General features: G+C 49.5%; 1 protein-coding gene and 1 non-coding gene across 3 annotated transcripts; both read right to left on the bottom strand.

Moving 5' to 3' along the window:
- Positions 1-15,576: 15,576 nt before the first annotated feature.
- USP7 (ubiquitin specific peptidase 7) lies at positions 15,577-70,421 on the bottom strand. 2 transcript variants are annotated; one of them, XM_068966887.1, is made up of 31 exons: positions 70,301-70,421; positions 44,018-44,122; positions 39,008-39,206; positions 37,445-37,583; positions 36,692-36,780; positions 34,752-34,860; positions 33,810-33,940; positions 33,321-33,375; positions 32,382-32,462; positions 32,190-32,280; positions 29,927-30,009; positions 28,128-28,237; positions 26,579-26,735; positions 25,715-25,859; positions 25,350-25,480; positions 24,564-24,698; positions 24,197-24,298; positions 23,958-24,063; positions 23,125-23,217; positions 22,968-23,035; positions 22,577-22,677; positions 21,553-21,706; positions 20,943-21,010; positions 20,388-20,496; positions 20,221-20,298; positions 19,175-19,275; positions 18,294-18,393; positions 17,533-17,652; positions 17,334-17,405; positions 17,114-17,204; positions 15,577-16,788 (listed from the first exon to the last, which is right to left on the bottom strand). In XM_068966887.1, exons 1-31 carry the CDS (start codon positions 70,380-70,382, stop codon positions 16,682-16,684), a joined length of 3,312 nt encoding a protein of 1,103 aa, XP_068822988.1. In that variant the 5' UTR covers positions 70,383-70,421; the 3' UTR covers positions 15,577-16,681. The 2 variants fall into 2 exon arrangements, with proteins under 2 accessions (XP_068822988.1, XP_068822989.1); XM_068966888.1 differs by lacking the exon at positions 70,301-70,421 and adding an exon at positions 48,722-48,752.
- A 19,348-nt stretch (positions 70,422-89,769) lies between these two features.
- TRNAS-GGA (transfer RNA serine (anticodon GGA)) lies at positions 89,770-89,842 on the bottom strand. Its single transcript has one exon. It is a non-coding gene; the product is annotated as a tRNA-Ser (tRNA).
- Between the last annotated feature and the right edge of the window lie 24,696 nt (positions 89,843-114,538).

Genomic DNA, 114,538 nt, shown 5'->3' with positions numbered 1-114,538 from the left:
CCTCAAACATATAGGCTCAGAGGAGACATACTCTCCTGAGTCGGGCTTCTTGTGCTCAGAATCATTTTTGAGACACATTCATCTTGCTGAGTATACCAATAGTTCATTCCTTTCACTGCTGTGCAGAATTCCTTGGAATAAATACACATGATGTGATGATCCACCCACCTGTTGACAAATATTTGGCTGTTTCTAGATTTGGGGCTAATATGAATCAAGTTACTATGAATTTTTTCATACAGGCCTTTTTTTTTTTTTTTTTGAACATGCATTTTTATTTCTCCTGGGTTAAAAACCTGGGAGTGAAGGGAATTCCCTGGAGGCGGTCCAGTAGGTGGGAGTCTGCACTTTCACTGCTGAGGACCAGGGTTCAATTTCTGGTCAGGGAACTAAGATCATACAAGCCATGCAGCATGCCCAAAAAATAAAAAAATTAAGACCTAGGGGTGGAATTCCTGGTCCCAGGTGTGCGGATGTTTGCCTTCAGGAGAAACTGTTGGTTTTTTCAAAATGATGCAGCATTTTACACTCACACCAGCAGCGTAGGAGGGTTCTAGTTCTTCTGCATGTTTGTCAACACTTGGGATTGTCTGTTTTTAAAAGTTTAACCAGTGGAGGGACCTCCCTGGTGGTCCAGTGGTCCAGGGGTTAAGACTCTGCGCTTCCATTGCAGGGGAAGCAGGTTCAATCCCCGACAGGGAACTAAGATCCCATATGGTGCACGGCCAAAAATCAATCGATCAATCAGTAACTAAGTGAAAAGACTCCACTTCCCTCCAACTTATTTATAAATAAAAAATACATTTTAACCATTGGGAATTCAGCCTTTTAATTTGCATCTCCTAAATGAATAGGGATGCTGAGGATCTTTTAATATGCATGTTGGTCATTTCTGTATCTTCTTTCATGAAGTGTCTGTTCAGGTCTTTTGCCCACTTTTAATATTGTGAGTTTTTCTTAGTTATTGAGTTGAAGGAGTTCTTTTATACTCTGTTTCCTTGTCCTTTGGCCTGTAAATATTTTCTCCTGACCTGTAGCTTGCCTTTTTATTGTATCTATAGATGGTATCTTTTAAGAAGCAGGTGCTTTGATGAACTAGTCTTTCAAGTTTTCCTTTTATAGCTCGTGCTTCGTACCTCGTGGTGTGTAAGAAATCTTGATAACATGATCACATTTCAGTCGCTTTCCGTTCTTTGGTGTTGCTTTTTTCTTTTAGATGTACTTCCTTTTTAATTAGTAAAAATAATGATATGGTTCCAAAGTCAAACTCATGAACAAGAGAGAGAGAACTGGCTTCCATTTTCAACATTAACCATTTTAGTTCTTAATTCATCCTTCCTTTATTTCTTCTTGGAAATTATTTATCTCCCTCTCCGTTTGCTTATAAGAAAGGAGTGCTAAATATAGGGAATTCCCTGGTGGTCCAGTGGTTAGGACTCAACACTTTCACTGCTGTTGCCTTGGTTTAATCCCTGGTTGGGAAACTAAGATCCCACAAGCCACATGGCAATGAACAACAACAACAAAAGTAAGAGTACTGTATATACATAAAAACACATATCTTCCTGTTTGTTTTTGGACAAGATATCCTGGAGAGGTTGCTCCATAGTCATATATGAAGATTTTCTTTTTTCTCTCTCTCTTTTCCCCTTTCTCGCCTCCCTCTCTCCCTTTATTTTGGGTAGCTGAAGAGTCCCTGTGTGGATGGACATTTGCGGGATTTCTAGTTTTTTGTTGCTACCCTGAAGAGCCTGGCACCTCCCTCACCTGATATTTCCGCTAGCCTATCTTTAGCAGTCCACTGGGGTCACAGAGAGTCAGACATGACTGAGCAGCTGAACAACAACAACAAATCTTTAGGATGGATTTCTAGAAACAGTACTGCCCGGTCAAAGGGTCTATTATGTATGTGTGCCCAGTTGTTCAGTTGCTTCCAAAATGTTTGCCACCCCATGGACGGTGGCCCGCAGGCCCCTCTCCCCATGCAGTTCTCCAGGTGAGAGTACTGGGATGATCAGCCTTTCTCTCCTCCAGGGGATCTTCGCGACCCAGAGATCGAACCTGAGTCCCTCATGTCTCTTCTGCTTTGGCAGATGGATTCTTAACCACTGTGCCACCTGGGCATTCTGTTGGATACGACCAATACCACCTTCTAGTTCTTGTATGGGAAAACTTGCTCCCCGCCCCTTCCCATTCACCATAACTTTTGGTTTCTGCCAATCGGCTAGAAGCAGGGCTATCTCAGACTATCTTGGACATTCTGGAGGCGTAATGAGAAGCCGTGGAGTATACAGGTCAAGCACACAGACGTCAATTCGTGCCTTAAGCCCAGCTACGCGCTTCCTGGCTGTGACCCTAGGTGGAGCTCGGAGCCAGCCCCAGCGTGGAGATTGCCCTCTACAGTCGGGACCATCTCTCCTGGCTGGTTCATGTCACCGATGATCTCCCAATAAAAATGCTGGCTTTACTCCCTGCGCCGAACCCGTTACCTGGGTTGTGGCATTTGATCCCATAACAACCCTATGAAGTAGCTATCTTACCCCCATTTTACAGATGGGGAAGCCGCGGGATGGAGGGTTAGAGAGAGTTAGGGTTTTGCCCAAACTCACAGCTAAACAAGCCGAGAGGTAGCTAGACTATGAGGTGACATATAGACTGACACGTTTGTGTGCGCATAATACCTGCGTGTTTATCCACACAACTGTGTGCTGGTATTCACACACACCTGTATGTGTGTACCTGTGTCTCTGTGTGTATATATATGTGTGTGTGTATTCCCAGGTGGCCTTAGTGGTAAAGAACGCGCCTGCCAAGGCAGGAGACTTAAGAAACGCAGGTTCGATCCCTGGGTCGGGAATTTTCCCTGGAGAAGGAAATGGTAACCCGCTCCAGCATTCTTGCCTGGAGAATTCCATGGAGAGAGGAGCCTGGCGGGCTACAGTCCATAGGGTTGCAGAGTCGGACACAACTGAAGTGACTCAGCACACACACACACACACACACACACACACACACACACACATATATACACACCTGTGTACCTGTGTACATATACCTACCAGCATTTCTAAAGAAGATGTGAACATCCTCACAGCTACATCTCTGTGTCCATGGGCTGAACGAAAGAACTGCTCGCAACAGAATAACTTGCTCTTTTTTCTTTGGCCGTGCCATGCACCTTCTTAGTTACCAAAGATCACACCTGGCACCCTGCAGTAGAAGCATAAGTCCTAACCACTTGGACCACCAGGGAAGCCCCGGATTCATATATTTTTTAAAAGATTTATTATTTGGCTGCATTGCAGCTTAGTTGTGGTGCATGGGCTCAGAAGTTCCACAACATGTGGGATCTTAGTTCCCCGACCAGGGATTAAACCCACGTCCCCTGCATTAGAAGGCAGATTCTTAATCACTGGACCACCGGGAGAGTCCCCCGGATTCATATTTTTAAGGCTCCCACCCTGCCCTCTGATCCTGGCCAGTTTCCTACGGGCCTGCAGCGTGGGAAGGGGGAGTCATCTGATCTCTAAAGAGTTCTCAAGCTGGGCCTGTGGAGACCCCGCCCCCTCCCACAGGAAATGGGGACAAAGCCCCCTCACCCCACCCCTAGCCACTGTGAGGATACACATCACAATGGCTGTTCCACCCGAGCTAGGCCCAGCAAGAGGCACTGGGGTGACCTGCACTCCCACCCCCTGCAGACAGCCAGGCCGCAGGATGGGGGCCTCCCGAGGCCAGCACCGTGCCGCTCCGAACTTGGAACCCAAAGCTGCCTCGACACCATTGCTGGAACAGAACTCCTGGGCCCCAGGAGGGTACTACACCCAGGGTGAGGGTCTCCGCATTCAGGTGACACGCTGACTGCAGGGGCCCCCAGACAGGAGCAGGGAGGCTACGGGTCCCCTTGCTAAACTGGGTCTGATTCCCGTCTTCACCCCACAAGTCACATTGCCCTCGCCCACCCGGGGACCAAGAGACCTGATGGGGACAAGGTGGGGCCTCCACAGCCTGTACCCTCAAACTATCCATAGACTGATGATGCCCCCATATCAGGTATGACATGGCCCTCCACCCACAGCCCACCCAGGGGCCAGAGGCAACCTGGAGTGCCCTGGGGGCTGGTGGGGAGGAAGGTCCTGGCCACGCTGCCATGGCCTCAGGTAAGTCCCAGAACCTCTTTTCTCATCTCAGAAAGGGTTGGGAGGATTCAAAGAGATAATGGATGTAGGGCTGGGCAGTCGGTAACCGGATCTGAGCTCAGAAGGACTTTCCAGCTGGTGGTCCCGAGCCAGGTGGTTTAATTCCTGACCTTTAGTTTGTGCATCTGTAAAATGGGTACAAATTCCAGCCCAGGCAGGGCTGCAGGGACCAAATGGGAGAGAAACCACCCCCGGTCCCACAGAGCCTAGACTGAGCGGTGGGAAGTGGGGAGGGGCTTGCTGTTCTCTGGTTGCCCCTACTACGGGAGGAGGCATGGGTGGGGACAGCCCAGGTGCCCCCTCAAGCCTTGAGACTCCTTTCCTGAGAGGACCAGGTCTCCACGCAAAGCCCTGGAGAGGTTTCCAGTAAAAACACACAGGAACCCCACCCATCGCCCACACTGGTTAAGATTTGGGGCCTCCCCTCCTCCTCTCCAGAACCCCTCTGGATACTTGGGATCCCAGAATTTCCTCCTCCAAACAGCCTCACACCTGCTTCCAGGGCCTGGGAGAGGAAGCTTCCCAGGGCCCTGGAGGTGGGTCGAAGGCTGACTCCTGGGAGGCGAGGGACTGAGCCCCCGGTAGGGCAGGAGGGAGACAAGGCTGAAGAAGGAGGCCGGCCTAGGGCCCAGACAGTTCTTCTTGGAAGCAGCAAATGGAATGTTGCATCTTCTGGAGCCATCCTGACCAGAGGCAAGGGACATGGCACTCTCAGGAAGCAGGCCGACTTCAATTCCATCCTTGACTCTGATGTTTGTGCTAGGTGACGTCAGGCAAGCTGCTTAACCTCTCTGAGCCTAGCTTCCACATCTGCAAAATTGGAATAATGCCACAATCTACCTTATTGGTGTTTTGGTGAGAGTAAACAAAGTGAGGCACGTGAAGTGTTCAGCACAGAGTCTGGCACATAAGGGCTGATCATGAAAGCGTTAGTCACTCAGTCGTGTCTGACTCTTTACAGCCCCCATGGACGGCAGCCCCCAGGCTCCTCTGTCCATGGGGTTCTCCAGGCAAGAATACTGGAGTGGGTTGCCCTTTCCTTCTCCAGGGATTACAAAAAGAAGGAAAGAAAGAGAAGGATAGATTATGGGGTCCATGTTATTTCTGCAGCCTCAAGCCCCTGGCATTGCCTCCAAGAAGAGCTTGCATCCTAGGACACCCGGAGCACAGTGGGGTCAGAAATGCCTGGGTTCAAATCCAAGCTCTTTCATCTGCTGGCTGAAATACCGCTGGCAACCTGATCCATCCCTCCAGGCCTCAGCTTTCTCTCCTGTAAAATGGGTCCCTGCTTCAGACCAGCCAAGTTTTCAGCTCAGCACCTGGCATGCAGTCAGTCTTCCAAGGGTCTAAAGGTGTTTCTCCTTCTTTCCTCCTCCAAGGGCCTCCTCCTCCTTATTCTCCTTCGCCTCCAGGACTTGGAGCGCCTCCGCCTCCTCCCCCGATGTCTGTTTATCCGGGTGAGTGTTCCTCCTGTCCCCACCCCCTCTACGCCCCCTTCCCCAGGCTTTCCCTGTCTCACACCCAGCACCGCCCTGACCACTTGCCAAGACTGTCCGAACAGCACATCCTCTGGAAAGGCGTACGTCCTGCCCCCCGAGTGGTGTGATCCCTCCCTCCACAGCTGTGACCCCCACACTGCCCACGGCCTGGAGCCCTTCTCTCTGATGTGCCGTCGTTGGCGGAAGGGGTTGGGACACAGTAGGTGCTCAGGAAATGTCTATGAAAAGAAGCCCTCTTCTCAACTCTGCGAATCCATCGCTCTTGAGATCAAAGAGGAGAGGAATTCAGCCACCACCCAACCACCCACCCACCCAACCTTGTAGGGTCTGGGCTTTGGGGAGATTTTTATTTTTTGGCTCCACTGCGCAGCGACTTGTGGAATCTTAGTTCCCCGACCAAGGATCGAACCTGTGTCCCTAGCAGTGGAGTCCCAACTACTGGACCACCAGGGAAATCTGGAGGTGGGGAGGGATTTTTAAATAAAGAAAAAGCTTGAGAGTGGCTGGGCTGGGTTGTCAAGTCTGGTGTGGGAGAGTGAGCTTTAAACCATGGGTCACCCCCGTCTAGCCAAACGTAGTTCTTTCCCTTGGTTTCCTGCCAAACTAGGGATAGGGTGGCATCCCCACATTAGAGCCCAGCTCTCTAAACCCCAACACCCTCTCCCCTCGGCCCCTCGGGCACCCAAAGTCTGTAACGGTCATAGGCCCCTCCTCATGGCTCAACAGTCCACCCGGACCAGACGCCAAGCCTTCCGTCTAGAGCATGAAAACTCCCTGGAATCCTAGTTTCTTAACAAACTATTCAGCCACCACCAAAGACCTCACCTCTCTGCACACCCAAGACTGTAAAAATGCTCATTGTGTTTAAAAAAGCTAAATACAGATCAACATTTTTTTCTGGAACCCTCACCCCAGAAAAACGCTGTGCCTGGGTAAGAAGAAGCAAGAATACCAAAAGGAAGTTTCTATAGGGGGTTGGTGTTTTCAAGCTCGGAGAAGGCAATGGCACCCCACTCCAGTACTCTTGCCTGGAAAATCCCATGGGCGAAGGAGCCTGGTAGGCTGCAGTCTATGGCGTCGTGAAGAGTCGGACACGACTGAGCGACTTCACTTTCACTTTTCACTTTCATGCATTGGAGAAGGAAATGGCAACCCACTCCAGTGTTCTTGCCTGGAGAATCCCAGGGACAGGGGAGCCTGGTGGGCTGCCGCCTATGGGGTCGCACAGAGTCGGACACGACTGAAGCAACTTAGCAGCAGCAGCAGCAGCAGTTTTCAAGCTACTGCTTCCCCAAGGGTGTCACTTAGAGTTATTGCTTTAAAAAAAAAAAAAAATTGGAGCTATTCCTCTACAAACTCCTGTGAAATAAATGCGGGAGGTCTTAACTGAGCAAGGGCCCTGAGACCTGGAGGCTGGTGGGTAGGGGGTGGTGAAGGGGGAAGCTGGGCCCATCGGGATGCCCTGGGGGGCTCAGGGGAGCACGGAGAAACTGCAGGTGGGGCGGGCCCCCCCATGGTGGATACAGGATTGGGGGAACTGGGGTGTGGCGTGGGGTCTGACATGTCCCTCTCCTCCCCCTCCCCCAAGAACTGTTCAGGGTGCCGAGGCTGCTGTCCCCAGATCCAGTACAGTTCACGTGTCCATACTGCATGAACCGGATCGTCACCGTGACCACACCGGTCCCAGGCGTGCTCACCTGGCTCCTGTGCACTGGCATCTTCGTGGCTGGGTGAGTGGTCCCCCCTTGCCTCCGTCAGGGCCCTGGGCATCTGTGTTGGGAGCCTGCTGGTTTGGGGGGGTGCTGGCATGGGGTGTGGAGGGAGGGGTGGTTTCCTAGCCCACCTTGCTGGCCGGGCAGCCCCAGGGACGGAGTTGGGGCTCTCAGGCTTGGCTCGGCCCCCGGTGAGTCCCCGCTGCTTCCGAGGCTTCAGGTGCTTCTTGGGCTGCTGCCTCGTCCCCTTCTGCGTGGACAGCTTGATGGACGTGAGGCACACGTGCCCCGTGTGTCGCCAGGAGCTCTTCCTCTACAAACGCCTGTGAAATAAATGCTGACTAAGTGACTGTTGTCTGTGCACATCTGTCGCCGGGGGAGGCCGGTGAGCACTGGCACACAGGAGGTGCCCTGTACTGACTGACCACTGAGGGGCCGACCGATGGTGTGCGTAGTGGCCTTCCCTTCTCAGGCTCCACCCTCTTCTTTCCTTCCCGACTCTTTCTCATCAGACTTCCCTGCTGGCTCAGATGGTAAAAAATTCTGCTTGCAATATGGGAGACCTGGGCTTGATCCCTCGGTTGGGAGGAATCCCCGGGAGAAGGGAAAGGCGATCTACTCCAGGGTTCTTGCCTAGAGCATTCCATGGACAGAGAAGCCTGGTTCGGGCTACACTCCATGGGGTCACGAAGAGTCGGACACGACTGAGCGACTAACACTTCTTCCATCAGTCAAGCTCCGTCGTCTGTGACAACGTCTGCAGAGCCGCACCTGCCCTTCATGCTGGCAGAGAGCCTGTGAGCTCCCCCGGCTAAATCCCACATCCTCCGGGCACTTTGCTCTCTTCCCTACCTGTCTGGGTACCCTTGGGGCTCAGAGGTAAACTATCCGCCTACAATATGGGAAACCTGGGTTGGATCCCTGGATTGGGAAGATCCCCTGGAGAAGAGAAAGGCTACCCACTCCAGTATTCTGGCCTGGAGAGTTCCATGGACTCTATAGTCCATAGGGTCGCAAAGAGCCAGACACAACTGAGCGACTTTGACTTCCCGACCTGCCTGGACCCTCAGCAGCCCGGGCCCTCCCTGCCGCCTCCCCTGTCCGGCACTGATGCTCTGGCCACGTCTTCCGCATCCTCTCAGCATATCCTGTTGGCCTGCTATCCCGCCACCCCAGGGTCCTGTCTTGAGCCCTTTCCCTACTCAAGCCACTCCTGAGGTTTCCATTCTCACCTCCTGTACCCCACAGCCCTCCCTGGATGCCCAAAGGCCCCCCCAAACCCATCAGGTCTCCAAGTCACTCCTCTTCCCACCTCCTCAGGTGCCCCTGGTGGCTGAGGCTGGCATGGCCACCTCTCTGCATCACCTCCTGTTATCCCTCAGCCCTCAGCCCCTCTCTGCACGAGCCCTGGGTCCTATCCCCTCTGCCCTGCAATGATTTCTTTACCTCCCCACTACCCCTCTCTTCCTTAAAGAGGCGAGAATCCCTGATGACAACTCCCAGCTCCCAAGCCTTGACCACGCCTCCCGGTCCTCCCCTGTGGCCGCTGGCTGGCACAGAGTAAGCGCAATGATCAGGGGCAAGAGTTAGGACCTTTGGCTCTGACACCACCCAGTTAGTACTCACTACCCTCAAGACCAGGCTTCGTTTTTGCATTTTCGTTTGTTTGTTTATGTTTGGCTGGGTTGGGTCTTGGTTGCTGTGTGCCGGCTTTCTCTACTTGGGGTGAGTGGGGACTGCTCTTCCTTGCGGTTCACGGGTTTCTCCCTGTGGTGGTTTCTCTTGCGGTGGAGCACAGGCTTCAGAAGTCGTAACCCCGGGACTTGGTGGCTCTGCGGCAGGTGGGATCTTTCTGCACCAGGGATTGAACCTGTGACCCCTGCACTGGCAGGCGGAGTCTTAACCACCGGACCGCCAGGGAGGTCCATCCTGGGACCAGACTTTTAACACGAGGCCCCTTTGAGGCCATTTGTGGTTCCTGCTCCCTTGTGCTCCAGCCAGCCAGGACCAAGAGAGCCCAAGTGTTCACCTGAGCATCCAGACTCTGTCCCTGGCCTCTCCTGCAACTCCGTGCCTGCCCCCTTCTCTCTCCGCCAATTCCTTCCAGCCCCATCACTGGCTCCTGGGTCTCTGTCACTTCCCCAGACCCCGGTGACCCCAGGCCCTGGCAGGGACAGGTGGGTTTCTGGCAGCTGGGATGAGGGAACCAGTCTTCCCAAATCTCTGTGCCCAGTCCCCAACAAGAGGTTTAATCCTTTAAATCCCTTAAATTCCCTCAAGGCTACAGTAGAGCAGCTCTTCTGTCCTTCGAACGAAGCTATGCAGGAGGAATCTGGCAAATGCTTAGGATGAAAAAAGGTCCCAACTTGGCTTCTGAGCGGGACCCCTCCGGGTACCGTGTTGCTGGCCTAGGGGGCAAGGCCAAGTGGGGGATGGGCTGAACGTCACAATGAATGAATTCTTTTTTTAAAGAATTTCTATCTTAGCATGGAAACATGTACGTTGTACACGCGTGGGTGTCAGTCGATTCAGTTGTGTCCGACTGTGCGACCCCATGGACTGCAGCCCACCAGGCGCATCTGTCCATGGGATTCTCCAGGCAAGAATACTGGAGTGGGTTGCCATGCCCTCCCCCAGGGGATCTTCCTGACCCAGGAATAGATAGCCAGTGGGAAATTGCTATATGACTCAGGGAGCTCAAACTGGCACTCTGTGACAATGAAGAGGGGTGGGGTGCAGTGGGAGGTGGGAGGGAGGTCCAAGAGTGAGGGGATGTATATACACCCATGGCTGATTCATGTTGATGTTTGGCAGAAACCAACACAATATTGTAAAGCAATTATCCTTCAATTAAAAATAAATTTTAAAAATAATTTGCATCATAGGGTGTCTCCCCTCTGTCTTTATTATTATTATTCTAATTTTTGGCCACACAGCACAGCTTATGAGATTTTTAATTCCCTAACCAGGGATCCAACCAGGACCTCCGGCACTGAGGGCTCAGAATTCTAAACACTGGGTTGCCAGGGAATCCCCCAAAGGGATATTTTCAGTTTTGCAAAATATAACAAATATTACTCACTCCTCTTTTCAATTAAAAGGGATTTGCTAGAGAAGGGACAGAAGTGGAAGAATTAAGAGGCAGAGGAGGACGAGTAGTCAGGTGGGATGGTCACTGAGCTATGGTTTATTCACCGAAAGGTGGCAGCTGCTTCCGTCCCTGCTCAGCACCGTCTGGGAAGGCAGATGCAGAAGCTGAGGCCGAGAGACGGCCAGTCTGGATCCAGTGACCAGACGGGGAGCCGGAACCTCGGCTCTGCCGGCCCGAGGCTCCTGCACAGGCAGAAAATGTGAGACGGTGGGACGGCCCGTGTGGACAGTGGAGACGTGGTTGGGGAGCTGGCGTGGAAGCACCATGCAGCCTTCAGGTGGTTGGCGCTGCTGCGATGGCACTGGCGGAGTGTGTCACACCAGCAGGGGGAAAGGACCCGCAGGGGGACGGATTTCCCTGGATCTGGGTGTCAGCCTCCCCGGAGAGGCTGGCGGCAGCCCCTCTCCCCCCTCCCCCCAAGATGCCCCGGAAAACCCAGGAGAGCATGAATTCTGGGGGTGGCACCAGCTGCCGGATGGGAAGCCGGCATCCACATCCAAATAGGGACCCATCTGTTTATGAGCGCATCTCGAGGCATGCAGAACTTCCCCGACCAGGAACCCGTGCCCTCCCCTGCCCCGCAAAGGAAGTGCAGAGTTGGACTGCCAGGGAAGGCCCTGGGACTTCAGATTTTTAAGGTTAGAAGATGAAGCATCTGGGCTTCCCTGGTGGCTCAGTGGTGAAGAATCCGCCTGCCAGTGCAGGAGACACAGGGGATCCCTGATCCGGGAAGACCCCATGTGCAGAGGAGCAGCTAAGCCCATGCGCCTGCCTCCGCTACTGAGCCTGTGCTCTGAAGTCTAGGGGCCACAACTACTGAGCCCCCATGCTGCAACTACTGAAGCTCGCTCGCCCTGGAGCCCACGCTCTGCAACAAGAGAAGCTGCTGCAACTGGAGGCCCACACATCCCAGCTGGAGAGTAGCCCTCTGCTCGCTGCAAGCAGAGAAAAGCCGGTGCGGCAATGAAGATGCAGTGCAGCCAAAAATAAACAAATAAATAAGTGTGTGTGTGTGTGTGTGTGTGTGTGTGTGTGTATGTGAAAAGATGAAGATGAAGCATCTGACACAAACTAGGCATCCAGCCCTGGGAAACAACTTCCCATTCGTAATACATCAGGACGGGGGCACCAGTGGACCACCTGTGTGTACTGACCACCAGGGAGGCCAGGCAGGCTCACAGGCCACCACAACCCTGAGTAAGGGGTGTGGAGCTGGGACTTGGTCAATCTGTGGTTTGGAGGCCCACAGCCCTGCAGAGGCTCCCAGGCCAGGACCCAGACCCGTCTGCAGAGCTCCAGCCGGCCATCTGATCCTGTGCCCATCAGGCAACCTGCCGGGTTTTGCTCAGATCTCCAGAGAGGTCCACGGGCAGGAGTGTTTGGTCCCACGGCCAACACAGTGCCGGCTGTGGGTAGTGTCCTGGACCCCCCTTGATTGGCCTGCTTCAGTCACCACGGTCCACCCACGAGGCCCTGCCTAGCTCCCCAGCAGTGGTCCGTGAGCCCAGGGAGCCACTCCAGGCCTCTCTGACTTAGACTGCCCAGTGTCAACTTAAAAAAAAAAAAAATCCAGATTTTTCGGCTTCATAATCTGTGCACAGGTGGGTTCAGCAGGTTTCGGGCTGTCCCCTTGGCCCAGCCCCTGAAGTCCCCGTCATCCCAGAGCCTCCTCACTCGCTGCCTCGGACAACTTGACCTAGAGCACCATTCCCACTTCTTAGTCTGTTTATTTTGTTGCTTTAAAAGCATATTTATTTGGCTGCGTTGGGTCTTAGTTGTGGTGTGTGGGCTTAGCTGCTCCAAGACATGTGGGATCTCTGTCCCCGAACCAGGGATCGAACCTGCGTCCTCAGCATTGCCAGGTGGATTCCTAACCACTGGACCACCAGGGAAGTCCCACCCCTTGATGCCCGAGGCCTTGGTTCTGGGTCCCCAGACCTCACTGTAGACCCAGGCTGGGGTGCATGGGACCCCATTCTCTCCCTGAGGCTTCCCCAGGCTCCTTCTTCATCTGAACCGACCTCCGGGGCTGGCCAGGAGGGGCCAGGGCTTGGGCTGGGGGAGGCGGAGGAGGTTGGCCCAGCCCCTCTTTCTCCCAAAGCTCTCATCTTAAAGTGGGGTTCCCCTCCTTCCAGCAGGGAGGCAGCACTCAGAAAGGGGTGGCAGTGAGTGTGGGTCTCCAGGCTGGCTCTGCACTCAGCAGGCCCTGAGTGCCCAGCCCGGGGGCTTCACTCCCTCTCTGTCCTGGTCACTCGCCTCCTTGCCGGCCCATGGTGTGCTCAGTGGTGATGGCCTTTATCAGGACCCTTGCTCTGGTCTTCCCAACCACACGGGCCCCCCGAGACGAGACAAAGAACACCCCCACCCCAACACGGGCACAGTGTGGCAGGCACTGGGGATGCCTCCCGTAGCTTCCTGCCAGAGGCAGGAGATGCCAGAGGTGCAGCAGGGTCGGGAGAGCCAAGCGCAGCCGCGCTGCCATCCCACGTATCCACCGCCTGCCCAGTGCGGGGTAGGGTGGAACGAACCAGCCCAACAGCAGCTCCAACCTGCGCGGCGCTGGGTCTGAACAGATGAGGGGCCGCCTCTCTGCTGTGGGGAAGGGACCAGGCGAGGCTCCACGGGGCTAAGTGCGGGTTCTCTCCCACAGCATCTCATAACTCCACATGCAAGCTGACTCGCTTCAGTTATGTCCGACTCTTCGCGACTCTGTGGAGCCCGCCAGGCTCCTCTGTCCACGGGATTCTCCAGGCAAGGACACTGCAGTGGGCACATGTATCAAATTGGCTCTATCTTGCTATGAATGGGGCTTCCCAGGTGGCGCTAGTGGTGAAGAATCTCCCTGCCAATGCAGGAGACCTGAGACGCGGGTTCAATCCTTGGGTTGAGATCTCCTAGAGCAGGGCATGGCAACTCACTCCAGTATTCTTGCCTGGAGAACCCCATGGACAGAGGAGCCTGGAGGGCTACAGTCCACAGTGTCAGAGTCAGACATGACTGAGAAACTTAGCATACACACCATCCAGGATCCCTCTGATGGTGCCTGCCCGCCCCCTTCCTACCCCGGTGGGTCAGTGCCCTCTCAGACCTCTGCTGAAAAGGGACCCTGCCTCTGAACGTGCAGACACCACTCTGATCAGCCCGCTCCCCAGGGTGCCCGGGACCCTGCTTCCAGGCCTCATTAGAAGTTAACAGAGGGCACGAGGTGCTGAAGGAGGACCTTGGGGGAACTGGGCCCTTATTTCGTTTGGTTCCCACCCTGCCCCTGGACGCCCCCACGGCTTCCTCTAATGAGGTCAAGAAAACTCTCAGGCACTAACGAGGGCTTTATGTACTAACTCAAGACGGCTCGAGGGAACTCACCATACCACCACCACCACAAAGCGAGGAAAATGTGGTCAGGACCCCTGTCACATGCGGCGATTTACAACTAAACCAGGGACTTCCCTGGTGGTCCAGCGGTCAAGAAACTGCCTTGCAGTACCAGGGACTCTGGCCTGAGTGTTCCCTGGTGGGTCAGTGGGTAAAATATCTGCCTGCAATGCAGAAGACCAAGGTTCAATCTCTGGGTGGGGAAGAGCCCCTGGAGAAGGGAATGGCAACCCACTCCAGTATTCTTGCCTGGGAAATCCCACGGAGAGAAGAGCCTGGCAACGTACAGTCCATGGGGTAGGAAGAGTTGGACACGACTTACCGACTAAATCACCGCCACCACTGGGAAAATAAGCCCATGCCACGTTGAAAGATCCTACATGGCACAGGAAAGACCTGAATCAGCCAAATAAATAAAAAAAATTACATCAGTGATAAAAATTCACCTCTGCTACTTCAGTCACATTTCAGATACTCAGTAGACACCTGGGGCGTATAGCTCTCTCCCTGGGCAGGGGACAGAGCAGATCCCCCTCCGCCACTACTTAGGTCATTCCACTGGGCATTGAGTGGTCAGAACGCCAAGGCCTAGACTGGCAGAAATGCCAGCACATGCTCAGCTGCTGAAATCCTGTCCGACTCTTTGCGACCCCATGGGCTGTAGCCTGCCAGGCTCCTCTGTTCATGGAAATTTGCAGGCAAGAATCCTAAAGTTGGTTGCCATTTCCTATTCGAGGAAATGCCAGTATCGCCCACCCCACAGCAGGGATCTGTGGTTTGACCTTGACATTTGAAATGGATGTTTGCAAACAGTTTGCTCCTCTCATCAAGGAGACCCTTTCTCCCACTGGACTGTTTCTGGTAGTAACAGGAACCTCAAGCCCCTCGAGAACGATACACTGTGGTTCCGGGGTCCCCAAGCGAGGAGTTATTTTCAGGTCCAGCCCCATCCCCGCTGCCCCCATCGGTTTTATGAACTTGGACTCAGGCTGTGGCTGGGAAGGAATGGAAGAGAATCACAGTCAGTGTGTGCTGACTGCCCACACTGTGAAATGGCCTTTGAGAAAAGCCTTTTAATAACCTGGGAGTAAGTTTCAGTGACCCAAGACTTTCATCTACCGTCGGCCAAAACCTAAAAAACAAAAAATTCCGAATAATTTAATAAACGTTCAAAGTCGTGCACCCGGGGAGTGACTTTCTGCAGGAAGACAGCGCTGTCTATGGTCACTGCGGGGACCCGGGCATGAAGGCCCTCCTCCAGGTGGAGAGCAGCCAGTGGACCACACCGTGTCAGGTGGGGGACGCGAGGCCACCTCCCCCTGGACCACGCCTTCGGCCATTCCCGTATTTACAGTCATCTCAGTGTACTCGACTGCTGCCTGGAAAACCTCAATCTCTTCAGCTTCAACAGGAGGAGGAAGAGGAGGCAAGAACCCCCAAAACCTTGCCATGAAGCGATAAAAGGTTCCCCGGGCCTACCTGCAGGGAGAGCTGATGGCTCCCTCAACTTCCACGTCAACTCACTGAATTATCATTTTTATAGAAAATTTTATTCAACATACAACATTTTCCAGCAAAAAGGCAATATACAGGAAGAGTTGGTGTACACTGCTGCTACAGAAACAAACAAACAGAAAAATATTGGAAAAGGATGAAAACTAAGTGTGATCTGCTGATTCTATTTTACTGCACTCAAAACTAGACACGCAGCTGGCGTCAGCTCCAAAGGAAACGGCCGGACTGAAAGAAAACCACACACGATGAATGTCGACACCTCTGGGGGCCACTCCGTCACCCGACAGAAGCCACCACCTCCTCCCCGTGGTCAATTGTACATGTCCATTCCTTAAATATACAATCTCATTTTTCCTTTTTTTTTTTTTGCTTTTTATTTTTAACTTTTTTTATACAAAGTCAACAGCTTGCGAACACCAGTGGGCATACCCTCTTAGCTAAAAGGCCCTCCTTTCTTGGTTCCGTCTGTCCCATTTGAAGCAGACGAGTCCATTTATAATTTTTTCACCTGCTCGAATGAACTCTTGAGATCATTAGGTTTGCCCAGAGGCAGCATAGTACACCTTAATTGGATTTGAACAGTGTTTTTTTGTTTTTTGTTTTTTCAATTGAATAAAAAGACCCCAAAGTGTCTGGTCAAGCCTGTATTCAGTGCATCTGCTCTGCAAACGGGCTGTGGGACGCAGGGGCTGACGGAAGGGAGACGAGTTTATTAAAAAGACCCAGGCAGCCGGGGAGACCCAGGAAGGGGCAACAGGACACCAGTGAAGGAAAGAGCGCTATTTATTAGGTTGTGAGTTTCTCTGCTTCGCCTTTACAGATGCACAAAAGGTCATTGAAAGTATAACTGAGGGAAAGACGTCAGACGAGCCTAAACAGAAGACTTCCTAGCTGCGGGCTGGTGGCCGGGCCCCGGGGAGGGGGTCAGCCATGCCCGGCCAGCGCTGCGCCCGCCGGCCGCACCCCGACACGCTGACAGCGCCTGGCATCGTGGTCACCGTAAAATAACTCTCATTGGCATCCAAGCTTTATAAAAACACCTTCATTTTTCTCAAAAAGGGCAATCAATAGATACAGAGAAGCCAAACTGAACAGCCTCAACAAAATAAAATTAACACCAGCAGCAAATCCTCTTGCTGAAGACGTGGGGTGGTGCTCACGCACCAGAGTTCTCGGCTGTTGGTAAGGGGCACACCCACCACGGTCCGCCTCGCCCGCCCGCCGGGGAGGAAGTCAGTTATGGATTTTGATGGCCTTTTCAAGGTATGTGTAGCGACTCCTCTTCGGGGCTTTGTTGAAGTGGTCAAGCCCGAGCCACGGCCGAGGGTGAGACATGTTACCTGGTAGGGAGAGGAGACGGTCAGACAACTGAGCCAGCACTCGGGCCCTGGGGTCAGGAGCAGCCGAGGGGCCTCCTGGGCAGCACGGGCCCCCACACCCCACCAAGGTCACTGGCTCCCCGTGTGGCACTGTCAGGCGCTACCCCCCTCGCCATTGTGTGATGCCCGCCAAGATCACCGGAAGCAGGCCACTGTCCCTCCCTGCTCCACAGAGGACGAGAACGAGGCTCACTCCCCAGCCAGGAAAGGGAGGCCTGGTCCTCGAACCCGGGGCCACCTGCCCCCTGGGCCCTGACAGCCTGCGTCTCCACAGGAGGGCTCTTACCAGGCTGAGGTTCAAAGTCTTTCAAGTTTACTTCATACTCATCTTCGTTTATGTACTGATGTCGGCCCATCATCACAATTGCAAATTTAAACTGACAGACAAAAACGGAAAACTCCGTTAATTCCGAAGAGTAGTGAAACTCACACCTCTGGCAAAAAACGAGTCAAGGCTTTAGCATCCCACCCGACAAATGACTTGCTGGTATCCAAGAAACGTGTACCTTTTCAAACTCCTTTTCCTGGATGTCCAGCAGACTCTGAATCCGCTTCATCACCTCTCTGAAATGCTCGCCCTGCGGAGGACAAAGGGCGTGTATGCTCACACGGCTCACGCCCACCTGTGCAGCCGCCTGGGGCAGCGTCCCAGGCTGAGTGGGGCGGACCCGGGGCGGCCAGCCAGCCGGCAGAAGGGCGCCTCACCTGGTGTATCCTCAGCAAGAATGGGATCCCGAACGTCCCGAACACCTCCTTGTGGAAGTGAGCCACCGTGATGAGCATCTCGTTCTCCTTGTCGATGTCTACCTGGTCCAAAGGTATTTCCTGGGGACACACAGAGTGGGCAGACGTTCGGTTAAGGCCAACACAGCACTGCACGTTTGGATTCCGAACTCTGACTCATTCCTCCAGCAAAGAAGTGAGGGCAGATTTTTGCCACAAGGTCACGGTAGGGGCTCACGAGAATGATGAGGGTTTAAAGTCAGAAGAAAGATCTAAACCTCAAAGAAAATGCCGAGTTTTAAGAGACCAAATGATGAATCACTGCAGCTACTGCGGCAATCTCAGCCGCTTTACAATTATCAGGGCTCGGGTTTCTGATTAGATGTGCTTGGCGATCCACCAATGAAATCAATTTCTAGGGACGAACAAGCGACACATTGGGAGTGGGGGGGTGGGGCGGGGGCCTTGGGGGCAGATGGACAGCGTTGACAACTGTCCAACAACATGGACGTACTCATGTCACCAAATGAAGCAGACACTTGAAACAGTAGCTTTTAGGTCAGGTCTACTGTATCAACATTTAAAATTTCAAAACCTGGGAGAATTAACCCCAGGGATGGCAACATGTTCTGGGAGTTGCTGTGTTACCTGAACAAGCCACGGCCCCCACCTCCCACCAGGTCATAGCAACCCCCTCCCAACTCCCCAGCCCCTGCCCCTCGCTGCAGTCAGAGGACACGCACCTCTATTCGAAACGTTCGACTCGTCGCAGGAGATAAACATTCTAATAGTTCATCTTCTTGATGCACACCAATAATTTTGTAGCTTACAATTTCTAGCAGCCTGTGCAAAGCAAGGAAGAAAATCAACTATACAAACTCATGGGGAAAAAGCCAACAAATGGTTTTCTACAAGGGTTTTATTACAAAGTATGGAGATCTGCTTGTCCTTATCAAGATCTAAGTGTCAAAAGCAGGTATCCATGGGGAGCAGACAGAACACTGGCCGGGGGTCCCCTCGGAAAGCATGGTAAGGCCAGTCTGAAGGGGACCCTCGGGCCAGGGCCTGGGGAGGGACCTGTGCAGGCCTTTCCCACAATGGTTCCAGAGTAAGCAGGGTTGGTGATATTCTTCTCACTCGTTAGATAACAAAGGCCTCATTCTTCTGTTAATTTTGCAAAGAAAACATTCTGGGGACCAACAGCCCGAAGGACTGTTTCATCCTCTGTGCTGCCCGGAAGACAAGGTGGTAAGAAGAGAACCCAACTTTCGGAAATAAAAACTGATCATCAAATCTGGTGCTTCTTCCCTCGGCCCGAACACGAGAGAAATGGAGGATAAGCAACCCGATTTCCCCGACACAAGAGAGCCCCAAGTTTTCCAGTTTCAGCCGATCATTCTGCTTGAGTTCACTTCCTCTGCTTGGCTTTTTCTGCGTGAATTTCCCTTTGTACTGCTGCTAATTAGTGTCAAGAATCAGGGAGGGAAAAACGGATGAAAAACCACGAAATATTTAAATAAACTGCTGCCAAGGACAGAAAAGCCGAGTACGGTAATGATGCATCAGGGGCAATGGTGGGGTCAGGCTGGGGCCACCCCATCCTCCATCTCCGGGAAATACTCACCTAAGTTTCCCTGATGCCTTCTCGCCAAGCTCCACAGCCTTTTTACATTCCTCTAACAGGTCCCGGACGCACCCGTGCTTGTCTGGATATAGTGTTATTTCCTAAGAAATGACAAGATCAAGGCTTTAGGGGAACCATGACACACACGGGGCCTGTGCACTCAGCTCCGACACCTCCCTGCCAACCTTCACGCAGACCACCCGCCCAGCCTGGGACCCACCCCACAGTGCTGTGCATCTATCAACGGCCAGGTTGAGGCAGAAAGCTCGCGGTTCCCCGGACAGCTCCTCAGGAATTTCTCCCCCAGAACAGTCACGAAGAGCCTGTCCAGTTCTCAACGCTGAGACAGACGAGGAGGCCCAGGGTAGAGCTTGTCTCCTCACCCCGACAGAGTGCACAGGGGGCAACACTGATGGCGTGTGGTCCAGGTCCCTCTCCACCCGGTGGGGCCAGAGAGGCAAACGGCTAGGGGTCTGACTTGCCAGAGGAGCCACCCAACACGGGGCAGGGCGCCTGTGAGGTGCCAGGAGAGGCTGCCGGCCCCAAGGCCAAGCATGCAGGTCCCCGTCGGTGACAACAGTCCCGACACTGTCACACCGTCACTCCGCTGCAGCCCCGGGGGCGGCGGAGGACAGAGCTCACCCCACCTCCCATCCAGTTCTCAGACGCTGGGGCAGGGTCTCTAACACACGCTGCCGCTTATGACCTTTCTGTGGTTGTTTCAGTTGTCAAGTCGCTTCAGTCATGTCCAACTCTTTGTGACCCTACGGACTGTGACCCTACAGACTGTAGCCCACCAGGCTCCTCTGTCCATGGGATTCTCCAGGCAAGAATACCAGAGTGGGGCTGCCATTCCCTTCTCCAGGGCATCTTCCTGACACAGGGATAAAACCCATGTCTCCTGCACTACAGGCAGATTCTTTTCCTGCTGAGCCACCAGGGAAGCCCTTTGACCCTGTTACCAGGAAGTTTTTCAAGGCCTAAGGAGAGAGAAACAACAAACAAGCCACAATAAAAATAAAATTTCATACCATGAAAATACTTACCTCTTCCCTAAACTGGCTGTTTAACCATATACACTTAAAACTTCGCCTGTTCTCAAAGTCTGTGATTTTCATCTTAAGCTGTTAAGAAAAAAGAAAGGCATTTTAGACCCATCCCAACAGAAACCTGAGTCTTCTATGACCCACAGTCTGTTAACTTGGGCTCATACCTGCTGATAGTACAGTTTCTTAGGTTGTCTAGGCTTGAAGAACTGTAGCAGATCTCTTAAAGTACCTTCATAATTATGTCTAAGAGGATTACCTGGGCCGTCCCTGTAACTACACAAGAGAACAGTACATCAATACAAGGCTTGTTTATTTGCCTAAAACACACACCCGTGAGTGAGCATCAAGGCAAGCTTCTGCCCTGCCCCCTCGCCCTGAAATGTGACCCCCATCCCCGGGTCCCCAGTCCTTGCATCTGTCACACGGGAATGTTCTCTGCATGCTACACGGAGTCCTGGCTGGGACGGGCCCAGCCAGAACACGGGAGGGGAGGCGTGTGGTCTTTAGAGTAAGGCTGTCTTTACACAAGGCTGCCTGCTATTCTGACACCTTGGAGCAGTGGGGTCAAGATGTGAGTGGTGACAATTCTACGCTGAAACTAGGCAAGGCGAGGTGGCCGGCTGTGAGCTGTGTCCATCAGGGGCTCTAACTAATGAACGGGCTATGGAAAGCATGCAGTCAGGACCCGACGACGGCGGGCGTCTGCGGGTGCGGCTCACCCTTGAGACTTGAAGAACTGGAGCAGCATTGGATCGGTGTTGAGCCTCTGGGCGACCGTCTTTGCCACCTGGAGGGGAGCAGAGAGTGAGGCTTCCATCCTCAGAGCAAACTGAGCCTGGCCCGTGCACTTAGCACTGACAAACTGCTTAATGTTCGAACGGGGCATAAGCTGCCGGAGTTTAAATGCCCCAGAAATTTACTATTTAACAGGGATAAACTATATTTCTTAGTATGTCTCCATGGGAACAGCATATCTGAGGAAGAACTTTAAAAGCACTTTTCACTTTTAATGGGGAGGTCTATATTTCCTTTAGGCTATTATTTTAATAGCTCACACTTGGCATATTAAAACAGAAGCAAAGCTGCTGAGGGGTAGGGAGGATCTTGAAGAGAACATGGCCGAGGGCGGGGGAGTCAGGGGGACACTGCTTCTGGTCCCGGGTACCATCAACACCAACCAGCCTGGAGCAGGAACTTCCTCAGACAGTGGATGGTAACCCCTCCCCCAGAACCAAATCCACTACACAGCCTCATCAGCAAGATAGTTTTAATGTAAGAACGTGGTCTTCCTGGTGTGGAATCTGAAGGGAAGAGTGTTTGATCCAATACCTGGAAATAATTCATCCTATTTGACAGTGTCACCACAAACCCAGGATCGTTGGGGATTGTTTTATCACAGAAAATCACATCGACACGGTGGTAGAGGTCTCGGAAGTATTCCTTTGCAGTGGGTAATTCACTATTATCGTTCTCGGGGTCATCCCTGGGGAAGCGGAAGAAACACAGACGATCGAAGTCCAGGCCAAGGTTCACTGCTCGCTTGTTTTAAAAAGGCACCGTCTCCCACGCAACAGTGGCACAAGCGCTGCGGATCTGAACTCGGGCCAGCGTTTCCCGAAGCCGGGAGCCTGCCCGGCCACCAGGAAAAAGGGACCGCGGACAGAAGGTGAGCCCTGAGCGGCTGCTTTCCACGCCTGATCTCACTCCCGAGACAGAACGGTGCCCTCTGGACAAGGAGGAGGACTCAGGACGCACGGCAGGGCCCACCCTGCCGGCTGTGCAGGGTCCCTTCCCTGACCGGGGCTTGGTGAGCTGGCACTTTCCTTCGACGGGAGCGGGTCACCACTAAACCTACAATCCTCACTGCCTGTCCCTTAAGGAGAAGTCTGCCGCCCCACTCTTGACCCCATGTTTGGCGGCCTCCCCGTGGCCAGGGTCCAGGACTGTCCTGCCCAGCCACAAGGCCTCAGGAGCCTGCTGTGCCACCAGGCTGCCTTCAGACCACACACCTGCTGGCTCTCATGAAGACAGACTCAAGCGATTACCCGAGTAGGTGCAGGCTAAGGAATTTCATGTTTTCAGGAAAACACAACACTTTCGCTATTCCATGAAGACCTCTGAACCCCTGAAAATAGTTATCACACTCACTGTCACCATTTTTAGGAACTAAAGGCATCCAGTGAGGAAAAAGCTCACCACCCCTAACTCCCAAACTCAAGAGGAGGCCAGCTGCAGTTAACACGCTGCCAACACCAAACAAAACGTGTCTCAGGGTCTAGAGGTGATCTGTTTTCTGGTTCCAGGACTTCGGATCTTCGTGCAAAGAGAGAAAAGCCCTTCAAAGGGTACGTACTTCTGAAACACTATAATGTCACCATCCATTAGCTCATCGAGGGCTTTGTCAAGAGACACATCATAGTCCTGAATTCTCTCTGTTAAATTCGGTTTAACTTCCTGCAGTGAAAGAAACGGTATGGTTATAACCCAACACCTGTCCAGTGTTTAATATGGCCACACACTCTATGTCCTTTCTCTACACCCAATTCCATTAGCTCTACGTTTTTAATAATAATCATGGACACCCACAGAGGAGACAGTCAGAAGCGGACAGAGAATCCTGACTTGACACCAGCCCACTTGGCTGTGGTCTTCACACTGCAAATTCAGGGGGAGCCACACAGATAGGAGCCGTCCTTCCCAAACCACCACTGACGTGAGAATTACAGAAAAATAAGGATCCAAACCTCATAGAGGATAAGGCTAGTATCCTGGATAAATCCTGCTCTGTCGCACATAACCGGGAGCAAGTCACCTAGGTTCAAGGAAAATAAAGAATCCAAGGCTGCGACATGTGGCAACTTGAGCAAAACCTGCTCAGAAGGCAACTGCAGTCAGACTTACGTATTTTACAGGATATTGGTGTGTAGATATGCCCACAGTAATTCAAGCTCCGTGTTTTGGGATCGTACATCTTCAAAAACAACATCACATCATCTGCAAGGTCAACAGACAGGTTCTGTGGGATCTTCCAGTCAGTGCCAGGCTGACAAGTGTACACAGTAAGCTTTAGTAACAGCCGAAGTGACAGAGCGGAGCACTGGCAGCTACTGCATGCCGTGAGGGCTCCTAGAGGCTGAGCTCAGCGTCGTAGCGCTATTTCAGACATGAAGCCCACGGAAGCGCTGCATCTGAGGCAGCGAAGACGAGAGTAAGTGCAGACAACGTAGGAAACCTAGCTTCGAGACCCGATACTCACTAGCTACCAGGGGATACCTGTTCAGGGTTGTGTCTGCGTTTTTGCCGGAGAAGTGACCACTTGAAGCAGTACAACAGAGCACACTCAGACCACCTGCTTTGTAAATAAAGTTGTGCTGCAGCAGGCTCTCTTGCCTAATCTCTGTGGCCACTTGCTTGCTCCAATGGCAGGCAGAGGGTCATGGCCCACAAAGTGCCAAGTATTTACTGCCAGCCCTTGAGAGCGACCCTGCTCCACCCCCTCTGTACGTGCAGAGCAGCACAGCAGGGGACATGACCGGTGGCTGCCACCTTCTCCTCACCTGCCAGATACTACAGCCCACAGTCGGTCTGAGTTGACCTGACTGTAGAGATGTTAATGAGTATTCTGGGGACTAGTGAGATTTTGCGAGAAAATGCTTAGCCCTGTGTTTAGCATGATGGTCCAGGACTTAACTCCGCCCTCTGGGGGTGCCAGGCTGGGCGAGGGGGGCACTTACGATCTTTATCAAACTTGGGTAGCGTGGCTCCACTAGCAGCTAGCTCCGGATCAACTGTTTCCAGGAATATCGTCCAGGGGTTTTCATTATCACTGAGCTCAATCATCTATTTCAGAGAAAGAGGCTGGGTTTAGGAGACTTAAATGGCTGAGAGAGACTTGAGTAATGACAAGTCTGGTCCCGTGCCACGGGACCACAGGCCGCACGGCAGGGCCCGCCCAGCCGCTGGCCGCGCTCACCGTCTTGCTGCCGTCGGCCTCGTTGTCCAGCATGGCTGGCCGCTTGGTGCCGTTGCTCCTTGCCTGCATAGGCCACAACCGAATCTGATCTTGTGGGAATCCCTGGAAATATTCACAGTTCAGTTAATCGAAGCACAATCAGTTTGTAGTTTAATTTGGTATCAAGGTGACGGTTCTATGATTAGAAGGGGGAGAAGTGATGCTGACACCTCTCCCCACGTGTGGGGCGGCGGTGCGCTGGCGGCAGGGGAGCTGCCGAGGGCACGACCGGGAGGGAGGGAGCCCAGCAGCACCGGCCCCGGGGGTGACCACCCACACCCAGGGGTGGAGGAGGGAGAGGACCGCCCGCAGGGGGACGCGCACTCACCATGGTCTGAGAGAGGTTCTGGACAAACTCCGAAAGCGAGGAGTTTTTCAGCACTTTGAACACAGTGTATCTCACTTTTTCTTCATCGTACATGTCGTTCCCTTGATGGCCACAAAACTGGTCCTCTGCGACGATCTGCCAAGAGGCGTAGAAACACAGGCAGGGTTCACACCCAAAAGGCAGAACAGAACCAGGCCACACAGACGGAAGCCAAGGTTCCAGTGCTAAGAGCAAGAGCAACCCGTCTTTTGCCTTCTTCAGAAGACCCACGCAGAGAAACCCCAAATGACCAAGCATGAACTCAGACAGTCATTTATTTAGAAAAGACCAAACCGAACATTTCTATGCAGCCAGTCTAAACTCATCCCCAAGCTTCAACTGCAGGTCCACCTGGGTGAGAATCCCCAAATATAAAGCCAGGATACACACGTACCTTTTACTCAGTCAACTCGTTACAACTGCCTGTTTTCTAACTGCAACTAAATCATGACCCAACAGGAGCCCTCGGCACCCCAACAGCACCCTCCCGGCGGCCCCTGCTCACCTGCTGCTCTCCAGTCCCCTGCCCGTTTCACGAACGCTCGCACACCGCTGCCTTCTCTGGCAGCTTGAGTACCTCTCCCATTCATCTAAGCCGCCCCCTGAACTGGAAAGAATACTCTGAACGGTCAGGGGACTAGCCTGAGTGTCCGCTCAGCTGTGTGCTCACGGGGCTCGCTTGCCCTGGCACCCGTGCTCGGGAGGAAGACCAGGTCCGTGGAGCTGCCACGCCGGCCGGAGGCTGACCTGCACTTGCATGTAGAGATGGGCCTCCTGCCGCTCCTTCCGCTTCTGCGCCTCGATCCTCTTCTCCTCCTGCAATCGTTCCACCAACTGCTGAGGGATGTCCTGGTCGGTGACAGCTTGTAAAACCTCACCTGGGGGACAAAGGCACCTGCCTTCACCTCTGTGCATTACGCCAGCACGAACAAAGCCTTCCTTTAAGGTAACGCCGCTCTCCACGCTCAGTCCACATCCAAACCCACGCCGGCTGCTCCCAGGCAATGCCGGGAGGGCGGGAGGGCAAGCTCCACGCATCTGGACCTGCGGCTCCTAGGCCCGCGGTCAGGAGGGGAGCTGGCCCGGCGAGGGCAGGCGCCCGGAGCACTCACTGAGCTTGGACTCGCGGATGTAGACCAGCATGTAGGCATTGGTGCAGTGCCGCACGGAGAGGTCGTCGTCGTGGCCACCATAGTTGTGCTCGATGGCTTCCTCCTTCGTGCACCTGGACACCACGTCGTCATCAAACTTACACCACTGTGACGGGAACAACAGGGGTAAGACGCACAAAGGAGGAGGTGGCGTTTCCCTGAAACACCTCCTCTGCCGCGGGCGACCTGCAGAAACTCGCCAGCACTCTCGCCTTCCTCGTCCCAAACTCCGGGGAAATTGCTGACGTCCACCCACGGGCACTTTTTATAAGGTGCTCAGATATCAGCCGAGCTTTAGCTCAGGCTCCATCACAGTCCACCGGGCAATAACGCCTATGGCTGCAGGCTCTGCACCTGGCCGTGGGGGTCCCACCATCATGAACCCCCACTGCGTGAACTAGCAGGGCTCAACCTGCTCTGTTCCTTGCTGGGCCTGGACACAGACCCCCAGACCCGCCATCTGCTCCTCCTGGTGAAGGTCACATGATGGGACCCACTTGAAGCAGGCAAAGCCAGAGTATTCATTATACATGGCACATGCGGGAACACGCACCGGTTGCCACCCCACCCTCGAGGGCCACAGATGATAAGTGTCAGACGTAAAGGGATCCTGTCAGATCTAATGTCCAATACTAAGACTGTATACATAAAGGACTATCACAACTTAAATACACTTTGAAAGTATCAGCAGTTAACACAGATCAGAACGTGCAGACACGTCAGAGGCCAAGAAGGAATCCTTGGCCGCCAGCGCCAAGTCTGAAGCGAGTGTCACTGAACTCCCACACGGCCTCTTGGCCACCTCACCGCCTGACCCACACTTACCTTGCCGTCCCCTTTGGGGTTGAGATAAACCACATAATGTCCACCATGATTATCTCCACTATGAACCAGGACCGCATGAAGAATGTAATTTGCAGGGTCTTTAGGATCAGTTTTTTGCAAAAATTCATCAAGTGGTAACTGTTCAGGGAATTCAAACCTATTTAAAAACAAAAAAATCATTTAAAGAGAAATCCAGGTTTCACTTCCGGTAAGACACTTCACCTCAAGGTTTTATTTGCTACCAGGCCCTCCAGTTCACTGGCTCCTTGTTATGTGGAGAGGGCAGGGAATTTGACATGCAAGCTTCCCAGAACTCCTTCAGATGACTCGCACATTGACAAAAATCTGAGGCTTGATTTGAGAAAAATGCCTACAGAGTACTGATACACCTACCAGAATCCCCCAATTCCAGGATATTGCGACAAAACACGCTGCCTTTTCTAGGAAGCGGTATCTCCTGGAGGACTGAGGTGGGAGGCAGAGCCAGCCCCACACTGCCCTCAGGGACTCGGGGCCGGCATGCAATGTACACAAGTACTCTACAGGCATTTTTCTCAAATCAAGCCTCAGATGCCAGAAAACAGGACTCCCATGTGACAGCTCATGACATCAAAAAACGTCAGCAACCGATTCTAATAGAACCAGGAAGAAAACCAAGGTGAGGGCCCAGCAAAGCTCCTGGGCAGGTTGGACGTGCCTGCAGGCCACTGGTCTGTGAGCTCCGCCATCTCAGGGCCCACAGCGAGGGGCAAGCAGAGACCCGCAGGCCCGGCTGCTGCAGGCGATGGGGTCAAGCCATGCCCTCCCCCGAGTCTGGGGGTGACTGGCCACCATGCAGGAGGCCGGTTACTGTCAGGCTGTACCCTCTGACCAAGGGACAGAGAGTCACTGCTCCAAGTTCTGTCTGCTGAACCAGACGAAGCTGTGTGGGGGTACCAAACTTTTACAGGTGCGTTAAGGGCCTAGAAAACACATGGGGCAGTGGGGGGAGCACACACACCCACACCAGCAGCCCTGACAATTCTAGCACATTCTTTAAGTCGATAGGAACCCAGAGACAACAAACCATTGGAGAATCCCGGGTAAAGCGACAGAGGGATATGGAGCCCCACTTCTAAGGTAAGCAGGGCCTGAGCAGCAGAAAGCACCCTCCCCGGGGTGCCATCTGCCTGAGGGCAGACAGAGGGTCTCCCTGGGCAGGAGACATGGCTTCGCAGCCCCTGAAGCCATCCCTTCAAAAGTACAGATCAGACTTCCCTGGCGGCCCAGTGGTTGGGACTCCACACTCCTAATGCAGGGCACACGGGTTCGCTCCCTGGTAGGGAAGATCCCACGCACCGTGAGGCTCAGCCTCCCAGTGCACCGCCCCCCTCCACCCCAAAAAAAGTTTGTCCCGAGGTGTCTGTTTTGGGACACCTAGGCAGAGGGGAAACCTAAACAAATGGGAGATGAGAGCAAGAATACAAAGACTTTAACAAGGCAGCGAGACTAACCCCCTGCGTCAGGACGCTGGGTAAATCTTATGTCTCACAAGCCCACTCTAGATTACCTATCATTGATCTTGATGTTTTGGTCCGTCTGAGGATCATACATAAATCGCATCAGCTGCAGATGTAACACTGGTGGCAACGTCAGGAATTTCACTCCTTTTTCTGCCTCCTGAACAATGAAAAGGAAACGCAGGTTTAGTTCGCCTCTGGTTACTTCTCCCACCCACCAAAGCATTTCGCAGCAGGATGGAAACACATGGGGGAAGTCTGCTGGGGAGACAGGTACAGGGGCCTTTAAATGCTCTACGTGTGAGATCTCCTCTCAGTCTGTATCACACTATCTTACTGCCCAGTGACGGGGACGAGGAAGGAAACCGAGGCACAGGCACTTGCTGCCCTAGCAACACAGTCACTGGACTCTGAAATTCTGGAGAAGCGCGAGAAAACCAAATGGAAGAGAGGAAAGCTGCCTGTGGGCACCGTCCCTCCCTGGGGCAGTCAGTGCTGGCTGTTCACTCCCACTTCTGAACACACTCCCTCTTGCTGACAGCAAGGTCCCCTGCCCGCTGGCACGGCCTCTGCCCAGCCCCCGCCTCACTCCCCTGTCTCCGCTCCACCTCGGCCAGCTCCTTCCTCACTAAAAGCAGCCTTGGCCAAATCCAGCTGCCACCAGGCCATCGCCCATCAGCCCTTCCTTCTGAGCTGTGAACCTTATGTCCAACAACGGTGAAGAAACGCCCACCTGGAGAAACGGGTGTCCACGAGCAGCCACACCTATGTGGCAATGTTCTCTGATGTACATTCTCATGTCTAAAGAACAGGGCAGTTCTGAGAAGAACACCAAAAACCCAGAAACCCACTGTCATGCAAAGGAATGGCATGGTTTTAGTACCACTCGGGAGAATAACAGAAGGATCCTGTTTCTTGGCCACTGTCTCCAGAGACTCTAATATACATATTGCTCACCCAGACCCCAAAACATTCAGTGTGGCTAAGGGCGGTTCTTGTGACTTGTGTTTCCTAAGCATATGCAGCAGCATGTTCCCTAAGAGACTTCCTGATCTACACCCCAGCACCCCGAGTGGCCTGACCCGGCAGGAGGACAGCAGGTTTGTGGCGCACTGCAGCACGGGTGCACTCATGCACACACTGCTTTAGCAAGCTTGGTAAACACGGGGTGCTCTGAAACACTCATGAATTAGCTGAGTCGGTCGGTCGAGATTACAAGGCCGGGTGGTTGGACCCATGTGGACGCTGCTGATCCACCAAGCAGCCTGAACGGCAGGCTGCACAGGCCACCGGCCACGCAGACTGTGGCTGGGTCGCACCCTCAGCGCCTTGCAGAGTTCCTGCAAGGCCGAGTGGCCAACGGGCGGGGACACAGAGCACTTGGGCAACAAACAGCAGAAACGCGCCCCTCATGCCTGAAGTTAGGATTGTCAGAAAACCAGCAAAAAGGCAAGGCAAAGCACCATCGCCACCAGCCACCAAAACCAGAGTCCAGCAACTGAGCTGCTCTCCCCGTGCCTGGGAGAGATGACAGAGTTCTGAGCTGGAGGACGCAGTGAGTCAGGGGCAGCGTCGGATGGAGAGGGAGGGGCAGGGGAGTCGGGTGATGGTCCCGCCTCTGATCCACAGGAGGCTCAGCCACCTCCTGCCCACGGCCTCCCCAGCCGGGCACCAGCGACACGACCAGCTCTCTGCTGTCATGTCCAGACTGAGAAACACGATCCTTCCGCGCGCTGCACACCAGCAGCGCATGGACAGACTCTAGGGGGTCTCCAGCTCGCGGTTAAGCGCGGGGTCTGAACACAGAGCGCGAGGACCACAGGGGACAGTGGCCCACAGTCTTAGTTACCTGCAGGCCGTGCTCCCCGGCGTCGTATTTATTGTCGCCGTCCAGCTGTTCTACCGCCACGTAGTCCACAAATGATTCAAATACTTTCAGGAGAGAGAGAGAGAGCAAAGTCAGCCAAAGTTATCACTGAAGCTTCGATTATAACACAGCCAACTGCTCAATTCAGGCACCAGAGAGGAACGAAGATAGCAACAACCGCAGCCATGAACACGAACTTCCAGGTCTGCACCTTCACTGACCCAGGGAGAGGTGTACACTCTCAAGCAAACTGAGGGTGCTGCTGAGTTGGCCAGAAAGTTTGTTTGGGTTTTTCGTAATATCTTACAATATTATCTTGTCTTACGATAACATGGAGTGGATGTTTTATTAATAATAACATCAGCAACATTAGAAACAGCCGAGAATGCGGCCACGTGTAACTCTGAACAGTAGAACCTAAGTGTTCTCACCCCTAAATTTAAAACATAAACGGTAGTGAAATAATGGACGGGTTCACCGACTAGACGGGGGAGTAATTCTCTCACAATATCCACGCACACCAAATCATGATGAATACTTGCTAACCCTTTATGACTGCGTCAATTATACCACCAGAAAGCAGAAAAGGGAGAACCCAGAACTGATCCAAGGATGGCAGCCAATGGACCAGCAGAAGAGTCTAGAAACAGGCCTGCACAGATAAGCAGGGCCCACCGCTGGCAGAGGGGCTGGCAGAGCACCTCGGGTCCACACTGGCCCCAAGTAGAAAGGAACTGCTCTGGGTGGGTTGGAGATCAACAGAAAAGATAAAAGAATTGTTTGCTGATGCTTCAGGGAAGGCATTCTTAGGCACAAAAAGCAGAGTGAAACACTGGATTTCAATTATGAAATTGTTAAACAAACGGCAAGATGGCAAGAGCAAAAAAAGTGAGCTCCAGATGCAAGAAGAGCCCCAAAACCCAACCCACGAGCCCACGAGGAACCAGCCGCATGGTGGTCATGATGGGGAATAAGCAGTGCGCCCCCTGCGCTGGACTTTAGTACAAGGGCAACAACCATTTTCATACGCTGAGTGATGGCTGTGCAGGACCCCGCGAGCCCTCCAAGGCCCCAGCTTACTGCCTAGAGCAGCGCTGTGGAGGGAAACCCCAGAATCTGAGAGAGTGTGGGGATTATAGGGACCTCTGCAAGATGGCGGGCCCAGAGGAGCCCAGGAGATGTGCTCAGGCTTCTCTGAGAGCCTTGCTGAGCACTGACCAGGGAAGGACAGTCCCCACAGCTCACCCCAGCCTGGAACAGCCCTGCTCTCCGCAGCCACAGTGAGAAAGCCCCACAGGGACGGGACCTTGGGCAGAAAACCTGGCAGATACTGCCTCGGTTGTGGGGACAACTGAACCCCACAGCTGCAGCAAGAGACCACACTTAAATAGGCCTCAAAAGCATCAACTATCTCCACATAATTGCAATGCACCCCAGGACAGAGGTGAAGAACAGCCAACACAAGATAAAAGTCACGACAGCTGACATCTGATGAAAGACGACTGGACCGGCAACGGGGCTGGAACTCACAGCCCGTGATGAAAAACGAGTCGACGGAGACAGATCCAGAAATCATAGGATTAGCAGACACTAGCAGACATGGACATCAAGTTACCGTGGACGACATTCCGCACGTTCCAGGAGATATCCAAATCACCAATGAGCTTTTGAAAAGGCGAACTCTCCCTGACTTCTAGGCAAATGCAAATTAAACCCAAGACAGCCCCATCTTCCACATCCTGATGACCAACTGGATGTGGAACAAATGCTCGCACCTTGCTGGGGGGTGGCAGGGATAAATGGCTGCATCTGCTAAGCTCGAAAAGAATGGTTTCCAAAGTCCTGCGTTATATCCCCAAAGCAGAATACTAAACAGCAATGAAAATGATCAGGTAACTGCTGCCACAAGTGCATGGAGGCAACGTTGAGAAAAGCAAACCGACAATTACAAGACTATGCCCTACATTCTCCCGTCCTTGTAAACTAATCCAGCAAAGGATGTTAGAAGCCCGGAGCTCCCCAGGAGGAGAGGTAGGCAGTGGCAGGAAAAGGCCAACGTCTTCCTTAATTAGCAAACGTTTTAGTTTCTTGACCTGAATGGGGTTACCTGTCTGTAATGTATTCATGAGATACATTCATCATTTGGACCATTTTCTCTACAGTGTATTTCAATAAAAACCGCTCGCATCAATGAAGCATTACAATGAATTGTGAAAAAGTCGTGCTGTATGTACACAGAACTTACTGTTTTTCTTTCCTTTTATACTTAGCTGGATATCATAATAGTCTTCTCTTCTGTCAGATCGGTAGTCTACTTCTTTACACTGGATATAAGACTACAAATAAGGAAAATGCGGTGGCTTAGGCATCGAGTGTCAGAACACAGACACTGAGAAATTTTACACAAGTCACTCTTTAAAACTGGGAATGGACATACCACCATCTTGCCTCTGAATAATTTAGGTATGGTGCCTTCTACACACGTGCCTTTCATCTTGTTTTCCACATTATCAAGCAACTGGAAGAGAAAGTTTTGGCTTTCAGAAAATGTTACGCTTAAGCATTACACAGTAATTTGAAACAGCACTAGGAAATTTCAATGGTCAAAGAAATTCTAGACTATAAATATTATGACCTTTAGCATGCAATTATCAAAAACATACAACATCTTCTTTCTTGGTTGGATATTTACAAAAATAACTACATGCAACAGTTGAGATTAACCCTCTATACAGCCTTTGGAATGAATTAGTAATCTGTAGTGCCTTTAGAAGCATTTTTTTATATTCATTTTTACCTCTGTGGAAAAGCATGTAAATTGAGCACTAAACTTAACTCGTATTGGTCCACACCAAGAGATTAATGAGGTTGAGCCTGTCAACAGGATTGACTGGTTTGTCCATGGATATTTAATGAACTGGATTCAATCCAGCTAGTGCTGCAAAAAAGAAAACACACCTTGCCCAGCCAATCACCTTGAATTGCCATTTCACGTGTGTGTGTCTCGCATCACGACTAGAAGAGTGGGCACCTGCTAGTGACTAGAGGCGGTTTGGGGGAGAATCACCCACACAAAGGTCTGCCTCAACCAGGACTTGTTTCTCGGGCTACTAACTGGTAGATTACGCCAATTTAACAAACTTAACAGTCCACTGCCTGTACTGGTTCCCCTCACACTTTCCTACCAAATCATTTTCCAATCTTTCCGGCCTTTAAATGAGATATGTGCCATCTTTTCTTTCTAGCCTAGCCCTGGTCCTGAACAAAGATGGGCATAACTGGAATAACAGTGACTAAAGGTAGGTCTGAGGTTTTGTTTGGTAACAACTTCGAAATATGAAATGTAAGAGGAAAAAAATTATGGCAGGAAACTCACCACTCGACAGAGCTCTTGAACATCGTGTTGCATGAAGCTATCTAACGTTTCCCACCTTAGAAAGATAAAATGAATGTACGTTGAAACTTCTAAATTTCACACGAGAATACGTTAACAAACTAAACTGTATCACCAGTTACCATTCTTAAACTAATTTAGAGGATTATTTGGGGGGGTTATAATTCAAAGCCAAGCTGAACTTTATCCGGACACCGAAACGCTCCCAACTGTCTCTTGTTCTAAATGCCTTACTGCATGGGGAGGCCGCGTTCGCAAGTAAACGCACAGAAAGCTTGGAGACCATCACCTGTCCTTTTCCTGACAGGCAGACCTAAGTGGTGCATTAGTTCTCAAGCAAAATTCTAAGAGCCTCCATTTACAAAGAAGTCAAACAAACAACACGGGTAAGATGCCCCAACACCGCTGTGCGCCTGGGCTCTGCTCTCAGCCCTCTGCGTCCACTAGCTGGGAAGGTCTCCGCACACGCACCCGAATGACTTGGTCAGCTTCTTTGTTCCTACGGGCTTATCGCTGTGCTGTAGCTCGTAGAACACTCTTTGCAAGGCTAAAGGGACACTTTTGGATGAATCGTCGCCCTCTGTTGGCATCATGTACACAGCCTAAAAGAAGCAATTCAGAAGGAAAAATGGAATCTTATGTGAAAGTATCATTTCTACCACAATGACTAAGGTAGATGGGTAGGGCTTCTCACTATCCCCCCAAAGAGTCTGAATATTCTCCCAACACTCGTGGACGTCTTTAGAGACAATCTAGAAGTTACAAGAAAGTGCAGAAACAATTTTAAACATTACTCATAGCGTACCATCCAATGAGCATCACTTCTATTTCATACTTCTTAGAGCAACATTTTTTAACTTAGCTTGACATGTGAACAAAGAAAGTTGATGAAACCTTCAACGCTACTGAAATTATCCACACTCAGCCTCTGATCTAATCCTAGCTAGGTAATTACTGCTTCCTGGAAGACTAGTGCGATGCAAACGGGAGTGCCAGCAGACCCGCCAGCGGGTCTGCGCCATTCTCACGACCTTCCTAAAGTACAAGTAACTATCCTGTTAGATTTTACATTTTATCTATAAAAACTGAAAACTCAGATTACTAGCCAGTAGTCTTTCAACTCATCAACCTCCATATAAAACTTTTCATATCTTGCTACTACTGACTTTCATATTTTAAAAAAAAGCTTGATTATTTCCAGCCTAATAAAGTTAGGTTTGCTAGCTATACCAAGCTTCTCATCACACCACTTGGCTTCACAAGTGTCTGAACAGCAAGGAATGAAGCTACGTGTAAGCATGAGGCAGGGCCCTCCCTGGAGACAAGCCTGGGGCCGGGCTGTTCTTGCCCCAGAATCTTGCAGAGAGAAGGCAGGCTGGGGAAGGCTGAGGGGGAGAAACACCATCCATTTACCTTGCGTAGCTGGTTTGTGAAAAATAAAGTCTGCAGCAGGCTGTTCATGTAGCAAGTCGCTCCCTGATTCTTTAAGCCGACGTAGCCCGTGTGCTTCTTTGAGTCCCACCTACGAGACCAGTTTGAGGTTCAGGAAAGGCTGCGCCCCCATGCTTCTGCCACACGTGTGGGCAGCATGGCTGGGGCCAGCTGCTCTGTGCAACCACCTCCGCCCCCATCCTGACACGGGATGACGTCCGAGCACCCGCCTCCAAGGGAGTAACTCATCGCCAAGCCAGCGGTCCTGCTCACCCGGCTCCCTCCAGCGTCACCTGTGTGGCCCACTCAAGTGCGGGGACTGGGGGAACTCAGTCTCACTGGAGTGGCTGCGTGGCTGTCATGTACCCCGGGCACTGCTCCCACATACAAGCTACACGGCGGTCAGACTGGTTCCCTCGCACACGCATAACACACACGTGTAGTCGGTGCAAGGCAGAAACCGCTGAAACCCTCTTTTCTGTAGTACCACGTACACGAATGAGGACAGGTATGCCGACAGGATCAGGCCTCAACTCCCAGAGCCTTTTCTCTTGAGTCCGTTGTATCTCTGGCTGCTTAGGACACTGAACCGTCTGCAGCACCCCCACGACCCCCCGTAGTAACAGGAAGCAGAGGAGCCCTCCCTCTCTGTGCAATGTGAACATATGGCCAATGCTAGACGTTTCCTGTGAGGTCAGCGTCGGCAAAGACTCAGACGCTGCGGGTGTTAGGTTTTCTGGAGTAAGACAGTTTTGACTGCTAAGTCTGAAAAACCCATTCTGCTGTTTTTGTTAGTTAAAAGACATAAGTATAGGGGAACACAGTTTTAAAACGAGGGCAAAAAACCCCCACAAAAAACTAGAAATACCACCTTGTTGCCCACCCTTGGCCCGGGATATCTGAATATGATTCAAGTGTACAATTCAAGTGTGTGTTTCAAAAAGAAGTCTGATTTCTCTGAAAGTAGCCCAATTAATATGAAAACCAACAAATCTCATTTGTTTTTTAAAATTCCCAGTGCCACCAAACCACCAGGTCAGTCTATGCGCTCTTGCCAGAGGAGGGCCACGTGGGAAGAGAAACGCGTGAGCAGACAGGGCACCTGAGCCTGCCTCGCTCCTAGACAGCACCGTGCTGCTTCAGTGCTTGGCCTCGGGACACCCGTTCTGCTCCAACCTGATCCCAACGCACCAGCTCAGCCTCCGGTGCCCCCTGCAGACTCCCCTGACACCCTGGCCATTCCTCTCCCTTCTTATCGGTCAGGGACCCAAAGCTACACATTCTTCAAGGCCAAAACCTTGCTCTTGCACACAGCCCTCCCCGACCTGGGAAAGGAGCCCATCCTCCCAGCTCCCCACCCTCTCCCCATCATCACACATGTCATGGCGCTGCCCAGCCCGCCAACAAAGTAACAAGCGCCTATGCTGCCACAGTTACTGTGATTAACTCCTCTGCCAGACCGGTCCCCAAGTTCTTTGAGGCTGTAAAACTGTAGCTGCCTCATTCACCACAGTTACAGTCCTAGAGCCCAGCAGCGTGTCTGGCTCATGGAACTGTGTTACTCGCTCAGTTGCGTCCGGCTCTGACCCCGTGGACTGTAGCCCACCAGAGTGTTCTGTCCATGGGATTCTCCAGAAAAGAATACTGTGGTGGGTTGCCATGCCCTTCTCCAGGGGAGCTTCTTGACCCAGGGATCGTACCCAGATCTCCTGCATTACAGGTGGATTCTTTACCATCTGAGGCACCAGGGAAGCCCAGGCTCATATAAACTGCTCGATAAAGGTGCCACACAAAGGCACCGACGTGAAGCTGGCACACACGTCTGTGTGCCACGGGGCGAGCACAGAGAGGGTGTGTCTCTGCTGACACAGGCACCTCTGCTCACTCCTTTCACTACAGCACCCAATCAAAGGAAAACTTACGCAACTCCATGGGGGGCATCCGCCTGTACAAAGACTTCAAAAGTAACTTTGTCATCATCAATAAAGCCTTTCTCAGGATCAGTCACTTCCTATAAAAAAAAAAAAAAAAAAAGAATATCCAACTTGCATGAGAACACACAAATGCTCGCTTCATTTCAAACAATAACCCTAGTGCCCGGTACTTAACAGATTAAAATACTGCCTTTTCAAAACACTGAAGATGTGCTTTCTAGTTTTGCAGTGCTCTGGCCTGTTTTCAACAATGTTGTTCTCCGAATGAAATCAGCCAGAGTCTGAATGCCTCCTGGAGGAGTAGAGGGAGACCCCATCTCAGACCTAAGGCCTCCACGTCCACTTAGCAGGCAGGCTCCCGGGAGGCCACCGAGAACACCCTACAGAGCTGAGCAGGGCGTTCCTACGTCCTACTGGCTTCTGCTCCTGCAAAAGCAGCCCCAAAGCGCTGACGTTAGAATTCTATGGTTACTGGAATCTCCCCACAAAGTGCCTGCCTCAGTATTATTTTTCTTAAAGGAAATCTAGCCTATCCAAAAAGTGCTAGACTACCTTATCTTACAATGTCTGATCGAAACACTGGCTGCTGAAAACCTCAGCAAGGAATCAGGAGGAAACCTGTTTTCAGTTACCTATCCAACTTGCAGAGCAAATGTTTCTGATTCCAAAACGAATGGACAGAGGAACCGAGGAATCAAGGATCAGGGCTCGGATTATTCAGTCTGAGTAGCTGCTACTTACGCTCCAGGCCATGAAATTGGAAAATCCCCAGTCGTTCTCTTTATGGAAGAACAAGTGGCTGATGCGCCGGCTGAACGACTTCTCGTCATCCCTGTAGTTGATGATCTTCAGCACCGCCTGCGCGTGACAGGACCAAGACCTGTGCGAGGAGGGCGACCTGAGCCTCAGTCCACAGGCTGACCCACACCGACCCCCTTTTCAAGAGCACACAAAATCGCCCAAATCATTTCCTTCTGTTTTTTTTTTTTTTAAGATGGAATAAAGAGCACATATGTCTATCTTTAACGAAGAAAGAAGTGAAGAGGGTCCCGGGGTGCCCCTGTGTAGTCTGGAGGGATTTCAGTCTACGTTTTATGTCTTTTTGATTTCTAAAAGGTTTCAAGTTTTTTATTGATATCTATAAAACACAAGCGTTTGAACTTCAAACAGTGTCCTGAGATTTGACAAGAGACGATAGCTTTTTGGTCAGATAGCAGTTCTAGTATCAAATACGGTGGGGCTGCTTGAAACACACTGAGGAATGATGAACCTGTTTGGCTGTTAGATGGACAGACCTAAAGCTCCAGGTTCCACAGGTGTCACTCCTGCCCCTCCCCCCGGGGCTGCGAGGCTCCCGGGTCGGGCTGTGCAGGGGGCTCCGAGAAGGACCCTGCCACCTGGGAACGACTGCAGGTGCAGACGTCTGGGGCAGACTGCACATTAAATGCTTGAGGCCCAACTTGGAGCTCACAGGACTGCTTCAAATGACCTCTGACATGACCACAGACTCGTGAGCACAGGGGCAGCGGCTGCTGCCCGCTCGGGCCCCGTGCGGGCTGTGCCTGAACCACCTGCTGCTCAGGCTCAGGCTGTCTGCTGGACTAAAGAAACCCAGCCCAAGGCTCGTCCGATCAGGTCAGATTGTAATGTGAACTGAACACAGAAGTAAAAACACAGCCGAGGCCCTGACTGCTCCTTAAAACTAGCTTCTGAAACACTCAGGTAAAGAGGAAAAATGAAAGGAGCTGGGTTCCCCCGGGGCCGCGGCAGACAGACACGGACCAAGGAGGCGGCCTTCTCCTGGGTGGGTCAGTGCAGAATGAGGCAAAGAGACAAAGTGAGCTGGGATCCTCTCAAACAATCGCTTAACTGTGCTGCTGAGAAACACTGGGCAGCAAGAGCTTGGTCTTTAACTTTCCAAATAACCCACAGAATCAGTTAACAGACAGTGTGGATGTCTGCCTGGAGAGTTTCCCTTAACTATCGTCTTCCCCTCTGGCAGTTATTGGTAGGATAAGAATTACGGTAGTCCAGAGAGGCCCTAATTCATGTTCCACGGGCAGGTAGATTCTCACATACACAAAGTTTAGTGTTTTATTTGCTCGAAAAATATACACCTCTTCTAGTTTGGAGATAATACCTACCAGTGAGTTTCTAAAGAGGGAAATGTATTGAATCTAATTGAAAATCAAATTGCTATGTAGAGGCAGCAAGGAAATTCACAGAGAAATCCAAAATTCAAAGAGGCCAATCTGGTTTATAACTAATTGTGGATTTGTAATTGCATCATTTAAACTGTCTTACGTGGAATCAGATTCAGCATTGCACTGGAGAAAGAATCCTACGCTTTTTTGGTGTGGTCTGTCTGGATAAAAGCGTGGCATCACCATAATCTTCCACGGCAGATTTCGCACAAAACACGGAGGGCTAAGGACCGACTCACTCAGTCTGCTGAAGCGCTCGACAGTGAACTGAAAGGTTGCCTCGGAGCGCCAACTCGTGTCTGCAAGAAAACGCTTTGTCAATCACAGGGCCCGGGGACCGTCGGACAACACTGAAAGCAGGACAAACCTGGGATAAACGTTCTCTACAATGGCAATTCAACTGCTAAAGCCTAACCCTCTGGGGAAAGGAGAGCATCATCTCCAATTCAGTATCAATCTAAACTGTGAGATGACATACAGTTTGTGTGAAAGAAACCCTAGACTCAGAGGGCCAGCAACACACACCTGCCTTCCCACCAGACTGGCTCAGTGTGATTAAGAACGTCTACTCTACTCTGTCTTAATTCCCAAGTAATCCGCAGTGAGTGGAGAGGCTGGAGGAAAGCAATGAACTTCTGTCACATCTGTTCAACGACAGGGCTTGAGGAGGGAAAGAAAAGGGCTTGAGACCTGGGCTGAGCGTAGAGAAGAGACATGGATTTGCAGGCAAACAGGACCTTCCGAGGAGTGGGGACAGCCATTCCTAGGAAGCGCAGCACTGCTTAGAGATAAGACCATTCCTAAGAAGTTAGCTAAAAATAAACGTTAACTTCATCAGTTCACCATTTTGGTGAAATAGCACGCTAGATTCTCTAAAGGGAAATATTTGGGGGAACAAAAAAAAAAAAAAGAAGAAACTGGTATTCCTTTGGACATGAACAGAATGAACTGTTAAATTTACTCAGCAAGACCAAAGGCCAACTTAAGAAATCAAGGTTTCCTCCAATAAAAAGCAAAGCACTGATGAGAATTAAACTAAAAAGTCACATTTTGAATTCTAGCCTTTTCTGCTGGTGACTACTCATTTCAAGTGACCCCAGGCAGTGATAATTAGCGCCGACAACCCATTAGCCTTCTGCAGCTGTCCAACCCCCCATCCCGCCCCAAAAAAACCTGTTACCGGCCAGCACATAAGAAAATTGCAGCGGGGAGGACAAATTGCTACACAACTTTCCAAGCAGTTCCCTGCTCTTTATGAGCCTTCTCGTGGCAGGAGGGGACAGGTGACAGGCGCAGGGGCCGAGGGCCACATGTGACCTGCAGAGTAACAGGAGGGCCTTTTCTGGCTAAGCAGCAGGGGCTACTTTGTCACCCCTGAGCCCAGGCACAACTGGGGTTCTCAGGCTTAGGGAGAGTGTGCCAAGAACATGCCCAGGCCCTCCATACTTCACTTCTCTGCACACAGAAACTGCCTCCACTGTGGCTGAGTTTGTTCTTAAGAAAACATGTCCATCAGTCCTCATGAGAGGGTAATATTCTTTACCAAAGAAAGAAAACCCCACAGGATGTGCTAACAGCACTTTTCCCTCCATTTAAAGGCTCTGTCCCCACTTGTTTTACTACCCGTAACCCTGGTTCGTTGCAGAGGCCCTCAAAGGAAGAGCAGCTGAATGGCGTGCGATGCGTTCGGGCCTCTGCAGGGGTCACCCTCATCCGTTCCTGATATAAAGAGTCCATGGAAAAGGCAAAATGCCTGTTGCAGAGAATGCGGTCCAGAATGCTGGGGAGAGAAGCAGGCCGCTCCTCCACAGCCACACATATCGTATTTGAGCAGTGTCCAAACCCCGCAGCCAGGCAAGGCAGGTGTAACTCAGCTCCCACGTTACAGGTGGGGACACCGAGGCTTGCTGAGGTTAAGGGGCTTATCTCATCCAAGGTGTCACAAGGGGTCTCAGGACCCAAGATCTGTGGACACTAAACACAGTGACCAACACCAGCTTAAGAGTTTAGGGGACCAAACCCAGAGCCTGATTAAACCAGCCACTATCTGCTGATGACAGGACATGTTAAAGGGACCCAAAGACATGACGTCACAAGCCTCCATCTACGTGACTTTCAGTTTCCATTAAGGGTTCTGTAGGACGAGTTTTACACAGAAAAATGCCTTTCTGCTCTTCCTCCCCACACGTTAGTCAAACAGGACCCCAGGAGCCTGGTGTGGGTCCGGGAGCAGGCCAGCCCTCCAGGGTTCCTGGTGCTGCCCTGGCCCGCCTCCTCGCCTCCCCTCCCCTCCCCCACGCAGCTCGCACTCGCTGAACCACACACCAGACGAGAGATGCTGCCTCATGCCCAAGGCACAGGATTAGCTTCCAAAATATGCTAATTAGGAGGTTTGATGTGAGATTTCACGGGAATAAAAATGTCACCGCCCCCTCTTCAAGCCCTTCGTACCCGTGGCATTGGTGGCCGAGACCAGAGCACAGCTGCCCACTGAGCTCCTCCCGCTAACGGAGCAGCTGAGAACCTGTACTAAGTACCAGCAGGCCCAGACGCAGAGCGGCAGGTAGGAAGCCCCTCTCTGTCTGGCGGACAGGGCTGGCCTGGTGACTGTCCTCTGAGGAGCTAGGGGAGAAAATGGGTGGAAGGTACCCAGACTCCACAAACTATTTATGCAGCTTTCTCTATCTGCAATGGCTTCCAAGTGAAACTCTTTTGGGTAAAAGTGGTACACTTGGGATTATGAAGGCTAGCTTGTACCCTGCCGGATTATTGCCTCATCCAAATAGACTCTGACCTGCCTGAGCACCATGGGACACTGACTGACACACGCCAGTGCCTGTCGGCAAGCCTGTGCCGCCTGTTGCCTTCACACATCCTGGCAGAAAACCTGGTCCCCCAAAAGGAGGGCCTGAGGTTCCCCCAAAGGGCACTCTGGCAGAAGGTGTATCAAACCTCAATTATTTGTTCTAATACAAATCTCTGCACATCCCAGTTAATCACCACCACCCCCCACCAGGAAAAAAAAAACCACAACTACTGCTCTCCGGGCACCAACCACCTGTATCTGCAACAGTCACTCTACCTCGACTGGATACTTCTCCCACCACTGCTGCCAGCCACTCAGCTGCCATGCAAGAGCCTCCCCGGTACGAAGGCTTCTCTGCGCGGACTGATGCTCCTACCTTGCGGTTCCCCACACCGTGTGCCCTCCCTACATTACGCTGCCAAAAGAGACTCGGGAAAAAGAGGTGCTAGCATTTCAGAGGCTTGGGGAATCATCAACAACAAAAAGGGCTTTCGGAGAAAGACGTTAGGAGGCTAATAGCTGACAAGTACTCAGTAAAGAAACGCACTTAACCCAGCACTCCTCTCACTTTCTGCAGATTTCTGAACAATTTCACACGCACATATTCTGCCATTAAATGGTTCAAAATAACTATCACCGTGGCCCCCCGCCCCACAGACACCGTCTTTTTCACTCTCCTGCCCCTGGGCCTTTCAGAAGACCAGGAACAAAGGGTACTGGAGACCACTGCTACTTTGCCCTGTAAAGTGCTTTCTCCAGCTGATAATTCGCAGTAGGAGCATTTCTGCTTTTAGGTTCCATAACGCCATCATTGACTACTAACAATTTAGTACAACTGGCCTCAAAAGGAAGGGGTGTTGTATACACTATGTTCTCCTTACACTGGTTCTCAGGTGAGGCAATCGGGGGCCCCAAGGAGACTTCTAGCCACTCTGAGAGACATTCTGGAGCTGTCAGGACTCGGCGGGGAGGAGGGGATAACACAGCAACCTAAAAAGTACAGGACAGCCCTTTCTGACCAAGAAGGATCCACCAAAAGGCCGTGGAGCCCTCGGAAGCCTGCGTCTGGATCCACATCTGCACCTCCTCCCGAGCCCTCCCACCCCAAGAACACCTGGGGCGACGCCAGGACAAGCCTGCACTGTGGAACCAGCTGAGGACAGGGCTCTGGCCGGCTGGGGCGGCTCCCTGCTCTGGGAGAGGCTACCATCGACCCCTGCCTCGGGCCTTCCCCGCGGCGCTCTCTGAACCACTGCTGGCGTCTCCAGGGTCTGCGATGGAACCAAAGGGCCCTCGCAGCCGGGGGGCCACCCCACACCGTCGCCCTCTTGTCTGCGGTGGAAAGCGCACTCCACAGGTAACAAAGCAGCGGGTCAGACCACGCCTCTTTACCTTCCTCAGATATGGCCTCAGCCCGCTGCCAGGGGTAAAGCGCACTGTGAGAGAACTCTCAACTACGGCTGCAGTTTCTCATGGAGGCTGAACTTTTGGCAGGAGGTCTGAACAGCAGTCCTTCTGGTGGTGCAGCCCGTGACTGACGGTTTCTTTCAACTGCCCCGTTACACCCCTGGGAAGGACACAACCCTCATGAGGATTGATGGACACGCTCTTGACAGAACACGGTTTCATATTACACTGCAAGACTCCGGGGGGCCGCATAAAGTGACTCTTGGCTGCTACCTTCTCGTGGGGTTGGCCTGGCAAAGGCACAGGCCACACCCGTCTGATAAGGCATAATAAAGAAATAGCCTCGAGAGAAAGTGCTCCCCTAGGCCCAAAATGCCCATGCATGTACAAATGTGTACACTTTGCGCAGAGAAGATAAAAGACCAAAAGTCAGTCTAGGGGATGAAGCCCAAAGCTCGATTCTGGTTTCGAACCTAACTGGAGCAGGGAGGGGTGATCAGCTACAAACAACTGATACGCTTGCTACAGTAGGAATGCAATGGGAAGCCACGTTCCAGTGTCTAGAAGTATTGTGCTGCAGACGAAAAGGAAAGGACAGTAAGGTACTTGTTCTGAGTACTAGGAGTGGCTGGAAAATTAACTGCAGGCCTGAGCAAATACCCATCAATTACAGACTTCTGTATTTCAACCTTCTCGCCTAGGCTGGGGAGAATTAACTTACCTTGAAATCTGCAGGCAATCGTGAAATTCAAAACCAAACCAGGCTCCTAAATTTTGCTCAGATACAACTTCCTGAAAACTAGCTACTCTTAAAGAGACTCAGCAGTCCTCACAGAAGAGGTGTCTGCTTCCAACTGCTTTCTGCCCAGCACCAGGAGACGAAGCCCGGGTACTCACCGTCCTCCATGTCCTCCTCTGTGTTGCTGTGCCCGTCACTCATGGCCACATTCCCGTTGATAACAGGGTTTTGGGTAATTCTCGGTGGGTCATCTGTATCTCCAGCTTTGAAGGAAACAAAGAAATTCCACTATTTTTACCTTCCTGGCTTGGATCAAGTAAACAAAAACATATCTGTACTTTGGACGATTTCCAGGCACTAGTAAGTTCCAACCGAGCCAAATAATTACATTCTTAACCCAAAAGATACTTACTGGTATGTTTGCTAAACAAACTTTTGTTCCTTTCAAAATGCTAAGTGGGATATGAACACACAATAATCTGCTGAATTTGCAATGAAATTTATTTTGAAAAAGGTTTCTACTCATTAAAACTCAATCCTAGAGAAAATATTGTTTGGGGGTGGGGGTTACTAAAACAGCGTAGGTTAGAATCTTCCATCATGGATACACGTGCCTTAAAACAGCAGGCTCATTCTCAAACTGTTACTGGACACTTCAATTATATAAAGCGTGAATCCATATCAAAGAACAGGAATGGCATTTGGGGGCACGGGGAATTTGAAAAGGAGGTCCCTGGGAGGATGGGAATGGAGGAAGACCCTATAAAGGATCTCGAGACTAGCAAAATGCTTGCTGAAGGCTGGCCTGGAAAACATTTATATAAAATCAGAAGCGAGGATTTAAAACTTTTAACCAAGGACAGACAAACATGAAGTGTAAACTCCAACTGTAACACTCCCATCCCTCTTCATTCATTAAGTACAATCTTCTTCAAGACATAGGGCCATGGTTTAAAAGAAAAAAATTTTTTTTAAACTTCTGGCAGGAATTAGGATTTAAACAGCCTCTACTGGTCAAAATGGCCATACTTCACATTTAAATCCTGTCCTTCTGGCATATAGAACAGTTTACTGCAACTAATGATGTTCTGTGTTTCCTTGTATGGTCAGCTTTCCTTGGCAACTCAAACACTCCAACAGAAATTAAGGATATCAGCTACAAACAGGAGATGTGGTTTTTAAAATAGCTACATAGCTGTGTATTTGGACTTCAGTATTTCAGAGCCTTTACACCACTCCAACAAGCAGTGGGTCCGATTCAGCACCATGGACAGCACCCTTCTCTTTCCCCTCTAAGCAAGTTCCAAACCCCCACTGTCAGGTTACATTTCTCAAATACTTTCTGAATATAAACCATCCTTTTTTTCTTAAGTATCTCAAAACACACCTTAGAGTTCCTTGGAAGCCAAGAAACAGGTATTACCACCCAAATTTAGACCACTGCCAATCTTGATGTTTTTGTATTATTAAATATCAATAAACCAGTGAAGTTGCTCAGTTGTATCCGACTCTTTGCAACCCCATGGACTAGAGCCCACCAGGCTCCTTCATCCATGTAATTTTCCAGGCAAGAATACTGGAATGGGTTGCCAACAAGGATCTCCAGGGGATCTTCCTGACCCAGGGACTGAACCCAGGTCTCTCCCATTACAGGCAGACGCTTTACTGTTTGAGCCACCAGGGAAGCCCAAAGTGAAAGTAGCTCAGTCATGTCCGACTCTTTGCGACCCATGTATAGTCCATGGAATTCTTCAAGCCAGAATACTGGAGTGGGTAGCCTTTCCCTTCCCGAGGGGATCTTTCCAACCCAGGGATCAAACCCAGGTTTCCCACACTGCAGGCAGATTCTTTACCAGCTGAGCCACTAAATATCAATATATACATTTAATAAGTTTTTGTCAGGGTATCAATAAAAGCTATTTACGAAAACACAATTTTTAAACTGGCCCTCTCAATCATGACACCCTGACAACAAAACCGGGGAAAGAAGTAGAAATTCCTTTTCCCGATGCTTATTTAGCTTGAACCATATATGCTAAAAATGTACTTTGACTGAAATTTCCACATTTACCCTCCTAATTACCTCAAGCCATCAAAAAATATTTTGAGGAAAAATCCTACAAAGGCCTATGAAATAAAAGCACATTCCACCAACGGAGTATTATACAGCAGTGGTTTTTTTTAAGGTTCTCGGGGAATTCCCTGGCAGCTCAGTGGTTAAGCACTCACACTTTCGCTGCCCAGGACCCAGGTTCAATCCCTGATCAGGGAACGAAAGGTTCTCAGTGTACCTACTATACGAGGTTCTGAGAAGTTTTTAAAAATGAAGATGCCGTATCCATCATCATGGCTATAAAAGCTAAGAGTTTTGCTGGAGTAAGACTGTATAAATTCTTATTGCCCTTTACACCAATAAACAGACATGGACTGGAACACAAACTAGTACGAGGCTGTGAAGCAGCAGAGTGCTTCTTCCCTGCGGACACACACACACGTCACATGAATGCACTAGAAATCTTGAAGCCATCTGCTTGACATGTGCCTGGCACTTTGACTTTAGTTCCTCGGGTCTTTAGAAGAGCTTTAAAGCATGGTTTAGAGTGCACACATGCAAAAATGACAAGTTTCTCTGAAGTTGGCTCCTAAAGGCAAGGCGGCTAGGGTTCCACAGTTAGAATGAGGTTCTCCTGAGCACCGTCCCATCTTTTACATAGCACACATTCCTGCTGGGCTGACCAATTTTCCACACTTCACAGGCATGGTGACAGTGGTCCAGGCCGGCGGCTGCCAAACTGCAGAAAAGCCCCCTGGTTGCCCGATGATGTACAGGGGGAAACTGTCAGCAACAGGCCCTCCCAACCACCTGGCACGGGACCCTTGGAGAAAAGGCTGGCAACTCAAGTCTAGCTCCTAAGGGACTGCATCCAGTTAAAATAAGCTCCTCATAAATGAGTTAGTTCAACAAAAGCATTAAAAATTTAATTAAGACACAGTAAATCCCTGGACCAGAATTAAATGATGCAATTGCCTGATATCACAATCTGAACTAGGCTTCCAAAAATATCCTAAATGATAAGGATATCTTTATCATCAAGGAAGAAAGTGCAAGATTGGCATTTATGTTTATTTATCACCATATAAACTGATCCTGTTCTGAATTTCTTATCTTGCTCAGCTGAAATTTTCCCAGATATGTTAACTCTCATTCGGCCAAATATGAACGATGACACAATGATTAGAAACACCATTGACCATACAGAATGCCTCAAATATACAGACCAAGTCTCTGGTACACTTAAATGTCAGGGAGGGGAAGGGGGTGATTATCATTCTGAAATATACATACGACACCCAGAAATACAACAGATCATTTCCATTACTCATGATTAGTAGGCCTGTTGACAACAGCATTGTGATAGGATCAGTGGCAAATTTTAATATACACATATGGCACAAAATATGAGTCTGGGTGAACTTCAGGAGTTGGTGATGGACAGGGAGGCCTGGCGTGCTGCGATTCATGGCATTGCAAAGAGTCGGACATGACTGAGCGACTGAACTGAACTGATGGCACAAAATACCTTTTAAAAAGAGCGACTTTACTAATGCATATATGTGGAATTTAGAAAGACGGTAACGATAACCCTGTATGCGAGACAGCAAAAGAGACACAGATGTACAGAACAGTCTTTTGGACTCTATAGGAGAGGGTGGGATGATTTGGGAGAATGGCATTGAAACATGTATAATATCATATATGAAATGAATCGCCAGTCCAGGTTCGATACATGATACTGGATGCTTGGGGCTTGTGCACTGGGACGACCCAGAGGGATGGTACGGGGAGGGAGGAGGGAGGGAGGTTCAGGATGGGGAACACGTGTATACCTGTGGTGAATTGATGTTGACGTATGGCAAAACCAATACAATATTGTAAGTAATTAACCTCCAATTAAAATAAATAAATTTATATTAAAAAAATAAAAAGCATCAATGGGATGGTAGTGCTCCCCTGAAGAAATAAAACTCTTTGGTGGCAGCCAGGGCACTGTGGTTGAAGTCTTGCCCCTCCAGCCCCATCTCACGCTCTCTCCCATTCACCCATCACTCACCCCACCTCCACAGAAAGCAGCCCGAATCCTCCCCACCCCCCTTAAAAAAAAAAAAAAAAAAGAGTCACTTTAGAAACACAAAAGGCTCCCCTGTTTAGTTACAAAGCCTGTATTTCCTCCTTTTTTACTGGGGCTCCCTGGACCTATCTATATCCAGCTTCACTCTTCTCAGACCTCTGTGATGTCACAACCCAGAGCCGGCCAATTGCTATGGAAATGAGATGGTCCCGATTTAGTGCCTGAATCTCACTCCTGGTGGAGAAAAACAGAAAATTCCACTTTGATGGCCTTGACGTCTTCCATCACTTCACAAACTCCTGCCAAAAAGGTTGGGGAGAGGGGACCAAACAACCCCAATAAGACCTCACGGCCTTCCAACTAAGTCTGTATGCTGCCCCCAGGAGCTAGCTGGGCCACAAGGGTCCAGCCACGCCTCAGAGTCGCTCTCCACTCAGAAACACCCCCACCCCTGCAAACTTCTCCTCAAAATCCCAACTAGTGATACAACCCCGTGAGCAAAACCCACGACTTGGTTTAAAAAGGGCAGACAGGGTAAGTGGAGGGACACAGACACCACGGCGACCTTGACATGAATGGCTCCTTGAACGGGTCAAGCAGAGCCTTACCAACGTAGCTTAAGCCCCACCCCACCAGTCCACCCCAACTTCCAGGTCAGAGCCCCCAGGCTTCTGCTTGGTCCCCCTCCTCTCCACTCGGAGTCATGAGGCCCCCTCTGGGCTCGCAAGTCACCTTGTGGTCCAAGTGCGCAGTTCCCCGCCATGTCTGCATGGCTCTGCAGCAGAATCTGCTGGGGTGGGGGGAGGGGAGGACAGGGTTCTCTCAGCCACATCAGAGTGACTGCATAGAACCTCCAGGAGCTCTCGCTCAGCATTCTCTTTTTAAAGCTGCCCACAGTTATCAGGCCCAGACACATAATCAAGCAACCATCAATTGAGATGATCACCTTCAAAAGGCAAAGTGGTCCAGAAATAGAGTTTTGTACAGGTCCGAACAGAGATGTGCATACATATCCTGTTTCAGCTCCTTCACTTCCTCTCAAGAATTCAGATACACTAGATTTTTCAAGGTTCTGATCCACAAAACCCCTGGCTCTGAGCTCAAAGAAGCAACTGCTAACTCAATGGTGAGAGACAGAAGATGAACCACTCCTGCTGAGCCCGGCTGAGAGGCTGGGCCGGTTAGAGGAAGGCATGGTGAGGAGTGAGGATGGGGGCGTGGGGCAGGCAGCAGCTGGGGCCCCGCCGCCAGCAAAGGATGGGGAGGAGAGGGTCTGAAAAGGCTTCCACAAAAGCAGGGACCCACAAGTGTCAGCTGTCACATTCCCCAAGAAGCCAGAACCTCCTGGGTGTTGGGAAACAATTCCAGACACCCCTACGAAACCTACAATTCTGTGGGAGAACCCTGCTCGGTGTCAACTCTGGTCCCCCTGGGGGAGTCTCAGGGCGAGCCAGGCCTCGCACAGAGAGGGAAGAGGCAGGGACGCATCCTTGGGCAGAACATGGAGGTCACCGAGGACACAGACATGGGGCGGAATGGCCGTGTGAGCTGTCTGCTCTCACGCAGGTCAACCACCCCGGCAACTGCCAGGCGGGAAGGAGCCGGTGCCGACCAGGCAGCAGAGCCCACAGGCTCTGCCAACAAGCTCACCCCATTCCGGCCCAGTCGGAGGAGGACCACAGGGCCCGTGGGCTGTGAGGAAATGCCCTCCCTCACTCTGTGAAACCTCCTAGAAATGGAAAACTTTGACTACACTTCAAAAGTCATTCTGAACCCACTATCACACTAGCAGGCTCTCCATCCCCTCAAGGGGTGGGCTCCCTCCTGACACTGGTCTGCACACACGACCCACCTGGGAGGCAAAGCGGGCTGCCCTCTCTCAGTGGTTAGTCCCTCACTTAGCAAGTGTCGAGATGTGTCAACAACAGGCTGGGCCAGGCAGCAGGGAGAACTGATCAGCAGACCCTGGACACACGGGCTAAGGTGACAGAAGGGCAGACAGACACACACAGGCCGGGACCAGAGACGGGGGCCGGCCGGGCAGAGGTCCCGAGATGCACCTGCCAGGCTCCACAGTCAACAGGAGCCAGGCAGCCGGCAGGCATGGGGGGAGGTGGGTGGTGAGGCTCAGGCAGAGGGCGGGCAGGGCCTTGAAAACCCCCGAGGACACACAAGCACCCGTCCCAAGAGGAACCACCTGTGGCCCGGAAGCACGTGACACTCAGAACAGGGGGGTCAGGACTGAGAGGTCCCATGTCTGAACCTGGCTGCCAGCCCCAGGCAGCCATCTGACCGAGCCTGTCCAACCACCGCGGGCCCAGGCATCTGTCTGTAGCTGGTTCCTGGGAGGAAGCGGGGACTGTGTGTGTGTGTGTGAGAGAGCGCTTCTGTGCTCTCGTGTTTGTGTGTGCACGTGTGTGTGAGAGCTTCTGTGCTCTCGTGAGTGTGTGTGTGTGAGAGAGCTTCTGCGTGAGTGTGTGTGTGTGCGAGAGCTTCTGTGCTCTCATTTGAGAGCGGGCTTCTGTGTGTGTGTGCGAGAGAGAGAACGCTTCTGTGCTCTCGTGAGTGTGTGTGTCTGAGTGTGTGTGCGTGCGTGAGAGAACACTTCTGTGCTCTCGTGAGTGTGTCTGAGAGTGTGTGTGTGTGTGCGCGCGTGAGAGAACACTTCTGTGCTCTCGTATGTGTGTATGTGAGTGAGGGTGTGCGTGTGTGAGAGAGCTTGTGCTCTCGTGTGTGTGAGAGCTTCTGTGCTCTCATGTGTGTGAGAGAGCTGTGTTCTCCTGTGTGTGTGTGTGTGTGTGTGTGTGAGAGAGCTTCTGTGCTCTCGTGTGAGTGTGTGAGTGTATGTGTGTGAGAGAATGCTTCTGTGCTCTCATGTGAGAGAATGCTTCTGTGCTCTCGTGAGTGTGTATGAGTGTGTGCGTGTGAGAGCTTCTGTGCTCTTGAGTGTATGTGTGCATGTGTGAGAGCTTCTGTGCACTCGTGTGTGTGTGTGTGAGCTTCTGTGCTCTCGTGAGTGTGTGTGTGCGTGTGTGAGAGCTTCTGTGCTCTCGTGTAAGAGAGCGAGCTTCTGTGCTCTCATGTGAGTGTGTGTAAGATAGCAAGCTTCTGTGCTCTCGTGTGAGTGTGTGTGTGAGAGAACACTTCTGTGCTCTCGTGAGTGTGTGTGAGTATGAGTGTGTGTGTGCGTGTGAGAGCTTCTGTGCTCTCGTGAGTGTGTGTGTGCGTGAGAGAACTTCTGCGCTCTCGTGTGAGTGTGTGCGTGTGAGAGCTTCTGTGCTCTCGTGTGTGTGCGTGTGTGAGAGAGAGCTTCTGTGCTCTCGTGTGAGAGTGTGTGTGTGTGAGAGAACACTTCTGTGCTCTCGTGCCCCTGGCCCGAGCAGCCTCCAGTGATTCTAGACTTCCTTTGGTCATGTTAACAATGAGATCGTGACTTAATCAACACTAAGTTGTGTTAACACATGTTAACATGTGTTCTGGGTTTAATTTTTATACGCTCTGACTCCGTGAAGGGAGGTGGAAGCCCACTCGCGGGTGGTGTCTGCCTTGTTAAACTGGGGCTTCTCAGCTCCTGCCTTGCGGAGAGCCTGAAAGTTCCAAGCAGAAGCAGCGTGCCAAATCCCAACAGTGGGCTCCATACTCTTAAATAATTCAGATTTACATCAGTTATAGGAAAATAAAGCCCCAAGGAAGGCCACGGATAAACTTGTGTTCTTTAAATAAGACTATTTGTCTGGGGCTCTCCGTTTGGCTTCATTACGCAAAAATCGTCTGTTCTCTGGAGGACCGTGCTAACCCGCCATCACGTCTGCCCCACAGACCACGACTGCAGACTGGTGTCGACACTGGCCAGGCTCAGAGAGGGGCGTGCACCCGGCCCAAACGAGGAACTTATAATTACGTCTCAGCTGCTTTCGTACATGTCCGGTCTCATCTGCTCTGCTGCGTAGGGCTGTCCGGTTGCCGGAGAGAAAAACAAGCCCCAACAAGCCCAGCAGAGGGGGGACGACGTGGACGCTCCAGGACGAAGGAAGACTATGAGCAGCCTGCAGCAGCCAGAGGGTTCACAAGATGCTGAAGTCAAGACAAAACAAGCCAACTGCAGCCAAGGAGCAGTCCCGAAGGAATACAAGTAACAACCCCCCTAATTAACAGGACACCCCTTTCCGTCTAACCACATCAACAGTGAAAAATACTGGAGATGCCCACAGATGCGAAGGATCTCACATCATAAAATGGGTGCCAAGCGGCTAGAGTCTAAACTTACAGTCAAATCATTCTCCCCAAAGGTGATATTTATGAAAGCCAGAATCTTAACTCAGAATGTCATTTCTAGATATCTATTCTCAGAAAACTAGCATACATGCCCCAAATTGTACACAAGCGTGTTTCTTACACTTTAGCACGCTTCACAGAGAAAACCTTATACAACACATTAATTTTAAGGGCCCTATGTGGTGTGGCTCCATTCGTTCATATCAGGTGTCCAGAAGAGAGATTTCCACAGAGTTAGAAGGCAGACCAGTGGGTGCCCAGAGCGGGGAGGGAGACCGGAAGGGTGACAGCGGAGGGGCACAGGGGTTCCTCTCAGGCATCATAAACCAACTGCAGTGATGGGTGAATACGTTTATTAAAAACTGCTGAGTTGCAGGATATACGGAATATCTCAATAAAGCTGCACTGTTTGGGGGGGGAGGGGACAAGAACTGAATAGAAACAGGCCATTCTGCATGGGGACAAACCAGTTTCAGAGAGCAGAGCCGTCTCGAGGGCTCTGCCTGGAACTGCTGTGTGCATTGAACGCCTGAAAGTGAAAGTGAAGGTCACATCCGCCTCTGCGAGACCCCACAGACTATACAGTCCGTGGAATTCTCCAGGGCAGAACACGGGAGTGGGTAGCTGTCCCCTTCTCCAGGGGATCTTCCCAACCCAGGGATCCAACGTAGGTCTCCCGCATTGCAGGCGGATTCTTTACCAGCTGAGCCACAGGGGAAGCCTGTCCCATCTCCAGCGGATCTTCCCGACCCAGGACTTGATCTGAGGTCTCCTGCACTGCAGGCGGATTCTTTCCCAACTGAAACTGAACACCTGAGGCAGGTGTAAATGCTCTACTTTCTGCACTCTTTCTCTAGGAATAAAGATTCTGGGGCCTCCATGGAGGTGCAGACGTAAAGAATCTACCTGCCAACGCAGGAGACACGGGTTCCATCTCTGGTTGGGGAAACCCCGCATTCTGGGGAGCAACTACGCCCGTGCGCCTCAACTACTGAGCCCACGAGCCTGGGAGCTCTGCAATGAGAGGCCGCCACAGTGAGAAGCCCATGACCACAGCCAGCGAGCAGCCCCTGTCCACCACAGCTAGAGAAAAGCCCGCACAGCGACAAAGACCCAGTACAGCCAAAAATTAAAAAAAAAAAATCCATTGTGCTGTTTGAAAGACCCATTTATCTATAAAATTTATTTGTGTGTATGAATTCACCCCACATTTGTGTAGTTTTAAAGAAAGCAAGACTATTAAGGGAGAATGTCCACCCAGAGAGGACTCAGTGAGCAGGAAGTCCTTGGGGAAGAAAGCAGTGCATGTGGGCAGGGCAACGGCCCTCGTGCATCAAGTACCCAGTGTTCACCCCTTGGATGGAGCCTTGCTTGCCCTCCCATCGCCTCAGCAAGTACACATGCCTTTACAGTTCATTTGGTTGCTTGTCTTGTCCAGGACTCTCTGCAACCCCACAGTGGAGAGAAAAGGCACGAGCAGAACACAGCCCGCAGCCTGAGCGCACCAGCCAGGCTGCAGCAGGGCAGCAAGGGGTGCGGAGCTGCCCCTCTGGGCAGAGGCGGCGGGGCTTCCCCAGCAGACCCGCACAGAGGGGCTGCCTCCGTTATCCGTGACCATGGTGGTCGGCCCTGCACACCTGGGCAGACAGCAACACCCACCCTTAAACGCCTGCATTTTCTACTCAGAGAGACAAGGAAATCCGGGGACTGAAGAATGGGGTCAGAAGCAGAGGAGAGATTTTAAAATACATACTCTGACTGTGCTAATTAAAACTTTAACAAACCAGTCAAGCACAGCCCATGTCAGGGGAGTTCCTTTATTTGTATAAAGCCACAAACAGAACAGTCTGGGACGGAGGACCAAGCCGTTTCTGGTTGTTCTTTTTCTCCCCACATTGGTGCCACTGGACTATCACTCAGGCCTGACCCTCCTTTTTGGGGGGCCCACCCAGACTATCAAGGAACACTCACATCCAAGACCTTCTGAAAAAACTAGTGTCAACAGAAAGTGGGAGGAAGACTGGTTTCCCAGGTAAAGTCACCAGAGCAGGAGACGGACCACGTTCAAGGGCTTGGAAGGCGGGGTAAAGACCTCAGATCTCCCCAAATCAATCGCTATGTTGATACACGATTCCAGTCAAATTCCCAGCACAGTAAGGGAAACAATTCTGAAAGGAGTAGTTGAGTTGCTCCAGCAGCTGAGATGGAGCTGTGTTAGCAAAGGGGTGGACACAGAGCAGAACAGGAGTCCACAAAAACACCCACGTCAACATTACTGCCTGATTCTTGACAAAGGTGCAAGTAATTCAGAGGAAAAGAGACAGTCTTTTCAACAAACAGTAAAGAAACAGTTGGACGTTCATACGCAAAAATAAATAAACTGCAACCTCCCACCTTCAAATACTAACTCATAATGGACCTTAGGTGGACAAACAGTTAAACTTTAAAAAGTAATCATGTGATACCCAGCAAAGAATTGTTAGACATACCACCAAGAGGCAAGATCAATAAGAGAATGTTGATAGAATGGACTTTTCTGTAAAGACACCATTAAGGGGAAAAACAGGCTACAGGCTGGGAGGAAATATCTGCAGATCACCTGGCAAAGGACTCACCCTGAATACTTAGAGAGCTCTCCAACCTGACGACAGCAGTGAGAACTTCAGAAAGCCCAATACTTAAGCAGATGGGTGAGAGAGGGCACAAGGATGGCAAATAACAAAAAGATGTGTGCCTGAGCTATTAGACACCTGTGAATTAAAACGACTGCCACCTATAAGACGACTGAGATGAAACCACTGGCGAGGCTGAGGAGGCGGTGCAGAGGACCCAGGCACACGGACAGCAAGCAGGTGGGCAGTTCCCCACGGAGCACGCCTCACCCAACAACTCGACACCTTCCTCTAGAGAAATGAAGACTCATGTTCACACAAAAGCCTGAACATGGGTATTTATAGTGGCTTCATTTGTAACTGCCAAAAACTGGAGACAACCCAGATGTCCCTCCGTGGAATAGAGCCCAGCAATAAAAAGCAACGAACTACTGATCAGGTTACAAGCTGTACAATTCTGCAAGATGACAAGACTGCACCGAGACACACGGGCAGCTCGGCGTGAGGGGCTGCTCCGGGCCCCGCCGGGCCAGGGGGCACACACAGACCTGCCCCCAGGCTGCAATGCCGAGCCGCTGAGCAGCCGCCAACTTCACTATATGTAAAACCAAAGGAAAAGCACCTGTAGGGCGAGGAGAAGAATGTGATTTACCAACTCTCTAAACACCGCCTTGGGTTATGAGTTCAGAACTTTATCCACTGGGGAAAAGAAAACAGGGCATAAAAGATGCAGGTCTTTCTACCCAGGACCTGCGGGCGGTCGTGTGCACAGATGACTGCAGCACAGCTCGCTCTGTCTGGGGGGAGAGGGCGTCGAGAACGTCCAGAAGCCAGGAAAACGGGAGGGCAGACAGTGAACTCGGGTACATAAATAAGGTGTGCTGTTTCAAAAGCTATGTTTAAATTCAGAGTTCCTCCAACTGTTCCACACAAGCCACTGGAAAATGGAGAAAGTGAGAGGAAAGACCCAAAGAGAATAGGAAGTGAATGCTGGCCATGAGGAAGGAGCAGGAAGCAAAATACTCAAAATCACTAATTATTTCTACTTAATTGTCCTCTCCTTGAATTCTGACAGAATATCTGTTCATCTTAATGGAGCCTATACATTTTTAGGTATCCATAAAAATACATTCTATACATTTTTAAGTGTGTGTGTGGGACCACAGGACAATTTCCCATTGCGGGGACCACCCTACACTGCCTGAACCTGGAATTAGCTGCTGTGGACAACTCGGCTGCCAGTTGCTAATTATCATCCAACCATCTTCACTGGGCGGGCTTCCTCGTGGCTCATCTGGGAAAGAAACCAACTGAAATGCAGGAGACCCTGGTTTGATTCCTGGGTCAGGAAGATCCCCTGGAGAAGGGAGAGGCTACCCACTCCAGGATTCTTGAGCTTCCCTGGTGGCTCAGCTGATAAAGAAATCTGCCTGCAATGCGGAAGACCTGGGTTTGATACCTGGGTTGGGAAGATCCCCTGGAGGAGGGAACAGCTACCAACTCCCATGTTCTGGCCTGGAGAATTCCATGGACTGTACAGAGTTGGACATGACTGAGTGACTTTCATATTCACCTGCCAAGTAGTGGTGACTCTAACATACAGATCGGAAGTCACCACTCTCTTTGTGCCATGAGCTTTCTGGAGATTTAACTACAACCCTGTTCCCAATTAGGTTAACACCAGTGGGCTGAATGAAAATGTGATGTTTTAAGGACTTTTTAATGTAACTGCACAATGAAATACACCAACATTTAAAATGTCTGCAAACTGTGAATCGGAATTTTCAAATGACCAATGAATGGTATTAGAAATGCAGCATTCAAAGTTCAAGACAAACCAATAAGTTTTAATGTAATAGAGCATGAAAAGTTAACTCATAGTTTTCAAACTGCATGCTGCAACGAACCTAAGCTGCTACCAAACTGTAGTGCAGAATGAACGAACTGCCACAATTACCTGACAAGGCTGTCCCTCTGTAAGCATATACCTCTGTGAGATGGGGTTTCTTTATATCTCCAGTAAAATTTACATTGCAGCTGTCAGCAAAAGCAGATATGAAAACCCAGCTAACTCCTATCAAGTCTGACAATGAATCTGCAAAGTGTATGTACGAAGCCATTCCTCATTAAACTTTTGTTTTGGAAAGCATCTCCTGCACGTGTGGGTGTCCCCTGGCAAGCTGGTGGCTAGGACTCTGTGCTTTCACTGCCAGAGGCTCTGGTCTGGGAACTGATATCCCACGCTGTGCTGCATGGCCAAAAACCCCACTGTATTAAATGTGCTACCACGTGCTGATTTATTACTTCTAAATGAATAACTAATGTTTAGTTTCTAACCTGGCAAATAATGATAGATATGACCCACCTACCCAGCAGCTCTCCGGGGTTCTCAGCAGTGACAGCCCAGAGACCAGGCCACCTGGTGGATGTGTGCCACCTGAGCGACCCTGCAACCCAGGCCCCTCCCCGCGGAGCTCCAGCAATGAGGAGGGTGCAGCAAAGGAGCCCCGCGCTGCCCAGTGCCCGGGGGCTTGTCTGCCTCCTGGCCCCTTCGCTTTGTGAGGACGGCACCAGCAGGCGGGGAGAAGCCCACAGGGATGTGCTCCAGCCTCGCTCACCCACCTGCCACCGTCTTCCTTCGCAGCCCACCGGCCAGGTAGCCTCCCGTGCCAGCGCCAGTGGACTGTCAGCAACTCGCAGAGCTGGGCGCGGGAGAAACCTCATAAGTGCCTCCATGTGGCTCTACGGCTGCTGACAACCCTCCACTGACTCTGATACACCCTCACCCCGCACCACCCGGCTGATTAGATTTGGCGGTGAATCACATCCTCAACAAAGTTCCAAGTCCCTTTTAAAAACACTGAATAAAACCTCTTATAGACGACAGAATCGTGAGAGCCTGCACATCTTCTGATCCCATACAAATCATGGCGAGGCTCCACAGGACGGAGCACTATTGAGCAATAAAAAGGGACAGCGTGCTGATCCTTCCCTCTCATGCTACCGAAAGGAGCCAGACGCCAGAAGCCACACGAAGTGTGAGGCGGCTACACAATGTCCACAACAGGCAGGGAGAGGATAGACTGGGGGCTGCCTGGGGCTGAATACAGGACCTCTTTAGGGGGTAACAAAAAAGTTCAAAATTTGCGCTGACGGTCACAATAAATTGGATGCTTTAAATGGGTGGTTTAAATTGTGATGGATGGGAATCATCAATATAACTCGCTATTTTAAAATTTTTGGTGACTACTGACATTTTTTCAGAGACTTGCAGACAGACAGATGCAAATCTAACCTTTATAATAGTTAACGAAGCAGGTAAAATGAAGGTTAACTTGCACTGCAAACGGTGCCCTTTCCTGGCCTACTGGAACTAAAATATAAAAATGCAGTGCGTTCAGTTATCTGGTAGAAACGGCTGCTCACGGTGGAGAGAACGGAATGTCACTGGCCTCAGACTAACGGGGGGGGGGGGAGAGCAGAGAGACACAGCTCGGGTTTGACAGCGATCCACGTGCCCAGGCAGCAAGCAAAGAGGGCTCTGCCTCCGTCTACCCAAAGCCAAACCTCTGCCACTCTAGCCTCGAGTCCCCGGAACTCACATCCTAGCCCCCCCGCTCAGAGCCCTGGCTCTGCACCTCTGTGGTGGCCATCCCTCTCTCTCCGCATTAACTGTGCATTCCCGGGGCCGTCTAGATCCCTCCGCATTAACTGTGCATTCCCAGGGCCGTCTAGATCCCGCCGACTCCCCTCCGGCTGACACATGATCCCCTCTTCCTCTGTGTCAAGCACCCGGGCCAGCACCTGAAGCAGAGATCTGAGGCGAAGGGCGAGCAGGCACTTGGGGGAGTCAGTCTGGAGATGCCTCTTCCTGGGTTTTCTACAGAAGAAAATCCTTGGTTTTCTGTTACTCTGAGCAATCCGCTTCAAGGCAGTCTCCCAAAACCAGCTCACAGGCTGGATCTGGAGGAGCGACTGGCCACTAGAACTGTCTGTGACGATGGAGACCATCTACCGCTGCAAAGTGGCGAGCCACGGGTGCTACCTGGCTCTGAACAGATCTGGTGAGACTGGGGAGCTGCGAATTGACTTCAATCACTTCACCCTCCCAGAGACTTGGGTCTCTTGGCCTCTAGAGTAAGGGGTGTAATAATCACAGTCTGCTCTAAAACAAAATCACATGACCACGAACTCTCCAACAACACAGCCACAATGAAAGCAATATTTTAAGAACAACAGCCCTTAAAAAGTATAGGACTGAACTTCATCAAAAGAGAAATTAAGATTTTAAATAATAATCTCTGATTCCCAAGAAAATACTGGCTATCACAGGAAACTCTCAGACCTGTAATTCTCACTCCTTCCCTGAGCCCTCAGCGTCAGCAGTGACCACCTGGAGAATTCTGAGGACTGTTAACAGCTCCCGGGGACCCTGCCTGTAACATCACCATGTCCATCACCTGGGCGTCCGGCAGGAGTCCACGGCTACCACCAATCCGGACCCCGAGGGGCAGTGTCTGGGTCACTGCCCGCCGCACACCTTTAGGCGAAACAAGTCACCTCAACAGATCATTTGTGTTCTGGGTCTTAACGAGGATGCCCCTGAGTTACCTCGCTTACCTCCATCTTCTCCAGACAACCCCCAAACCATGTGCTTGAAGGTCGCAATTTGGCCAACCCAGCGGTCAACATATTAGCAGTAGGTATGTATCTATCTTGTTTTAAACCTTTAAAACTGTCAGGAAGAGAGGCCCAGGAGGAGGACATTCAGGATACGCCCCCACACTGCTAGTTGGATGTCAGGAGTGAGGGGACTGGCTGGCCTCTCAGCCCCTGCCGGCTGAGGAACCCGGCTCTGGCCCTTCCAACCCTGTCTTCTTTCCACCTGGTGAAAGCTGCTGCCTTAAGAAACAGATGGTTCAGGCGGCACTGAGGAGATGAATGCAGGTGGCTGGGGCTTGGAGACAGAGCCGGGGGACAGCCGGGCTGGTGCCATCTGCGTGGCTGGAGGAGCCTCGTCTGCTCACGAGCAGAGGCAGGGCTGTGTGGGTGAGCTGACCGGAGGACCGGCGTGGACGAGCGGCCTCAGGGGCTCCAACCTGTGGCTCCGCAGAGCTGGGGTTTTCGCCCTGAGCCCTGGCGGACAAGGCTCCCCGCCTTCTCAAGTTTAAATCTCTCCAGACAGCCAGAGCCCTGAACGGTTTGTTTGGGGTGATGCACTTCGGCTCAGGCTCACATTACTGAGGACCTGACTCAGTGAGGAGAGCAGGTTTCTACCTTCAGACACACCTCGAGTCTCCCTCTGCCACCCACCACATCCACGTGCTCGAGCAGAAGGCGGCCCCGGCTGACTCTGCAGTGAGCTGCCTTCCACATTCAAAGCATGTGGTGAACCACACAAAAGCCTTCCGACTAAGGAGCCCACCTGCAGCCTGCCACTTTGGGCGGGGAGACAGGAACCGTTGGAGAGGGCAGCAGGGGGCTGACCACGACATCACAACCAAGTGTCTGCTGAGTGTGACGAGACGCAAATTTCTGTGCCACTGGCTGGCCTGATTTAAAGCCTGCCACTGCCACCAAGCCCTGGTAGGCTGTGGAGCATGCTCAGCACCTCTGTTTTGCTCAGGGGTGAAATGGGGATGCTGCTGCCTCTACATCAGAGCTGTGGGAAGGAGCCAACGAGCAGACGCGGGCACAGCCCTGGTGTCCAGCAGCCTGGCCCTGGGAGGGGCGGCCACACTCTCCCAGCCTCTGTGCAGGTTCCCGGACGCCTGCCTGCCGCATCTCATCCACTCCCTGGACCCTGACCCGTTTCCTGGCAGCTCAACACATCACTACAGTCTCACTGGCTTAAACACCACACATTTATCCTTTCAGCTTTGGAGGTCAGAAGTCCACAACGGGCCGCCCTGGGCTCCAATCAATGTGTCCACAGGGCAGGGTTCCTTCTGGACGCGGGACCTGCTTCCTGGTCATCTCCTGGGTTCCTCATCCATCCTCAAGCTAGCACCGGCCTCTCACATCATGTCACATCGAGCCTCTTTCTCAGGGGAAGGAGGGCCCTGAGATTACGCTGGGGCCTCCTGGATAACCCTGGATCACCTCCCCACCCACTCAACGCCAAAGGAAATCAACCCTGAATATTCACTGGAAGGGCTGAAGCAGAAGCTCCAATGCTTTGGCCACCTGATGCGAAGAATCAGCTCCTTGGAAAAAAACCCTGATGCCAGGAAAGAAACACGGCAGGAGGAGAAGGGGGCGACAGAGGGTGAGATGGTTGGATGGCCTCACGGACTCAATGGACATGAGTCTGCGCAAACTCCGAGAGATGGTGGACAGGCAGGCCTGGCGTGCTGCAGTCCATGGGGTGGCAGAGAGTCGGACACAACTCAGTGACTGAACAACATCTCCCCATGCAGGGATCCTGAACTTAATCACACCTGTGAAGCACCCTGTCAGGCAGTAGTGGTCACAGCTTCCAGGGGATCAGGACAGACCTCTGTGGGGCACGATTCTGGGGCCACAGATCCTCTCCTGCTAGGTCCCAAGGCCATGGTGCTGTTCGCCACCTCCCGCCTCTGAGCACAACACCCTCACGCTTCCACTGACCCACCCCTTTAGGCCAGCCCTCCCTGCACATGTTCACCAGGAGCCCTCACTAAGTGCAGGGAGCAGCCAGCACAGCACCGCCAGTTGGGAGGGTCTTCTATCTGAGGACAGAAGCCCTGCAGCAGGCTCAGGGTGCGGCGGAGTCAGGAGCAGGCCTGGTGCTCGGAGAGACCCAGCAAAAAGCAGGGTGGGGAGGACCAAGGGCGCCTCTGCAGGAGCCTGCGGGCTGGTGCCGTCTTCGGGCCTCACCGAAACGAGGAGCAAGGGAGGAGACTTAGCAGCGACTTGACTTTCCTGCCACATCCGAGCACGGGCCAGTTTACCCGCCGTCAAACTGGAGCGTGGAGTCATGTGTCCTACGTGGCTCCCAACGCACACCTTTGCAGCCCTGGACTCACGTGCATACTATTTACTGCTGGTAAAACAGATACCGAGATGGCCGGAATCAACATGCTCCACGAGGAGCAAGGACGTCCCCCAAACAAATAGGACCAATATTACTTGTTACTTTGAAAGCTAGTCAGTGGGCTTCCCTGGTGGTTCAACGGTAAAGAATCCGCCTGCCAACGCAGGAGACACAGGTTCTATATCCCTGGACCAGGAAGATCCCACACATGGAGGAGCAACCAAGTCCGTGCGCCCCAACTATCAAGCCTGTGCTCTGGAGCCTGCAAGTCCCAACTGAGCCCACGTGCTGCAACTACTGAAGGCCAAGCGCCCTGGACCTGCACTCACCAAGAGAAGCTACCACAGTGAGAATCCTGAAAACCTGCAACTAGAGAGCAGGCCCAACACGCCACAGCCAGAGAAAAGCCCGTACAGCAAGGCAGACAAAGACCCAGCACAGCCAAAATTGTCAGAAACAAAACAAACACACAAAAAAGACCAGTCGTATATGTGGCATTCCTCCCAAGTGTGCAAGGAAGCTTTTACTATGGGGAACTGCTATCTCACACAAAACTGTTTAGGTTCCAGAGGGCCATGACAAAGTCACAGGGGCACAGCACAGCTCCGCATACTAATGGCCTCTACACACTTTCATTGAACATATATAACTTCTGCCAGTCTTTCTTCCTATGCGTTTGTTCTAAGTGATAACTGCTGAAATGTGACTTTAATGTAGTAATAACGTGGGGTATGCATTCTGTATGTGGGTTTTAATTTCATTTCTTAAATAATTTGTTTACCCTGTATTGCTTACAAAACACAGAAAGAAACTGTCCACAAGTGGACTGGAAATTTAAAAAAGACAAAACACGATCTTCACCACAAATACCCGAAGAAAGCCTGCTCTGTAGCATTTGCCCAGGAACTATTTATTCACTCATTTTCATTTAGCTTTTCCAGGACACACTGTATCTTTCCAACACTCAATGTGACACTAATGCCACCAGAAACACCACTAGCTAAGGTTCCAGCCAGACTGTTTAGGTGAGCTCTGACCACAAACACTTTCTGCACGATGGACACATGCTGCATCTGCTCAGTCCCGGGTGGCAGCGTTGGCCACGGGCGGCAACTGAACCCCTGCAGCGTGGCTGGTCAGTTAAGGACTGCAACTGCCACCGTGTGGCCAGTGGCCACCTTACTGCACAGTGCAGGTGACACCCTGAGCATCCTCTCTCCTGCTCCCAAGACCCCGAGTGGCCTTCTCCAGCAGTACGGGTCTTGGGAGGAAAACAGGTTTAATCTGTCCTCATCAGTAGCAGCAGGAGACTTGGAGTGCTTCAGAAAGAGGAGGAGCCCTCTGGCTAGCGCGGGCTGGACATCACACAGAGCTGTGTGAGGAGGGGGACTGCCCAAAGCATGGGGCTCAGCTCAGCAACTTCACCCACCAGCTTCTTGAGGAACATCCTGCGGGCCAGGCACGCCAGCCCCATCTGCTCTGCCTCTGCCTGCACAAGCTAAAGACAGGAGGGCAAGGCTGAGATGCGCGGGGAAAAACTCTTACTGGTCCATCTATGATGGTGATAGAAGAGGAAATGAGGTTAGGGATTGAGGAATGTCTTTAACCAATTCACACCCAATTTCTTTGACTGAATAATTTCTCCTCCAAGCTGACAAACTACCAACTCTAAGAAGCAAGCACTTCCAAATTACCTACTACCAACTATACTTCAATTAGAAAAAGAAAACTACCTGCCTTCACTATTTCAGAGGAGGAGCTGAAGATCTAGCCATGTAAACAGGCTGAAGAGTATTACAGGTGCTTGTTTGAAAACCGCAATTGCACCGGGTCAATTAAGAGCCTTGAAACGTAATTTATTCCCCAAAGTCATATTGATGAAATGTACTTGCAATTCTAGATGCATAAGCCTAGTTTGCTCAGCCTATATACCCTAGAGAAAAGCCCCCTCAAGTCCTTCTGAAAGCACCATAAAGGGGGTGGTGGGAGGGAGCCAAGAGGTCAGACTGCCACCCAGACACCTGGAGTCACGCCCTGGATGTGATCATGCTCTGCGTCACCGATCACCCCAACAATCTCACACAACCCCTCTCCAAAGCTCAGGCCAGTTTAACAACTCACTGCTCAAGTCAGACCTTCCCCTGGTCGATATTCCGGGGCTGGCACCTTGCATGGGACACTGCCGTCCCGGTAGCAGGGCCTCAGGGAAACCAGTCACTGGCATTCCTTGCCCAGGGAGGGCGGGCCGGCCTGGGTTTCGAATATCCCATGCCAGGCGGGAGAAGCATGTGCAACCATCGTGGTCGCACAAGGAAGGGAACTTCCCTCTCTCTATCGTTTCGGCTCCCAGTTCAGTCGCTCAGGCGTGTCCGACTCTTTGCAACCCCATGAACCGCAGCACACCAGGCCTCCCTGTCCATCACCAACTCCCGAGTCCACCCAAACCCTGCAAATGACACAAAAAGGGCAAACCACCCACCACCCTGAGACTCAGACATGGTGCTCACTCACATTTGGTAAGATAAAGCCCCGGTCAATCAGATGACCTGCACTCCCTGGAAGGACACCGGGCATCTCCGTGAACATTAACAGCTGTGCCCGCACTAACGGGTCCCAGCCGAAGGGGCAGCAATGCAGCGCCAGCCCCCGCCAGCACACGCAGGCAGTGCGTCCTCCAATTGGCGGTCTTCTCTGCCCAACACCAATGACAATGACTCTCCTCCCCAAGGTGTGACCCCACGGAGGCCCCTTGCCCTCATCCCCACACCCTGGCTCTTTCTAGTTCACACCAGCATCTTCTTTAAGTTCTGGAAGCACTCACTCTTATCCAGGTCGGTGTATTTCCCTACCCAGCAAACTTTGCAGTTACCTCCACTGCCAACTTCCAAGTCTACACCACCAACGCTCAGAAGCAGGCCGCTTCTCTTCAAGAGGGTTTCAACACATGTGACTTCTCATTAGCCGAGTCGTGTGTTAACTTACTACCAAAATGGCATAACTGACTTTCTTGCCTACGCCTGACACTTAAAAATCCTGCTTCCTCCAACTTTCCTAAGTCCAAATTAGTTCAGAACAAGAAGTCTGTGAAGCAGGTGACATTTTAACATTTAACTGTCATAGTACATGTCAAGAAATACCGTGTTACAACTCCAGTCTCCAAAGTTCCTTTGCCTTGGAAATCAAGAAGCAGCCAGGCTACGAACTACTCAGGCAAAAAACCAGAAACAATAACAAACTCAAAAATATTCAAAAGGAAACATCATTAAGGTTCACTGATGCCCTGTGTGTGGAAAAGGACTTTTTCCTGGCAAAAGGATCAAAAATGCCAATCGAAGCAACTGAACGTTAAAAGCAATAAAACTGAATTAGCAGCTATCAAAGCGAAATTGGTTTATGGCTTCGGCATTCTCTTTCACACCGACTTGGCCAGCCAGCCACCTCCGGTACTACTGTTTTGCCTTTGGGTTGCCGTTTCCTGAATGAGTGTCTCCCACAGAAACACTTAACAGAAAAGGAACGGTCCCGGGGTGGGGAAGATGAGGATACAGTGGCAAGCCCACAGGTCAAAGACACGGCTCTTATGCAAGGCTAGTGCCTGAGACCACCAGACAAGTTTGAGAAAATGAATGAAGGGCTTCTGAGCCTCTTTCCTGGGGTCTCTGTGCTGTGTGCAGTCAAGGAGAGGCAGACACTACCCATGCAAGAGTAGGGCCTGAAAGCCATGGCTGAACCCTTTGCTGTGCAGGTGTGTGCGCGCGCTCGGAGCCTGAAGCACAAACCGGGTCAGGGATCCATCAGGTAGGCCTGGGCAACTAGCCATCTACCTGCATGAGGAAGGGGACCAGGCAGTCGTGTGGGGAAGAGAGGAAGCAGGGAACATTAAGAGGCCTATTGCAAAGTCCCCGCATGAGGCAACAGGGGCCTGGCGGGTGGAACACCAAAAGGGCTTGGTAACAGGATGTGGGATTTAGAGACAAGAATTCAGGGCCAACTCCCAGGTTGGGACACTCCTGTGACCTGGCCTCCCTGCGACAAACTTGACTGGCAACCCTGTCAATTTTGGATACTGGATAATCGTCAAGTAACACCCTCAGCAGAAGGCCCCCAGGCTGACCAGGCGCCACCAGCAGTGCCCCACCGCACCAAATACACCATCCTCTCTCCTTCTGAGCTCCCTGCACTTTTCTTAAAATATTCTATCATTAACCTTAAATATCTACTTAGGAACATCAAGCCCATTCATAAACAATGCTGCTTGGACTGAGGCTGGTCAGTTTGCTTCCTAATCCATGTTAGGATATAATTACTGCAGAGCCACGAATGCCAACCAGCACCACCTGTGTGCGGCAGCACGCCTGATTAACCTGCGCCTGTCCCTGGCCCAGGTGCAACCCTATTGCCATCAGCACATGGTGACTGAACGCCACAGCACCCCACTCCATGCCCAGCACTGCACACATGCTTTATGTCTCCACCCTCACGACCACCCTGCAGGGTCCCACCAACCTCCTTTTCCAGAATGCAACAACTGAGAGCTTAAGCAACGTGCTGAGGTCACACAACAATTAAATGGCAAAGTCCACGCTCAGACACGGGCCTGGCACTAAGCCTATACTTGGTCTCACTCCACTTGCCTTCCTTGAGTTAACTCAACAGCTTCTTTCTCCCTTTCCACAAAACTGACTGCGCTCCCACCCCCAAAAAAGCCAAGATGAAGGTATACATTTCTTCCCCAATATGTCTGATAAAACTTGATCAATCTTTTGTTTATCTTAAGTCAGCAGTCTGGAAGAATCAGGAGGGTAAATGCCTGTGGCGAGTAACTTCCAAACCCATCAAAACTTGACAGGCTCACATCAGAGTTAGATGTTTCTAGGTCTGGCCTAAATTCTTCCATTTTTTTTTTCCCTGGATTCTCCAAGTTGATGCTCACGTCGTAGAGTTCTTTTACCAACCGAAGCTACTGTGAGAGGATAACCTATATTCTCATATTATTTGACTTCTGCCTTGTTACGGTGCTATTTGAAAAGGAAACATGCTTTAGATAGACTAAAATGCCCAGGTGTAGTCTACTTGGATCCACGTATACAAGACAACTCACTTTATATTCCTAAACCTGCTTCAGCAGAAAAGTAACTTGAAACTCTCTGAAATCTACCCACACAGGTTTGAAAGAAAAAGAAATCCACCACTGGGGCACCCCAAACAAAAAGACACAGAAGTCAGTGACGAATTCTTTTCAGAAATGGCAGACCACACTCATTCATTTGCTCCCACCTTGGTGTCCTGATAGCAATGGTCTGAGCGTTGTACAAAAGTACAAAATGAAACTGTCTGTCCCCATTAGTCTCAAAGATGACACTCAGACTGCTCACACGGGCAGCAGAATCACATCAAGGAACAGACATGGAGGTACTGACTCTGGTCCCAGCCAGCCCAGAGCAGCAGAAAGGAGGCCTCGGGGAAACTTCCTGTTGACTCCGAGGGGGCATGAACAGCCCTGATTATCACTTCTCAAGTACTCCAGGGGGCACTGGCCAGTGCGGGGCCCTCACGCAGCCCCCTGGCCTGCACTACCTCTGAGTTGGAGGGTAAATAAACTGCCGAGCAAATTCATTCCTGGCCAGGCCCTGACGGAGGCTACACCTCAACGATGCTATTTGCCTCCCAACCTGAAAACGTGCACAGGCCTCACAGGAAGGAAGCATGTGGTCTCAACCCCAATGAACTGCCACCATACCCGCCCCATCTTTTCCCTCGCTGCCCTTCCGAACTTTCCCAACTGCTCAAAACAAGACATTTTAAAAATAACTTGGCCTGAGCAGTTTTTCTCCAGCAGACATACAAAGGCTGTGCAGAGTCAGTGAACAGTAGAGCAGAAGGAGACCCCATTAACCTGTTGATAGGGGGAAAGCGCCAATCTAACCAGCCTCTCCGGCTCCTCTGAAACCACCCTGCCTAGGGGCAGTGGGAAGCAATGCTCCTCAAAGGCAGAGCTCCTCAAGCTGATCAGAGCCCTGACAGCTTTCAGCTGCTGAGTCTATGGGAACCAAGGCGAACACCAAACAGGTGCGAGTCATTCGCAGAGCCTGGCTTATGAAGCCACGCACAGTGGATCACTACAACCCCACCCTTCTCCCTTTTTAATAGGAAGGACTGTTTAGCTCTTACTGACCCTAAAGTACAATATATAAACCAAGCACAACACTTGAGGAGTGGGAAGGCTTAAGAAAGGCTGACAGAGATTGCCTGAGATAGGGGAGACTGTCTCACCTGTACGCGCTCACAGGGGGTCAACAGTGATAAGCCTACCAGGACAAGGTGTCGACCATAAGCCCTACAAAGACAAGGTACCTTCTGGAAAATAAACCCAGGACAGAGACCCACTTGAAAAAAACAAGACTTTTAAGTTTATGGAATGAGTAGTAATAAACTACAACCTCTGCAATCCAGTTTGAAATGGCAGTAAATTTGCAGATCAGTGATTATATGGGCGACTTTCCCAACGCAAACCTGGATATAAGAACCAAAAACACCTTGAGAAAATAAAGTAGTCTTAAAAGCAGGCATGACTTCTGACAATTCTTCCCCACTCAACACTCTCTGATCTTAGAAAAAAGCCCTTGAAACTTGTGGACATGACTACTTCCCCAGAGACGCAGCTCTACACCAGAAATCTGCTCTGCAGTGGGGGCCATGCTGATCAGCTCTCGTTCCTGTTCAAAACACTTTAAAAAGTGCTACGACAACATAACTACTGGGTTTTTGTCTTGACTGGATGATACTTAAAAAGAACACTAAAAAACAACCTCTTTTTTAATATTCAAAATCCTCCCGGGCAATGTACTCCTCTGGCTAGTTGGCTTAAAGACACACGACAAAAGCTCTATGAAGTTATTGCCTTGCTGGGGTCAGAAGATACAGCACCAGCCTGGCCATGGATGGGCTGCCCTGTCCCGCATTAGTGGCCACTGAAATCCCGGTGGGAAGTGCTTTCTGCCGGACTCCCCACCACTTTGCCTTCTGCCATCCTGTAGGCCAATTTTTTTCAGGGCACATTCAATTGCTGGCCGCCCCTTGTTATTCACAGGAGTACCAGTCATGGTGAGAGTTCCCACCAACCAGGGTGCAGCACCCCACTGTAGGAACACTTCCTTACCGACCCTGTTCATTTCCGCAGCTCAAAATCTCTGGCTAAAAGCAACGTAAGTACAGCTCATTCAATTACCCCCTTCATTCAGAAGCCCTCTTTTTGACTCCTGCCTGTCTGTCCCCCTCTCGAAACAGCTAAGGACCCTCTCTGAATACTTCTTACACTTTGCCCTTTCAAGCACTTAGGCCACGAGCCTTCGAACCACCAGCACTGATTGCGCTATGTAAGCTCAAGCAAGACCCTTTCCTGTCCAGACCCTCTACATCAAACATCTATTACCAAGCCCTTGCAATCATCTCAAAGCTGGGTACTCTGAAAAACTGCCGGCACCTAAGCAGAAAATTAAGTTACCTTTGAAGTCAGGTTGAATTCGGAAGTAAGGAGTCGTAGGCTGGGGAGAAGGGTGTGTGTGTTGGGGTGTGTGTATGTGGCGGGGGGGCGGGGGGGGGTCACGTAGTTTCAAACGCATACCTGGCCGGAGGCACCGCCAACAGCCAGGTTACCTAACTCCCCGCAAAACGGCTTAACTCGGAAAGGAAGAGCGCGCCCGGTTCCGAATCCTGGGCCCGTCCAGAGGCTGCGAACCTCTACGCCCCTTGCAGGTGTTTCCAAACCAAGCCCGAGGCCAGCAAGTGTTGCTACGGAGCGATCGGGGTGAGGGGGTGAGAGTGGGTAGAGGTCGGGGCGGGGCGCCCCGCTTCGCCCCCGGTGAGCTCTCCGAGGGAGAGAGCGCGCGCGCGAGCAGGTGCGGCCCGAGCCCCAGAACCCACGGAGATCTCGTTTCCAGAGCGTAAGCGGGGGAAACCACACGACGCCCCACCGGGGCCGTGGGGGACACAGCTCCCCGGAGCCCGGCTTCCCCACCCGGGGCGCACCGCAGAGCCCGCAAGCGCCCGCGTCCCTCCGCGGCCGGGCCCGGAGCGCCCTCCTTTACAACTCGGGGGGCTCCGGGCGCTTTGTGCAGGCGAGGAAGGCGGCCGGGGGGCCCCGCGGGCCGGACAATGCAGCGGGCGGGGAGGCGCGGGGGAGGGGGGGCGCACGCCGCCCGCCCCCCGCCCGCCAGGCCCCCGGCATGACGGTGCAGCCTCGCCCGGGCCGGGGCAGCCGGGCCGAGGCCCGCGGGCCGCCCGGGGCCTGCGTAAAGATGGCGAGCCCCTCGCGTGGCTCCCGCGGCTCTCCGCCCCCCCCCCCCCGCGCCCCGGCCACAATGGAAGGCGCCCCCCGGCCCCCGCCGCAGCCGGCCCACGGGGCCTCACCTTCCATCTCCATGTCCTCGGGCTCGCTGAGCTGCTGCTCGCCCGCTTTCTGCTGCTGCTGCTGCTGCTGCTGGTGGTTCATGTCGGCCGCGGCCTGGGCCTCGCCTGCGGCCGGGGGCCGGGGCTGCGGGCCCGGCGGGCGGGCGGCGGCGGCGGCGAGCCGGGGCGGCGGCGGCGGCGGCGGCGGCGGCGGGGCGGCCTCCTCCTCCTCCTCGCGCGCGTCGTCGGCGGCGGCGGCCCCGGGGCGGCCCACGGCGGGCGGCGGCGGAGGCAGGGAGACGCGCACGTACTTGCTCGCGATTCGCCCAATCTCGGCGCCGAGGCGGGCGGCCGGGCGGCGGGTCGGGCCGGGCGGCCTCGTCGCTCGCTGCTGCGGCCGCCGCCGCCTCAGCCGCCGCTCCCGCCGCCGCCGCCGCCGCCGCGGGGCCCGCCTCCCGCCGCCGGGGCCGGGGCTGCGGGGCCGCGGGCCGGCCGGGGGCGGAGGGCGGCCGGGCGGGGGCCGCGGAGTCAGCCCCGCCTCGGGCCGGGCGCGGCGGGCGGGAGGCCTGGCCGGCCGCGGCGGGCCTGCGGGGCCGGGGGCCGGCGGGAGCGGCGGCGGCGGCGGCGGCGCGGGCGGGCGACGGGCCGGCCGCGCTCGGGGCGCTGCGGCCTCCGCCTTCTCGGCGTCGTCGTCGGGGCTCCGGCAGCGGACGCGGCGCCCGGCGGCTCGGCTCGGCTCGGCTCGCTCTCAAAATGGCGGCGGCGTGAAATGTCACATCCGCATGGGGGGCCCGAGAGCGAGCTTGCGAGCGACGAGAGCGGGCGGGCGGGCGGCGCAGCAAGCGGGCGGGCGGGCGCCGCGCCGGAGGGCGGAGCGGGGAGGCGGAGCGGGGCGCGGCCAGCCCGCTGCCGCCGCCGCCGCCTGGGTCCGCCTGCCCGCCCGCTCGCGGCCCTCAGCGCAGCGGCTCGGCGCCCCGCGCCGCCCGCCTCGGCCTCTCCCGACAGGAGGGGCCCGCCCCGGAGCCTCGCGGCCCAGCCCCGGCGTGCGCGCCCGGGGTCCCCAGCCCTAGCGGGGCGAGTGGCCCCGGCAGGTGCCGGGCAGGGAGTGTGGTCAACCCAGGAAGCCCCAGGGCCGTCCGGGGAGGGAGGCGGGGGATGCAGGGGCCGAAACCCTGCCCGGGGCCCGGTGACCGCGGGAGGGTTGGCTGAAGACGTCCGGGGACTCGGCAGAAGACGGCCCGATCGGAGCGAGCGGCCGGCGCTGGTCAGCCCTTGCTGGCCCTGGTGATGATTATTTTACCTCTTTGAAAACAGATGTGTAATTCATTCAACCCAGTACCGCGCTGTGCGAGAACTTTTCTCACTGTAGCCCAAACCAGAAACCAGGTTTTGGTCCCCTCAAAACCAGTCAAAGTACCTCTTGATCTGGCAATAATTGATTCCCTTCACATCAACCCAATCTGGCTGAGATCCTTTAGGGCCTGCCTCCTTCCCATTACTTGGGAGACCGGCGATTGGGGTCTCAACTTTCTGATGAGATCCAAGGCAGTGTGGATGAAGAAGGGAGTGGAGAAGGATAGGTACATCTCTGCGTCTCTACTGTATCTGTTAGTGACCGTCTCCAGGGAGAATATAATTTTGTCCTCAAATGACCAGGAAGATTTTCTATCTGCTCATCTCCTGTCCCTGCGTTTTTCTCCTCTTTTCTCTACTTGATTCACTGTCCGTCTCCCTAGCGGGAAAAGAATGTTTTGTTCTCTGTGGTATCCCAAGCGCCCTGAGACAGAGCAAGTACTCAGATACATATTTGTTGAATGAATGTATGATTCAAATGTGATGAGATCCAGCCCCCCGCCACCTCCCACCCCTCAAGCATTTCCCACCGGTGAATTTCTTGCTGGACCCAAGCAGTGACATTCAAGAGGGAAGGAGACACTTCACGACGAATCAGTCCAGCCCCAGCATCACCCCCCAGATTAGGAAGAGGTGTTGTTATTCACACAAATGCTAATGAACGGTTCTCAGATGCAAATGAACCCTTCTCACTTGGGGGAGGGCAGACCGGACCGCTCTGGCGGAAGGGGTGGCAGGCAATGATAATGGTGCTTATCGGGTTCCACACTGGCCAACCTTATCTTCATCACTGGGTTCAGAACCAACCCGGGAATTAAAAAAGGATAAGAGTAGGGAATACTTTGCATGATGGTTAAACTAAATGTGGTACACCCAATACGGTAAAATACTATTTGGCAATGAAGAATGGATTAATATAAATTAATTAAATGTAAATATATTTAAATTATTAATGACATCTTTCAAGATGCTCCTATTTTTTCTGCACTTGATAAAATATTCTCAGAGAAATGTTAATATGTCTCACTATTATTATATATTTTTTCTTTATATTCTGATTTTTTGCTATATGTATCTTTGTTTCTTTGTTGTTAAGGTGTCTAATGATTTATGATGCTTATCTTTGTGAATTATACCTTTTATCGTTAAAAACGTTCATCGTTTCATTTAAAATTAATTTTTTAAAAAAATTGAATGAGGCTTGAAAACACTGTGCTGAGTTAAAGAAGCCAGACAGAAAGGATCTTATAGTGTATGATGATTCCAATGACACGGAATGCCCAGAGCAGGAAAATCAACCTATAGATAGGAAAGATAGATTAAGGACAGTTAAGGGTTTGGGGAGTGACTGCTAGAAAGTACAGGGTTTCTTTGGGTTGGGGGGTGATGAAAATATCCAAAATCTGATTCTGGTGATTATCCAACTCTGTGAATATACTGAAAATACTGAATTGTGCACTTTAAGTGGGTAAATTATATGGTATGGGTCAGATTGCAATAAAATTGATTTTTAAAAAAAGAAAAAGATGAGGAGACTTCCCTGGTGGTCCAGTGGCTAAGACTCCACATTCCCAGCACAGGGGGTCCGGGTTCGATCCCTGGTCAGGGAACGAGATCCCACATGCTGCAGCTAAAGATACTGTATGCCACAACTAAGACCAGTGCAGTCAAATAAACAAATAATAAAATTTAAAAATAAAAAGATGAGAATGAGAATAAAACAATGCTGTTCGTAGTCTAGGAGAGTGCTGGAGATGGAGTGGCCTGGGGTGGGGGCGGGGGTGGAGATGGAGAAAACAGGTTAGTCTGTTGGCAGGTCAAGTTGCTGATAGCCTGGAGTTGGGTGGGACAGAAGAGAGAAGAATCAAGTATTGCTCTCAGATTTCTGGTTTGAACAACTAAGTGAATGATGCTGCCAATTACCAACATGGGGGAGAAGTCTGGAGGAGACAGAGGTTTGGGAGTAAAATTGAGATGTTTTTCTGGCTTTACTTTGGGGAGCTGGGAAGGGGTTGTTGTTTTTATTTGTGTTTGCCTTTTTTTCTTTTTTTTTACTGTATTACATTTGAAGTGCTTGTTAGATATTATCTATGCATGCCTGCTCAGTCATGTCCGATTCTTTGCGACCCTAAGAACTGTAGCCCACCAGACTCCTCTATTCATGGATATTCCTGACAAGAATGCTAGAGAGAGTTGCTGTTTTCTCCTCCAGAGGATCTTCCCAACCTAAGATCGAACCTGCACCTCCGGAGTCTCCTGCATTGACAGGTGGATTTTTTTTTTTTTTTCTTTTTTAAATCACTGAGTCACCTGGGAAGCCCCAGACATTATCCATATGGAGGTGTGAAGAAATTAGTTCAACAGGATTCTGGACTGATGGGTAGAAATGTGTGGAGATGATATGAGAGCCTAGAGGTCACCTAGGGAGGTGGGGATATATTATATATAGCAGATGTGGGCCACAGTTATATGCTGATACAAAGAGGGACCCACAGAGGAAACGATGATTCTGGGAACTGGTTTACTTTTTCATAGTACTTCCTAGCATTCTCTTATTCCCTACAACCTTCATCCTAGATGGCTTCCCTGGTAGCTCAGGTGGTAAAGAATCTGCCTGCAATGCAGGAGACCTGGGTTTAATCCCTGGGTCAGAAAGCTCCCCTGGAAAAGGAAATGGCAACCCACTCCAGTGTTCTTGCCTGGGAAATCCCATGAACAGAGGAGCCTGGTGGGCTACAGTCCATGGGGTTGCAAAGAGTCTGACAGCTGAACGACTTAGCATGCACATGTCATACAGCAAAAAGAGAAAAACAAACAAACAAAATGAACATGTGTATGTATACTATCATGTAAGAATTGAATCGCCAGTCTATGTCTGACGCAGGATACAGCATGCTTGGGGCTGGTGCATGGGGATGACCCACAGAGATGTTATGGGGAGGGAGGTGGGAGGGGGGTTCATGTTTGGGAACACATGTAAGAATTAAAGATTTTTAAATTAAAAATAAAAATAAAACAAACAAACAAAAAATGAACATGTGTAAATAATCTCTGTCCACTCCTAGAAGCATCTTGATGGAAGAAATTATCTTTCTCACAGCTCTGTCCACAGAACCTAGCACAGTGCCTGACACATAGCAGATACTCAATAAAGGTTGAATCACTGCTTCCACCCCAGCTGATGCTTACTAACTGCTAGTGAGGAGCTAGGAGCCGTCTGGGGCAAAGATGGGAAAGACAGCGCTTGCTTGCTTTTAAGGCATCTCAGATGGATTTTCTTACTTCTTTACTCTTTTCCTCCCTTGCCCATCTTTCACAGAGGAGTGGATGGCAGGTGGAGAATTTATCCCTAGGCCCCCATGGCTACTAGGAAAGCAAGACCAGTGCACTTTGAGGCCTACCAAGAAGGCCCAGACTCAGTTATTCCCGAGGGCTGTGCTAGTGTGTTTTCTTCTTGGCCCAGTGGAATTATTAAAGCCCCTTTACACGCAGAAGGGGTTGTTGGGAAAGAACTCCGCAGAAGAAGGGAATCAGTTGTGGAAATCCTGCTTCCTGGGAGCCTTAATGCCAAGATGCTCCAAAGAAGCTGTTTGGAGAACTCTGTTTGGGCAAGAGGATTGGCACTGTTTCTGATCACTGCCAATTTGTTTTAAATTTCACAACCCCTCCCCTGGTTCCGAGAAACCAAGGACCAGAGGAAGAGACAGAAAACCGGGGAGACAGGAACCTCTGGACCAGCTCCCTTGTCAGTAGGTAGAGCCAAGTAGGGAGGGGCCACCCTATCACTACTGTCTGAGCAAAACATATTTTGCTGCTCCCAGAGCTCCAGCCATGACTCGGCATAAACAGCTGGTCAGCTTTTTTTTTTCTTGAGACCCACCCAAACTATTTACCTACCTGGAAGGCAGGTTCTCATCAGGGTCTAAAATAAATTAATGGACATGTCAAAGAAGAAATGAGAGTACCAAGCACATTTTTTCTTTTTCTTTTTTTTTTCAGTGTAAGTGTTATAATCCATAGTTGGAAAGATACAACTTAAACCCCTAACCACAAGGTTAGTGAGGATGTGGGCATAGAGATAAGGCATTCGGTAAAGGTCATGTATCTGTAAGCAGTTCGGGAGGGTAAGGGGCTTTAGGGTGCAGAACCAGGTGGTTCAAGGGGGTTCCGCAAACTTGAACTTGGGAAACTTACCCAACCTCTTAGAACTCAAGGTTCTTATCAAGGAAATGGGGAGGCTAGTTTCTATCTAAAGGGGCTGTTATGGAAACCAAGTGAAAAGATAAGACTTTTCTCAAATAGTTTCCCATCCAGAGCTTGTGAGATGGTTCTTATAAAAGAATGAATGAGACCCCAGCCCTTCCCCATTCCTGACACCATCATCCTTTCACTCAAAACTATTCATAGGCCTAACCCTAACCCACTTGTGAAAAGGACATGGCTGCCTGAGTTAAACAAATGGCAAAAATGACCATGGGGGTGGCTAAGGAAGTCACGTGGCCAATATGCTTCTAGGCTGTGAAACAACAAAACCTTAATGCCTTTCTTTTTTTTTTTTTTTTTTGACGATTTCTTTGGATGTGGACCATTTTTTAAAAAGCCTTTTTTGAATTTGTTACAATAGTCCTTCTGTGTTATGTTTTGTTTTTTTTTGGCCTCTAGGCATGTGGGATCTTAGCTTCCTGACCAGGGATCCAACCTGCACCTCCTGCATTGGAAGGTAAAGTCCTGCTTAACCAGTGGACCACCAAGGAAGTCACAAAACCTTAAAGCAAACTCTTTTCTAGAATGACTGTTCATGGTTGGCTGGTGTGCTACAGATATTGGGATATCGTTTACTCAAAAAAAAAAAAAAAAGAAAGAAAGAAAGAAACAGCTCACAAAAAGATGCTTTGGTAATATGAGTGGGTTGCCTCGAAGTTTAAAGACAAAGATGCCCTAATGAGAGGCAGTGAGACTGTGAGTGCCTTCTTTTCCTGTTTCTGTTTGTTTGCATTTTAGGAAAATTTGTCAGACTACTACCACCCCTCTTGGTCAGATCTTCTTAAAAGGGTAAAACTGTGGAAGTGAAAGTGAAGTCACTTAGTTGTGTCCGACTCTTTGGGAACTCATGGACTGTAGCCAACCACGCTCCTCCGTCCATGGAATTTTCCAGGCAGAAGTACTGGAGTGGGTGGCCATTTCCTTCTCCAGGGGATCTTCCCGACCCGGGAATTGAACCTGGGTCTCCCGCATTGCAGGCAGACGCTTTACCATCTGAGCCACCAGGGAAGCCCAAGACTATGGAACAATGGGGTAATTAAAAAAGAAAAAAACAATGTGAGCGCTCCGTTAAATAGCCCTTACTGTGAGGCAGGAACTTGTTGAAGCACTTCACGTGTTACCCAGTTCATTTCATTCTCACTGCAACCCTGTGGAGAAGGCGATGGCAGCCCACTCCAGGACTCTCGCCTGGAAAATCCCAGGGACGGAGGAGCCTGGTAGGCTGCAGTCCATGGGGTCGCCAAGAGTCTGACATGACTGAGTGACTTCACTTTCACTTTTCACTTTCATGCATTGGAGAAGGAAATGGCAACCCACTCCAGTGTTCTTGCCTGGGGAATCCCAGGGACGGAGGAGCCTGGTGGGCTGCCATCTCTGGGGTCGCACAGAGTCAGACAAGACTGAAGCGACTTAGCAGCAGCAGCAGTAGCAACCCTGTGAGGCAGGCGCTCTGATGCCCATTTCATGGAGGAGGACACTGAGGCTCCCGGTTAAGTAACTGGCTCAAGGTCACACAGCTGGTAACGGAGAAGTCCAAATTTGAACCCAAGTAGTCTGGCTCCAAATTGCCACGATAAAAAAAAAAAAGCATTACTAAGCAACTCATTTGATACCCGCAATGTGAAATCCCCCTCCCCCACTGGAATCAGGACCCTCATAATTTTGGGACTGTGTTTACACTATCTTCTCATTCTGAAAAGCGATACAGGCCACCTTTCAATGGCACTGCTCATGCCAAATCTTCAGGAACCTTCCTTTCTGCAGAGTCTTATAAATTTGATCTATAATTTTGTTTTATTTATTTTTTTGGCCGTGCTGGGTCTTCATTGCGGTGTGGCCTTTTCCCAAGTTGCAGGGAGCGGGGGCTGCTCTCCAGTCGCCGTGCTCGGGTCTCTCGATGCAGTGGATTCTCTTGCTGTGGAGCATGGGCTCTAGGGGGTGAGAACTTCAGTAGCTGCAGCACGTGGGATCTTCCCGGAGCAAGGATCAAACTCGAGAAGCCTGAGCGCTCGCGCGCTAGAGAAACTAGAGAAAGCCTGCAAGCCGCAACGAAAACCCAGTGCAGCCAAAACAAGACAAGACTAAATTCAGTCTCTGCCATTTACCAATCAAGTATCACTGGCTCAGTCGTGTCCAACTCTGTGGCCCCATGGACTGTAGCCCTCCAGGCTCCTCTGTCCATGAGATTTCCCAGGCAAGAATACTGGGGCGGGTAGCCATTCCCTTCTCCAGGGGATCTTCCCAACTCAGGGATTGAACCTGGGTCTCCTGCATTAGCAGGCAGATTCTTTACCACTGAGCCACCAGGGAAGCCATGTTTTATTTTAGTTTTATCATTTACTTATTTTTTTGGCCTCACAGCACGTGGGATATCTTAGTTCCCTGACCAGGGATGGAGCCCACGCCCCCTACTTTGGAAGCGTGGAGTCTTAACCACTGGGCCACCAGTGAAGTCCCACTATCCTTTGTTTTGAAAGGCAATTGACTCGTGTTTGACCAGGATCAGCCTAGAGGTTTGCCACATCTCACACATTCCTGACAGAATTTTCTTAGCATGAATTGTAAACCAAATAGTAACTCCTCAAAGAGCTAGGTAGCATGCTTTGTGTTCGAGCATCTTAATCCCCACAGTCAGGTAAGAGCAATAGTAATTGCTCGTGTTTATTGAGTGCTTCCCTGTGCCAGGCACTGGGCCAAGGGCTCACAGTAACTCATTCGTTTAATCCTCTCAACTGCCCTTTGAAGTAAAACCACGTACCCCTCTTTACAGGAGAGGAAACCAAGGCACAAAGAAGGAAAGGGCTAAGAGGTAATAAAAAACAAGGGAAGGGATTCTTAATACAGCTTAAACATAGACTTAGCACGGGATGACCCAGCTATGCCACTCATGGGGATGTACCCAACAGAATGGAAAATAGGGTCTCAAACAAAAACTTGTACACAGATGTTCATTGCAGCAGGAGACATGATAGTTTCCTGTCAGAAGATTGTTTCCATGGAAACAACCAAATTTCCATGGACAGATGAATAGATTGACAAAAGGCGATGTATCCTACAGTAGAATATTACTCAGCTCTTAAAAAGGAAGCATGTATACCTGCTTCAATAAACCTTGAAAGCATTATATTGAATAAAAAGCCAGCCACAAAAGGCCACATACTGTATGATTCCATTTATATGAAATATCCAGAATGGCCAAATCCAGGGACAGAAAACACATTAATGGCTGCTAGAGGCTGGGTATGGGGGTGGAGGGCATGACTGCTTAATGGATATGCGGTTTCTGGGAGCAAGGTAATGAAAATGTTCCAGAAATACTGGTGATGATTGCATAACATGGTGAATGGATGAAATGTCATTAATGGTAAATTTTATCTTATGTACTTTACTATAATAAAAACAACTAAGGTAAAGATTTGAACCAGGATGGCTCCGTGGTAAAGAATCTGTCTGCTAATGCAGGAGACAAGGGTTCCATTCCTGGGTCCAGAAGATCCCCTGGAGAAGGAAATGGCAACCCACTCCGGTATTCCTGCCTGGAGAATCCCATGGACAGAGGAGCCTAGAGGGTTACAGTCCATGGGGGGGCAAAGAGTCGGACACGACTGAGCAACTAACACTTCACTTTTCCCCTGTGCACTGTAGAATGTTTATCTGAATCCTTGGTCCACCCACTGAATGCCGGTAGCAGCTGTGACAAACACAAATGCCTCCAGACTTGGCATTAGCTCGTTCAATGACTCAACTTACTCTTCTCCTAATTAGCCTAAAAATAAACTGCAGACCTGGAAAATTATTTTCAAAGAGGGTTTGAAAATGAGGGTGGAGAACATCCATGCGTTCAAAGTAAATGTATTTAACCTCACGTACAATCATTCACTCATGCAACAAATGCAGAATGCTTCTCCGACACCCCCATACTCAAGGTCTGGATGAAGGCAGAAAAAAAGGAACGTTTTTAAGGCCGTGATGTGGGTCCCCTGGCCAGTGAGGTTGTCACATCCTTGGATCCCCTGTTTCCCATTTCTTAGGACACTTGGACACAAGGCACAGCTAAGCTATTAATACTAGGCTCTATGGCTGGTCAGGAAATAGGTCTTTCCTTCCATAGTTCTTGCTCAGGAAATTTTTTTTTTAATGTTTATTTATTTGGTTGCCCTGGGTCATAGTTGTGGCATGTGAAGTGAAAGTGTTAGTTGCTCAGTCTGTTCAACTCTTTGCAAACCCACAGGCCGTAACCCTCCAGGCTCTTCTGTCCATGGAACTCTCCAGGCAAGAATGCTGGAGTGGGTAGCCATTCCCTTCTCCAGGGAATTTTCCCTACTCAGGGATGAAACCCTGGTCTCCTGCATTGGAGGCAGATTCTTTACCGTCTGAGCCACCAGGGAAGCCCTAGTCGTGGCATATGGGAACCTAATGCCCCAACCAGGGATTGAACCCCTGCATTGGGCTAAAACCCCCTGTTTTAGCCACTGGACCACCAGGGGAGTTACGCGGAGTAATATTTTGATTGACTCAATAAATACACATGCTGGCAACAAGCAGAATTTTTGCACCACTGTTTGGAGTACAGTGACTGTTGCAAGCAGCAACTGGATTTTATCTGCCAGATAGGATCTCAGGCAATTTAAATTAATTAAAATAATGGCATTTGATATCAAGGTTGATAGGGAAAAAGTCTCAGGTTCTGAGGCAACCAACTTGAGAACACCGAGGTCCCTTTTAAAGAAAATTACATACAAAATAGACAACTTTTATTAAGCAGTTACAATGTGCCAGGAACCCTGGGGATTGTTCTATTTTTTTTAAGATAATATCCCATATTAATAATTATTTCTTTAGAGTAGTTTTTGTTCATAAATAATCTCTGCTCCTGCTCAGCACATCAACCAAAGGAAAATAGAAAGGAAATTCTTGTCAATACTTTAAGAATCTACATTTTGAGAGAGCCTTTTGAATTTCTTTTTTTTTTTTAACAACTATAGTATCTTTAAATGGCAAGGAACAATGTGTTTCAGGATTTGGTGTTATCAAGATATTTTTTTCTTACAATAAAAATGTTCAAGACCTAGAGAAAGACTGTCCTTGTTAGCTGAGTCCTAAAAACCTTGTTTTTTCCTGGATTAATTCTGCTATTGACTTGAAGTAACATCCCAAGAAGACAAAAGCAAGCAGGCAGTGGTTAATACAGAATTCAGTTCTTAGATACTCTGAGAGTAGAAATTCAAAAGCAGAGGACAGAGAAGATAAATCTGCAATTAATAAATCTACATGGATGTTCAAAATATTGGGTCAAATTAACTGGGCCAAATTTAACTTGAACTGCCCTGATTCTCTAGGAGAATGCTTATCATTCTGGAGTATTTTTAAAAATCAAATGATGCAATACACATTTTTGGAACACCTACTAAGTTATCCTAAAGATAGGAGCTATATGTTAAATCGTTTCCATTGTTATTTATCAACTCTGACTTGCTTTATCAATTAAAAAAAAAAATTCGGGGAGCTTCCATGGTGGCTCAGTGGTAAAGAATCTGCCTGCCAATGCGGGAGACACAGGTTCGGCCCCTGATCCGGAAGGATCCCAGATGCTTCGGAATAACTAAGCGCAGGCACCACAGCAATTGAGCCTGATCTCCGGAGCCGAGGAGCTGCAGGTACTGAGCCTATGCGCCCTAGAGCCCACGCTCAGCAAGAGAAGCCACCGCAATGAGAAGCCCGCGCCACAGCCAGAGAGTGGCTCCCACTCGCTGCAGCTGGAGGAAGCTCTCACAGCAACGAAGACCCAGCACAGCCAAAAGTAAATAAAATAAATGAGTAAAATTATGAAACAAACAAACAAAAAATCAGACTTCCCTGTGGTCCTGTGGCTAAGACTTTGTGTTCCGTGGGCAGGGGGCCTGGGTTCAATTCCTGGTCAGGGAACTAGATCCTACATACCACAACTAAGACCCAGCACAGCCGAATGAAAATATATTTTAAAAAGTATGTTTTTAATCTCTGTTACATTCAAGGTATTTAAGGGAGTAAAAAAATGGTTTGGGCTTTTTGGGTTTCACTCAAAATTATGATGCCACCTGGCTTGTTTTGCCTTTATATAAAAACTTGACTTTTGTGCTTTTAGCCACAATACTAATACACAAGAAAATTAACAGTGGTTTCCTTGGAGGAATTTGGGAAGAGGAGGAGATTCCATGTTTATTTATTTATTTTTTTAGCTTTACTTTTCCACGGGAATTAGTAAACTAAGGCCCATTGCCCAAAAATACAAGTACTTGTTTTTAAAAATAAGGTTTATGGAGAAGGAAATGGCAACCCACTCCAGTATTCTTGCCTGGAAAAGTCCATGGACAGAGGAGCCTGTCGGGGTGCAGTCCATGGGGTCACATGACCGAGCATGTGTGCATGAGGGTGGAGGGTGATGGGTTGGTAGCAATAAACTGGTAGAACTAAATAAAATAAAATAAGGTTTATTTCAAGGAGTAAGAGATAAACTGGGAGACTGGGCTTGACACATATATATATATATATATATATATATACACTGCTGCTGCTGCTAAGTCATTTCAGTCGTGTCCAACTCTATGCGACCCCATAGACGGCCTCCCACCAGGCTCCTCTGTCCCTGGGATTCTCCAGGCAAGAACACTGGAGTGGGTTGCCATTTCCTTCTCCAATGCATGAAAGTGAAAAGTGAAAGTGAAGTCACTCAGTTGTGTCCAACTCTTAGCGACCTCATGGACTGCAGCCTACCAGGCTCCTCCGTCCATGGGATTTTCCAGGCAAGAGTACTGGAGTGGGGTGCCATTGCCTTCTCCGATATATACACTGTGCTGTACTTAATCATTCAGTCCTGTCTACTCATTGGACTGTGGCCCACCAGGCTCCTCTGTCCATGGGATTTTTAGGCAAGAATACTGGAGCGGGTTGCAATTTCTTCCTCCAGGGGATCTTCCTGACCCAAGAATTGAACCAGAGTCTCGATCTGCTGAGCTACTGAGAAAGTCCCATATATACAATACTACTGTATATAAAGTAGGTAATTGCTATACACCTGAACTAACACAAATTCTTAAAGAGATGGGAATACCAGACCACATTACCTTACTCCTGAGAAATCTGTATGCAGGTCAAGAAACAACAGTTAGAACCAGACATGGAACAACAGACTGGTTCTAAATCGGGAAAGGAGTATGTCAAGGCTGTATATTGTCACCCTGCTTATCGAACTTACATGCAGAGTACATCATGATAAACACTGGGCTGGAAGAAGCACAAGCTGGAATCAAGATTGCTGGGAGAAATATCAAAAACCTCAGACACGCAGATGACACCACCTTATGGCAGAAAGAAAAAAAGAACTGAAAAGTCTCTTGAAAGTGAAAGAGGAAAGTGAAAAAGTTGGCTGATAACTCAGCAGTCAAAAAACTAAGATTATGGCATCCAGTCCCATCACTTCATGGCAAATAGATGGGGAAACAATGGAAACAGGGATAAACTTCATTTTCTTGGGCTCCAAAAATCACTGCAGATGGTGACCACAGCCATGAAATTAAAAGACACTTGCTCCTTGAAAGAAAAGTTATGACCAACCTAGGCAGCATATTAAAAAGCAGAGACATTACTTTGCCAACAAAGGCCTGTCTAGTCAAAGCTATGGTTTTTCCAGTGGTCATGTATGGATGTGAGAGTTGAACTGTAAAGAAAGCTGAGTGCCGAAGAATTGATGCTTTTGAACTGTGGTGTTGGAGAAGACTCTTGAGAGTCCCTTGGACTGCAAGGAGATCCAACCAGTCCACCCTAAAGGAAATCAGTCCTGAATATTCATTGGAAGGACTGATGCTAAAGCTGACTCCAGTACTTTGGCCACCTGATGCGAAGAACTGACTCATTGGAAAAGACCTGAGGCTGGGAAAGATTGACAGTGGGAGGAGAAGGGGACAACAGAGGATGAGATGGTTGGATGGCATTACTGACATAATGGACATGAGTTTAAGCAAACTCCAGGAGTTGGTGATGGACAAGGAAGCCTGGCATACTGCAGTCCATGGGGTCGCAAAGAGTTGGACACGACTGAGTAGCTGAACTGAACTGAACACAAATTGTAAACGAACTAAACTCCAGTAAATTGTTTTAAATTTCCATATTAAAAAGTTAAATTTTGGCCTCCCTGGTGGCTCAGTGGTAAAGAATCCGCCTGCCACTGCAGGAGACATGGGTTCGATCCCTGATGCGAGAAGATCCCACTTGCCTCAGAACAACTGGACCCTTGTACCAAAACTATTGAGGCTGTGCTCTAGAGCCCGTGCTCTGAAACAAGAGAATCTACCACAATGAGAAGCCCAAGAGGCCTGTGCACGGCAAATGAAGATAGCCCCTGCTCGCCAAAACTAGAGAAAAGCCCTGGCAGTGATGGCGACCCAGCTCAGCCAAAGAGGAATATAAATAAATAAATAAAATTATCTTTAAAAGTTAGATTTTGTTGGGACACAGCATTCATTCATATGTGTGTTATCTATGGCTACTTGCAGCAGATGAAGGCAAAATTAATAGCTGCAATAGAGACCAGAGGTCACATACAGGGCCCGCAAAGCCAAAAATACTTACCAAGTACTTACTCGGCCCTTAATGGAAAGTGTGTCGATTCCTGCTGTACTGTTTGAATTTTTTCTGTGCATATAATAATTTTACCATGTGCATATAATACTGTAATAATAACATCCGGAGGAAACACATAGCAAAACCGTATAGCATTAGCGCAGAGCTCCAGGGAACCTGTGATGAGAAGGCAGAGAACCCAGGCCTCTTGAGTCTTGGTTGGTGGTGGGGGGTCCAAGGGCCCCTTATCTGAGACCTCCAGCCTAGTACCATTTTTCTTGGTTGCCTCCTCCAGGGTACAATGGGCTCCCAGGTTCTGCCAGGGCTGGCACTATGGAAAACCTCTTTTGTCCCCTTTCCCCCGGGGTCACCAGAACTTCTCTAGCACTTTCTGATCCACATTATACAAGTCACCCCAAAGCAAGTTCTCAGAGTATGGTCCCAGCGCCTTCAGCATCACCATCCCAGGAAAGACTGTTTTTTAAGAACTCCCCTCTTTGAGGTGTTCAGTTCAGTCACTCAGTCGTGTCTGACTCTTTACAACCCCATGAATCGCAGCACGCCAGGCCTCCCTGTCCATCACCAACTCCCGGAGTTCACCCAAACTCTTGTCCATCGAGTCAGTGATGCCATCCAGCCATCTCATCCCCTGTCGTCCCCTTCTCCTCCTGCCCTCAATCCTTCCCAGCATCAGAGTCTTTTCCAATGAGTCAACTCTTCGCATGAGGTGGCCAAAGTACTGGAGTTTCTAATTAATTCAGGTGGAGCTTTAGCATCAGTCCTTCCAAAGAACACCCAGGACTGGTCTCTTTCAGGATGGACTGGTTGGATCTCCTTGCAGTCCAAGGGACTCTCAAGAGTCTTCTCCAACACCACAGTTCAAAAGCATCAATTCTTTGGCGCTCAGCTTTCTTCACAGTCCAACTCTCACATCCATACGTGACCACTGGGAAAACCGTGGCCTTGACTGGACGGGCCTTTGTGTAGTTCTGCATGCACCTTTCATGTGCTCGCTGCTGCGCCGGGTCTCTGTTTCTGCACACGGGCCCTCTCTAGCTGTGGTGAGCCGTGGCTGCTCTTCGTCCTGGTGCTCAGGCTGCTTGCTGCGGAGCACAGGCTCTAGGCTCACGGGCACGGGCTTGGTTTCCCCGCGGCATGTGCAGGCTTCCTGGGCCAGGGATGGAACCCATATCCACTGCATTGGCAAGTGGATTCTTAACCACCAGAACACCGGGAACTCCTCCTAGGTGTATCATTAATTCAGGTGTATTCAGCGATTTGTACAACCATCACTGTGGCCAATTTTGAATATTTTAATTTCTTCCCCCAAATCCTCTACCCACTGGGGCTTCCCAGGTGGCCCTAAGTGGTAAAGAACCTGCCTGCGAATGCAGGAGACATAAATGACACAGGCTCGATCCCTCCTCCCTGGAGGAGGACATAGCAACCCACTCCAGTATGCTTGCCTGGAGAATCCCATGGACAGAGGAGACTGGTGGGCTATGGTCCATAGCGTCGCAAAGGGTTGGATACAGCTGAAACGACTTAGCACGCACGCACTAAGTCCATATTTCCTGTCCCCACAGACTTCAGCAACCACTAATCTGCTTTCTGTCTCTATGGATAAGCTTATTCTGAACATTTTGCATAAATGGAATCAGAAAATATGTGGCCTTTTGTGTCTGGCTTATTTCACTCAGCATATTATCTTTAAGGTTCATCAAGATAGCGTGTGTCAGTGTGTAGGTCCTTTTTCGGGCTGAATAATATTCCACAGTAGGATGTACAACTTTCATTTCTCTATTCATCTGTTCATAGGTATTTTGAGTTACTTCCAGAAGCTAAACCTTGACCCTTTATTGGGCCAGTTCTTGGACCAGTTAACCTCCTCTTCCGTCTTCGCTTGCTCATCTGTAAAATGGGGTAATGGCTCCAGGGCCAGGACTCGCCCACACAGCCCCTTTGTTTGAAATAGAAGTGCCCCTCTTGGCAGACACTTGTCTCATCACAGGGCAGTGTGCACAGACAGAGCCTTTGTTACCAGAAGCAAGATTGGCCAGAGGTTCCTGGGCTGGGTTTTACACCTTACCCTCTACCTTTTTCAAAAATGTCCAGTGCTTTGATTTTAGCTTCATAGTTTCCATTAAAAATGCCATTGTCCAAAGTCATTTAAGTCAGCTTCTATTTTCTCCCACCCCCTTCAGTGAGCTTTTGTTAAATACTTGTCCTATAGTTGGATTCATTTGTTACTGTCTGCATTTCGTTTTGGGACCACCCCCCACCCCCAACCCCTGCCAATATCCCTCTTGACTTTTAACACAATTTGTGTGCATTAAGTTCACTCTAGATACTTCCCTGGTGGTCCAGTGGCTAAGACTCCGTGTTTCAACTGCCTGGGGGGCCCAGATTCCACCCCTGGTAACGAAACTAGATCCCACATGCCACAATCAAGACCCAGCGCAGCCATGCGCCAAATAGATTACGTTCATTCTTCGTGCGGTTCTAGCAGTTTTACAAATGCATAGGGACGAGTATCCCCCTCCCCCACTATCAAAATGAGCATCTTAAAGATTCCTCTGCCTCCCCCGCCCCCGCCCCCGCCCCACTGTCGACTTTCTCGCTTCTCTCTGACCCTGCCCAACTCTGATCCCTTGCCTCACACTTGGTGCTATGCACACACTGGACAACTGCAAGCACAGCCCTCTGCTCATGGGGTTGTTAGGACACGTAGATGAATTCGTGAGAAGCACTCAGGACAGGCTGGACAATCCCCGTGGCTCAGCAATAAAGAATTCGCCTACAATGCATGAGACGCAGGAGATGCAGGTTCAATGGAGCAACTAAGCCCTGGTGCCAGAACGCCCTACAGCCTGTGTGCTCTACAAGAGACAAGCTACCGCAAGGGAAGCCACTGCAAGGAAGAGACACAACTAGAACCCACCTGCAGCAGCGAAGACCCAGCACAGCCAAAAAATAACATTAATTATATACCTAGGAGAGTTGTGCAGTACATAGACTATATCTCACTAAAGCTGTTATTTCAAACAAAACAAGACACAAAAGATTTCCAGTGTTGCAGCTTTAACCCCACTCCATAGGAGGTCACACCAGCTTGCTCTAACTCACGCAGGCCTGTCAAATTTCAAAACCCACATCCCAGAAATTCCTGGATTAATACTCCGCCACTGAACTAATACAAACAGCCATTATTTAGCCTGGCCCACCCTGCGCCAGCTACTTTCCTTACTTTTTTTTTTAAACTTATTTTTCAAATTTTACTTTTTGATTGCACACATGTGGGATCTTAGTTCCCAGACCAGGGATCAAACCTGTTAAACCCAGGTCCTTTGCATTGACCACTGGACCATCAGGGAAGTCCTGTTACTTTTTTTACTTTTAACTCCATTTTTCACACTAGCTGGGTAGGATGGATTCCAGGCTCCCATATTTTCTGGGCAGGTTGTGTTCCTGAAGACTCGGCAACATTTATAAAGCTTAATCATTCAAGATTACCCTTGACAATGGAAGGCGGGTATTTCTGTTTACCTGCTCAGATGGGGTCAGAGTATAGACACACTAAGTGTTCTTCAGGCCTCTTGGTCCTATGAGCCTTGAGATTACTGGACCCTTAAATAAATGTGGGGGTCAAAGGAATCTGGTCTTCCCTGCTGGCTCAGCATTAAAGAATCCACCTGCCAATGCAGGAGACTTGGGTTCACTTCCTGGTCTGGAAAGATCCCCTGGAGAAGGAAATGGCAACCCACTCCAGTATTCTTGCCTGGGAAATCTCACGGACAGAGGAACTGGCCAGCTACAGTCCATGGGGTTGCAAAAGATTTGGACACAACTTAGTGACTAAACAACAACAACATACAATTGGTATTCTTCACGTGAGGACAAAAACTGAGGTTTGACCCATATTTTTAAGTCATTGATTCAGATTTGAAAAACGACAACCCTAAAAGATGATTATTTTATGTAGAGGTTGGCAGTAGTTTGTCCAAAGTCACACATCAAGTGTTAGGACCAGGATTCTAAGTCTGTCTACACTCTGAAGCTGGGGCTTCACTGCTTGGTTGACTTAGTTGCTCCCAATGCAGGGGACTCAGGTTGGATCCCTGCTTAGGGAACTAGATCCCAGGGGACCCAACCAAAGATTCTGAAGATCCTGCATGCCACAATTGAGACCCATCGCAGCCAAATGAAGAAATAAACATTAAAAAGACAAACCCACCTGCTGAGTTTAAAGTGGGTAGCCCTGATGGGATCCAGTTTAGCAAGCAAAGTATTCAAATAACTATTCTCAAAGGGACATGGTATTCCTTCTTTGAAGTATTTAGTCTTGGGAGGAATTTGTTAAAACTTTAAATTCATTACAAAGTTAAGTTTCTAAAACCTGTAACAGTTTGGGTTTGAGTAAAAGCTTTCGGGTTTTCCCTTGAGCATCTGTGAGCCACAGGGCAGAACTCAATCAGCTCTGCGTCCTCCCCTTCCTGAACCTGCCCCTGCATGTGTTCAAAGTGGAGAATCCTGCTGCCGTCAATCTCACTGAGCTACAGTCAAGTTCAAAAGAGATAAAGCAGGGGTTGGCCGACTATAGCCTGTGGGCCACATTTTTCTGGTCTACTTCCTGTTTTGGTATAGCCCAAAAATGAAGAATGGTTTTTACGTTTTTTGTCAACGGTTGGGAGAAAAGGATCAGTGTAAAATAGTATTTTGAAAAATTATGAAACTTCACATTTCAGTATCCATTAATAAGGTTTATTGGAACAGGGCCACAGCCATTCATTTATTGCCTGTGGTTCTTAGGGTAGCACACTGGAGTGGTTGAGACAGATTGTGTGGTCCAAACTATTTAACATCTGAAACTTTACCAAAAAAAAAAAAGACCGCAGATGCAGAATGCTCTGGGTAAAATGGCACTTACCATGTAAATTGTTCTTGTTATCGTTTAGTTGCTAAGTTGTATGCAACCCCATGGACTATAGCCCACCAGACTTCTCTGTCCATGGGATTTCCCAGGCAAGAATATCTGAGTGGGCTGTCATTTCCTTCTCCAGGGGATCTTCGTAATCCAAGAATCGAATCTACATGTCTTACATAGGCAGGTTGGTTCTTTACCACTGAGCCACCAGGGAAAGTGAAAGAAAGTGAAGTCGCTCAGTCGTGTCTGACTCTTTGCAACCCCATGGATTGTAGCCTACTAGGCTCCTCCCTCCATGGGATTCTCCAGGCAAGAGTACTGGAGTGGGTTGCCATTTCTTTCTCCAGGGGATCTTCCTGACCCAGGGATCGAACCTGGGTCTCCTGCATTCCAGGCAGACGCTTTAACCTCTGAGCTACCAGGGAAGCTTGAGCCACCAGGGAAGCCTGCCATATAAATATCAACTACTATTTATTCTTCTTTATCAACCATTTTCCTAATACACACACACCAATCTTTTTCTTAACTTGTATTTTAAATTAATTAGATTTATTTGCAAGCATTCATTTTCTTCTAGAAGACTACTTTTCAAAATATTTAGTTGGGAATTCCCTGACAGTCCAGTGGTTAGGACTCTGCACTTTCACTGCCAAAGCCGTGGTTCAACCCCTGGTCAGGGAACTCAGATCCCGAAATCTGAGCAGTGCAGCCAAATTAAAACAAAAACAAACAACTATTCATGTTAAGCCAACAAATGACAAATAGGGAAAAAATACTCATGAAATAAACAAACAAAAATCATTGTTGTTAAGTCAATGAATGAGAGAAAAAATAGTCATGACATAGACGAAGGATGGAAATCCTTCTTGCGGAAAAGAATATTTTTCAATAAAAATGAAGTTTTATTAATTAATTTGGCCATAAAACCAAATAGTAAATAATGAACAAACAGAAGGTAGCCAACCTAGTTACTAGCAAAGAAATCTAAATTAAAGCAAGGTACGTCTTCACCCAGCAAATTGGCCATAGTTAAAAACTTAAAAGATGAATAGCCAGTGATGGAGATGATTCATGAAAATGGACTTCTATTGCAGATGGGATGTTATCCTGAGTAATAATTTTTTGGCTTTTAGGACCTAAGTTCTGCAACCAAGGATTGAACCCAGGTCCCAGCAGTGAAAACACCAAGTCCTAATCACTGGACCGCCAGGGAATCCCCATGAATAATAAAGTTTAAGTGTTTAAAATTTTTCAGTTTAAAATGTCTTTAAGTTTAAAAAACATAGGTTTGAAACAAACAAAAGGAATCTTTTTTCCATTATTTTTTCAACAAATATTTCAGTGAGCATCAAATGAGTGCCAGGCCATGGGAAAGAATTTACATTTGATACATTTGGAATGGAGAAGCCATTGAAGTGTTTCAGACAGGGACTAGCATGGTCAGATTTACACTTTTAAAAATATCTCTGGCTGCTGGAGGAGATTTGGCCCTGGAGCAGGGAGACCGCAGGTGGCAGAGGATGAGATGGTTAGATAGCATCACTGACTCTATGGACATGAGTTTGAGCGAACTCTGGGAGATGGTGAAGGACAGGGGAGCCTGGCGTGCTACAGTTCATGGGGTCGCAAAGAGTCAGACACAACTTAGTGGCTGAGCAACAGCAATAACAACAGAGAGACCAGTTAGCAGGCTTTGGCAATTATCATTTAAATATTATTTATATTTAATAAATATACTTCATTTAACTCAATTATATCCAAGCTTATCTTGTTTTCTTTTTGGCCACAGTATACAGCTTGCAGGACTTTAGTTCCCCAACTCGGGTTTGAATCTGGGTCCCGTCAGTGAAAGAGACAGGAGTCCTAACCACTGAGTCACCTAGGAAGTCCCTCCAAGTTTATCACTTCAATATGTAATTGACATAAAAAATTAAAAATGGGACACTTCACATGCATCATTTTTCTCGGTAAACCTTCAAAATCTGGCCTATATTTCACATTTACAACGTATCTCAATTTAGATGTCAAAATTTCATTGGGAAATACTTGATGTCCATTTAGATTTCAAAAAATTTGCCCTTGAAAAAGTAGAGTCAAAATGTTATCAAGAACAGTTTAAATGGTATTTCTATGTATTTTCAAATTTCCTTTGAAGATAATATCAATATTCAAAAGTAGAACTATATAACCAAGTTATTTCAAAAACACTTAAAATTTCTTCAGTAACAGAATCAAGCATCAGTTCTTAAACTTCAATTAATTCAAATTAAATTCAATTAGATGTTCAGCTCCTCAGTGGCACTATTTTTATTTCAAAGGCCCAGCTGCCAGCAGAACTGGTGGCTGCTGTTCTGACCAGCCCTGATATAGAACATTTCCATCATGGCAGAAAGTTTGGCTCGAAGCACAGGGTTAGAGGGTTATTACGAGGATTAATCGAATTCATGGGTTTAGTTGGGTTTCCCTGGTGGCTCAGTGGTAAAGAATCCACCTGCCAATTCAGGAGCCATGAGTTCGATCCCTAGGCCGGGAAGATGTCCTGGAGAAGGAAATGGCAACCAACCCACTCCAGTATTCTTGCCTGGGAAACCCCATGGACTGAGGAGCCTGGCGGGCTACCATCTGTGAGGTCACAAATGAGCTGGACACGACTTAGTGACTAAATTACAACAACAAAGAGTTTAGTTAGCACTGTGCATGTCCAGCTCTCAAGAGTGCTGAGTACCATGCAGGTATTTCACTGGGACAACCTCCAGTTAGCCCAGTCTTCCTAGATGGGTGAAGCCCAAGTCTGTCCATCATATGCCTTATCCTCTCTTCCCACCTGGAACTCTATTCTGCCTCCTAACAGCTCCTAATGAGTTCCCTGCCTCTGTCCATCCCTGCCTGCCCAAGTTCAGGCCAATGTTCCTTCTCACCCTCCTGTTCATCTCTTTGACTTTCTTTCCCCTCTACCCTCCCAGGGCGCCCCGTTTCCCAAGCCCATCCATCCAGACACTCCCACATCTAAGCCACTCCTCCCACCATCGCCAGAGTCATCCTTTCAAAATGTGATGGGATAACTCCCTTAAGAACCTTCTAGATCCCACCTTGCTTTATCTGGACCCTCCCTGCCTGCCTTTCCACCTCATTTTAAATCTGAAGGCCTCAAGGACTTTCTGGAGATGCCCATCCTCGTCCCTCCAACGTTTGCCCCAGGTGACATCATTCACTTTCTTTAAAAAAAAAAAAAAGTTTTTATTTCATATTGGCTGAGTGGGAGCGGTGAGGGGCTTCTCAAATGCAACTAGTGGTAAAGAACCCGCTTGCCGATGCAGGAGACACAAGCGATGCAGGTTTGATCCCTGGGTCAGAAAGATCCCCTGGAGGAGGGCATGGCAACCCACTCCAGAATTCTTGCCTGGAGAATCCCATGGACAGAGGAGCCTGGAGGGCTACAGAAAGGTTGCAAAAGAGTTGGATATGACTTAGCACTCACACAGGCATAGCGGATTAACAATGCTGCCATAGTTTCAGGAGAACAGAGAAGGGACTCACCCATACATAATCATGTATCCATTCTCCCCCAAATTCCCCTCCCATCCAGGCTGGCACATAACACTGGGTAGATTCCATGTGCTATACAGTAAGTCCTTGTTAGTTATCCGTTTTAAATATAGCAGTGTGTATAGTTCAGTTCAGTTGCTCAGTCCTGTCCGATTCTTTGCAACCCCATGCACTGCAGCACACCAGGCCTCCCTGTCCATTGCCAACTCCCGGAGTTTACTCAAACTCATGTCCATGGAGTCAATGATGCCATCCAACCATCTCGTCTTCTGTCATCCCCTTCTCCTGCTGCCTTCAATCTTTCCAAGCATCAGATCTTTTCAAATGAGTTAGTTCTTCACATCAGGTGGCCAAAGTATTGGAGCTTCAGCTTCAGCATCAGTCCTTCCAGTGAATATTCAGGACTGATTGCCTTTAGGACGGACTGGTTAGATCTCCTTGCAGTCCAAGGGACTCTCAAGAGTCTTCTCCAACACCACAGTTCAAAAGCATCAATTCTTCGGCGCTCAGCTTTCTTCATAGTCCAACTCTCACGTCCATACATGACCACTGGAAAAACCACAGCTTTGACTAGACAGGCCTTTGTTGGCAAAGTAATGTCTTCACTTTTTAATATGCTGTCTAGGTTGGTCATAACTTTCCTTCCAAGGAGAAAGCGTCTTTTAATTTCATGGCTGCAGTCACCATCTGCAGTGATTTTGGAGCCCCCCAAAATACAGTCTGTCACTGTTTCCATTGTTTCCCCATCTATTTGCCTTGAAGTGATGGGACTACATGCCATGATCTTAGTTTTCTGAATGTTGAGTTTTAAGCCAACTTTTTCACTTTCCTCTTTCACTTTCATCAAGAGGCTCTTAAGTTCTTCTTCACTTTCTGCCATAAGGGTGGTGTCATCTGCATATCTGAGGTTATTGATATTTCTCCCAGCAATCTTGATTCCAGCTTGTGCTTCATCCAGACCAGCGCTTCTGATGATGTACTCTGCATATAAATTAAATAAGCAGGGTGACAATATACAGCTTTGACGTATTCCTTTCCCTGTTTGGAGCTAGTCTGTTGTTCCATGTTCAGTTCTAACTGTTGCTTCCTGACGTGCATACAGATTTCTCAAGAGGCAGGTCAGGTGGTCTGGTATTCCCATCTCTTTACGAATTTTCCAGAGTTTGTTGTGGTCTACACAGTCAAAGGCTTTGGTATAGTCAACAAAGCAGAAGTAGATGTTTTTCTGGAACTCTCTTGCTTTTTCCATGATCCAGCGGATGTTGGCAATTTGATCTCTGGTTCCTCTGCCTTTTCTAAAAGCAGCTTGAACATCTGGAAGTTCATGGTTCACATACTGTTGAAGCATGGCTTGGAGAATTTTGAGCATCACATTACTTTACTAGTGTGTGAGATGAGTGCAATTGTGTAGTAGTTTGAGCATTTTTTGGCATTGCCTTTCTTTGGAATTGGAATGAAAACTGACCTTTTCCAGTCCTGTGGCCACTGCTGAGTTTTCCAAATTTGCTGGCATATTGAGTGCAGCACTTTCACAGCATCATCTTTTAGGATTTGAAATAGCTCAACTGGAATTCCATCACCTCCACTAGCTTTGTTCGTAGTGATGCTTCCTAAGGCCCACTTGACTTCGCATTCCAGGATGTCTGGCTCTCAGTGAGTGATCACACCATTGTGATTGCCTGGGTCATGAAGATCTTTTTTGTATAGCTCTTCTGTATAGTCTTGCCACCTCTTCTTAATATGAAGACCTACAAGGCCTTCTAGAACTAACACCCCCAAAAGGTGTCCTTTTCATTATAGGGGACTGGAATGCAAAAGTAGAAAGTCAAGAAACACCTGGAGTAACAGGCAAATTTGACCTTGGAGTACAGAATGAAGCAGGGCAAAGGCTAATAAGAGTTTTACCAAGAGAACGCACTGGTCATTGCAAACACCCTCTTCCAACAACACAAGAGAATACTCTACACATGGACATCACCAGATGGTCAACACCGAAATCAGATTGATTATATTATTTGCAGATAAAGATGGAGAAGTTCTATACAGTCAGCAAAAACAAGACCAGGAGCTGACTGTGGCTCAGATCATGAACTCCTTATTGCTAAATTCAGACTTAAATTGAAGAAAGTAGGGAAAAACCACTAGACCATTCAGGTATGACCTAAATCAAATCCCTTACAATTATACAGTGGAAGTGACAAATAGATTCAAGGGATTAGATCTGATAGACAGAGTGCCTGAAGAACTATGGATGGAGGTTCCTGACACTGTACAGGAGGCAGGGATCAAGACCATCCCCAAGAAAAAGAAATGCAAAAAGGCAAAATGGTTGTCTGAGGAGGCCTTACAAATAGCTGAGAAAAGAAGAGAAGGGAAAGGCGAAGGAGAAAAGCAAAGATATCCATCTGAATGCAGAGTTCCAAAGAATAGTAAAGGGAGGTAAGAAAGACTTTCTCAGCGATCAGTGCAAAGAAATAGAGGAAAACAATAGAATGGGAAAGTCTAGCGATCTCTTCAAGAAAAGTAGAGATACCAAGGGAACATTTCATGCAAAGATGGGCTCGATAAAGGACAGAAATGGCATGGGTCTAACAGACGCAGAAGATATTAAGAAGAGGTGTGTACATGTGCATCCCAAACTCCCTAGCTATCACTTCTCCCCATCTTTTACCCTAGCAACCCATAAGTATTCCATATTTATGTGAAATATATACTAGATTTCAAAGATTTACTAAGAGAAATGATGCACAATGTTTCCTTCATTTTCTTAAGGTCCTCTGTAGCACCCCATCACTGTACCTGATACTTCTTCACAGCCATCGTTGCAGCTGATTAAAAGGACTGATGACTTAACACTTGTTATGTGTTTTGCCTCTCTTTTCAATTTTTGGCTGTGCTGCATGGCATGTAGGATCTTAGTTCCCCGATCAGGGATTGAACCCACGCCCCCTGCATTGAAAGTGCAGGGTCTTAACCACTGGACCGTCAGTGGTGTTTGCCAAAAATCCCTGTTTCACCTTTTCCCTACTAGATGTGAGTTTCTTCAATGAAGTAGAACCCCATTCCCTAGGGCCAGGTACACATAGGTGCTCAACGTGAGCTGACATTTTGCTAAATATAGATTAAAAAACAAAAAGCCTCTGTCTCCTCCAGCAGAATGTATCCATCCTCCGCAAGGTAGTAACTGCCCTTATCTCATTCTAGTTAGAATCCACAGGAAAGACTCAAATATTGCCTAAAGGAATAAACCGATACTTTTGTAGAGTTTGTAGGTTTCCAGTTGGTGATGGACAGGGAGGCCTGGCGTGCTGCAATTCATGGGGTCGCAAAGAGTCGGACACGACTGAGCGACTAAACTGAACTGAACAGAGCCAGGATGTCTGTGGCAGCTGTGGGAACTAGCAGAGCTTTGCAGGCACCCCATCCATCAAGGAGGAGTCCGGCATCTTCCTCCAACATCCCCAACTCCAACCTCACCCTCAGGCACACACCCCTCTCCCTGTCTGTGGGGTTCTGAAGGCTGAATTCCCTGTGCAAGTAAAGCTAAGTCACTTCAGTCGTGTCAAGTCTTTGCGACAGTATGGACTGAAGAAGCTAGGCTCTTCTGTCCATGGGGATTCTCCGGCAAGAATACTGGAGTGGGTTGCTGTTTCCTCCTCCAGGGGATCTTCCCGACCCAGAGATAGAACCAGCGCCTCTTTTGTCTCCCTCATTGGCAGGCGGGCTCTTGACCACTAGCGCTACCTGGAAAGCCCTTATCCACTGCGTGTGGGTTCAGTTGGGTCCAACTCTTTGTGACCCCATGGACGGTAGCCCACGAGGCGCCTCTGTCCATGGGATTCCCCAGGCAAGAACACTGGAGTGGGTTGCCATTTCCTACTCCAGGGGGTCTTCCTGACCTGGGGATCGAACTGAGTGTCCTGTGTCTCCTGCATTTGCAGGTGGGTATTTTTTAACCACTGTCCCCATCCAGGGAATGGGGAACCACAAAAAAACATGCAGAAGGAAGCTGAAGATGGTGTTTATGTGAGGCCCGGAATGTCAGTTTCAAAGGGATGGGAGTAAAGGCTGTGAGCCTCAGATGAAACCAAGGGAGGAAAAAGATCTTACAAGTTTTACAGAGATAGAACAAATGCTCAGTTTTTTCATGTTAACTTATACAACGTCAGCTCTGGACTGGGGTGATTCCAGATTTGAAGTTTGGTGTTTTTTTTTTTTTTTGAAGGAGGGAAAAGTAATGACATTTCTAAACACAACAGTCAATTCAGCTGTACTCAATTAGGTAATCTTGTTCTTACCTTGGAAGATAACTGGATTTTAAAAAGGTAGCAAAAGTGACTTAAGGGATTTTCAAGGGTGATTATGACTGCTCTTGGGCATCTGTGCCCATCCCCTGTTGGAGCCTGGTGCTGTGGAGGAGCACTTTTAGCCATGATCCTGGACCCACCGGCCTTTCCTCTCCACCCGTCCACTAACCTCTGTGCCCACCCCTCTCTTTTAACTAGCTGCTCAAAGACCCAACCTCAATTTGGTCAATTCAACTTCCAAAGAAAAACCAACAAATGCAAGAGAATGAGAGACAGAGGCTCAACTGCAAAGGAAAAGACGTATTTGCATGCAGACCTACATCCTCCCTGGAGAAGAAACAAACCAGTTCTGGAAGGCAGTTAAGATTTCTGTAAGGCGGCCCATGGCAAGATCTGCTGCTGCTAAGTCACTTCAGTCGTGTCCGACTCTGCGCGACCCTATAGACGGCAGCTCACCAGGCTCTGCGGTCCCTGGGATTCTCCCGGCAAGAACACTGGAGTGGGTTGCCATTTCCTTCTCCAATGCATGAAAGTGAAAAGTGAAAGTGAAGTCACTGAGTCGTGTCCAACTCTCAGCGACCCCATGGGACTCTCAGCTCCTACGTCCATGGGATTTTCCCCCTCCCTGAAATCAACAGCTTTCTTATGAACCAGCAATTGAGTTTGGAAAACGTCATTGCAAAAAGCATACCTTGTCTTGTGTCCCTCCGGGCTTCCAGGAACCGCCTGCAGGCTAAGCTGGTGCTGGGGGTGTTAGGGGAGAGCTGTCTCAGCAATCGGGGGCCATTTGATACTTTGGTCCTCCGGCCATACACAGGCATTCGTTTCCGTTTCTGAGGTGTCCTTGACTTCGATAGCATGGCAGATCCCAAGACAATGAGTTGTCTGGGAGCATAAAGAGGGCCCTGCGTCTGGGAGAGCCAGCAGTAATGGGAAAGCATTCTGGTCCTACCGTTCTCAGCCTCCACTTATTATAGGCTCCCTCCCACCACCCTCCTCCCCACCCCAGCTCTTCTGAAGGCAGGGTCTGGAATCCTTGCTCATTTGCATAGCTTAAAGGTTTACTCCAGGTGTGGTTCCAGATCACTACATAGACTGCAGTTAGAACAATTTGGAGTCTCTACCGTTTGCTGAATTACTGTGTAAAACCCACCTCGTACTCGGACTTTCACTCCAAATATTCGCTATGATATTTTCCTAGATAGGTAGATAAGATAGATGATAGATGGTCCAAATCAGCGTCTACCATTTCAACACTGTGCGTCTCACAATGGGCTTATCTATGAAATGGAATCAGACTCGAGAACACAGAACAGACTTGTGGTTGCCAAGGGGGAGGTGGGAAGGGGAGGAATGGGTTGGGAGTATGGGATTAGTTGTTGTTTAGTCCCCAAGTCGTGTCTGACTCTTTGAGACCCCCATGGACTGTAGCCTGCCAGGCTCCTCTGTCCATGGGATTTCCCAGGCAAGAATACTGGAGTGGGTTGCCATTTGCTTCTCTAGGGAATCTTCCCGACTTGGATTGAACCCGTGTCCCCTGCATTGGCAGGCGGATTCTATACTGCCGAACCAACCACCTGGTAGCAGTTCAGTCGATAAGTCGTGTCTGACTCTTTGCAACCCTACAAACTGCACCACACCAGGCTTCCCTGTCCTTCATTCTCCCTGAGTTTGCTCAAACTCATGTCCACTGAGTCAGTGATGCCATCCAGTCATCTGGTCCTCTGCCTGCTTCTCCTCTTGCCCTCAGTCTTTCCCAGCATCAGGGTCTTTTCCAATGAGTCTGCTCTTCACAACAGGTGGCCAAAGTATTGGAGCTTGATCATCAGTCCTTCCAAAGAAGAAAGAAAGAAAGAAAGTGTTAGTCGTTCAGTTGTGTCCAAATCTCTGTGACCCCTTGGACTGTAGCCCACCAGGCTTCTCTGTCCAAGGGATTTGCCAGGCAAGAATACCTGGAGTGGGCTGCCATTTCCTTCTCCAGGGGATCTTCCCATTTAGGATTGACTGTTTTGATCTTCTTGCTGTCCAAGTGAAAGTGAAGTCGCTCAGTCGTGTCCGACTCTTTGCGACCCCGTGGACTGTAGCCCACCAGGCTCCTCAGTCCATGGAATTCTCCAGGCAAGAATGCTGGAGTGGGTTGCCATTTCCTTCTCCAGGGGATCTTCCTGACCCAGGGATAGAACCCAGGTCTCCTGCATTGCAGGCAGACGCTTTAACCTCTGAGCCACCAGGGAAGCCCTCTTGCTGTCCAAGGGACTCCAAGCATCAATTCTTTGATGCTCACCCTTCTTTATGCTCCAGCTCTTACATCCATGCATGACTATTGAAAAAACCATAGCTTTGACTATGTGTACATTTGTTGGCAAAGTGATGCCTCTTCTTGTTAATATGCTGTTTAGGTTTGTCATAGCTTTTCTTCCAAGGAGCAAGTGTCTTTTAATTTCATGGCTGCAGTCACCATTCACAGTGATTTTGGAACCCAAGGGAAAAAAAAGATGCCCTTTACATCATGCTGCTGCTGCTGCTGCTAAGTTGCTTCAGTCGTGTCCGACTCTGTGAGGACTGGAATGCAGAAGTAGGAAGTTAAGAGATACTTAGAGTAACAGGCAAGTTTGGCCTTGGAGCACAAAATTAAGCAGGGCAAAGGCTAATAGAGTTTTGCCAAGAGAACTCATTGGTCATAGCAAATGCCTTCTTCCAACAACACAAGAGACAGCTCTACACATGGACACCAGCAGATGGCCAATACCGAAATCAGATTGGTTGTATTCTGCACAGCCGAAGATGGAAGAGCTCTATACAAGACCTGGAGCTGACTGTGGCTCAGATCATCAGCTCCTTATTGCAAAATTCAGGCTCAAATTGAAGAAAGTAGGGAAAACCACTAGGTCATTCAAGTATGACCTAAATCAAATCTCTCATGATTGTGCAGTGCAGGTGACAAATAGATTCAAGGGATTAGATACGATAGACAAAGTGCCTGAAGAGCTATGGATGGAGGTTCTTAACATTGTACAGAAGGTGATGACCAAAACCATCCCCAAGAAAAAGAAATGCAAGAAGGCAAAGTGGTTGTCTGAGAAGGCCTTACCAACAGCTGAGAAAAGAAGAGAAGCGTAGGTCAAAGGAGAAAGGAGAACCCTACTGAATGCAGAGTTCCAAAGAACAGCAAGGAGAGATAAGAAGGCCTTTTTAAGGGAAGCAAAATAGAGGAAAACAATAGAATGGGAAAGGCTAGAGACCCGGTGGTAGAAGTAAACTATTATATTTAGACTGGATAAACAACAATGCTACAATATAGCATATGGAATTATATCAATACCCTGTGATAAACACTAATGGAAAAGAACTTGAAAAAGAATGCGTATACCTATATAACTGGGTCACTTTGCTGTCCAGCAGAATTTAACACAACACTGTACAGCAACTATACTTAAATAAAATAAATTAAAAAATATAAATGCTGTTCATTTCATCTCACCCATTCTTTCCCTGAAGACTTACCCTTTCATAGGTTCCAAAGTTGGCTAGGTATGTTGGGGGCTGTGAAATGAGGTCCACTTTAGATATTTTTTTTGTAACCTTAACACATTATTTCATTGTTTAATCATATTACAGTACAAGTTCACTGCACAAAGGAAACAATGTTATAGAACATTATTATATGCCGTACATACTGTACCATATTGATGCCTACTTCACAAAGTTCCCATTAACAAATTCACTGCTGTGAAATAATCAGGTAATTTTAAAAGCTTTATATTTTGAATAAATTCTTACCAGGTTGTCATACTACGGGTGTTTGAGAATGCTTTGGGAACATACTATTTAGGTCGGAACATATTATTCTTTTTCTAATTAAAAAAAAATTTTTTTTAATGTTCTTTTAAATTTTTTAAATTATTTTTGTCTGCACTGGGTCTTTGCTGCTGCGTGGGCTTTCTCTAGCAGCCAGCAGGAACTATTCTGTTTGCTGTGCCTGGGCTTCTCATTGCAGTGGCTTCTCTCGTTGCAGAGCATGGGCTCTAGGGCTTCAGCAGTTGTGGTGTTCCAGCTTCGCTGTCCCATGGCGTGTGGACTGGGGATGGAGCCCGCATTTCCTGCACTGGCAGGCAGATTCCTACTGGACCTCCAGGGAAGTCTGAATTTTTTTTTTTTTTTAAGTAATAGGATATACTAATAGCAATAGCAACAACCAAAACCTTAGACATAGCTCAAGTGTCCATCAACAGGAGAATGGTTAAATTATTTTTAGTATAATCATACTGTGGAATACTCTAGAGCAAAGAAAAGTGAAAGTTAGTTGGACAGTCGTGTCAACTCTTCGCGACCTCATGGACCGTAGCCCGCCAGGCTCCTCTGTGCGTGGAATTCTCCAGGCAAGAATACTGAAGTGGGTTGCCTTTTCCTTCTCCAGGGCTCTGTAGCAATAAAAACACAAATTATTGAGACGTGACAACATGACAAACATCTTATTTACATCAGCTACAAGAAGGGGCAAAACTAATCAATGGAGCTGGAACTTGGCACCACGGTTACCACTGGACAGGGAGTGGAGAAGGGGTATGGTGAGGGGAAATTTGGGGTGCTGGAAATATTCCGTTAGTTGGTGTTGGTTTGTATGGTGGTTTACGTGTACGGCTACATGTAAAAAGTCATTAAAAAAAAAAAAGAATGAAGTCATCAAGCCACTACACTTGTAGGGCACCATTTCCAGTAGTCTGTACTTATATGAGAGTTGGACCATAAAGAAAGCTGAGTGCCAAAGAATTCATGGTTTGGAACTGTGGTGCTGGAGAAGACTCTTGAGAGTCCCTTGGACTGCAAGGAGATCCAACCAGTCCATCCTAAAGGAAATCAGTCCTGAATATTCATTGGAAGGACTGATGCTGAAGCTGAAACTCCAATACTTTGCAAAGACCTGACTCACTGGAAAACACCCTGATGCTGGGAAAGATTGAAGGCAGGAGGAGAAGGGGATGACAGAGGATGAGATGGTTGGATGGCATCACTGACTCAATGGACATGAGTTTGAGTAAACTCTGGGAGTTGGTGATGGACAGGGAAGCCTGGTGTGCTGCAGTCCATGGGGTCGCAAAGAGTCAGACACGACTAAACAACTGAACTGACTGACGATCCAACCTGCCAGTCGACTCCTAGGTATTTATCCAAAAGACATGAAAATAGGCAGCCATAAAGACCTTCCAGTCAACATTTCTTGGGTCCATGCTTATGCAAAGAGTTGACTCATTGGAAAAAACTCTGATGCTGGGAGGGATTGGGGGCAGGAGGAGAAGGGGACGACAGAGGATGAGATGGCTGGATGGCATCACCAACTCGATGCACATGAGTTTGAGTGAACTCCAGGAGTTGGTGATGGATAGGGAGGCCTGGCGTGCTGCGATTCATGGGGTTGCAAAGAGTCGGACACGACTGAGCAGCTGAACTGAACTGATGCTGTCCTTAGTTGCTTAGTTGTGCAACCCTGAGGACTGTAGCCTGTCAGGCTTCTCTGTCCATGGGAATTCTCCAGGCAAGAATACTAGAGTGGGTTGCCACTTCTTTCTCCAGGGGATCTTCCCGACCCAGGGGTAGAACCCAAGGCTCCTGCACTGCAGGCAGATTCTTTACCACGGAGCCACTAGAAAAACCCTCAGTGAAAGAAGCCAGATGCAAAAGACCACATGGAGTAGGATTCCAATTATATGAAATGTCCAGAATAAGCAAATTCACTGAGACAGAGAGTGGATTAGTGGTTGCCCGGGGCTGGTGGAGCAAACGGGATTAACTGTAAATGGACCCAAGGGATCCTTTGAGAGTGATGAAAAGTTTCTAAAATTAGATTATAGTGGAAGTGCATGTCGGTAAACTTACTAAAAATCATTGGATTGTACACTTTAAATGGGTTAATTTTATGATGTGTAAATTATACCTCAATAAAGGTAAAAAATAAAACCCTTCTAGGGCTGATGCAAAATCTGCTGCAGATATAACCATTAGTTAAATATGCAGCCACTTTGAGTCATAAGTACTTTAAAAAGGACTTGCTGGCCTGACAAACTGCCACTCCCTACAAAACCCCTCATGCTTAGCTACCCTGGGTACTTGGAGTTCTTCTAATGTCAGTTACTGCTTTACTTTTTAATTTCTTTTTTGCATTTTAGTTTCTTATTATACTTTTTAAAATTGTATACAACTTGAAAGACTATATTCCACTTACAATTATTATAAAATATGGGCTGGGACTTCCCTGGTGGTCCACTGGTTAAAAATCTGCCTTAGAATGCAGGGGATACCTTAGAATGAAGTGTTGATCCCTGGTCTGGGAACTAAGATCCCAGATGCCACAGAGCAACTCATTCCACATGCCTCAACTACTGAGTTGAGTAAACTCTGGAAGTTGAGTTGAGTTTGAGTAAACTCCAGGAGTTGGTGATGGACAGGGAGGCCTAGCGTGCTGCAGTCCATGGGGTCTCAAAGGGTCGGACACGACTGAGCAACTGAACAACTATTGAGCCCAAGCACCATGACTGGAGAGTCTGTACACCACAACCAAAGATCCCACAAAATGCAGCAAAGATTCCACGTGCCACGACTAAGACCCAGTGAAGCCAAATCAATAAACAAATATTTGAAAATTGGCTATATCACCTGTGCTGTGCAATAGCTCATCCCTTAGCCTATCTGACACCAAATACTTTGCACTTTCTGCTTCCCCCAGGGGGCTTTCCAGGTGGCACTAGTGGTAAAGAACCCACCTGCCAATGCAGGAGACATAAGAGATGTGGGTTCGATCCCTGGGTGGGGAAGATCCCCTGGAGGAGGGCATGGCAACCCACTGCAGTATCCTTGCCTGGAGAATCCCATGGACAGGGAAGCCTGGTGGGCTCTAGTCCATGGGGTCCCAAAGAGTCAGACATGACTGGAGCGACTTAGTTCCCTCATAGCCCCCTCCACCCCCACTGGTAACCACTAGTTTGTTGAATCCCTGAGTCTGCCCCTTTTTTGTCATATTTGATAGTTCGTTGTATTTTTAAGATTCTGCATAGAAGTAATATTATATAGTATTTGTCTCTCTCTACCTCCACTTTTGTTCCAGCAGTTTCCATGGCCCACAGGAGATGAAATTCTGGACATTTTTCAGAGTCTTTCTCAGACTTCTGCCCTTTCAGAAGGCTTCGCCAGTGGCCCCGCTCTCCACACTCTACGCCCGCCTCACTCCCCCCAGAATGGATTATTCCCCGCTCCAGCTTTGGTCTAACTCCACGATGAGAAAATTCCAGAGACCTGCTGTGCAACCTAGGTCCTGCGGTTAACACCGTGGTGTCATGAACTTGGGCTTCCCAGGTGGTTCAGTGGTCAAGAACCCACCTGCCAATGCAGGAGATGCGCGAGACTTGGGTTCGATCCCTGAGTCAGGAAGATCCCCTGGAGGTGAAAATGGCAGCAGACTCCAGTGTTCTTGCCTGGGAAACCCTGTGGACAGAGGAGCCTGGTGGGCTACAGTCCATGGGGTCGCCAAGAGTCAGACGTGACTGAGCAACTGAGCATGTCACTCACTTAAAAACTTGTGGAGAAGGTAGATCTCAGGGTAAGTGTTTTGACTACGCAAAAAGAAAAAAAATGGGACACAAGAAATCTTTGGGAGGTGATGAATATTTTTGTTCCCTTGACTGTGGCAATGGTATTGTGGGTATATATGTGTGTGTCCAAACTCCCAAAATAAATACATTAAAGATGCACAATTTAGGTGACTTCCCTGGTAGTCCAGTGACTAAGATTTTTCACTTCCAAAGCAGGGGGCTCAGGTTTGATCATGATCAGGGAACTAGATGTCACAAACCACAACCAAGACCCAGTGAAGACAAATATATAAACAATATATTTTTTTAAATGTACAATTTTTGTATATTAAGTATGACTGTATGGTCAGTCGCTCAGTGATGTCTGACTCTGAGATACCGTGAACTGTAGCCTACCAGGCTCCTCTGTCCATGAGATTTCCCAGGCAAAAATTCTGGAGTGGGTTGCCATTTCCTTCTCCAGGGGATCTTCCTGACCTTGGGATCAAACCTGCATCTCCTGCATTGGCAGGCCGACTCTTTACCACTGAGCCACCTGGGAAGCCTATATTGCATATACCAAAGCTGAAAAAAGAAGCAAGAGATGGAAAAATACTTACATAAAATAATGTTGAAGATTCCCTGGAAGAGGGCATGGCAACCCACCCACCAATATTCTCGCCTGGAGAATCCCCATGGACAGAGGATCCTGGCAGGCTACAGTCCAGGAGGTTGCAAAAGTTGGACACGACTGAGTGACTAAGCACAACACAACACATTATCTTAAAGGGAATTTTTTTTTTTTCATTTTGGCCGTGCCAACACAGCTTGGTGACCCCCGCAGCGAAAGCGCCAAGTCCGAACCACTGGACATCCATTGAATTCCCTTAAAGGGAATTTAAAAAACAGATTCTATTGACCCCACTATTGTGAACTTTGTGTCACTTTTAGTTTGTACATAAGAGGCTCTGCATAAGAGCAAGACATGGAACAGGGCATCAAAAGTTGAGGAGGTCAGGAAGGAATGGGGGAAGGAGAGAGGAAGAAAAAGTGGACAGGGAGGATATAATTGATCAGTGAAAGGAAAGTCTCCAGTAGTTTCACTCATCCATTTCCTCACCAGGTCCTTACTGAGCACCTACTATGTGCTCAGCCTTAGGAACAGGGATGTGAACGCAGCCAAGTCTAGCAAGGGTTTCTGTCAGTAGGAGAGCTCCCATAATAGTTATGATTTTAAAGGGCTAATCAAAGTCAATGGAATGCCTTTCTTTCCAAATCCAATTATTTTCGGGTGAGTGCAGCAGCAGGGGCTGAGTCATCAGCAACTTTCCTTTGGCCCTACATTCTCCTGGAGGAGTTGGATTAAAAAATAGATACATCTCCAAGTGCCAGGAAGAGAAGCAAGGCAGGCTGAGGGGAAGAGAGGGTGGTCCAGGAACGCCTTCTAAGGAGGGGCAGCGGGAGGTAAGCGTCCAGCCATCCTGGTATCTCTGCCCGCCAGCCCTGCTCTTGGTCAGGGGTGAGGGGTGGAGCTCCCTGTGCCTCAGTGTTTGGATTCTCAGCAACGGAGACAGTCACGCTGGCCCCGGCGTCACTCTGCAAATAGAACAGAGCAATGTCAGAGAACCTGGGCACTGGCTGGGCAGGGAGCCCTGTGTTTCTAGAATGTCTCCTTCAGACTCTGACGTGCAGTGAGGTCACTTTACCCTCATACAGACTATTCAAAATAATAATAATAATCGTTGTTGTTGTTGTTGAGCCAATCAGTCGTGTCCGACTCTTTCTGACCCCATGGATGGTAGCCTACCAGGCTTCTCTGTCCATGGGATTTCTCAGACAAAAATACTGGAGTGGGTTGCCATTCCCTTCTCCAGGGGGTCTTCCTGACCCAGGGATCAAACCTGGATCTCCTGCATTGCAGGCAGAATCTTTACCACCTGAGCCATCAGGGAAGTCCCCAGTAGTAGTAGTAATAATCATAATTTGTTGTGATAGTTAATATCCATCTCCCCGCTATCGATTGTCAGCTCCATGAAGCAGAAAGAATTTCCTCCGTCTCCTTTTTGTCTCCCCAAAGACTGCATATGACTGGGGGTAAAGAATCTGCCTGCAATGCAGGAGACCCGGGTTTGTTCCCTGGGTCAGGAAGATCCCCTGCAGGAGGACATAGAACCCACTCCAGTATTCTTGCTTGAAGAATCCCATGGAGAGAGGAGCCTGGCAGGCTACGGTCCATAGGGTCAAAAAGAGTTGGACACAACTGAGCAACTCACACACACAACCGCAGTTTGGTGAATGAATGAATCCGAAGAACTTTTGTGTTTTGACCTTAGAATCAGACTGGCTTCTCTCCACTCCCTTCCCCCCAGTCCTTCCCATTCTCTCTCCTCCAACATTTCTGTGAAGGCTTGATTTTGAAGCTGAGCCTTGAAGCTAGACCAGGAAGGAGGAGAAGCAGAGGCTCTGCCTTAAGGAGTAAAAGACCTGGAGGGCAAACGCCTGGAGGCTGGCTTCTGTGTGAGCTGCAGGAAGACAGGAGGGGTCCAGGAAGGGTCTGGTGGGTGCAATCAGATATGTCCTGCTGGGTGGAAATGGATTAGACTTCTCATCTCAGTCCCGCTATCACACCCAGGTTGACCTTGGGCCTTCTCCAATCAGGAAAACTGTCCTCTCCTGGGCCAAGACATTTTCAGGAGCTTTTCGAGGACTGCTCCCACCACTGTGGAATGTTCCTGTTTTTCTGTTTCCCAGGTGGCTCAGATGGTAAAGAATCTCTCTGTCATGTAGGAGACCTGGGTTCTAACCCTAGGTTGAGAAGATCCCCTGGAGAAGGAAATGGCAACCCACTCCAGTATTCTTACCTAGAGAATTCCATGGACAGAGGAGCCTGGTGGGCTACAGTTCAAGAGTCGGACACGACTGAGTGACTAACACTTTCACTTTCTGCAGCCCAAGCACCAGTGCCTTCACTCAGAACCCCACAGCAGATCCTTACCTGGCCCCCTACTCTTTTTTTAATTTTAGTCTAATTTATCTTTGGCTGCGCAGGCTTCTCATTTCGGTGGCTTCTCTTGCTGCAGAGCACGGGCTGTTGGTGCAACGGCTTCAGTAGTTGTGGTGCTCAGGTTTAGTTGCTCTGCGGCATGTGGGATCTTGCCATACCAGGGATCGAACCCGTGTCCCCTGCATTGGCAGGTGGATTCCTAAGCACTGGACCACCAGGGAAGCTCTGGCCCCTCACTTTTGCCCCCTTGCCACCTGCATGAGGCCTTAGGACTCCTTTCAGTGGTTGGGTGCCTGATAGCTGAGCGCCTACTGGATGCTCAGCCCTGTTTGGGGGCACCAGGGAGACAGTCTTTGGCCTTGAGGAACCTTCATTCTAGGGGAAGAGACAAGCTGAGAGTAAGATACACAGGGTCCCAGGGATCTCTGGAGAGGAATAAAGCAGGGAGGAGGGTAGGCTGGGGAGGGTACAGGTAGAGGGCTGAGGGGCAGGTGAGGCATGGTGGTACGGGGGATGAGGGTGAGGAGGGGTCTTGCAGGAGGACCGCTGGCCCTCCTCATTATTGCTGCTGGGACATCAAGGCTGGGGAGAGGTGGGCTCTCCTAGGGGTGGCGAAATAGGCTATGTTTCCTGGCTTCAACCTCTGAAAGACCCCTACTACACTTAGGACAAAGGCAAAGCTTCCCCAGGGGCAACCTGCGTGGTCCTCTCTGCCCTTGGCTTCCTCTGTCTCTCCCATGCCCTCTCACCGGCCACACGGGCCCTAGGGCCTTTGCACGAGTGGCTGCTTCCTCTGCCAGGACCATTCTTCCCCTCCCACCTCCCTAAGGGGACTCCTAGCATCTTTCAGCCCGACTCTGTCACTTCCTCCATGATGCTGTCCCCCAGGTCCCCCGACTGGTTCACACCAGTTGTCATCTCCTCTCCGGGCACCTCTCATCTCAGCACCAGCCCAGGGGGTAAGTGTACATTCCTCTGGACAAGTGCTTGAGGATCATCTCTCTTGCTGTCTGTTGAATCCCCAGGGTCTGGTAAAGGACCTGGCACATAGTAGGGGTACAACTCATGGCTGTCAAATGAAAGAATAAAAGGAGGGAGGGACAAGGGGACAGAAACATAGTGGGTCTTTGTGTTCACAGTAGTGTGGAGCATGTTGGGATAAAATCCAGGCGGAGCCACTCCCAGCCCTGGGACCCTGGGGCAGGCACAGGGGCTCTTTCACCTCAGTTTCTCTCATTTGTAATAAAGGAATGATCACAATACCTCCTACCCTAGTGGACTTCGGGTGTGTGTTGGGGGAGGGATGTGAAATATACATAACATAAAGATGTAACATTTTCCCATTTTAAACTGCACCATGCACAATTTGCTGGCAGTAAGCACATTCACAGTGTGAGGCAGCCATCACCACTATCCAGTTGTTCCAGAACCTAATAGGTTTTTATTTTATTTATTGTATTTTTTGGCCACACCACACAGCAGTAGGATCTTTGTTCCCTGACCAGGGATCAAACCCGTGTCCCCTGCATTGGAAGCATGGAGTCTTAACCACTGAACCACCAGGGAAGTCCCCCTATTGGGTTTTTATGAAGATTATAACATACATCTAAAGCTTTCACACTGGCTCATGAATTGGGGAAGAACTTGGGCTTCCTTGGTGGCTCAGATGGTAAAGAATCTGCCTGCAATGCGGGAGACCTGGAGGAGTGAAGATCCCCTGGAGGAGGGCATGGCAACCCACTGCAGTATTCTTGCCTGGAGAATCCCCATGGACAGAGGGGCCTGGTGGGCCACAGTCCATGGGATCGCAGAGAGTTGGACATGACTGAGCGATTAAGCACACATACACACACACACACACACACACACACACACACACAGAACATTAATAACTTTCTTCAATATTAGTGCTGATGGTACCAAGAAACACTTCTTCCTTGTTTTCTGTCTCACAGGCATCAGGTGCACTGGGTCCCTGACATATATTAACTCACTGAGCTCTCCCCCTTACGCATGAGGGGCGGGCCTCTGTGAAACTGAGGGAACAGCGTAGTTCAGTAACTTGCCAGCATCACACGGCAGAATCAGGGATTGAACCCGGCTCTGCAATCTACACTCTTGACCTCCGTGCAATGCCCAGCTCAGGTGATGCCAGAAGAATCGGTGTTTTCCCAGAAGGAGGGTGGGGCAAAGGATAAAAGTCTCCCAGGGAAAAAACTGGGGCAGGGTTTTCTCTCACTCCAGGTGCCACCTGTAGGGGACACAGCCTGCTGCTTGCAAGGAAGTAGGGCGGAGGCTTGCTCCTCCTCCTCCTCGCCTTCTCTGGGTTCAATCCTCGGTGGGAAGATCCCCTGGAAGAGGTCATGGTAACCCACTCCAGTATTCTAGCCTGGAGAATCCCCATGGACAGAGGAGCCTGGCGGGCTGCAGTCCATGGGGTCACAAAGAGTTGGACATGACCGAGCAACTAAGTAGAGTTGACTTACAACACTTCAGGTGCACAGCGAGATGATTCGTTCATACATATATACATATATTATTTTTGGAATTATTTTCCATTATAGGTTATTACAAGATATGAACTCATAGTTCCCTGTGTTGTACAATAAACTTTTGTTGTTTGTTACGTATCTATTTTTTAAAAACAGATATTAAAATAGATATTAAAATTTATATTAAAATAAAAATTTAGTTTCTATTCATAATAAGTCAAACAAGTGGAATCAATATGTCATAAATTTTTTAGTTAGGTAAAAATTTATGTTTTCTAAAATATATATTATACATATGATTTATATATGTGCAAACAAAAACTTTTCTATTCTGCTTGATAAAGGCTTGAGAAAGAACATAAAAAAAAAAGAGAGAAAGAGAGATGGCAAAGTTGGAAAACATAAACTAAATGAAATGGGAGCACTGAATATGAAATAGAAAAAAGTGAAACAAAGTAGATAAAGGTAATCTGATGCTCCATCTTGCCTAGTTGTCATCTTGTTAGACTGGCAGCACTTGAGCCTTTATCCCTGGGGGCCAGAGGGACCAGCTCTGGCTCCGACGGACTGAACTGCCAGGCTAGAAACCAAGAAACACTCATTGACTCTCGGGCAGTCCAAGAGCTGATTCACACCCAGGGCTCAGCCTCCACTTGCTCTGCACACGTGCCATCAGAGGGGTGCCAGGCTGCAGTGGGGGCAGAAAGGAGACAGAGCGGGCATGTCCGTCTCTACCACTGATCTGCCTTATGCCAAGATGCTCAGGACATCCCAAACAAAGACTGCAATTTTCTTCTCCATTCAGAGGCTCACTACAAACAGAGAGCAGTTTTCAACCTAATAAGCATAAGAATGCCTGGGGTGACTTTTTTAAAAAATGCAGATGGTTAGGTCCCTCTTTTTTAAAAAATTATTTTTATTTATTTGGCTGCACTAGGTCTTAGTTGCGGCACAACGGATCTTTTCTCTTCCTTGAGGCACACAGGATCTTTTTTTCTTTCAGTTGCTGCATCCAGGATCTATGTTCCTGACCAGGGATCACACTCAGGCCCCCTGCATTGGGAGCCCTAAGTCTTAGCCACTGGACCACGAGAGAAGTCCCTGAACTGAGGTTGTATATCTGACTCATTAAGGCCAAGTGGAATCATTTTCCTGGGAATTTGGAACTGAGACTAAAGAAGAATGTGAATTCTGGACACTTTGAGGCTGCTTGACTCCAGATCCAAGCTCCACTCCTTAACACCTGGGTGGTCCTGAGCACGTTAAGTCCCCTCCCCAAGCTTCAGTTCTCACATCTGTGCAATGGGAATAGTTACATTAGTATCTACCTCATAGGGCTGTTGTAAGGAGAAAATGCATTTACACATAAGGTGCTTTAAACAGTGCCTGGCACACAGGGAGTGCTCGAAATATGTGTGTTGTTGCTGTTGTTATAAAGTTAGGATTCTTCTGTTCTAAGGGTTCTAGGCAGCATACAACTTTATCTTAAGTGAAAAATAGGCTTAAAATTAAAAAAAAATTAAAAAAAATAATAATAAAAATAAAAAATTAAAAATTAAAAAAAAAAAAAGAAAGAAAAATAGGCATTTGTTGGAAGGAGAGAGGATAGATCAGAGAATCCAAGGAAAAGCTGAACAACCCAGACCCAGGAAGGGGGAGGAGTAGCCCTGGGCTCCACGAGGTGGACTCCACCAGTCTCTCCAGGCACTGCTGCAGGGTGAGCAGGCTCCAAGATTTAGATTTTAAAACAGGTCTAGTCCCAGCACATCCTTACCCTTTGGTACCTTGATCAACAATCTCAGTCAAGCTGCAAGTAGTGGAGAAAGAGAATTACCTTTAAGTAAATTCAAGGGCCACAGTTGGAGGATGAGTTCAGAGAAAAGTTTGCTCTGGGTACCACTAATACATCCAACAGCTTTGCAGAATTAGAGGAAGACCTTCCCTGTGGGTAGATGCAGCCTTCACCCTTAATGGATGGCTTGATAAACACAGGAGGGACTAGGGTTCAACCCTCTAGGGGCTTCATTGCTCAGGGGCCCTTGCACAGGGCAGAACCTGCCTAACCATCCGTGGCCACCCTTCCTCCACTACCAGGCACACAGAGAGGTTGAGAGAAAGACTGTGTGGCTAGGAGTGAGCTCTGAAGCTGCCACAGTCCCTGGAGTGGTCCCGGAGCACAGGGAGTCAGGCTGGGGAGAGAAAGGAGGCATGCAACTCGCAGAGAGAAACTGAGCCTAGATGCTCTTGAAATGCAGAACCGTTCTGTGTTTCTGATGGCTTTCCACTTCTGGACCCTCCTGAGGCCTTTAGGTTCGGCAAGGTGCTCCCATCTCCTGAATGTGAGCTCTCTCCTTTGCTCAAGCTGGCTGCCTTCCTGCCCCAGCTGACTCTTGACAAGGACGGAGGAAGCATTTGGTTACAGCTGTCATTCTCCTGGGTTGACAGGGAGACATTTTTGCTGAACACCACTGGGAGGTGAGATGCCGATGACATCCGGTCTACTAAAGGGAGTGGCGTGGTGCTGGAACCCCTGGAGGTAGCGATGGAAAATGATGTTAGATTCTCTGAAGTTGATGGATGAGAATATACCCACCTCCACGCCCTGAACTGCAGCTATTCTAGGCAAGAGGCTCTGGCAGCATTGAGAGAAGCTTCCACAAGGAGGAGCCTCTGCGGGTAAATTAAAAGAGATCTGTTTGATTAGCCCTAAATGAGTCCTGCTAGACCTTCTGACTCCAGGCCTTTCCCATTTTTGTGGGTCAGAAGGCCCAAGATGATGAGCCATAACCAGCGACACGATAAATGTGGCACTTTCTCCCTCCCCTGTAACACTCCTCATCCTGGGAATGTGGGGGGAGGATTACTTTATAGCAGGTCTGTGATTTCATAATACTGACTGATCTGCTGTGCAAATACAGGGTAACCTTGTGTAAACTGAAATGTCCCTCCTCTGGTTCACAGTACCCTCAGTGATAACATTGATGGGAATGGAGTGAATGATCGAAATTCCTCGGTGTAATGCTGTATTGTTGTTGTTTTAGGCTCTAAGTCGTGTCCGACCCTCTTGTGACCCCCATGGACTGTAGCCCACCAGGCTCCTCTGTCCATGGGATTTCCCAGGCAAGAATTCTGGAGTGGGTTGCTGTTTCCTTCTCCAAGGAATTTCCCAAACCAGGGATTGAACCCACGTCTCCTGCGTGGGCAGGAGGATTCTTTACCACTGAGCCATCTGGGAAGCCACATAGCAAGAATATCCATGCAAAATAAAGCCAGGCAGCAAGCAACAGAGACCAGAGAGAGAGGAAAAGGAAAGAGAAAGAACTTACCTCTGAAGTTCCCAGGGGTTTTCACCAATAACTTACCTCCAAACTGACCTCTGTGAGTTTGGCTTTGTATTCAAAGGAGAAAGTCACATCGGGGATTCCAGTTGATGTGATTTTGGAGTGGTCTTCCTCAAGAAAAAAAGATATAATCACTATTATAAAATTGTTAGGAAACCAACAGCAGGCCAGGTTTGCCTCAAATGCTACTGTTTGCCAACCCCTGACCTAATGGATCAAAAAGCACACCCTATGACTTAAAAACACATCACCTAAAATATGTTATCATCTTACACTCAGGTCTTAGGAAGGGAGAAGTAAGGGCCCCCAAAACTCAAGCTTCATGACCCTCACACCCCCTTAAGATCAGTCATTTCATTTGTTTGCATCTATTATTATTTTTGGGGGGTGGTGGTGGTGAATGTTGTATCAGATTAAGCTCAAGTACTGCCTCATGATTGCATTAGTTTCTGAGTCTGTCTTCAAGGCACCTGACAGCTGGCAAATGGTTAAGAATATTTATACTCTTTCTCTTTTAACTGTACCAAGCAAAAAGAGAAAGAAAGAAAAATCTATCCTGCCAGTACTCTCTGTTCTCCTTTGGAAACCAATTTAGCAGTGCCCTGCACTCAATTGGCTCCCACTAACAACACAGATAAGCTTAATAATAGGTGTGAGGCACCGTGCTAAGTGCTTTAAAGGCATTTTCTTATTTAATCTTCTTGATAACCCTGGGAGGCAGTGTGGGGGGCACTGTTGATTGCCTACTCAGCAACCAGTCTGGCTTTTCTTGAAATCGAGAGACGCATGTAGCCCACGTGACTGAGGGCCAGCCAATCCCGTCCCCCAGCTCCAGGAGTGGACTCTGATTGGTCTAAACTTGGTAATCC

This window comes from Capricornis sumatraensis, chromosome 3 (genome assembly GCF_032405125.1).
Source record: "Capricornis sumatraensis isolate serow.1 chromosome 3, serow.2, whole genome shotgun sequence".
In the NCBI taxonomy this organism is placed as follows: domain Eukaryota; kingdom Metazoa; phylum Chordata; class Mammalia; order Artiodactyla; family Bovidae; genus Capricornis; species Capricornis sumatraensis.
This window is presented reverse-complemented; position numbering and strand designations above follow the sequence as displayed.

Bases quoted from the DNA above. Each gene is read 5' to 3' on its own strand.
- USP7 (XM_068966887.1), bottom strand. From the start codon at position 70,382: ATGAACCACCAGCAGCAGCAGCAGCAGCAGCAGAAAGCGGGCGAGCAG. The intron at 26,736-28,127 runs GTAATCTAGAGT...GTTTTTAAATAG, and splicing joins AACATCAAGATCAATGATAG to GTTTGAATTCCCTGAACAGT. The intron at 20,299-20,387 runs GTATGAGCCCAA...TTTTCTTAACAG, and splicing joins AGAAACTGTACTATCAGCAG to CTTAAGATGAAAATCACAGA.